Source organism: Xiphophorus hellerii, chromosome 12 (genome assembly GCF_003331165.1).
Source record: "Xiphophorus hellerii strain 12219 chromosome 12, Xiphophorus_hellerii-4.1, whole genome shotgun sequence".
In the NCBI taxonomy this organism is placed as follows: domain Eukaryota; kingdom Metazoa; phylum Chordata; class Actinopteri; order Cyprinodontiformes; family Poeciliidae; genus Xiphophorus; species Xiphophorus hellerii.
In genome coordinates, this window is record NC_045683.1 from 18,386,972 (window position 1) to 18,513,657 (window position 126,686).

At 39.2% G+C, this 126,686-nt stretch overlaps 5 protein-coding genes across 9 annotated transcripts; 3 read left to right on the top strand and 2 right to left on the bottom strand.

The window, feature by feature from the left end:
- Nucleotides 1-15,235: 15,235 nt before the first annotated feature.
- pip5k1bb (phosphatidylinositol-4-phosphate 5-kinase, type I, beta b) lies at nt 15,236-55,527 on the top strand. Its single transcript, XM_032577920.1, has 15 exons — nt 15,236-15,521; nt 28,719-28,807; nt 28,988-29,056; nt 30,284-30,414; nt 34,164-34,281; nt 36,981-37,133; nt 37,990-38,289; nt 44,982-45,178; nt 45,561-45,644; nt 48,200-48,248; nt 48,357-48,441; nt 49,622-49,780; nt 51,356-51,482; nt 53,895-54,018; nt 54,326-55,527. Exons 3-15 carry the CDS (start codon nt 28,988-28,990, stop codon nt 54,326-54,328), a joined length of 1,599 nt encoding a protein of 532 aa, XP_032433811.1. The 5' UTR covers nt 15,236-15,521; nt 28,719-28,807; the 3' UTR covers nt 54,329-55,527.
- Nucleotides 55,528-56,651: 1,124 nt separating this feature from the next.
- On the bottom strand, nt 56,652-81,008 carry LOC116729408 (ceramide transfer protein). Its single transcript, XM_032577919.1, is given in 20 exon segments — nt 56,652-58,269; nt 58,383-58,520; nt 59,625-59,754; nt 61,507-61,635; nt 61,731-61,801; nt 61,907-62,039; nt 62,308-62,403; nt 63,497-63,574; nt 64,806-64,898; nt 65,061-65,147; nt 65,270-65,362; nt 67,272-67,429; nt 67,541-67,627; nt 68,076-68,214; nt 68,417-68,524; nt 75,907-75,924; nt 75,926-76,024; nt 79,128-79,262; nt 80,339-80,559; nt 80,844-81,008. Coding segments are annotated over 18 exon segments (1,872 nt in total). The 5' UTR covers nt 80,429-80,559; nt 80,844-81,008; the 3' UTR covers nt 56,652-58,269; nt 58,383-58,392.
- A 1,158-nt stretch (nt 81,009-82,166) lies between these two features.
- On the top strand, nt 82,167-91,208 carry polk (polymerase (DNA directed) kappa). Its single transcript, XM_032579460.1, is given in 16 exon segments — nt 82,167-82,532; nt 83,122-83,241; nt 83,327-83,479; nt 83,888-84,019; nt 84,112-84,259; nt 85,016-85,210; nt 85,389-85,513; nt 86,136-86,302; nt 86,401-86,433; nt 86,524-86,620; nt 87,396-87,567; nt 88,286-88,863; nt 88,865-88,897; nt 88,899-89,292; nt 90,250-90,298; nt 91,026-91,208. Coding segments are annotated over 16 exon segments (2,607 nt in total). The 5' UTR covers nt 82,167-82,403; the 3' UTR covers nt 91,108-91,208.
- A 1,150-nt stretch (nt 91,209-92,358) lies between these two features.
- ankdd1b (ankyrin repeat and death domain containing 1B) lies at nt 92,359-98,439 on the top strand. Of its 4 annotated transcripts, none has more exons than XM_032579556.1 (15): nt 92,361-92,622; nt 92,985-93,085; nt 93,210-93,308; nt 93,396-93,494; nt 93,630-93,734; nt 94,234-94,335; nt 94,507-94,605; nt 94,897-94,995; nt 95,120-95,218; nt 95,341-95,439; nt 96,002-96,100; nt 96,284-96,379; nt 96,767-96,968; nt 97,783-97,914; nt 98,010-98,439. In XM_032579556.1, the coding sequence occupies exons 1-15, from the start codon at nt 92,460-92,462 to the stop codon at nt 98,060-98,062; spliced, it is 1,647 nt and encodes a 548-aa protein (XP_032435447.1). In that variant the 5' UTR covers nt 92,361-92,459; the 3' UTR covers nt 98,063-98,439. The 4 variants fall into 4 exon arrangements, with proteins under 4 accessions (XP_032435449.1, XP_032435450.1, XP_032435447.1 ...); XM_032579557.1 differs by having other exon boundaries at nt 95,344-95,439; XM_032579558.1 differs by lacking the exon at nt 98,010-98,439 and having other exon boundaries at nt 92,359-92,622; nt 97,783-97,970.
- Nucleotides 98,440-98,500: 61 nt separating this feature from the next.
- poc5 (POC5 centriolar protein homolog (Chlamydomonas)) lies at nt 98,501-108,282 on the bottom strand. Of its 2 annotated transcripts, none has more exons than XM_032579554.1 (13): nt 108,232-108,282; nt 106,830-106,910; nt 106,310-106,427; nt 105,610-105,672; nt 105,296-105,489; nt 103,804-103,980; nt 103,406-103,510; nt 102,227-102,406; nt 101,631-101,814; nt 100,266-100,399; nt 99,598-99,699; nt 98,756-98,926; nt 98,501-98,660 (listed from the first exon to the last, which is right to left on the bottom strand). In XM_032579554.1, exons 2-13 carry the CDS (start codon nt 106,908-106,910, stop codon nt 98,526-98,528), a joined length of 1,644 nt encoding a protein of 547 aa, XP_032435445.1. In that variant the 5' UTR covers nt 108,232-108,282; the 3' UTR covers nt 98,501-98,525. The 2 variants fall into 2 exon arrangements, with proteins under 2 accessions (XP_032435445.1, XP_032435444.1); XM_032579553.1 differs by lacking the exon at nt 108,232-108,282 and adding an exon at nt 108,044-108,194.
- Nucleotides 108,283-126,686: the final 18,404 nt, after the last annotated feature.

The window sequence follows — 126,686 nt, forward strand, 5'->3', positions numbered from 1 at the left end:
TTAAGGACTTATTAACCCCTTCATTAGGTGTTATTCTTTTTTTTTTTCCTTTTTTTTCTCCAAAGAGTTTTTGTGGCACTTGTGGCTCATATTTTTTTTGACAGGACATGAGGCAAAGGTCGTCAGGACCGGGAATCGAACCCACGACGTCCGCGTCGAGGACTAATGCCTCCAAATGTGGGGCGTGCTAACCCCCTGCGCCACCACAGCACACCCCCATTCCCATTAGGTGTTATTCTAACTTGCATGTTCTTTCTGTAGACGTGTGATTTTTTTTCTGGGTACTCAGGCTTTCTCCCACAGTCCAGTAAAATTCCTTGTTAGGTTTACTGGCTTGTCAGATTTTTCCTTAAGAATTATTATGTGTGTGCGCGTGTTTGCGTGTTTGTGTGTTTGTGTGCATGGTTGTTTGTTTTGTGACAAACTGGGGACCTGTGCAACGTATGCTTGCAGCCTGTCTCTCACCAAATGACATAGATGAAAGTTAAATCTGAGAAGTTTGGCTTTTTGTTACTGACCCGTCTTGTTTAGTGTGATCTGGCCACTTGCTTTACTGGGGGCCAAAATATCATTGTAAAGGCTGGTGTTAAGGTAAGATCAGAATTTTTATTTCTTCTCATTTTAGAGAAGATATAAAAATTCTTCTCATTTTAATTGTAACAATTGTTACATTGTTACAAATATTAGATTTTTCATCCCACAGTTGGTTTTGCTGCACTTCTGGTTGGTGGTGTAATATGTTACTGTGTTAAAAGACGCAGCCGAAGGCCAAACCAGCAGCAAAACAGGTACCGAACTATAAGATCATTTTAATGTGATGGCCAGATGTGACATATTGATGCTAATTCAAATTCATTTCAGAGACCCTGAAGAGATGAGCAGTGATCCAACCTTCTAGATGCACAACTGTGAGGTTAGTGAAAAATGTTAATTGTCACACCAATTTATTACATTGATGTGAATTTTATTTTTTAAAGTTCACATTTTAAATCTTCAGGGACGCTGAAGTTGCTTTTCAAGTGGATGATGACACCATACCTCAACGTGGACGTGGGGATTAATTAAATTCACTTTAGCTAGTACAGTACTACGGTACGGTACGGAGCCCTCTAGGGGACATGGGGAATTTTTTTTCTTTTGCGTTACCTCGCAAAACTTTTGCGTTCCCTCGCAATACTGTACTGCTCAGTTATGCAGCATAATTGAACACTGTAAGCCCTTCTTACGGTGGGCGCCGTACTTTCTGCTTTAATATAAGGTTATGTGAGGTTTTTCCATGAATGTTAGAATCTTTTTGTGAAATATCTGAAGTTTTATATCTTTCTTTAGGATAGAAAGGCACCACAAACCTACGATATAAACAGAAACCAGTCTGTGTGTAGAAGCCATGAGCAACTCATCACGTGAAGCCTTATCTCCTACTTGTCCAGTTCTGCTCATTAAATGGTGGATGTGATCTATTCAATCTACACTTCAATTATTATATACTACACCTCCAACAGATGGAAAACACCAAAACCTTGTAATCACCAGCTTCAAAAGACATGTTTCCAAATTAATGTTTTCCCAGAATGTTAAACATATGCAGATCTTCCTCTTAAACCAATCTTGTAAAATAGAACTAAACAAACAAAACAAAACAATAACAAAAGCTTAAAATGTGCTGCAGTTTTACAGTTTACATTTATCATCAAAACAATGAATATCAGTGTGAATTAAACAGTCCAGTTTAAATTACTTTTATAGAACAAACTAGATCTTACTGGTTATTTGTCTAAAACATTCTACATGCGTTCCTTAAACAAAATTTCAAAAGAGTTAGACCTGGAGAAATTATAATGTCAATGTATAACTTAACAAATCCAAACATTTTCAAAATCGCCCAATTTTCTCCAGGCCTTTTAGTGGTAGTAGTAGTTATGGTTTTATTCGAATTCATTTAAAATGGATGTAAATCAAAAAATCAAAATCAAGTTTAGAAAAATCATTATACTCCCACATCTCAGACCCACCTGAGTACTTCTACTGATTAGTGATAACTTAATCAATAACAGATTTTTCAAAACATTTCTTAAAACATTTTTAATCCATTAAATTAATGCTCTGAAAATGGCTAACACAATAATATTTTAAGTTCTATAATTATTTTCCCAAGTTAATTAACCAAAATATGCTTCATTAATCGCTATAAATTTGTTATCTATTGGTTTCAAAATACTTTAGCCCATTGTCAGAACATCTATCAATGGAGAACAACTCAAATCCATTCAAAATAAGCATATATATTACCAGACAATATTTTTCCTTTCACTTTTATGTGTAGCACAGATCTGACATGTTCTTCAAAAGTTTTGTTTAAGTAATATAAGTTTCAGTAGTCTAATTAAGTAATATAAAAGATAAACCCATAACATATTCTCCCCCCTGATGATGCATTACCTGCTAATGCATCACAATTTCTACTACTTTAAATAACGATGTTGATGAAACAGGGTTATCATTTTAGCTGAGAAAATCCACCCATATTCAATGCTGCCCCCTTCCTAAAAGGCAAACTTTCAAAACAAACAGAACAATTTATTTTAGCATGCTTTAAACCTTCAAGATTACTATTTTCCCAAAACACTTCACGTTACAGTTTTAAAGCTCCTTATCTCATTTTACTCTTATGATTTTCAAATAATCCGTTTTACAAACTTCTCAAGAATTTTCACCAATGTTTGACAAGGCATGTTTACCAATTAAGACTCTGTGAAGGTTATGCATAAACCAGCCAGAGAGACGTTGAAGAAAATTCAAAATATAGTCAACAAAGAAAATCCAAAAATGATAAATTGGGCCCAAACTGAATCCAAAAATGATAAATTGGGCCCAAACTGAAGTCAACATAACAAAGTACAATTCAGGTGGTAACAGAACAAACTCAAGCACAAACTGACCCAACAAATAAGACATGAGGGGAACTTAGATAGTGGCTGATCAGACCATTAACACACACTAGGGGGTAATTAAACACACAAAAACCTAACAAATACTGGTCAGAATATTACCAAATCTACAAATGAAAGAAATTAAACTAAAGACCAAATTTCCCCCTCCCCTGGTGAACGGGTCCAGAGGAAACTGGTAACTCAAAAGAAAGAAATTAATTTGTTATATTTAACAAAATATAAAGAACTGACACTTAAAGTTAACTAAATGGGTGCACAACAAATAGCCAACTAAAGAGTCAGACTAATGAAAACAAATTTTAAAGATAAAAATCTAAACTACTCACTAATCAATATATAAAGTAATATTAAGGGATAACAGAAAACCATTACCAATAGTGTCTGTGTGTGACAGTCAGGACAGCTGTCACAGACTCAGTGTTTTGATGCTAAAAACTTACATTTAACATTTTCCACATTATTTCAATGCTCACTATGTATTTACTTGCTTAAACTATCTACACTAAAGAGAAAATGTTTCACTAAATCTAGGAAACCAAACTGCATCAAAATCCTGCCTTATGTGATGGTAAAGACTCTCTAAAATTAATTAAATCCTTATATTTTTAGATTTCACAATTTATATTTTAAAGTCACTACACTAGTCTGAGCAACCTCTATTGTCAGATCACAAAACAAATCCTTAAGCCTACCATAAAACCCCTCCCTCACCTCTCGGAGGGACCGACTTTATGGCAGGAAAGAGAGCCAATAAGGATTTTCAGGAGGAACTCCCAATTCTTTTACTACTTTATTTGGCACTTGAATCATCAGATATGTTTTAGTTTCATCTAATTTTAATTTGAACTTAAAACCTTTTTGGGGTACCTTTTGTCGTTCCACTACTAAAATTGTAACTTATATTCTGATGTTTTGTCAGGAGGTACTTTTAGATGATGGGAGAGAAAGTGATTTGCATCACAACTTCCTGTTCTGTCCTGCTGAGCTGCTGTGAGCAGGGGTTGCTTTGTACTTAAAACAAAAAACATATACTAGTGTTTTGTAAAGAGGCTTCACATGTTAGTTAGTTGAATCTAGGGGGGGGGTAGTAGTCACAGCACAGCTCTGGGGCTCCCCTGGTGAGCTGCTGTGAATGGGGGTTGTAACTCCTCCCTGGGCTTAAGTATTCTCATGTCTAAACAGACATACTTGTCGCTTTTTCCTGTTTTGTTCTATTTATTTATTTTTCTTTATTTCCTTATTTCATTTGCAGCCCTCTCTTCTTTCTGTAGGCACTTTTGAAATGAAATGACCTTTTGTAATCCATTAAAAGTTCTTGAAAAAGAAATAAATCCATAAATAGTGTAATGTTGATGTATCTGTCCTACCATCCCCCCTGTTGAGACATGCGAAACGCCATGGCTCAATATGGCAGCCCACTTATACAAGTTTTTTGGCAAAATAGGCTTGTTTGCAGGTCACTTATAGATTCCATCCTCTATTTTTGCTCAATTTTTAATCCAAAAATCCTTTTCATTTTCAGGACTTAATTGTTGCATGTCTTTTAGGATCTTTTTCATACATTAGTTTGCGTAAAGGAGCCACTATTTCTACATAATTAGGCACCCAGTTTCGACAATAGTTAGTTAACCCAGTGGAAGCACTAGTTTCTATGTTTGAGGAAGTAGTTACCCAATCGGTAGCTGCTTCTCCTTCCTCAACAAGATTACCTAATTGATTCCACTGCTCATTTCTTTGTTTAAACAGAGATACATGCGGGGAGGTCCACGTTCTGTCTAAAGATTTTAAATCATCAGGAAGAGCGACAGCTGCAACGGCTGTGTGTTTTGTATCTGTATACAGATAGGTCACTGTGATTTTAGCTGGAGTGACCTTGTTAAGCCTGTCTTCATAATTCTTATCAGGCCCAGCCGCATTCTTGAACCAAAGAATTATGTGTAAGTTGTCAGGAGGCATTTGATCCTGCGGGGCAGAGATGGCTTTATCTCCCTCAGTCAGGAGTGCCTGAGCAAAGTTATGTGGGGGTCTGTCGGGCACATCTAATGTATAACAATAGTGTGGATTTCCATTTCCCTTAACAACAAAGAAATCTCCCTTTTTTATTTCTGACTGCCTTTTAACTGCTATGTGCCCATCAGTGGTTGGAATCAAAGCTAATCCTAGCTGTATAAGGCCATCTCTGCCTAATAAGTTTACTGGGCATTCTGGGAGCATCAAAATGGACAACTGACAAGCTTGTCCCTGCGGATCTCTAAGCCAGACTGGCTCTGATTCATTGACTTGCGTTAATTTACCCCCAGCTGACCTTACAACGACAGTTTCCCCACTAATCTTTACCCCAGAAATGTTTTCTCTGCATGTTGTTCTACATGCACCAGTGTCACAAAGGAAAACTATAGGTCTACTGTTGGGTAAATTGTATTATTAGTAATTATCAAATATTTGTTGTATCATGTAGCCTTGTAGTTACATTTAGATAATGTTTCTGTGTGTTAAATAACTTTGATTCCTTCCTGAGGCTTCCCTGGGAAATAGGGGTGACAGCTACTCTCAGCAGCTGTTGCCCTGCAGGACTTCCTACAAGACAGAGGTGTTAGTTGCTCCCAGCAGAGTTTTACAGTCCTGCAATAAACTCTGCTCTGTGCTACAAAGCCGTTGCTTTGAAGCTATACAACGTGTCCTATTCGACGCCGTGCCTGGAGCAAGAAGGATTTAGATTGTAGATAACATGTGTTTAGTTTAGTGATTGTCTTTTAGCACTGCAACTAAAATGCTTTGACCCCACCCCATAGAGTTGCAGTGCTCAGTGTGAGAGGGTTCCTAAGAGCAATAAAAGAGAGGAACAGACAGATGTGTTTCAGAGCAGGTTGGAGATTTGTAACTGAAAGCACATCTCTGTCTGCTCTCCTCGCGAGAAACAAAGAATCTAACTCTCTTGTCTTTCCTGTGTTTGTTTAATAGGTATTTAGACCTGACATCTACCATTCATGAAAAGAGTTATTTCTGGTCTTACACTATCCATAGATAATAAATCCTGTAGATTTAATTGGACCTCTTCACTCTCTAAACTTTCTGATTCTAGTCATGCTGACTGATCTATGTATTTTTCTGGGCAATATCTGGCTATGTGTCCTTCTTTCCCACAACACCAACATCCTCCTAAGTTGTTTTTTCTGAAGTTGTTTTGTCTGTAGTTCCCTCTTCCCATTCTCCCTTTCTGTCCTCTGGGGTTCTGACCTCTACCCCTAAAGCTTCCTCTTCCTCTCCTTTCTTGATAAAATATTTGCTCCTCATCTTGGAAAAAAGGCTCCTGAAACCTTTTTCTTTTCTTTTGAGACCTCTTCTGCGTGTATAGCGTGGTTAATGTATTCATCTAAAACCCCAGTCCTCAATCCCATGTAATGATGATGCATTCTCAGGCTGTATTCATCAAACGATTCTTCCTCCTCTTCTCTTTTTTGTGCTAATTCTAACCAAAATTTTACATCCTCATACCCTTCTTTGCGCATTTTCTTTGGGTTCGACGTTGTTTTTTGTTTTATTCTATCCTGCAATACTGTTAGTTTTTTTTTTTTTTTTGAATTTAGACGGCCGTCAAAGTTATAGTTTGTTATCCATTCATCTAAATGTTTTATTTTATGCGGATCCTGATTTTCAACATATTTCCAGTCATTTGTTTTTTAACTGTCTGTTGGCTTATTCTTACTTATATTTTTCCCCATTTTTTTTTTTTTTATAATTTGGCCCAGTTTTTTCGACTCCTACGGAATCCTATAAACTGGAGATCTTTTCAGTAGGCCAGCAATTAAAATACCTGTATTGGTAACCCCCGCTTCAACTCTCTCGAGTGGGGGGTTCTTACCTGTGCATCCAAGACAGGTTTGCTGGTTTCAATCCTACTGTTTTATATGAGACAAAACACCAAGTGGTATTTATATCTCCAATCACACTCACAATCACACATTTTGTTGCGGAATTTAAGCGCCTGCTCCACCGCACCCTGCCGTCCTTTCCAATTACAATTTTAGTGCCTGATTTAAATATTTTTATTGTTGATTAAATTTTATTATTTTTATCTTCTAATTTATTAAATTTTACTGCAGAACCGCACCAGGCTCCGTGCACCTGTTTCCATGAAATTTTGCGCAAGGACTTCGGACGTCCTTCAAGGATTTTGTGCTCTATTTTTACCTTTTAGAGTCTAGAATTTACAGGGTTTTCTATTCGCGCAATGACCCCCAGTCATTCGCCACACTTTTAAACAAGAATCCACTCACCCTCTGTCTTCCCCTCGGAGCCGTCAACCGTCAGATTCCAACAGGGAGGTCGAGCACCAGCCCTTCAACAGGTTTTGAGAAGCTTCCAGTAAGAAACTTGCCGTGCGCACGGACTGTACTGGGATCCACCACACCTGCCGGAATCTGTTCGGTATATTGACCTCCGGCTCGAAGGACCAAAATAATGTCAGGTCTAAATACCTATTAAAGACACATTAAAGAAACACAGGAAAGACAAGAGAGTTAGATTCTTTGTTCTCGCGAGGAGAGCAGACAGAGATGTGCTTTCAGTTACAAATCTCCAACCGCTCTGAAAACACATCTCTCGCTCCTCTGTTTTATTGATTTTAGGAACCCTCTCACACTGGGCGCTGCAACTCTCAAAGGGCGGGGAAAACAATTCATCACATAGTTGCAGCGCTAATGACATTCACTATCTAGACACATGTTATCTACACTCTAGATCCTTCTGCTCCAGACACGTTGTATATCTTCAAAGTAACGAAGAACAAAGCAGAGTTTATTGCAGGACTGTTAAACTCAGCTGGGAGCATCTAGCACCTCTGTCTCGTAGGAAGTCCTGCAGGGCAACAACTGCTGAGAGTAGCTGTCACCGCTATTTCCCAAGGAGGCCTTAGGAAGGAATCAAAGTTATTTAACACACAGAAACATTACTTAAAATAGAAGAAGAAAAGAAAAAGCATATAATTAAACATTATCTAAATGTAACTACAAGGCTACATGATACAACGAATATTTGATAATTACTAAAAATACAATTTATCCAACACATTTGATCAAATTGTTTGACCCAGAAGGTGTGGAACTGAGACGAGCACGACGGTTGAGAAGATGTCAGTACAATTGCAGAGGACCAAATGCACTCTGGCTACGATAAACTAAAACCTTATGGCATTGCTATCAGTGGCTGTATAGATGGTTTTAGCCGACATGTTTTATGGATGGAGGCTTATACCACGAACAATGACCCCAAATTGATTGCAAGTTACTATTTGAAAACAGTTTCATGCGTCAACGGATGTCCAGAGAGGATACGTGCTGACAGAAGCACAGAAAACATTTGTGTTGAACAAATGCAGATATTTCTGCGGCAAAACCACACAGACAGTTTTGCAGGGGACAAAAGTTTCCTTTACGGAAGAAGTACATCCAACCAGCGCATAGAAGGCTGGTGGTCGACCCTCGGCAAACAGGGTGCACAGTTTTGGATGAACTTATTTCAAACCTTTCTGGATGATGGTCATTTTACAGGAGACTTTTTGGATAAAAGCCTCATCCAATTCTGCTTTCTTAATCTTATTCAGGTAGAAGTGTTCACTGGTTCACTGTAATGTTTTTGTTTTAAAAAGTATTAAAAGCAAATCTGTAAAAAGTATTAAAAGCAAATCTGCTGGTATGTTTACTAGAAATAATAAAAGCTCTTCTTCAAAGTATTTAGCCACTTTCAGTGCGCATAAAGATAATTTAAAGTGTTGCTGTTTATCTCGATCATGCCATTTGATAGTTTTTGCAATGTCTGATAGGTGCCCTCTAAACAGGACTTCCTGCACTGCATTTAATTAAAGACATATTGTGTGCAAGCAAACATAACATTTTTGACATCATTCTGCCAGAACATGAAAGTTTATTGCTGTCATAATTTTATTGTAGAGTTCTGATTTGACCTGACATTAGTCTTCAAGCTGTTACTGTGCTGATAAAAGTAAAACATACAGGTTTGTTGACATGTTTTCATTTCCCAATCCATAGTTTGTTTTGCTTTCACACTGTCATTTGAAGAAACAACGCTGATGCAAAGTTAATTATTGTTCTATGATAATCAGTTATGTACCAAATGTCAATCCTTTTAAATGGGTATGCATTATGATTAATGAAAAATATATATGTTTTTCAAACACAATGCTGTTCTGTTAAACTAAAGATATTGACAATATATGGTTGAGATGTGAACAAAATGGCAGTACAGCAAGAATTACGTCATAAATTGAACACATGAAAACCAGTTATTTGTGAAATACAAATGAACTTCATTGTTTTGTTTACCAAGAGTTTACATAGTAGAGTTGATACCAGATATTTATGAGCAGTTGATTAATGTAAAAAAATATATATAATAAAAAAATAAATAATAAAAAAAGTCATGTGCAATTTTTTTCTCACTGTCTGACGTTATAAGACAAAACTTTTCCTACTTTTTAAGGGTTTTTTTGCTCTTCCTTTGAGAATGATCAGACAGGAAAGCCAGTAATGAAGCTACACAGCACAGGTCATCAGTCCGGGGCTTGAACCTGTGATGTCCACATTCAGGACTGAGGCCTCCATACATGGGTTGTGCTTTTCCACCGCACCACCCCAACGTTTCTTGTTTTAAGTTAGTTAGAATTAGCAAAATTGTATTTGCTAAATTCCAAAAACCATGAGAACATTTTTAGAGTTTTTGTGACTTCCTTCAAATGCAACAGTTTATATATTTTTAGTAATTATCAGGGATAACTGTCTTTTAATGCATTTAGACTATAGCTTTTAGACCTGCTCAAATAGAAAATGAGCTTAATCAACATATTGAAAACCATACCAGGAAAGTATTGGGTAAAGTAACATTTTATTAGCAAAAAGGTTTTTTGCTAATCCCAATAATATGGCCAACTTTTAAAACAAACTTTCAGATTGAATATAACCTTCTGTTATACATCAGTAACTAAGTACAAAAGATCATGAACACTGTTGCTCTTGTGGTATCAAAAATAACATGCAGCGATAGAACAAATGCTAATTGTTGATAAAATACACATACAAAAAATCCATAACTTGTCGACAACAAGGAGATTTGTACATGTGTTGGGTCAATACCTCATTTTAGAACATGACAATTTTGCTTGAGGATGATCAAATAACCTCAGCTTTTGCACTGCATTGTATAGTTTCTAGTTATAACACCAGGAACAAGTAGATTTCTTCAAAAAGACACTGAAATAATTACATAGCTTGATTGATAGATGAACAGCACATATGCTTAGAATCAATGACATTTATAAAATAAAGGAAAATGTTGAAAAATGTTTTTTTATACCTTTCAATTGTACATTTATATTCAACAGCAAATACAAAAGACTAACACCTTAACCTTCCTTAACCGATGTATGGTGTGAAGAGGAAAAACATTTTCAGTTTTCAGACATGAAAAATTCTTAATGAACTGATCCATCTTTGCCATTTGCAAGTGTTGAAACATTGTATAAAATGTTCAATATAAATTTGTTTCTTGTTTTATTCCACATGTATTCAAGACCCAATTACTAAATAACAAATGAATTTATAAGTCTTACTCCTTACCAAAAGAGTATGTGATTTAACTAAACTGTCACTTAATATGTGTTCCATTAAAGAAAGCTTAAAAGCCAATTTTGTTATAACTTTATGTCTCTAGCAATATTTTTCTTGTTACTACAGAAGGTTTCTATCCAGCAGTTGGAGATGTTAGATTTGGTCAAGATGCCCTTGGATGTAGTAATAAACAGTTTTTTTTTCATTTGTTTTGTGGCAACTTCATAATGTGAAACTAGGGAGAATAAAAGAAACTTGAATATTTTCAGCTAAAGCTGAGCTACCAACAGAAATGGCTAACTTCCATCAATTGTTTTTAAACAACTATAATTTCTCTCAGTTTAAAATACCTATTCTTTATGTCTCTTTGCAGTTCTGCTTTACTCTGAACATTTCAAAAGTAGTGCATTGCACTATGACTCAAACAATGTCCATTACCCAGACACTGCTTTCAAGAACTGCATTGAATTCAGAGCGAAAATCTGGGAAGTTTTCATAGCTGTCTGCTATTTGCAGAGTACTTCCACATGTGTGTCCCACTGGTCTTCTTGTGAACTCTGTCATATCTTGAAATTCCACAAATATACGGTTTGTTACAATGAGATCAGATCCAGTGCAAAATCTCATAAATTTCTGAAGCTTAATGTCATCCAGCTCTCTTATGAATCTTTTGAGATGATTCTCTACTTCCTTTTGCTTTGGAGTTAAATCTACAGTGTCAAGAAAATCCGAGCTCATCCCACTTCCCCATGCTGGAGATTTTAGTTTAACAGTAATAATAAATAAAGTTATCTTTAAAATGAATCACTCAAGTGACATCAAGGCCCAACAGTAGACTTAGGTGTCAATAAAATAAATCTGGTTGTGTGTGTTGTTTTTGTCTAAAGCAAACTTTGCTTTAATTCTACTTTTTTCTATCTAATCATAAGAAATCATAGTCAGTCAGAAAGAGTCATTAAACAGGAAAAGCAGGTTTCCTGGAAAAAGAGGAAGTAAGTTTCCAGCCTGCAGATTTATAAAAATAGCTGAGACTATTACTTATTTTAAAACATGAAAGTTTTAAAGAATGAAATCTAAAACATTTTGAGTAATTTGATAAGATTCAAAGTAAAATACTTATATTAATATTGGTTTACTTGTAATAATATTTACACGTACATTTGTGGGAACACTTACAAGAAAAACAAGTAACTGTAACTTTGGTATTAAATAATTAGAATCATGGATTATTCTTGGTTTCTTTTCAGAAAAACATCTGTAATAACTCACATTAGGATTATAATAAGGATAATTAATAAGTTATGGTTATAAAATCATAAATGAATGATAAATCAGAGAAGCTGAAGAAAATAAATGTGATATAAGTTATGGTTATAAAATTATAAATGAATGCTAAATCAGAGAAGCTAAAGAAAATAAATGTGATATAAATGTGATTTTGACATTAAACTTGAAATGGTGTAAAAGGTGTAACTGCAATTAAACATCACTAATATGTTGTAGGTAGATAGTAGGTGAAAGGTGAACGGTTAAGGGAAAAAGGGGAACTAACAGGAGAGCAGAGATGATCAACGCCTTATTTAGGTAAAAGGTTGTGCAGGCAATGGACAGGAGGTTGAGCAACTCTGAGACATTAGCACAGACATCAGGAAATGTCTGTAAGACAGTGATGGATATGAGATCATCTGTCTGAGCAGTCAGAAACCCTATAAAAGGTGGGTGCAAAAGAGGAACCGTTCGTTGGATCCTCCGGGCAGCTTCGAGCCAAGAGATGGACAAAGAACTCTGCAGCTGAAGAAGAGCCGGGGCCACAGAGTCGAAGACTGACCTTCTCATGGAGACCAACCCGTCAGCCCTGCAACATGTGGCTTCGAATCGCACTTCTCTCATCGGCTGGGTTCAGACCCCAAAGACAAAGATGAAGACAAAGACAAAGGCAAAGACAAAGAAGAAGAACTGGTGCCTTTTTTCCTGCCAGCACCAAGTCCTGTGTGACCTCACCATCCATGCGGAGAAGAAGCTCATCAGACCTACAGAGATTCCTGCCTTCGCCGATCAACATCTTCCTCCTGCTGCAGCACCTTCTTCATCTTCAATCATCACAGAGATTCCTGCCTTCGCCGATCAACATCTTCCTCCTGCTGCAGCACCTTCTTCATCTTCAATCATCACAGAGATTCCTGCCTTCGCCGATCAACATCTTCCTCCTGCTGCAGCACCTTCAACCTACAGAGATTCCTGCCTTCGCCGATCAACATCTTCCTCCTGCTGCAACACCTTCTTCATCATCAGGCCAGGTCTGGGGTTCGAAACACCAAACTCCGTCCGTCTCTCTCAAAGGTTCTCTTTTTTAGTTCTCAGTATCAGCAGTAGGGAAAGATAGACTAGATGATTGATTTTACTTATTTGATTATTTCTGCTACTGAATTAAGCTGTACTGACCCTTGCAAAAATGCCTTACTAATAAAATATTTAGCATAAAGAAAATCTAAAAGATGTTGTGGACATTCAGTTAATGAGTCACCTTAAAGTTCTTTGATGGTTGTAAAATAGCTATGATGTTTGATTCTGGAGAGGAAGAAGTGTAAAATGTTTTTAAGTTGCTGGTAGCCCAAATGTAAAACGTCATCCTTGGGACTCGCCCGAGTCACTAAAACCTACCTGGTTCAATAAACATTGACAGTCTCGCTGCTTCATACATTTTGCCAATAGTTAGGCCGGTGTCTTCAGGAATGTGGAGACACCGGCAGAGACACCAAACCTCAAACTCAAATTCTGTTTCAGGTCCCTTAAGAGATGTGCCATCAGGAAAAAAAGGGTCTTTCCTTCTTGAAGAATGTCTTTTAATCCAGAATCAGAGGCCATTTGAATTTTTCTAGTGCCGCCTCCCTGCTTTGCTCTTACCTGTTTGGTAGTTTTTCCATCATTATGTATCCATCCAATCTCAACATTTTGTGTTCCTTTTGGCTTCTTTTTCTGTCTTGTACTTTCATGTGTCGTGGTCTCCTGTGGACTTTCCTTTCTGTTCTTCATTTTGTCACGAAGCTTTTGAAGAAGTCCTTGTTTTCTTTTGGACAATGGCTGTTTGCTTTTGCAGTAGTTGAAAACAGCAATTCTGTCTCCATACGAAGGTAAGTAGTTTTCAAGTGTTGCATTGTCCATGAGACCTATGACATCCCAGTCAATCTGCACACAAACAGATGAGAAAGGACAATTATTTACTCTGCACATCAACGTTAAAGTTACCTTTTAGATTGTACCCTTAGGTCCCTGCTTAAAACGATTTACTGTTTTGGGGAGAATTACAATAACAGCAGCAGTAAATGTTCAATCCTCTATTTTACTGAAAAAGGAAGGACTGGATTGGTTAGCATGTAAGTATAAAAACACAGATTCATAAATATACAGTCTGTTTAAGGTAAAAGGTATCATGCATCAAAACACACAAGGAAATATTGTTAACAGTTCCTTTTTTATTACAAAAATTAAACATCACATTAACTTTGATTTAGTTAAACGAAGCCTACCATTTCCACACCTGTGCGATAAATGTGCTGATAGTTTAGTTCAGGGATTGAGATGTAATTTCAGTCCTGAACTGACACATCACAGTGCAAGAAAATGATTTTGTGATTCTCATAATGTCACTTTTTCTAACGCAGTTACACAAACATATGATATACATAAGATAAAATAGCACAGATATGCACATTAGTTGGTGTTGGTGAAGAGATCCTACGATCAGATCTACAGCCAGCCGCAGATCGGTGCAAGTCATACATTTTCCTTTTAAATATTTGCATATATAAACGTTTATGTGACTTTATACTATAGTTTCTGTCCTCCACTGAACTAAAAGTTACACAATTTAACACAGCGGGCATCTTATTTAGAAGGTGGCTGATATTCAGCTAACCTTAGTTTCATTGTAAAACATTCAAACAGAACAATAAAATAAAGGCACCAAACATTTACGGGACAATTCCAGCAATCAACAGCTGTTACATCCTTCATTCATCTGTGTGATTTAACATTGTAAATCAGCTTATTGCTACAACCGCGTGAGCTAACAAACATGCTAACTACTAGCCATAACCGTTGGGCTTTAGACACCAAACTATCTCATTTGATTTACTCACCTTTTGTTCTTCCATTAGTGCAATAGAGGCTTCGGGGACTCCTCTGGCACGTAGAAAGTGACTTAAATCAGACATCTTTCTCCAAAACGTCAGCTGTCCGCCACAACTCGCGTCTGTCTGTGGTTCTGAAGCTGGTTGCTTGCTGGCGCCCATCGGTCAGAATTGTGGTTTCTGAATTTTTTTTTTTCTGGGACACTGAAATGTTTTGTTTTTTTTTTCTGGGACACTGAATTTGTTTTTTTCTGGGACACTGAATTTTTATTTATTTATTTATTTATTTTTTCTGGGACACTGACATTTTTTTTTTTTTTTTTTTTACATGAGAATTCTGAGATTTTTTTTTTTCTGGGCTATATATATATATTTTTTCAGTGGCCCTAATCCTCTTCCGTAGAAGCCCTGCCAAGGCATCAAACCAAAATTAGGCTCATGAAATTCTGTTACGATTTAATTTTATAATTCGGGTTCAGGCCTGGAGGTGGAGTTATTGAGTCGTTGTGTTTCTTCTCCGTGGTGCACTGAGGGAAAAAAAGCTGGAGGAAAAAAAAGAGGCAGGAACAGACAGAGTCACACACAGGCTGTCTAACTACGGCAGCACAGTACGGCGGATCTGCTGTGGAGGGAAGTACAGCAAACAGTACATGACACGGAACCGCATTCATTTATCTGCTGGAAATCCTCCGCTTGAAGAAGAAGAAAAAAAAAATAAGGCTCTGTGAGGACCGCAGCAGCCTCCCTGGGAAATATTTCCACGGGATTAACGAGAAGAAGACAATTTCTGCTCGGTTCATCAGGGAAACCCGCTGGAGGTACGATGTCTGTACTTGTTCACCCGCAAAGTTTAGTGCAACTTCGTAGAAACAGCGGCGACTGGGGAGACAGTAGGGACCGTGACGTGTCGTATCTCAGGTGCTGTGGCGACAGGTGAAAAACTGCAGGTGTGATTAAACGGAGACGTCAGATTCTGCCCCGATACAAGGTGTCCTCGACCTAATGTGGACACAGGTCCTCGATGAGAGAAGCCAGATTGTTTTCAGGTTTTGGATTGTAGGTTGGATTTCACTACAATCTGTCACTTATGAATTATAATCCATATTAGTTTTCCCTGCTTATTAGTGAAATACGTTTTTTTTTGTTTGTTGTTGTTGTTGTCAGCTTCTCAGACTTGCTTAGAAACAATCGGATGGACAATGACGCGAGCCTTAAATTGTGCAACTTGTGTTTTGTAATGAATTCTTCAGAATGTGGAATATTTATAGTTTCATGCCAATGAGTTTCAGTTTATCAATTTCTCGGGAACTGAATGCAGCCTTCTTTTAAATCCTTTCGTCGCAGAGTGTGTGTGCGTGTGTTTTTTTTTTCTTCTATGCATCTCTTCCCATTATCACAGCTCTTTACGTTAACGTGATACATTTCTGTGCTGGTGACTGGATCCTGGGCTCTTCACATTTCCCTCTTAAGCCCCTCTGAGAGAGTCACCAGGCTGTGACAGATATAAAACAGCCCTACTTGACCAAAGATACAGCAGGTTATGCTCTGAAGACAGATTGATCCCTTCCAGTGGCTTGGTTTGTTTTTGTTTCACGTTGTTAACGCAATTCTTGGTTGTAGTTTGCAGAATTGCTTGCTGTATCTCACCTTTTAATAATAATAAAAAAGAAATATAGCAATCATAAAGATTTTTCCACAATTATAAAATGTTACTAGCTTTTGCTGCATTCATCTCAGACGCCTTTATTAACAAGTATAATGAACGGGCCCTTAGGCTTTCCTGAATTTAAGACATTGTGGAGTTATCTGTGTGTACTTTATTGACTTTTCTTGAGTTTATCTAATACTTATGCATATCTGGACAGTATCCATCTTTTTCAGATAGTATTTGCACTGCAAGGATCTAAACTAGTGAATACAATAATACAATATAGTAAAAACATAGAACATCCACTGAAGCGTTTGACGTACTCGGGGTTGTAAAATACAAATCAGATCATTCCAAACCAGCCTGTATAGGTCGGGTGCTGCAGGTATATGCATCTGTGTTTATCTTTATGAAACTCCTTTATCATCCTCATTTGACTGAGAGGCTTTATGCCCACAATGTTTGAAAGGGAAAACATGCAAATTTCCATCAGGTCTTGAGGTGTAACACGCTTTGCTGGATGTTGGTAAAATGCTGTTTCTTTTTGAAATGTTATGCAATAAATGAATGCAGCAAGGAAATGATACTTGGTTTTCCATTTATAGAAAAATAGTTTAGTTTGGATCTGTTTGATCCATCATCAAAGATAGAAAGAGTATGGTACAACTAATCTACCAAGGTTTTTTTTTACCTAAGCTAATGGGTCAGACAAAAAGAGCATTAATCAGAAAAGCAGCAGAGGCTCATGGTATCTCTGAAGGAGCTGCAGAGAATAACAGCTCAGTTGGGAAGGAAAAATCAACCTTGCACATCATCCTTAATGCACCATTCCAGCTATGCAACATAGTGGTGGTAGCATCATATTGTGGGGATGCTTGTGCTGTTCAGAGACCCTCTTTGTCCAATCTGACTTAGGCTGAAACATTTCGCAAAGAAGTCTGGGTTTCTAAATGTGCTAAGTTATTGCAGACCCGCAGCTGCAACTGTAGTAAAAAGGGTTTACAAATGATTGACTCAAAGGGGAGCTGCATAAAAATGCACAGTACACTTTGTACACGTATCATTTTCACATAGGGTTGGCTTCTTTCTTAAAATTATAATAAAGTACAGTGATGTTTGAGTTTATATGGTGATAAAGGGGTTTGCATGTTGCAGTGAACATATGTGTGCAGTTAGAGCTGGTTTCCTACATAATTAGCAGTTGAGAGGCCATATTTGTTAGATGAACATAAGATCCTTTCTGTTCTTCAGCTTTTCCTTTCATGAATAAGGCTTGGGCTACTAATGAACACTTTCAATTCAACTTTTTCAGAAAACGTCAGAAAGCCCTGTTGTGGAGCTTCACGTTCACAAGTGTAACAATTAACTTCTGCCGATCCTTTCAGAGTAGTCTTATGATTTCTGGGTCAAAGAGCACTTGGTACATATCATAAGGTACCATGGGAACTCGGTGGTGATACAGCAAAAATAACAATATGAGATTTATTAAAGTGGTTACATAACTCACCAACATTCCTTCTGCCATTCCTGATGACAGCTTGACTAACACCTTACTGTTTGGACACACATACATGCAATAGTGTCTCGTCACATTCATCATTATCGGATAAAAATGCCTCTCGGTCCTCCCAGAGGGAAATTCCTCTGAGAATTTCCTGATGTTTGTGTGCAGTCCAGCTAAAACTGAGGTCCTATAGCTGGCTGTCAGAACATTTCTCTTAGAGCCAGGGATAATGCGCTCTACAAGATGAAAACAAGGCAGGACTTTCTGCTACACTCAACATGAATTTAAATGAATTTATTTCCACTTGAATTCAGAACATAACAGCAAACAATTCTGCCAGGCCCTTGCAGAGATCATCTTTGTGCAGGTCTGTTAAAGGCTATCAAAATGTGTATTCCTGCTTTTAATAAGCAGGACGTCTCAGCTGCTGGATCACACTGCTGGTGTTTATTAACTAAAGAATTGTTGCTCAGGATATTTTATGAGACTGACATGCAAATAGAGCAGCCTCCAGTGGTTGACAAATCACTTGTAAATATACTGCATTTATGTCGTGTGAGCTAAAACCATCCCTCTCAGATGTAATAGCTGTTATTAGAATTGTTACCACCTACAACGTTTGGGTTATTAATTGCTAAAAACTTTAGAGGACAATCAAATTTATGATCAAGTTGACCCACTTCCTGTAGAGACCTGATAGCCTTTTGACGATCCACCTTTGTGAAGCATACGGGTGAGCAGTGTACAGTACTGAACTAATGAACTGTTCTCTCACTCTCTTTTTATTTTTTCTCTCTCTCCTCTCTCTCTCTCTCTCTCTGTGTGTTATCTGTTTTATTGTCCTCACTCGTTGGCCAGCCTCCACTCATGTCAGCACATACCTCATACGGATCTGACTGCCATTAGCACTCAGTCAGGAGTCACAGCTCTGTAATCAAGTCACTTTTTGTTGTAGGGGCTATTAGAAATGTTCTGGGGTTTGGTATCCTCCTTGGGAATTCACACAAGCTTTATCCAAGTTATAGACAGAACCAAAACTAGCATGGATAATATGTAGGTTCTTCTTTATCTCTGTATTTATTGTAACTTAGCATTATATGTAAACAATAAACATTTTTAAAAATAGAAAATTCAGAATAAACATGCATTGTCGATCATCCTTTCACTCTTTCTATTCATCTCTCTTGAAAGGGAAAGACGTCAAGTCAATAATTAAGAGTCAGTCGTTTCACTTCTCATAATAATTAATATAACAGTGGGCAGCACCGCTAACTGAAAAAGGTCTCTGAGTTCACCTTCAAAATGCTTTGGATAAATCTTATCTTGGGCGCTCTAGAATGAGCACCAGCTCCTATAATTACGACTTTATTGAATAACTTCCACATAGCCATCCCTCACTACCCCTGACCTTTCAAGTACGACATCTGTGAATACACCAGGGCTCCTCGTGGGTTTGAGGAATTAAAGTTTATTCATCAGAGGTTGCACTTAAGGCCCTGTGGGACCAGAGTGGTCTACCCTCCAATTATCCACTTCTCTATACAGCTACATGAGTCTATTTCATTCATAAAAGCGCACAATGTTTGATCAACTTTGATGCAGAAAATAACCAGACTTTGGGAATAAAACAAACTGTGCAAAATAGGGATAAGGCGGTTACTGGTATGTAGATATATCAACCAAAAATGACATTTGTTGTGCTATTTTTACAGTTTAAAGTTATTTTATTTAAATGCTAGAGAAAGTGCCTGAGTGAATGAAGTTTTCTCTAACTGCATGAGACAGAGTGTAACAAGGTCTTGGTCAAGTAGTTGAAACAATTGACAAAGCTTTTAATTAATATTTTTTCTTCATACTATTAATGTTAATAATAATGCAATTAGATTACTTAATGTAGAATATTTTTTTTAAGCATTTGTAAAAGACTGGCTTAGAAATATGCTGCAAACACGATAAGCCTGACATAAATCTGTCCAGTTTTCATGCCCATGTGATAGTATTTAAAACCAAAATGAAGTGTGTGTGCTCCAGATTTGTTGGACCTTGCAGATTTTTTGAATTTCACAAATCAAAGACCAAAACTCCCCAAAAATATTTTGTTGCTAAAGAATGTAGTGACCAGCAGTCACATCCCTTTATGTAGTTTGTATCATCTTTAGCCATCAATTAATAAATGGTCTAACTTTTTCATTTTGTCATAGTTACCAATTTGTATCTCCATTTCACGGACTCATTACTATTTCTTAGCCACAAGCAAAGTATTTCATAGCCATATATTTAAACTATTGTGGATCAGGTATTTTGTTGTATTTTTATGAATAATTTTAGTTTTTATGACTTGTAAGGATAATAATTTTTAAAAGCTCTTTGTAATACACCATATCTCCACATACCTGGTTCTGATCCCTGTTCAGAACGGTTAACCAATTAACCCTTCTGAACATTTTCTGTCTTTTATTAGATTATGATTTCATTTCAGGGTGACCCCCTGCTGATAGATATTATTTATTCTAGCCACGTAAACACATTACATTAGTCTACAAGCAGAATATAAAGATTTAAATTGTCTGATGTCAGAAGGGTGTGAAACACACCGCTGGCGGCTATGAATTGATACCCAGCGAGCCAGAAACGCCCACTGGCAGACAGCTCTTTTATAACGTCAAACAAGTTGGGTACAAAACCACCAGAACTTCAAAGGTGTGAAATGACGCCGGGGCGAAAAGATCAGAACTACTCCAAATTTCTCACATGCATACAAACAGAAAGCTGAATCTTTTGAAGACTGTCCACAAACATCCGTGTGCAGTCCGGGATCTGTTTAAAATCCTCATTATTCACTTCAAAGCTATCTGTTCGATCTTAATGATCTCTGCTTGCCTGCTCTGGCCAATCGACTCATGGGCACCAGCTTTGAAAGGGCGAGGGAACATTGTCGGAGGGGGCCTGCAGGGACGTTTAGCTGGTAATTGTCCCGTACTGAATCCCGGTCGGTTGGTTGAAGGCTGCTAGCTGAGCATTAAGCTGGGAGCCTCACAGGAATGTATATCATTCAGATATTTGTTGTTGTTGTTTTAGTCCTCCGTAGTACCCTTTCTCGCCCTTCTTCCCTCCCACTTCCCTTATAATGACGAAGTCTGCAGAGGCCCGCTCAGGGAGTCAGAGTGAGAAAGTGGGAAGGAAAGATCACAAGATGAAAGGGAGAGCTGAGTGAAGACAACTGGGGGGAAAAAACGAGCGAGACAAGAGGAAGAGTTCTCGTCTTTATCTACTGCAGCTTGTGTCTCCTTTCTTGATGAAATGATTAACCTTCTCTTAGCATCATTGGGCCATTTCTGTTTACTGTAATACTTCTAGATAATAAAACTTTCTATCTCCCTCGAGGATTTACTGAGGGAGAGTGGACCTTTGGACCCTGAAAGGGCCTGGCTGAGCTGGGAAACCCTGTCTCTCATTGTATTTGTGCCGTTTGTTTTCCCTGGACGATGACGTTAGGACACGAGGCTCTGCTGGATGCCTGGTGATGGATATAGCTGCTGTCTGAGGGGGAAAAAAAAGCCTGCTTTAATAGGTCAGTCATCTCGGAGAGTGGAGTGTTGTTCTCTATCACGCTCATTGGAGCTCCTTTTGTTTGCTTCTGTATCTTTAGGGAACATTGTCTTACTTCTTTTCTCTATATATTCCTGCCCCTGTGTTTCACTCAACGCTCCCTCCCACTCTGTTCCCTCGAATGAATCATGTGACTCTCTCCGGACACGGAGGGTGACCTCCTCCTTGCTGCTTCACATACAAAGAGGGACTCGAGTGAAAGTGATGAATGATGATCTGATTTTCAAAAACACAAGCTAAAGTCGCTGGGCATGCAAAATAAAATGAACACAATACTTTTTTAGTTGTTTAATTGTGTAATAACTACAGTTCTTCTTTTCTCTTATGTAAGAATAACATTGTTAATATGTTACCCAGTTTAGTGAGTGTTGCATTAACCATAAGAAAAGGAATGACTGAATTTTTACACACCTTTTGTGTCGCATTTCCTCGTTGTCATCGTCTTCCTCCCTTATGTTTACCACTCCCACCTTCTTGTTAGGCCCCTTTTTGTGTGGTCTTGTCATATTTTAAAGGTCAAATCCCTCTCCCCTCCATGACACACACACACACACACCCACCCCCACACGCACACCCCCACAGTCTGAGTACCTTCAGTTAGCCTGGTCATTGCCACAAGAGCCTAAAAAATAAGTGCAAAGTTTGGTGCTGATGGGATTAAGGGTTGCTGTTTTGTGCTTAGCAAAATGGATGAGGGAGTTTGTTGTAGAAAAACTAGCCTCACCTGTACAAAGTGTTTTGAGTGTGGGCAGATCTTCTTGTCCAACATCAGAGTCTGACCTTGTGGAAAGCTTTCGTAGAGGACGTAAAGCTGTTAATAGCTTCAAAGGTTGGGCCAACATTATATTAAACTCCTATGGATTAAGAATGGGATGTCACTCCAGGTCATATGTACATGAAGGCAGAGACAAAAATATAAATATTATCATACAGGATTACATAATCTACATCCTACACTGGTTTTCTGGCCACTTCATGAATTTCTTGGTTTTGTTCTTTAGTTTAGTAAGACATCCTAAAGAAGCATAAACCTCAGGGATCCATTCAGGCAACTCCTCCAGCAGCAAGCTGACAGCGTTGGTTACCCAAGAGATTTTTCCTTATTTTCCTCACTGTACAATGAGGTAATATCCCAGGCTTTTTAAAATTTGGCTAAATTAACAAGCTCCGCCACTTAACTTCAGTTCTGTTTGCAACTCTTGTCTGATAAGCTATCCTCAGCCTCTGTTGGTGCTGCCTCAGACTTTTAATCACATTCACACACACATACACACACAGACTTCTTCCAAGATCTGCAGTGCTGCATAGTGCCTGCTGTTAGTGGGCAGACCGTACCCTGAAGCTGCGTCACAGCCTGTCCGTCAGAAAGGGGATGAAAACAAACGATCCTCCTAATGTAGTAAAACATGAAACAGATCAGTTTCATATGCTGAAGGAGGAAGGGAGGAGGCGTGTGTTGAAGAGTGGATTTGATAGGTTTCTATTGAAACAGAAAACACACATTCATGGTTTGCAAACTCTGTATGGGGTTATTATTCTTTTGCATCTTATCTTGGATTAGTCCTAACTGAACGACTCTGTCAGTCTTTAGAACATGAATCAGAATCTGCCTCCTTAAGAAAGTTTCTGTGGGTGCTGGAGGAAGTTAACTCCCCACACTCAAAATCCATCAAGATATCATAATACATTTTGCAAATACTTCACAGTTCTTGGCCTGATTAATCAAAGTGTGTGACCAAACACACACTCCAAGTATGCCATTTTACCACACAAAATGATTTCTGTCTAAATAATCTTTTCGTTTTACCGTGATACAAATCCAATCCATTAGATTTCTAGCATTTACCAATGCTGCAGCAGCCAACACAGTCTTTCCTTCACAGTCAATTTCATTGTAATGGTGATTTGTATAAAGATTAATGGTGAAAACCCAGATATATTGGATCACCAAAAGGTTCCCAGCTTATTGCAGTTTTTAAAGGTCTGCATGAAAAAATAGACCATGATTAAAAACATGACTGCTTGTCTTACTGGCATGCAGGTGACAGTAGGACAGAAAGTTGACTTCAGTCAGAGATAATGATGCCTTCATTGGGATCTTCTGCCTGTACTTTGTCCTGGATCAGGACATCCCAAAGTAAAAAAACCCTTTTTCTTCTTTTCCTGTTCGTCAAATTAATAAAAGTTTACAAATGCCTCCAAAATCAACATGCTTTCATGGTGACAGACGCGTGCTTGGATTCATAAACTGGGATTATTCTGTGATCCTTTCCATTTTCTGTTGGATTAAAAACTCATACCTCTAAATATGTACATTCTGTTTTTTATGGCTTTGAAAGAAAAATAGTAAGTTTGTCAGGAAAATATTAGACTGAAAATCAGAAAATGTAAATTGCAGATATAGGCTTGATCATTTCATCTTCATACATAATTGTATTGCTCATAGTCTGAAGAGACTATTCTTGTTCGTGTATTTAAAACAAAACAGAAATGAATTAAATCAGGAGTTAATGTTGGTGTTTCTCTGTCTGGTATTTCAGACGGGAAGTTGACCAATCCACTTCCCCTCAGGATGAGCTAAAATGACAGCATGCGTCTTCTTGGTTTTTCTCCACTGAAATCCTTTTCTCTTTGCTCATCTAACGTTATGGTAAGAGATTGTGGGGGTCACGGCAGCCAGGCGGCCTGATCCTTAGTGCTCTGCCTTGCTGTCTCAGTATTGATTCATCATTTTGTTTACAGTCTGCTTGAGTAAGCCGATATTACTGTTTCTAGGGAGTGAAACAAAGCAGAGGGAAAAAAAGCCTTTGGGTTTGTTTGTATCCTGATGTCTACAGGAACCTCTGTGATTGAATATGTCTCAGCTCAAATGTCGCTGTCAGGGATGATTAATTTCATAATAATTGGACTTTATTTGGTTTGCATCGTTGGCAGACAGCACTTGTCTCCTCTCTGCATCAGATTTCTGTCTCTCAGATTGCCTAGCTACAGCTGCTGTTTGACTTCCACTGGGGCCTGACCGGCATCCTTGGCAGTACCCTTGAAACCATGGAGGAGATATGGCATGAGAATGAGTGTTTGATCTGAGCTCAAGTGGGCCTGTTTGCAGGGGGAAAGGAATTTTGGACAAGGGCGTGGGACAAGTTATAGTGGAGCTGTTTATGAGCAGAGTCGTCCACAGTGTGGAATGAGCCTGTCGGTTCTTATGGGACCTGATTAGAAGAAAACACACACAAAACAATTTAAAAGTGCAAAAGAAAAGTGAGTCAAATGTCAAGAGTACATAGACTAGGTTATTAAAACACTGGACACGTGAAGGTAAATTGTGTTTCCACAAACAATTTCCACCTTGTACAACACAATTCTGCTTCGTCCAAGCAGAGTTTGATGGTTGCATCTTGCCGTTGGAACATTGTTTTCCTCCTTGTTTCTGCTCCTGACCCGCATTGTGAAGGATTCTTCTTTTGACTGCAGTGTAGGAAATAAACACTTCACCTGGCTGTCATAGCTAAGGGAACATTAGTGAATAAACTGTATAATAAGCAGGATTAGATTATAAAACGCAGTATATGCCAAGCTTTAAACATCACAAAGTGCACTGTTCAACTCCTCTTCTGAAAATGAAAAGAGTACGGCACAGCTGCAAACCTACCCAGATATGGCCATCCACCTGAACTGACAGGCAAGAAGCACATTCAGTCAGAGAAGTAGCCAAGAGGACCATAGTGACCCTGGGAAATCCACGGCTCAGGTGGGAGAACCTGTTGAATTATGCACTCCATAACTCTGGCCTATATGAACGAATCGCCACTGTTGAAGGAAACCTATTGGAAATTCTGGTTGCAGAAGGTTCTCTGGTCAGATGAGACTAAAATTTGACTTGTTTTTATGGCTGCACGTGGAGAGACTAACATTGGCCGTCACCCTGAAAAACCTCATGCCTCAGTGAATTATTTCTTGCTTTAGCATCAGGCTGTAGGAATGCCTTACTTTAGCAGGGACAGGGAAACTGGTTGGAGTGTGAACAAAGATAGAGATGAATACATTCTCTCAATCCCATCCTTCTTTGAAAATTGAACTCCAGCAATTTTCAAAGAAGGGGCAAATATTTCAGTCTGTAGATGTTTACGTCTTCTAGCTCTCTCTTGGGGTAGCCCAAAAGACTTGCAGCCGTAGCAGGACTTGAGCAAAGATTGATGCAAGTGGTCTGAATATAAAGCACAGCACACCTTTGAAATTATTCCTAATAAATGCAGAAAACCATGTATTATTTCTCTTCCACTTCACAGTTGGCCTCTTGCTATTTGATCTATTGTGTAAAATACTTTTAGGTTTTTGTTCGTAACGTGACAAGATGTGGAAAAGTTCAAAGCGAGTGGATACTTTTGCAGGCTACTGCATGCTAATATATTTAAAATTTTTAGACATTCATAAACAGAGTCTCCTTTGTATTAATCATTTGGATCTGTTTCTACACTTGGTTCTCATCCAGACCACTAACATCTCCTCCACAATATAATCTAGTCCAAGACAATGAGGTGACAGAGCTGAAACCGAAAGGTCTTGTATCACTGACATTTCACTTTGTTTCTGTTTTTCCTTGTCATTTTCCAATGTGCCTGCATCGTTTGCTAATGGTGTGGATGGCAGGACTAAGTCACGGCTGGTTAAGATCATCTGTCCATTCATTTCACGTCAGCGTGTTCATACGTCCGCCTGCCATTTGTTATGAAGTGAACAGGAGACCTGCTGTTTGTTCGCTGCAGCTGCCGGCCTCTCATGGATCGTTCTGGAAACAGGGTACTGGAGCGTCCAGCTGGGCTGTGTGGGGTCAGGTGAGGGTGGCAGGAGGGGGAGTGGAGGTTGGAGTGGAGGGGAATGCGCACAAAATGGTGCTCAGGTCAGGGCAACTCTGAGAGCCGGACTCATTAACATTCCTCAGCTTCAGAGAGCGCCAGGCCAGTCGCAGCGAATAATGGCTCAGGTGGATCAACACATCATTATCCAGATTTACCTCTATTGACACTGCTCATGATTGATAACAGGATCTCATTATGGCTTCTCCGGCTTCAGGCAAATGTTGCATCAGCGTGTTTCCTTATAATTGACGGAGTCTTGTTTTTGTTAAGGGAGAAAGAAAAGATATAAATGATGCAAGTTTCCAAACAGAGATGGATTAGTTTGCGCCTCAGGCCAAAGTATATTTTGTTATGTTTATAGCAACGGAGGAGCTGGTCCATAGATAAGAATTTATCTGGAGATGAGCGCTCATGGTGTCGGCTGCATTCTTTTTTTTATCTTCTTTATCAGTGCATGTGAGCCTGCATTCACCCAGAAGTATACATTGGACTCTATTTTAAAACACGTTTTCACCAAGAAGGAAGCACATTTAGGATTTCATTACAAGAGGCGGACCCGTCAAAATTTGGTGGTTGATTTTTTTTAGTCCGTTTTTTTTCCCACATTTTCTTCAGAAGATCCAATTTCTTTCTAAGAAGTTTAATGTAAGAAGGATTCCAAAGATTTTTTTCCCCATTACGGCATAAAGGATTATTATCCATGTGTCACAGAGAGCAGTTGCTGTAAAACAAGATTTTACTAATGTTTTAATACAGAAAAATTGATTACGGAGGTGATATTTTTGAACAATCTTTATTTAGCACCTTAAATAAACATTTAGCACAGTTAGCATAGCTAACTTCATAAAAACTGCAGTCTAAGATTTTTAAAAGGCTGCTCACATTTCCAAATTAAACATCTTCAAAGAGCGACAGAGGTAAACATTCAACAGGATACTACAGAGCATTTTTACTTTACTTATTCAGCCTTCCTGTTACCAGCTGGATATATCTGTCTTGAAGAGGATAGCTAACCTTGAGGGCTTTTCCCTCAGTCAAACTTTTACACTGAAGAGTGTTACCATTTTTTTAAAAATTATTTTAAGCACTTGGTCATCAGAAAAAGATTTACTTTTTAGTTTCTGACTGGTCAGTCTGATCAAGCTGAAATTCTGCTGAATCGGATCTCCAGCTGACATCTGTTATCATAGCCACACTGTTTTATTTTTTTCAGAAAGCCGAAACAAAAGCATATAAAATGAACTAATTACTTTTATTTACAGCACACAATGCAACATGTTTTCCTACTGCTGCAAAAATAATAATGCCATCCTTAGCACCTATTTTGACTCTGTGACTGGACTTTTCAAGATGAAAGTTCACATTTGTCTATTTTATAAGACAGATACAAGTGTAGGAGCCTTTTCTTATAGCAACAGGTGAGGGAGGGGCACGATGGTACTCTATCGTTCAAACTGTTGTAGAAATCTCTGGCTTTTTCTCTGGCGTCTATATAACAGGATTTGAAATGAAATGTGAAAATTGCCACTTTTTAAAAACCTTGGTACCGGCAACTGGCCCACGTGACAGTATAATATCCCTAAAGATTGTTTTGGACTCTAGAGCTCTGAAAAGGCTTTCATTCAGATGTGCAGCGGCTCTGAAGGTGACGTGACCGCTGGTCACAGAACGGTTGGCCCGAGGACGTGCCGTCAAACGCTGATGAAGCAGAATGTCATTCAAGGTGCTCAGGTCCTGCAGGTGCATTTAAATGCAGGTGATGTGGCGAGTGCAGATACGCCACAGCTTTGCCACGCAAAGTCCTGGCTCAACCAAGATTTCTGTTGAGCTTTTCCAGCTTCCAGACCGATTTGCCTGCGATACAAACGCCGAGGTGCGATTTTGTTCAGTCACGTCGCTCTGCCGTTTTTTGTTTCGTATCTCCTTGGAAAGTCAAAGAGCAAAACAGGCAGAGTGGGTTGGGCGTGGGGGTGGGAGGCAGTGGCAGCGATGGGAGGGGAGCAGCAGACAGATGGGAGTGTTGCGGCTCAGGAAGAAGTTGCTTGTGCTGTCAGCATAGTAAAAACTTTCGCCCCTGAGCTCTGACTCATTAACCGCAGCTCTGCACTTCAATGAGATACAGCTCAAAACGTTAAGCTGCCAAGCAGGATTGTTTTGTTGCTTCAAAACAAGAATCCAATAAAGAGTTACTACACACAAACAAGCCACAGTCGACCGACAAGAGGAATTGTTTCTCACGTTAGAAAGTTATGTAAAGCAACAGCCTAACTAGCTCTGTCCTAAACTGATATCATTACTTTCAACTTGCTTTCCGTACTGTAATGCTGAGTTTATGGGTGATGTTTTGCCTCCAGTTTTGTTGCATAATGCTTTCTCTGTTCCTGCTCTCTTATAGAGACTCTCCTGATGATTGCTCAATCATCAGGAGATAAAGAGGTGTTGTCCTGATTGCTGTTGGCCCAGCACTGCTCCTCTGTAAGCAAGGTAAGTTACCCTCTTGACCTTATAGAAAGGTTATTTATTTATTATTATATTATTTATTATATAATTTATTATTAATTAAATAATAAATATTATTTATTATTAATTTGAGGTTATGTAGTAAGCACCAGTCCTCTGTTAGCAACGTAGCGGTTTTTGATTTGGATCCCCCTTTTCCTTCAGATGTCGACCGCCTCTGAAAACAGGATGGAAGGGCCTCGCACTACGAGCCGAGAGAAAACCTACAAGAAGGTAAAGCCAACCAGGGCTTTGCTGTGTGGCGATTTATTTCCTTATTCTGATGCAATAAACCTGATTCTGGTAAACGCTTCAGTTTTAGAGCCAGTGAGTCCAAAGCAGCTTTACTTCTGAGTAACTTGAGTGGGTTAAAATGTCCTTGTGCTGCAGCACATAATGTCCTGACCCCTGTTAGGGCTGGCTGCCAGAGACCAGTGCTGGTCCCACTTGTTTTCTTTGCTTTTTTTTTTTTCTCCTGTAGACGTCACTGAGAGTGGCAGCATTTATAAAGATGTAACCATAACGTTTACAGTAGCACAGCAGCTATCTTTGTCTTAGTTTGGTCGGAATATATTTAGTTATTTTGACTACCCACCTAACAGGAATATTTGTTTCCCAGCTTATAGGAGCTATTTTTAGTTGGGTTTGGTGATATTTACATTTATTTGCATTTTCTTGATGCACTACAAAACGATTTTATTCAACTCGGTTTATTTATACGCCTCCGGTTCAAAGCAAGTGCTATCCAACGGCAATTTACACACAAACGCGTCCAGTCGACATACACAGAAATATATTGTCACAAACACATGGGAGATTGTTTAATTTGGTGTTGTCTTCAGTCTGAAACACACTAAAGCAAAACAATTTTCCCACAGCAAAATGGTGTCATGTTGTAAGAATATTATTCCAGCTGTGAGTCTCTATGGTGTTTTATAATTCTTGTTGTTTTGATTTCAGTTCCAATTAATGATGTTAATTACAAAAAATGACTTTTTTTTTTCTTCCCACTATTTGTCCCATAAGAACATCAATAAATACTGTATGTATCTGTGTTTTGTAGAACAATTATTTCTGAATTTTCACAAAGTATTACTGAATAATTAGATGCAGACAAAGTAATTGGCCACCAGTGATGATTGTGTCTAAAAATATTTTCATACATTTGCAATTAAAGTAACTTTACGCTAAATGGTTTTTTTTTTAATCAATTTACTTCATCAGGAAAGAAAATCAAATTTTAAGAAATAATTGTTTTGAAGTGAAATTTTAGCACAATTATTTCTCCAAAACATTGCTTTATTTTAGGGCTTTTTACACGGCTTTATCAAGAGCGCCAGCAAATTTGTAGAGCGCTGCAATTGTCTGCGGGGCGTCTGCGCCAGCAGGGCGATGTTTTAATCCTTGCTATTTTAGCGTTCCAAATAAACGTGCTGTTTTTCTCTCTATTTTCCCGTCAAGACCACGTCATCGGCCTTGAAGGGAGCCATTCAGCTCGGCATCGGCTACACAGTGGGCAACCTCACCTCAAAGCCAGACAGAGACGTTCTTATGCAGGACTTCTATGTGGTGGAGAGCGTCTTCCTACCCAGGTTAGTGGTGCACGGAGCAAAGCGGTGCACATACGTGGACGTACTCCGTTTTTAGTGTAATGTAAAAAGCTCAGCAGAGGCCTCTGAATGTTAGTTATTTGTACAGTGATTGCAGAGTAGCACCATGAGTTTCATCAAATCTCAAGGTTATTTCACAGCAGGAGGCCATGAATCAGAAAACCACTTCATAAAAAGCAGCTTACATGTACTGTAGGTGGAAACAGCCTGAAACAGCTGACTAGTGTCTGCAGATTTGTTGTGCTTTTTTGCCCATTAATTTTTTTTTTTTGTCTGGGTCTGTGCTACAAACAATAAATAACTAATCTTGCCCAGTGGGTAAACTGCTGCCAGAGCCTCTCCATCATCATTTCTCAGCAGTCAGTTCTCCTCGTCTGAGTCATGACGCAGGGATGCTACTATTCCTGCAGATTATCCTCCCAAGAGCTGTGAAATCAGCTTACTGCATGCCTCTTGCTGCTGCTGCGGCGCTCAGCAGACGTCAGCGTGTGTCCTCTCCATCTTCTCAGGCTGTCTTCACAATTACATCATCAGCTTAGAGAGCCATTTGATATGATCTGAAGCAACCAGGAATTGTTCGAAAGTGGGAACCTCTCATCCATCATCACACAGCTGGAGCTCCAGCGATCTCCCTGTCTGGTTACAGAGATCAGGGATTTCTAACCTTTGGCATCTCACACACGTGACTTTGAGATGATCAGCAACGGTTGTTTTGCTATAAAATGAGACATTGATAAGAGTTTTGTGATCAGTTTCTGAATTTTCTGAAAGTTTTGTCTTTCTGATTCCAGTTTTAGGCAATTCAAATTTTTCTTTAGACTGTTAGACTACAGAATTTAAAATATATATTTTCTTTCCTTCCTCCTGTGAGGAGCCATTATTTATTTAAATTGAAAGCAGAGATGTCACACCATGCGTATGAAAGAGCCATCACTGTAAAACAAGATTTCACTAATATTTTATTACCAAGTCAAAATGAGACTAGTGTTGCTTGGTAAAACTCTAATAGCATTTTAGATTTAACTTAGGGATTAGCACTGTTAGCAGCATTACTGAAATACCAGTCTCTGTGTGTGGAAATCTAAGTTCTTAACTCAGTGGTTTTCAAAAGGCCGCAAACAAAAATCCTGAAAATAATTCAGAGCAATTTTGCTGTTGTTTGTTCAGCCTTCCTGTTATCTGTTGAAGTGTCGCTCTCTCACTCTGTCGAAGGCTGGATTAACCTCAGGTCAACATGTTGTATCACATACAGATTCCTTTTATATGGCTTCCTATAATTTTTGTAGGAATGATTTAAGACCCATCACGGGTTTGCAGAACCTGTGAGTCTCTGTGGAGGGATTTTGGCCTCTTCTTCCTTACAGGACTGTTTGAATTCAGTCACATCGGAGAACTTTTGGGGATGGAGAGCCAGTTTAAGGTCACACCTCTGGATCTCAGTCAGAATTAGCCCTAGTCACTCAGATGTGGCCCTGCTGGTGTGCTTTACGTCATCATCCGGCTACATAACCCAGGTTCATGTTGTAGGACGCTCTCCTTCAGCGTTGTCCCACAGGTTCTGTTTTAGTGATTACCTGCTCGTGCTGATCAGGCGGTAATCATTTGAAAATGTCCTGTTGTACTTACTGAGGCTATCTTTGTCCAATTTAACGTTATTAGATGAGCTGAAAGATTTCAGTGAGACAAAAAAAGTTCAAATAAAATAAATCAATTAGGGGGGAAATATTGCTTTAATGAACTGTTCCTTATTCCAAACAGCTTTTTCTAGTGCAGATTTTACAAATCAATATTGCAATGTTGATATACTTGTAATATATTGCTCTGCCCTATTTATGTATTTTTTAGCTGTCTGGTTAGAGCTCATTTACTTCTGGTTTGTAGTTCTCCAGAGTAATTTTTTCTTTTATTCAAACTGGACTTTGCATTTCAAGTCTTCAAGCTAATTTATGATTAAAACTCTTGAAATGTCAGAGCTGACTGATAAATCATTACCCCAAGGGAGTCTTATAGTTATTTAGTCAAGAATGTGGTAGTTGAGAAACCTGCTAAGATTTATAATAGCCACGATAAAAATAGCTGTAATCTACTAAAAAGGGGGGCACTCAGAGTTGTTTGTGTGGACACACACATTCGTCAAACAAGGTTGTGGTTAACCCTCGGGTTTCAGGGAGAGAATGAGAGACCTGTAAGGAAGTACTTTGTGGTCTTGGCTTTTGAGATGCAACACCCGGATATGCAAACTCACTATGGTCTATGCAAACCTGTTCCTGGCACGCACACGTCTCCTATTTCTGAGCAACGGCCAAACATTACTCTTGTTGCTGCTGTGGCTTCTGATTGAGAGGCGGGAGTATAAAACCATCAGTGTCATCTGTCATCATGTTTGGGTTGAATAAAAGATGCAGTTGTCCAGCTTTTCTTTGAAATGTAAAAGCCGGGAAGGAAGAAAATTACCCAAGACACAAGTCAGGAGAAATTGAATGTTCTACATCTAATACCTGACATAATCATTTCTTTTTTTAATTCTCTGCCTTCTCTAAGCAGTCCCCTTTGGTGAAAACGTAAAACATATTTATTTCTTTTCTGAAAGACTGAGAGGAAGGTTAAGCGATGAGCTCTGAAGTTTTATTTGCCTCTCTTGTCTGTCAACGCTCCTTCTCGTCTTCATCTTCCCGTTTTCTTCTGGAGGTTTATCGGCTGCTGTCAGTCTAGTTTTCACGCTTTCACCCCGGCTTTGCTCTCCTCTTTCTGTTTCACTTTCCCTTCTTCTCAGTGGAACTGCAGGCGACTGTCTTTCTGATCAGATTGGAGCAAACATTTCCATGTGCTGTTTGCGCTCGACAACTTTCCGTGACAGGTGAACACCGCTGCCATCCTGTGCTGAACAAAGCAGTCAAATTACTTTGTGGGGTTATATTACAGGGCACAGCCCAGACTGTTGCCCCAGCACACAACAACAAAATAGTCTGGTTACTCGGATCATTGTTTAAGAACCCTGATTTAGAGTCGCCCTGGAAAACTTAATCTTTATTAACCTACTTCCATATTTAGGATCCACGAAAACCAGTTCCAGTGAGCTTACGTCGGCTCACTCCCACCGTGAGCCGAGTTCATGTGTCGCGGTTCTCCCCTGGAATGAAAGCTAGCTTGGGAACCGAATGGGGCCAACCTTTGTCAAAGCCTGTCTGAGAATGTCCCGCACTCCAGCCAAAGACGAAAAAAAATCTAGGCTATTGTGTTATTTTAGGGCTTTTTGCAGGTCCTTTTTCTCCCTCTGAGGAAAGGCTCATGTGCTGCTGATTATTGTTTAGATCCAGTAATCAGACTCACCTTCAGCCTCCAGGCGAACTACTCTACACCGGCCTTTTTTCTTTTTTTTTTGTGTCACACCAGCTGTTATGGATCCTGGTTCTTGTAGATGACTGAACTGAACTCTGTCCATGCATTAATGCAGCGTTTCTCAACCTGGTGGTCCTCAGGGCCCACTGTCCGTCATGTTTTAGATGCATCTCTGCTCCAGAACACTTAATTAAAATGATTTCATTACCTCCTCCGTGACAGTGGAAAAACACTCCATCAGTGGCTAAAAATGCAGTGACCCACTATACTGAAGGCCCAACCGTAATGATAAGATTGTTGTTTATTGAGATTTTATAGGAATAATACGTCTTATGCATCTTTTTTTTTTATTTTTCATTCCTTCCCGGCTTGGTTTCATCATCACGTTACAGTGAGGGAAGTAACTTGACTCCTGCTCATCACTACCCAGATTTCCGCTTCAAGACGTACGCTCCGCTGGCTTTCCGTTACTTCAGAGATCTGTTTGGCATCAAACCAGACGACTATCTGGTAAGACCTAAAATCTTTCCAACACTCCAAGTAGTTGATGATTGTTTTTTTTTTTGTTGTTGTTTTTTACCGAGGCAAATCAGAAAAGTGTGCCATACTACCAAAACCTTGAAGAACAGTTTTTCACATCATTTACAGCTGCAGTTCTCTGCCAGTTCGGCACATTTAGAGTCCAAAAGTTTTATTTACTCTTTCCAAAATAGCTCAAGCTCATTCAGATCAGATGGTGTGTGTGTGTGTAAACATTAGTTTCCAAGTCTTGTCACAGATTCTGAAATTAATTATAGAAAGGACTTTGACTAGGCCATTGAAACACATAAATGCACTTTGAACCAAGCCGTTCCACAGTAGCTCAGGCTGCATATCAAGGCCCATTCTCAAGGCCCCAAAAAGTTCACTGAAAAGCCATATTAAAATATGTGAATCCTTTTAAATTATTTTTTTAAAGTGGCAGAGATGCTCATAGAAGTCATTGTTAAAAAAATTAGACAAAAACATTTTGTCTCATTTTGTGTGCAGTAGTGTACAAAGTGTTCATGTGCTGACCACTAGCAAATGGTGCCTTCTGTCAGTGCTGCACATTTTTTAAAGTAATTTGGTTTGTTTGACCCCACCCCTCAGTGATGTTACATCTAAACATTCCCCACAAAAACTCCTCATGTCAAGTACTTCCACAACATTCCTCTTAGGATGTTAGTGGCTCCCAAGCAAAAGCTTTCTTCCTGTTTAAATGCATTCATGGGAAAAAACAATCAAACAAGTTCAATGTACGACTGTCATTGGTTGTTATTGTGAGTCGTAATCCCCAAAATGGTGAAACATAAGGCAGCTGGACTTCTGCTTCTGTCCAAACAGTTTTACTAAGATTTACTTCAAGGACACATATTCTGGTATTTTTAAAAAAATATTCTGAGCCCTTTCAGATTCAATGTAAAGCCCAGATGCTACAAGCTAATTCAAACCATTACACATTTTGCTCCGACAAGATATGAGCAGAGGTGATTAGTTCAAGAACTGATTAAAAAGTAAAAGTTTAGAAGTTTTTGTCAACCTCTTTTTTTGTTTAATCCTGTTGTTTTTCTTTTAAAACTTCTTCAGGAATCAAGTAAGAATCTGCAGAAGTCCCTTGTTTTCGAGCTCCTCTTTATGCTTTGTTCTCAGAACCAAATTAGATTTTGTGTGATGTTATGACTTTATCCTGTTATGACTTTATCCTGTTATGACGCCGTTTGCCTATTTCCCATCTGCCTCCAAGCCCTTTCATAAATCCAGCCAGCTGTATTCTTGTTTTTGAACGCTGACATTATTTCTGCATCAGCAACAAAAGACAAAAAAGAAAAGAAAAAAAGAATAACTTCAAGGCAGAAGAGCGAGGATTTCATTAGGCGCGACAAAGTAGAGAGGTTGCTACAGTTAGTTGTGGCTTCAGGTGGTGATGGATTCAGTCAGGCAGAGGCCACGCAGCCGAGGCTAATTAAAACTAGGAATAAAAGCACATATAAAAGGATGATAAGCTTCAGATGTGTTTGTGCCAGTTATTCAATGTGACTGCAGACGGTGGTCGGCTGTCTCCAGGGACAGGGAGCAGATGCCTCCAGTGTTTCTCATCTCCTCTGAACATGTTGCTCTCATAACGCACCGATTAACATCCAGCACTTCTCCACAGTCTGCTGCTTACTTTCGGTGCCACGTCTGGATTATAGTTTACCATTAATGTTAAGATTTTCCTTATTGCTGTTAAAATGTGTCTGATTAACCTAGAGCTGAAAAGACAATGTTCTGTCTTGGCAAAGTGATACTTGCTTCCTAGAAATAATAATATTCAAAAACTAATAAGAGCCACAATCTCTCAGTCTGAAGGATGAATTCTTTTGAGGAGGATCGAGAACTTTTCTGTATTTTTTTTTAGATTTCAAGATTTATTTAAAGTTAACTATAACATTAACACTTTTGCCAAAATAAGAACTGGAATGAAAATCATTAACAGCTAGTAATCATGATATAATGTAAAACGTGGAAAAGGTGAAGCACTAGCAGTGCTTTTCCCACATGCACTAAAAGACTGCCTGGGTTATTTTAAAGCATGCATTCACACAAAGGTATTTTGACTATAGCGACTTGGCAAGATGTGGAGATTCTGGGACCCCTCCTGTGTAGAGTAAGAGGTTACCTTGGATCTACCTTTGCTCCGACAAGGACATTTTGAATAGACCTGGAGAATAGGTGTGTAGCCGCCAAATCTGAGCTGTGCTTGTGCACAAAAACAATTGACTGTTCATCTTAGATGGGAGATATGTTATTTTTAGCAAATGCCAGACTTTACTGTCTGTTATCATTGTTGGATCTCAGTCATGCTGTTATGAGAGAGGAAAAAAATGAAGGTATGAAAAGCATTCATAGCATTTGTGTTTAGATGCCCCTAAGAGGGAAAAAAACTACAGAAATTTAGCTATTCCTCATTCCCGCTAAGTCCTAAGCTTCATAAGAGATTTATTGCCATTTATCTCTTGTAGTTTTAAACAAACAAAAAAATGTTTGTCTTTTTTTTTCCATATAAACTTTTACAGTGTTTCCATTTTTAGTCTTCTTGTTTAGAGCTGCTCTAGTTTGATTACACTGTGGATGAAGCTGCTCTCCCGAAAGCCTGATCCTTGCTACGTGTGAAACGCTAAATTGATGTTATGATTTTCCTCCCTCAGTACTCACTCGTAAATGAGCCTTTGATTGAGCTGACCAACCCGGGCGCCAGCGGCTCGCTCTTCTACCTGACCAGCGATGATGAGTTCATCATTAAAACGGTTCAGCACAAAGAGGCCAAGTTTCTGCAGAGGCTGCTACCTGGATACTACATGGTGAGGAACACGGTTCTTTTTTCTCTCTTACGCTCGTATTATGAGGCCATTTACCAAAACTTAAAAATATTAAACAACAACAAAAAAAAACCCCAAAAACAACCATGACTGTTGAGTTGTAAAGGTTTCATTTTTTATTTCTGGTGAAATAAAACAAAGCAAGCATGATGGGTATTCTTCTAACTGAAAACATGGAGGATAATGAGAATGAACACAAACAACTAATAACACCAGCATGAATGTTGGAATCAGCTGAAGTTAATTAAAATATATGAATTCCCAAGGGTTATATTATACTATATTGTTTTGGATTGATAACTGCGGTGAAATATCTAAAATAAAATCAGGTTGAATGCAGAAGAGAGAGGAGTTGTTAGGGCCTCCAGATATATTAGTATGTTGAGTCGTTAGTGACAGACTTCACTGTGAGCAGGTGAACCATGATTAAAGCCTGGATGGATGGAAATTATCAGTCAACAGTTTTATATCTGGGATGCAGAAATAATTTTTCTTGGTAACGTATCTAATGGCTACATCATTGCGTTACCGTGCACAGTGAAAAATCTCTTCCTATGGTTTCTTTCTATTAAACTTAATTAGATTTATTTAAGAGCATTATTAGTAAATATGGAACATGAAAATGAAAAGAGTTTTATGATTATTGATATGATTGCTACTAAAAACTGATTTCTTTTGAAAAAAAAAGATATTTCTACTGTAATGCAGCTTCCACAGATCAGGTATCCTTCCCTTTTGTCCTAATAAACAAAATATGCGTTAATAAAAGTGTGCCAAGTCTGAAAAGTCCTGCATGTTAGATCTGAATGTTGAATGCAAGCACTGTCTAAACCCACAGAACCTGAACCAGAATCCGCGCACGCTGCTGCCCAAGTTCTACGGCTTGTACTGCATCCAGACGGGGGGCTTCAACATCCGACTGGTGGTGATGAACAACGTGCTTCCTCGCTCGGTCAAGATGCACTACAAGTACGACCTGAAGGGATCCACCTACAAGAGGCGAGCGTCCAGGAAAGAGAGGGAGAAAGCCCGTCCGACGTACAAGGATCTGGACTTTCAGGACATGCATGAGGAGGGGCTTTACTTTGACACAGAGACATACAACAACCTGATGAAGACCCTGCAGAGGGACTGTCGGGTAGGTGGATGTTCTTCAGGGTGACAGTCGACTTGCTCTGAAACAGAAGAGCTGTTTTATACTGGAAATGAATTCTTGAATAATCGTCTCTATCTGAGAGGTCAAGAACAGAGGAGACGTCACACCAGGCGAGAGAGCAGTTGATGTAAAACCGGGTTTTACTAATTTGAACAAAGACAAAATTAATCTTAAGTTTTAGAGTTTGATATTATGAGATTTAAAGGTTGTAAGCATTAGTCTTCCTGTAGTTTGCTGAAGTTGGCCTTGGTTCAGGTTGCCTCGTTCACTATGTGACAGCTGCTACGTAGCATAAAAGATCACAAGTAATGATTAAAACTGCACTTACCAGCTAGTAACAATAACATTTTCTTTCCAAATTGCTTCTCTGTCTTAATTTTTAAACCTCTAAAAATAACAAAAATGAAGTGTTCTGCCTCAGTAACAAAAATCACACCAAAGAATGTTGTTTTCACTGCCACCTGGTAGCCTATGCATGTTCAGATAAACATTGGATTGTTAAGTTTCCAATTGATCAGTCACCCACCGATTACTCTGTCCATTTACTTGCAAATAAATGTTAACCAGTACAGAAAAAAACAGTAATATAACAAGCCAAGATGCTCAAGGTGGTCTGGATTTCCTGGGGTTTGGTTTTATAATCTTGGTTTTAAACTGCTACACATCCTCATCATTTTCTGTAAAATTCATTTTCTGTAAAATTTCTAATTAGGTCGTTAGCCTTGGAGGATAACGCTCTCAGAAAACACCTTTACCTTGATTCAACTTCAGAGGGAGGCTGTCTGTTTGACCATTAAATTTGGTAGCAGTGAAATAAAAAGCTATTATTAAACAGCAAGGCACAAAGCAGGTTTTTGTGCGGTGATGTTCCTACACTGCAGTAAACGGCCTCTTGGGACTGCTTCATCCCCTGAATTACAGGAAGTTGTTTAAGTAGCTTTGTTTCATGCTCTTTGTCAGACAGTTTGAGCTGCGAAGGTGTAATATCCTGGTCAGTGTAGCGTTATCAGGGTATTACTGTAAACGTGGACTTACCCAGAGACCAGGAAGGAAGACTTCCTGGCAGAGCTGGAGCAACCTGCCTGGCCTGACAGCCCTGCATCAGAACATCTAACAATATAATGATTCTAATTACACCAAACTCAATGTTGCCCTCAGTTTTTAAATATTGGGACCACATGGGCAACAATTACAGTAAGTGAGCTTTGGATATATTTAGTTTGTCCTGTTACATAAGGCTCTGGTTTTATTTAGAAAGAGAACATTATGTGATAAAGTTCCTTTTTTTCTTGATAAAGTTCATTTTACATTAGTGTTGCTATTTTGGATCAATCAGGAGGTTGTTTCCTGGAAATGTTTGAACATGTGTTGATTTCCCACCTCTTTCCAACTGGGGCTATTTTTAAATGTGTTTGGATATGAGTGAGGTCAAGCTGGAGAGATTGCTGTAAATTCAAAAAACCTTTATGCCACTTGCTATCTTATATGTTGATATTCCCAAAGGTTCCCTACTTTCATTTGTGAAAGTTTTCTTGAGCAAAGTGTCCAGAGTGACATCTGACTTTTTGAAAAGTCACCGCTTCTTTAATTTTTAACCTAGCTGCTTGAGGAAATAGACAAACCTTTTCCCCAAAGTTTAACAGTTTTGAGATAAAGGCAAGAAAATGTAATTAAAATATATTAAAAGTTTTTGACTCTATTTTAACAAGGTGGTATGCTATTGTTTAACCAGACAACAACAGCTGTGTTGTGTCACTCGTTAGCACCGACTCAGCATGTTAGCATGCTAGCAAGTTTGACTTAATACCAGTGTTGATAGGGGAGATAAAGCTGGTAAAAAAGCTCATTCTTTCTCTGACAATGAAGCATTCCCATCAAAAGTCTTTCATTATTTAAAAACATTTACAAAGTTTATATCTTGATTCATATGGTAATCTAAAAACGATCAAACAAATCAACATCTTCAGGTAAATTCAGTTGCAATTGAAATCAAAATCATTTGGTTGCAACTTAACTATTTTATTACCATTTCATTCACAAACAATTATGTTAATGTTTTAATAATATTTAACTTAATTCCCCAACATTCATTTCTGCAGTGTGTGAACATGCTACATGTTTTTTAGCAGAACGTGTTGGAGCCTCAGCTCTGTGTGGTGTGTCATTGTCAGGGCTTCCTGCGCTCGCCTTCTAAACGGGAAGCAAAGTGCTCTCTAAGCAGAATCTCAGTCCATTTCCATGAGTAAGCAGCCAACCCCGTAACCCCAGAGGGGACCTGAACACAGGAAGGGCTGTCAGGAGCCAAGCAACAGAAGGGTGGAGGGAATAAAAGAGTTTTTTTTTTTTTTACAAGGGTTCAGGATCACTTCCTTTTTTACATCAAGAGCTTAGATATTATGCATTTTAGCAGGTCAGAGTTGAGCTGGAGCCAGAGCGACAGCGAGAAGAAAAGGACAGATTCTCATTTGAGTTACACGGGACACTTGTAGCAAAATGCCGGCTGTGCCGTCTTCCTTTTAAGTCTCCTTCCCGCCGCAGCTCCCCTGATAGCGCCGCAAATGCCGAAACGTCATTAGGCATTAATAATTAATGTTGAACTCACAGAGATTGAAACAGAGAAGGTTAATGGGAGTGTGAGTGTGTGTTGGTGCCACTGGTGTGATGGGGTTTGTAATTAGTGCGTTACAGCGAGACAAACACGACGGTGACAAGCTGTTCAGAGGACTTAACTCGCACCAACCCCGACACTGAAGATCTGCTTTCTTTTGGTTTTACAGCAGAGGCTACATTTATCGTTAAATCATTTTTAAGTTCAAACAAATATAAGCGTAAATATCTGGGTTCTGCCTGCTAATACTCGTCCTGAGCTTTCCGATATAATTTTTGTATCTCGCCACACTGAAAGCCTTCTGGCATAAAGGTATACCAAGATTTTAAAAAATTATTGTTTCAACACAGCTAAAAATGTCCAAAGTTTTTATAGAGCAATAGAGTGCACCTCTTCCCTCCTACACAGGTCCCTGCACACTGCTGGTCAGCAGGCTAAAAAGAAGGCTTCTGCACTTTAGACACACTTGCAATTAAGACAGACATATGCGCTTGTTTGAAAGTATTTCTAAATGCAAAAAAATATATATATTATGCCGTGACGAATGTATTGATGGTGTTTATCATCGTTTCATATTATTTTATCTGCAGCTGGAATAGTTAATGCATTTATTTTCTTTGAAGAAAATGAACTGGATCATGTCATACTTTTTTTATAAGTCCTTATAAGACTTGTTATACTGTGAGAATCTTATACGAGCCCAAGGAGAACTGTTTACTAACACACACTTATGAATGAGCATCTGGAGGGCGTTGGGAGGACTCTGTGTTTTTCCCTGGGACAGTTTAATATGAGGATGAGATGGGGATTTATCACAAATTGATTAAGATTGGGAAACTCTTGGTATTTTTTTCTCTACCGACCTGTTATTTGAATGATGGGGTTGCAAGTCTTTTCAAAAAGATGTGATGTCAATAGTTGAAAAAGTTGACAAAGGGGAAAAAGGCAGAAGCAACAGATTTTAATTTAACAATTGAAGTAAACTTGTAGTTTTTGGTAGACTATTCCTTTTGCTGATGATGGACATTTAATTGGTGTAAAAAGAAAACACTCCAAAAATAGTAAATGTTAGCTCTCCAGCGATCCAGAAGGAGAAATCGTTCAGGCAGGGTTAAATTCACAAAGCAATTAGTTCACACTAAACATACACAAACCTGAGTTTACGCATTACTCTAATTAAAAAGAATCATTGACACATCGTCATATAGAAATGCCACTCTGAACAACACAGCAGCCGTGACCCTAAAAACTTTAGAAGTCCCATTTATCATTAAATTCTTTAAAGTTCAGACAAATATAAGAGTAAATAGCTGTAGATCAAGGCAAACCCTAAATCTTGAGATTTTTGAAAAGCTGCCAAACGTCCAAGTCCATCATGTTTCCTGACAAGTGCCTGTTAAAAGCTCAATAGCATAAAGCACAAAGCAAATTTCCTGTAAAATATTAAGCCTTCCCGTTGCTACGAATACCTAACATTCAGCTTTGTTTATGTCGTAACAGAGATGAGTGTTGTAACTATTGCAAACTGTGGGAAAACGTATTATGGTGCATTCACTGATCATGAACAGAACATTTTTTTTTTGACTGTCAAAGAAGAAGTTCAGGCTCTTCAAGCTAACAACCATCTGATTCTTGTCATCAGCTGATTTTTCTGCATGTCTCTTGGAAAAAAACAGGCGTAAGTTGCTCAAACATCCAGAACCTAAAGGCCATGTGTTTACCTGCATGAATCCAGAGCAGAAATAGTTCAAAGAACTAATGATGTGGCACTACTTTGTGAAATTCCCCCTAAGTGTCCTCTCAGAACCAGCATCGGTTTTTGGCTTCAAACATGAGCAGAATTGGCCGTGCGTTGTGCATTTGGAACAGGCAAACTCAAACTTGAGAAAGCTTTTAGTGTATTAATGTCGCTCCAAAATGAGACACGAGAACAGAGCTCTGGTCTACCATTACTAGAGAGGAGATTGATCGGTAGAGTGCTGGGAGGGTATGTGAGATGCATTAGGGATTCGGACAGAGAATCCAGTGACGGAGCCCAGCTGGTGTATAATTATTATTCCCCCTTCACTGTAAGAGAAGTGAGCTTCGTTTGAAATGCGAGCAGATAACACATCCAAGGGGACACGCCCAGATCTCTGGAAAGTCGGTCGCTTCATTTTCCGAAGTCAGAGAAATATCTTTCTGTGTGTTGTCATGGGGGAAAGCTGAGGCCTGAACATGCGGTAATGGCTTTCTGTAGGCAGCGCCGTTCAACATGGTTGCTGTTTGAATAGGCTGTGGGAGTTTTAGAGAGGGATGCAAATTGTTGATATGGAAAAAGCCAAAGCCCGGACAAAAGACTCTGTGTTTTGTTCCAGTCAGTCGGTCAGTCATTATGTCTGTCTTGTGTTTCAGTGTTAAAGACGGATCTGAGTTTGAAGGGGAAAGATAAAAGCTGTCCCTTTCCCCAGTTTTCTTTACACTTCTTTTCATACTCTGTGCTGCGAAGTTTATTTATGAGCTTCGAGCCAAAAAACAAGCGAGTGTTTGTTTTGTTGATGGTCGGTGTCCTTCACACTTCCTGAGCTGCTACAGAAACACAGCTCAGTCTGAAGGAGGTGGCCATCTGTTTTTCAGAGCCACTTGCTGCAGTTTGAGTCACCTCTTTGTGCAGCTCTTATTAATAGCAAAGACGTGTATTCAATTACATACCTTAGTTACACTTACAACTGTATTCCCATTGATTTCTCATTGCTCACTGTAACTTTACTGCTTTCTCCCTAACGGCCATTTAAAATGAAAAATCTTTGCGCTGAATCTTTTCAAGGCTAAACCATAGTGCAGCCATTATGCTTAAAGCATAACGGCGTTTATGTCTTAAGCATTTCCACTTTCAATGTATTTTGAAAAGCAGTGTATAGTTGTGACAGGAGAGTGAGGGAGTCACGGGTTTCAAATTTCCTGTCATGGATTTATTGTCATCCCCGTTTCCTCTGATACCTGTCAATAAAATCTAATGTAGCCAGTTGCCTTCAAGGACAATCAGTAAAAAGGGACTCCTGTCTGTGACTTGGTTTCAGAATATAAATTCTGTATCGGCCTCAGAGGATTGTTAGACAACACAAACATTTTGCCATACATTCAAAACGCTTTGCGATTGAAAACTAACTCTGCCAAAACACCCTGAACATTCTGTCTTCACTGTGAGACATGGTGGTGGCAGCATCATGCTTCTGGAGCTACAGGATAACACTAGAAGACTTGAGACTGGGATGAGATTCACCTTCCAGCAGAACAATAACAGTAAACATGCAGCCAAGGAAACAGTTTAGATCAAAGCATATCATGCATTAGAATGGCCTAGTCAAAGTCTGGATCTAAGTATACACGAGAATTTACAGTATGACTTTTAAAAAAACAAGAATTGGCAAAACTTTCTGTGTCGATCTGTACATTTTGGAGTCTTTAAAGAAGGACATTTGTCTCTGTGCTGCAGTGATTCACAGGGACTAAATACAAAAAGGTGCCTCTATTTTCAGCTTCTGACTTGTAAAAATCCTTTAAAACTCCATATCGTTTTCTTTTCAAGTCACATTTATGCAGTATCGTTTGTTGAGCAGTCGCTAAAACTCAGAAGATTCCTTAAATCCCGTGTTTGCATATTTGCAAGCAAGCAAACATTTGGAAAGGTTTAGTATTACAAACAGTTTGCTGTGCGGCGCTCCAGTCTGGGTCACCAAACGGAACCGGTTAGCTGGTTGTGACTCTGATCCTGTTCCCGTCTGCCTCTGCTCCCGTCTCGCCCAATAAAGCGACATTTTCTAGAGGACATGAAGTCACAGGGCGTCTGGGAAAACTGGGCATAAGCTCCTCAAACAGGTCAATGTGTAACACTTGGCTCGCTGTGGAGAAACACCTTGTTTGTTTAGCTCAGAACTGGTTTAAACAGAGATTTCTTTCTCTGTTGACCTCTTTCTTGGGAAAGAAGTGTGCAAAGAAATGAAATAATAAAAAAAGCTTTTAATGCTTTCTCTCTCAGTATTCAAAATTATCCTTTTTTTTTTTTTTTAAATATGTGTTGCAATAGGTGCTGGAGAGCTTTAAGATCATGGACTACAGTCTGCTGCTGGGTGTGCACGTCCTGGACCACAGGGAGGTGGGAGAGCCAGGCCAGACGGGGGGAGACGGCAGGAGGAACGTAGGTCAGAGGGTGCTTTACTCCACGGCCTTGGAGTCCATCCAAGGAGACGGCAAGGCGGCCGAAGTTGTCACCACTGACGACACGTGAGTTTGTTCAGCTGCGGGGAAACGCACGCTCACAGATGCTGCATTCTGATCACACATCCAGGCCCTCCGTCTCCATCTGCGTCTCCACTTCATCCCAGAGACGCTGTTACGCAACCGCGCTCGCACCTCGCCCAGGGCACCGCAGCAGCGAGCGAGCGCGCGCAGACAGGCCCTCATATAACCATAGCTACGCAAAGATACAAACACAGCCTCCGTTCTGCATATTTACAGCAACACACATGAATGTAAATAGTATAAGGGCCTCTTTTACAAACACTTGTAAAAGTGAGGCAGCACACTGGCTTTATTTGAACAAGACTTCGAGCCTCACAGAGAAACACTAGCTGTCCTCTCACCGCTTTTGTTTTCTCCGCTTCAGGATGGGCGGCATCCCGGCAAAAACACACAAAGACGAAAAGCTGCTCATCTTCCTGGGTATCATAGATATTCTGCAGTCATACAGGTACCAGTCCTCTTTAAATTATATTGCTGTATTATTTTCTGGAATTATGCTTTCTGACTGTTCTGGCTGATTTCTTAAAGCTAAAAAGTGTCCATGCACGATAATGACTCACCATGACAGAATTACAGCTTTTAAAGATGCCAAACCTCCCATGTTGAGTTATCACAGGGGAACAGCTACAACACATTTTACCATAAACCTCCAACCATCAGGATTTACTAGACCTCAGAGGTCCATTAGTCTTCTCTATTTACTAATTGATTCATTTTTTGTCCTGGAAGCAAAAAAAAAGGAGAAAGCCCTGTGGATCAACAACAACAAAAAAGACATAAAGCTTCATCAGCCTCTCTAATTGATGCTCTCTGAGAAGGATAAATATGTCCAGCTTTTATTACAGCTGAATGTTTCAGATCAAAAAGGAGATTTTATTACCAGCTATCCTGTTGAATTACAAAATTCTATTTTCTAAGCATAACTTCAGTATTTTAGAAAAATACAAACAACAATCCAAACCATCCTAACATGTGAAAAAAATAACAGCCACCTAAACCTACTGCTGCTGGTTTTTCCACCCTCAGCAGAAGCACAGATTCAGGATGGAGCAAACCAGGAATGATCTCAGGTGGATATTTAGGTTGTTTTTCTTTAACTTCTAAAGTTGGAACTTGGATCTTAAAATTATTTTTTGTTATATATTGTGCTATGGGGCTAGGCTAACTGCTAACAAGGCTACAATAAAATATTTATTTCCTTTTTAAGCATGTGGCTGCCAATCTGAATTCTGGTGAGAAAGACAATTAAACCACGTCCTCCAGCCTGATATACTGCCGTTTCAAAATGCCTTTCAGTGATAAAGGTGTCTATTGAGGTGGCATCAGCTCTACACCATGTTCCAAATTATTATGCAAATTGGATTAAAGTGTCATAAAGATTACATTTTTTGTTATGCTATTAAATTTATAGATGGTATTGTGTGTGTCAGGGCTCTTTGAATCACTATAATTAATTTCAGAGAGCTGGGTTGATTAGTTTGTCTGGTGAGCTCAATTAAAGGAAATCTACTTAAGAAGGATGTTCCACATTATTGAATAGTTTTCAAGCAATATGGGAAAGAGAAAGGATCTCTCTGCTGACAAAAATCATCAGATAGTGTAGTGCCGTATGACAAGGTATGAAAACATTAGATATTTAATGAAAACTGAAGCGTTATCATTGTACTGTGAAGAGATTTCTGGCTGATTCAGAACAAAGATGGGTTTGTACAGATAAAGGCATAATGAGGAAGGTTTCTGTTAGACAAATTCATCAGATTAAGAGAGCAGCTGTTAAGATGCCCTTACAAAGCAGCAAATAGTTATTTGAAGCTGCTGATGCCTCTGGAACCTCAAGGTGGAGCATGAACCTACTATTAGTCACCCCTAACCAGTACTCACAAGCAGAAAGAGTCGCAGTGGGCCCAGCCGTACATGAAGATTAATTTTCAAACAGACTTGTTCACTGATGACTGCTGTGCAACCCTGGATGGTCCAGATGGACGCAGTAATGGATTGGTGGTGGATGGCCACCACGTCCCAACATGGCTGTGACGACAGCAAGGAGGTGGTGGAGTCATTTTTTGGGCTGAAATCATGGGGAGAGAATCATTGGTCGGCCAATTCAGAGTCCCTGAAGTTGTGAAAATGACCTCAGCAAAGTATATGGACTTTCTGACTGATCACTTTCTTTCATGGTTCAAAAAGAAGAGCCGTACCTTCAGTAGCAAAATCATCTTCATGCATGACAATGCACCATCTCATGCTGCAAGGAATACCACTGTGTCATTGGCTGCTATGGGCATGACAGGGGAGGAACTCATGGTGTGGTCACCATCCTCCTCTGACCTCAACCCTATTGAGAACCTTTGGAGTTTCCTCAAGCAGAAGATCTGAGGGTGGAATGCAGTTCATATCAGAACAGCAGCTCTGGGAAGGTTTTCTGACATCCTGCAAAGAAATTCAAGCAGAAACTTTCCACAAACTCAGAAGATCAATGGATGCAAGAATTGTGCAGGTGATATCAAAGAAGGTCTCCTATGTTAACATGCAACTTGGTCTGTTAAGATGTTTTTGATTGAAATAGCTTTTGATTTTAGTACATGTGACCACTTGCACATTCAAAGAATGACCACTTGCAGTTCTTTACAATCCATAAAATGTTTAGAAAATCTGCTGGGCATTAATAATTTGGAACAGTTCATTTTGAGTTTTTTATTTTTTGAAAAAAATACTGTTCTCATTGGGAGCTTTGTTCAGTTATAATTATACTGACCAACATTTGCATTGACCATTTAAGAAAATCTGAGAAAATATAACTTGCATAATAATTTGGGACACGGTGTAAATGATATTAGCACTATTGTATTCGATGACTGAAACTTTTGCTTTTGACGGAGATTAATCTTATACTCTGGGTTTGAGGTTCCTCCAAAAAAAAAAAAAGACATCTCAGTCAATCATCTTCAAGGGGAAATCATCGAAGAAGGAACATTTGTGACAATGCTTGTCGTCTCTCCTCAGATTCATTAAAAAGTTGGAGCATTCGTGGAAAGCCTTGGTGTATGATGGTGTAAGTTGACACCCTGCAAGAATCTGAAACTGCCGCTTTCATGAATGAAGCCCTTTTTCAGCCTATTGACCAATGGTTTTTTTTCTTCTTTTTCTTCCCATTCTGTAGGATTCGGTTTCTGTCCACCGGCCCGGGTTTTACGCCAGCCGCTTCCTTAAGTTCATGAGTGTACGGGTCTTCAGGAAGAATCAGCGTAAGTCTGCGAGTTGACATGTTTAATGCAAAGGGAACGGGTGAAAAGAGCAAGGAATGGGGAAGCAGGAAATCCTGACCTGATAAAGACCGGGTATAAGAGGGCAGATCTTATTGTGTATTTTAGGTCATTTGTGTGCCGATGATATGTGGATCTCCTTTCTCCAAAAGCCATTGCAGCATAGAGACTGCTGCCTTGTGAAAGTAATGTCTTTGGCTCCAGGATTAGTTCATAAAATAAAGATTTCTATGGTGATTTAACAAACAAGAAGGAGGAACTCAGAAGAAATGCTGACTGGAAACAATATCCTGGAGACCAAACAGACTCTGCCAACTACCAACGGAGTTAAAATGTCTTTATGGCGAGCCAAGTCTGCACTTTATTCAACTTAGGAACTTAACCAGTCTGTGACAGCAATTGTAATTCATATAATTATAATTCTGGCAGCGTTCAGATATATGTTAATACTTCCGCTCCAGTTCTGACCATCGTTGTTACTCTTTACATTATTTCATTCAACAAATTCCAATTATTCAGGTCTATTTTTTCAAGAAAACAGTCTGTTTTTTTTATTTTGCTCATAATTATAGGGAGTCATGTTATGTGGGTTTAGACAGACCATTATCCATACATGGTAATGGTTCCTGCTATGGAGAGATTTGGCTTCAAATGCTGTTTCTGTGTCAGAAATGTTTTGGTTTTTTGTGCTTTGAAAAATGGTGGGAAGGCATACTAACATTTTGTGTTTTTTGGCCTTAAAATATATTTGACCTTCAAAATGATGAAGCTCAAAATATGACTTCAGCCATACTTTTGCTCTGGCAGGTTGTTGAAAGGAGCTCATAGATTTCCTCTGTTATCAGTCGTATGAAGATCTAGAACTGTTCATCATGTCAGCGTAACTTTAGGTAAAAATGGGAAGCTGCACCTCTTATTTAGGTGACAGGAACAGATTTTATTTCATGTCCTGCTTTGGGGGAACATTTGTATTTCCTTTTAACAATTCAATTCTGCTGATTTCTAGAGTACAAAGCTTCAACTCTGTGTGACCTCTTCATCTGTCACAGTCTTCCCCCCCCCTCAGCTTCTGACTCCTGTGAATCTCTTATTTTCTAACCCTTTTTTCCTCCATCCCTTGACTTTAATGTGCCTTTTTTGCCATTTTTTTTTGGCTCCACAGCAATTCGATTTTCCCCCTCAAAGAGGACTCGCACCTCCATCCCTGCTCTGAAGTCGTCCTCACAGGAGATCCTTTCATCGCAGGCGGATGAGAGGCGCGAGGACGAGAGGAGGGACAGGCTGGGAGGGGCCCGCAGCCTGGCCAGTCTGGATGGACAAGGTGCATAAAAACACATGTGATACCTTACCTTTTGTCATTCCCCCCCCCCCCCCCCCCCCCCCCCCCCCCCCCCCACAAACAATCTGGCAACATTCAGGCATATTTATAGAAGGGCCTCATTGTTGTTGAAGTTCGCTGAATGTTCAAAACCCTTTCCTTATCCTCGCCTAACCATCTTCTAGTTTACAGTTGTGACTTTGACGATGACTTGTTTTGTTGTAACTGGAGTCTTTTAGAAATAGTTGAGGGCCATAAAAACATCTCCTTTCATTCAGCCATAAAGTGTTCTGCTTCTGGCCAAGCAGTCACAGATTAATACTCTGTTAGGCCTGCAGGATAGAAAGCAGAACCTACCTTGTCAATAGTATCCTCTTGGATGTACCACATGTGTATAAAACCTGAAAAAGTTGAGTGTTTCCCAGCTTTCCTGCCATATACCCTATATCCTCTATCTGACCCCAGATCAGGGAGTCAGATGAATCAAAGGGTAATAAAATGAAGTGCAGCAGCTGCAGATGACCTTTGTGTTAAACGAGTCTATTAGGCAAAGAGTCACCGGAAGAAACACGGGCGTGGTGCTGAGAGAGATATCATACAGTCATGCGTAGTCTTTCCATTTTCTTTTTTTTTTTTACTTTACTGCTGAGGGTAGACCAACCGAGTCCCCAGCTGTCGTGTAACACACAACAGAGTAAATTTAATTGTTCCACTTCCTGGTCTGCTGTTCATGGTTTCTGGATCGGCCTCAAACAAGACAGACGACATTTGTTTCGCTCTGATGTTGGAGTCACGGAGAACTGCGTCAGTGTTATTGGAAGCAGCAAATCGGTTGATTATTACCCTCAACTTTTATTGACATCCCTGGTAAAGACATAATGAATCCCTTAATCAGTATTAATCATTTAACCCTGTAGCATAATTTTGTGTTGAATATAAAAAGGTTCAGCTTCGGTTCATTGCATAATTTCTCAAAATTTTCCGGATTTATGGTCCTCTCTTATAATCTAGACTTCTCTTCCACCCCAACTGGAATTTCTTTAGGATTTAGTTACAGATACGACTTTGGGAAAAGGTTCATCAGTTGTCTGTCTAACCTTTTCTGTGTGAATTTGCTCATGCATGTAGTATTATTTTATTGTTAAAAGACCCAATAACAAACAACTTTCAATTCGTTGGGAGGGACCGCATGATTGTTTTATAAAATGCCCCGGAGTTAAGAATATAGAGTACTTTAAGAAATCACTAAATTAGTTGCCAAGACGTTCTGAATTACTCACAGCAGCAGGTAGCTTATTTTCTCAGCCAGTTTTGAACCAAAACTGCAAAAGTCCAAGAAAATTGTTGATGAATCTGATGATCAACACCCATCCCAACCACCTATTCACGGCAAAGACTGACGAATTATCTCACATTTCGGTTTGTATCCAATCTGAAACACATTGATCCTTTTTCTTCAATCTTGCGTCATTTGTAGACCATCTCTATCATGGTCTACATCGTCATTAGATGATGGTTTCACATTGTAGAGGTTGTATTTAGGAAACTGAATTGTGTTACTCTTCTCCATGTCTTCAGGTGTCTTTGGTTCATTCCTGCGTCCTGATCTGGTCCCTGCCAACCCGTCCTTCTACGAGGCGTACTCCATGGGGACAATCTCCACCTCCTCCATCTATGTCAATGTGGAAAGCCAAACAGAAGAGAGGTAATGTCCATGCTTCGCCTTTATGTTTTCCTTTCTGTTCCTACTGATGCACACCCAGGAGCCACTTTATTAGGTACACTTTGCTAGTTCAAGGTTGGAGCTTCTGTCACTTTCAGAAAGAAGCTTTGAAAGTGCTTCTTTCAGAGCAATGTCAGAGAATAACTAATCTCTGACATTATTTATTCGTGTCAGAGATTCAATAAATTGTCAGAAATAATCCGGAGACTATGATTTATAATGACATGATAGCAACAAGCAGATGACAAATAATCCACTCTATCTCATACCAAATTGGATTAAGATCTGGTGACTGTGGAGGTCAAAGAACAGAGAATTTATCGTTATGTTCAATAAAACAGGATGATTGTTTTACTCCAAACCGCATCGTCATGAGACGATGCGAGCGTTAGCCTCAGTTTCTAGGAATGACACGGTTTTGTCTTCTACTTTCAGGTTTGATGCGTTGTTGGTTGGGAGATGTTATGCCACAATGAGTGATTTAATTAACTTGGCAACATTTATCCGATACACAAACTCTTCCAGAACACCAAATGGCCTCTGGTGTTGGGGTGGGTGGATGTTGTTAATGTTAATAAAAGATTAGGAGGAGCGTCTCAAGAGAAACTAATCACTGACCTTTACAAGGTATCTGTTGCCTCCTTAAACGTTATGAAATCAGGTAAACAATCCTAGCGATAGTTTCACATTAACAGGTTTTGTTACGCCTTCATTTCCTCGGTGTAAAACCCCGCCCCTCTGGCTGAAGGCCATTTAATGTCCCCCTTCCTAGAAATCTTTTTGTCCCCTGCCCTCTGTGTGCCTGTTTGTCTTTCACCTCTCCTCCTGTGCGCCCGCGCCGGCTCAGCCGTGCTCTCTGAGGCTCCATTGTGGGACTCGCCCCTCTTCGTTGGTCACCTGCTGCCGCCCTCACATTGTTCTCCCGGCTGTTTCCATAAATATTTAAACAGCAGCTTTGATACAGTTTTAACCCGGCGATGTCAGGCCAAGCAAAGACTGCGACAAAGCAGAACAAACGGCGCATTAGAGGCCGCACATCAGCTGGCGACGATCCCCGTCGGCCGGCCTGTTGCAGTAGTGGCCATGTCAGATGTGTGTGTGTGTGTGTGTGTGTGTACAGTTGCCGTTTATCTGTTTTGCCTTGATGAAACCAAGAGTCTCTAAGAAAACTCTTTACGACTCTCTACCTAGAATTCATTTTCACTTTGAACCTAAAGGTTCCTCATCATATCTGTCATAAAACGATCATAACACATTCCTGCATTTATCAGGGAGTCACCTGTCCATGCTGAGAAAAACATTGTTCTTGATGCCATCTAGTGGTTGAAGCAAAGACACCTGGGAAAAAATTGACATGGTAATGCGAAGGTTTTATGGAGGTCAAGGTATTTTTGTGGGGCGGGGGGAGTTCCTGTTATCTTGAATTTTTTTCTTTTAATTATATATTTGGATATTTGACTGTTAGGAGAAATGGTGGAGCTCGTTTTAAAAGCTTGGTTTTATTGCACACACTCGGCACAATTTAAGCACAATTCACAAATAGTCAAAATCTTAATGCTGGTCTGCTTTTCTGATTCTAACACCAGTTTTGATCTGTACTGGTATCGTTGACAACCAACAGTGTTTCCATGTTTCAGCTATATAGCTGTTGATTTGAGGTGAAGATGGAGAATCTGAAGGTTGTCTTCATTCTCTGGCAGCTAAACATCCCCATTGCATGATACTGCCACCACCATGCTCAAAAGTTCTGACTGGGTTTTCCAGTTTAAACGCCTCCTTATGTTTCATCCAAATAGTCTTCTTGTCATTTTGGCAGTATTTCGATCTTTGCTTCATATGACCATTGGAAACATTTCCAATGGTCCTAACCCTAACCCAACCCCCAAAAAGCATTTGATTTTTCCATTTTAAACCTGGAAAAGTAACTATTTGTAGCCCTGAATGAAAGTGACATTTGTGTCATTAATAAATCAATCAATCACGTTTATTTGTACAGCACGTTTCAGCAACAAGGTTGTTCAAAGTGCTTTACATCATAAATGAACTTCAAACCAGAACTGTATTCTTCCAGGTTGAAGTTAGTCCCCATCATGAAAACACGCAGGCAGAACACACTCTGCTGCCTGGTGTGTATTATTTTCGACTGATTTCTGTGCCAAATCTTTTCAATCTGGAGGGGATTGGTTCACTTCTATTTAAGACATTTCCGACACTGTGGAACCTAAAGGATACGAACCTAAATCCTGAACCCAGACAGTGTCTTGGGTTTAGTTTAATTCTGAGGAGTATTCCAGCTTGCTGTCTGTTTCAGACTGTGTTTATACAGCTGCTTTCAAGACAGAGAATAAACTCTCAGGGCAAAAGTTCACCTCTAAATGTGTTGTCCTGCTGCAGGGATGATGTTGCATCCAGCTCTACATTCACGCTGGAGGACAGCGCCATCTGCCTCACTTCAGAGCAGAGCACCGTAGATGTGGACATCGACCGGGACGACGGATCCGTTCTTGACGTGTACTTGGTACGTTGTATTTTTGATCACTTTGGGCTTACTCTGAAAAGCATTGTCCTTATTTTTTATTTTTTTATAACTTTGTCGTCAGAATTTACATTCATTTCTGTGACAAAAATCTGGATGTTAAAAAAAATAATAATAAAAGTAGGTGGCAGCAGAGTGAATTGTTGCAAAGGAGTGATGGTGTGACATTTAGACAGCCATACTTTGGAATAGACCAATTTCTGCGTCTATTCCAGTTTCTACATCCATTTTAAGTTTTCTGGCTCTAGAACATATGTGCTTTTAAAAAGTTTTGTTTTCGTCTCTACAGTAAAAGCTTTACATCCTTCATTTCCTCCTGCCACACAAGACAATCTCCACACGCCATCGGATGCTCCAGGCTGGAAGTCGGTCTCCACGCCGAGTTCTGCTCCATCCACAACGCCATTTGTTGTTTGCCAATTCCAAAGGAAGACCCCTGAACGCCTCTCTGGTTGACGGACCTCTGCACAGTTGGAACAGTAACAATGTGCTGAACTTCAGATAGTGTTGCTTTTCTGGAGCATGCATCAAAGCAGCACTACTTAGTTTAGTTTTTTTTTTTTTCTTTACATGTATTTGTTTTTCATTGTGCTCACCAAGATTTCATAGTCTATCTAGATATATGAGAATATATGCATAAGGAAACGCTAGATTAATGTCATACATTTCTTTTCTGGTGGCCTGAAAGACTTTAAATCTTTGCTGCAGCACGAGCTGCTGATAAGAAATGTTTACAGTGAATTTAAGGAAGCATCAAGACTGCTTCATGAAGGACCGACTCACTTCAACCGACTTGATTACGAAGCTCCTGAGGCCAAACACAGACTGCGACGTGGCCAACTGTTCCCAACAAGGTGGCTATTTGTGCTGCCTTAGAGAAACATGATGCTCGGAATGAGAAAAGACCGTTTGTTGATCTTGTACTAGACACTTGCGCTTGAAAAAAAGGCACTTTTGACACTGTTTATGATTACTTTAGGAAATGTTTTCTTTTCTCAGAGGACATTGCTTAGGTTGGTGGTTCACGGGGCAATAAGCACAGAGTTGGCTCTGTGAAAATGCACTTTTTTTTCTTCTTCTTTCCTCTACAAATGCACGTGTTTTCTCATTGATACTACATGTAGAAACGAAGGAACGAACACTGTGGATCATGTTTGATGTGGAACTACTAGTTTTGTGAGGTTGGCCTCGTGACTGGAGATGGTTCTGTTCAGGAAATAGTACGTCCTCCTGAAGAAGTCGAGACATACTTACCGCTGTCTGATACCTCATCGAGACTGCAGCCAACTATAAATGTTCAAACTCTACAATCAAGACAGATGAGAATAATTTATTACACAACTCATGATAATTCACCATCTGCTGAAATAATAATAATAAAAAAAAACACTTTAAATCGCTGAATGTAAAGAAAACGCATATTTATGTATAGAAAAGCTTCCTATAAATAAACTTTAAAATTCACTCAGTGGCCTTTAGAGGAAACTTTAAGTGTTGTAACGTGATCAGTCTGTTTTTTTGCTTCGACTGGAGAAGAGTGTGTAGAGGTTTTTGTTAAGGCATCATCCTTTACTAAAGACTCAACCCTCACTCCAACCTTCGCCTCACCCTCACATTACGGAAAGGAACGGCAGTATTATGGTTTGGGAATGTTTGATGGCATCTGAGCTTAATGCCCCTCTGTGTTTTTGAAGAAAATATTAACTCTGAATTTAGCAAAGAATATAATTAGACGTTGCCTTTAATGATAGTATGGTATCCCCTTGTAAATATGTTAAAAACCTTAAAACAAGTAAAGGTTTTATTGCAGCAGCAAAATGTTACACTGAAAATGTAAGAAAAAAAAAGTATTTATAAAAAAGATTTTACCAATGACAAAAGAAAATCTGTTTATCTCAAAAATATTGAGTATATTTTTCAGATATACCCAGTACATATCTGAAACATGTTTATTTTTCAGGTTTTATGCTTTTTTGTAATAAGATAACAAGAACCCTTTTCATATCCAAGTTGATTGAAAGATTTATTTTTGTATTTATTACAGAAACCAGACTTGTTTGTTGCCATTAAAATAGTTTCTAGCTCATAAAAAGCAGGAAAAAATTCACAAGTTAAAAAGAAAATGTGAATTTTAGTGGCCTGCAAGTACTTTTAAGTTGACTATTTTGACCTGCCTGGCAAAAAAAGATGTGACGCCTATTAAGTTTAATTTTGTCTGATGGTTTTTTATTTGGCTGTACTATGAAATACCAGATGAAAAACTACATTTAAAATCTTTGAAATGCCAAAATATTTCAAATAGTCCAGGATACCATGAACTTGTAACATTCATTTAGCTCTTCAGCAACAGTAAAAGTACCACACCTATAATATTTATATTTATGTTGTAGAATAGAAAATGATAATAAATAGTGTTTACAGATATAACATTTGATAAAGTGCAGGGGACTCCACAGCTGTGAAGCTGCCATTTAATTTTTCCCACGCTGAACACAGGAACACAAAATTTAAAGTTGGCTCATTTAAATATTTCAGTATTAAGCTACTGCAATAAACGCCAATTTCACATGTTTTTCCACATATTTACCAAAGGGGTCAGACAGTGAGAAAAGTGGTTTGTCTCCATAAACAGTACACTTTTATTCAGCTCTTGTGTAATAATTTTACTTTACAGAACATTGTCAAATGCAAATACACTTAGTGCAAATAATAACACTTCAGATGTACAACTTAGAAATATACAAAGTCTGTAGATTGCTGACAAAATACAATTAAAAACACTAACTGTATTCTTCAGATGATATAACATGTTGATCTAGCTTGTGTTATCAGCAAAAACAATAATCCAGAACGGTTCCAAATCTCTGAGCTCTAAGATTATTAAATCTGTGGGCGAATTTCCCAGCCGCACAGATCAGCTGATTGAAGAACTCCCAACGCTTGCTGGCGTTAAACACAATCTAAAAGTCATGAGGTACGATGACGTGAAATGTCGACCCATCACTCCCCACCCCCCAGTTTCAATGCAGTGTTGATAAATGCACATCTGGTGGCTGTAGAGAAATCTAGAACGTTTTAAGGGTCACCCTGGTGTCTAAGGCATTCTGGGGGTGGTTCATTTATCAGTCAAATAGCAGGATGCCGCTGCACCGCAGTGTGGCGTGTGAAATGTAAATTCTCCACAACTGACAGCTGAAGATGTGAATGATATACTTCCCATCAGTTAATAATTTCACTTCTGTAGCACAAAGGCATATCTCGTTTTCAAACTTGACACGCGGAAATGGCTTTCAGTGCCTAGCAAACAATTTACAAAAAAACAAAACAAAAAAAAAAAACAGGTGTGCAAAGTGGATCTGATTATCTCTCAACAAAGGAGAGGAATCCTAGCATCACACCGAGGCTGACCATATGCAAATGTCCATCTGAAACACTGAGCTGGAGGTTACAGACAAATGATGATCGCAACTTAGCATCTTCAGACCACAGTTGGCCATATTATCAGTTTAGCATTAAAAAAAAAAAAAAAAAAAACGAACCAAGAAGAGTTAATAAGCAAAATCTCTCAATCTTCCACTGCCCCAGCTAATTGCTGTCATCAGATTCAAGCGTTTAACAGTCGATTCACATTTGTCATGTTGGTAAACTAACTGAAAAGTTAACTCTCTGTACAATACATTGTGTCTATGTGCTCCCCGAAAAACTAGTTTATAACAATCTGGAAATATAAAGATTTCAAAGCAGTGAGCCCTGACCCCCCCATCAAACAGTAAAGAGTCGTCACAAGAAGGGCAGGGCAAGGCAAGAAAGGGGGAAAACAGTGGGCAGCTGCTCCTCTCTTGTGGTAGTTTACTTTAGCAGCAGCAAAAACAAATAACTGTAATACTAGTGATTATAGCACACCCAAAAAAGTCCAGAAGTAGGTAATCATAAGAAATGTACAAAACAGTTTACAAAAAAAAAGAAGAGGAAGAAAAAAAACACAACAAATCAATAACATTTCTTCAAAAACTCTTGAACTGACTATTAATGCACTTTCATGGCCACTAGATGGAGGCAGCCAGTGAGATGCAGCTGGGGTGGAAACTACTGAGGCGTTAAAGCTCGCTCATCTTCAGGGACGTCCTGATCATATGCAGTCCTGCTGGAGATTTGTGTAAATGAAAGGCGAGTGGGCCATGTGGTTTCTGACAGCGTGTTGAATGAAGGGCATCATCCCTACGATGGGAGAGCCTGACACAGTTAGGGAGAATAAATCAGTAAAAAAACAACAAAAAAAACTGCAATTAAAGAGGATATTAGCTTTTTATAATATTAAAAAAAGCTAAGTGTTTGTTTCAGATTACCTCTTAGTGTTCAGAAGAGGATGGGGTTCCCAGCTGTTTTTTCCTGAACGTAGGAGGTGAAACGTTTGAGGAACTTGGGATACTCTCTCTTGGCGACGGCTCTCAGGACTGAAGCTGGAGCCCAGCCTCCAGGGTTTACTGCAGCCGCACACAGGAGGGTTACCAGCTCACTTAGCAATTCCTCACAATTTGTGACCAGCCATTAAGAATTGACAACAGTAAATCAGTGTAGAGATGGTGGTGCAGGGCGCCCTCTAGTGAAAAGAAGGGGAACTGCTCTCTTTCTTCATAAACATTCTGCCCCTAAAGTCAGAACCGACTCTCCAGTGAGGAAGCTTTTTGCTGCAGCCTCTTTGTTTACAGGAAGTGACGGATAAGGTGGGCTACAGACGTTTGGGCTGGGATTTCAGAAAAATATGATATTCCATATAAAGTAGAATACTTTATATAGAATGTTATAGAGATACAGGGCACAACTCAGAACATGGTACTTTAAAAGTGAAACTGGTCCATTGTTCCACTGGACAAAGTGATTAGTTTCAAACATTTGTTATAATTTTGAGGATTACAGTTTACAGGAGCTAGAAATCCCAAAACATAGTTGCTCAAAAATAAAAAAATAAAAAGTCAAACAATTCCAAATTGCCATGTTTGCTGTTTTAGATTTATAGAGTGGTTAAAAGCCAACAAGCTGTGCAGACAAACGCTGTATCAATCCACCTCATCCGCTGAGATGATCAGATAATTGTGTCTTCACAAGAATACAGACAAACACCATCTTTGTTGCTGCTGGACAGCTGATGACAAAACAAAATCCAAGCGATTGCTCTCTTCTGACAGACAGCTACACTGATAAGCTCATCCAACCTAACCCTACAGAGAACCTGAGGAACATTTGGGTTTTCATTCAATGTCAGCTATTAAAAATCAAATTTAAACAGGAAGCTTATGAAATATATCGCTATTTGCAAAAACCTAATTCATTTTTGAATTAGCTTATGATTGCACTTTTCGCTCTTGTTCTAATATAGCAAAGTTGCACATGGGATTCATAAAGTGATAAAATGTGTTTTACTTTTCAATCATCAACCAAAACATGTTATCTCAAACTTACACTTAAGTTATTTTCTCGGGCAAAGAGTCACACAAAGTTAACTGTACACTACGTCACACTACTTAGCATCTTTTCTTTTGTTAGTGTAATCCTGGGATCAAAACCAGAAGGCTTGGAGAGGAACTTACCATTGGCAACATACGTGATCTTACAGAGGATGTTGTCTCTGCTTATCTCTTTGTCGCCCTCTGGTGGGCTGACCAGCGTTTGGCAGATCATGGCCACATTGATTTTGGCACGAACACACCGGTTTGTGGGCTGGAAGTAAAACAAAAACTGTAAATGCAAACACTCCCAGGCTACTAAGCTGCCCTGTGAATAGTTTAGGTTAACTATTGTTGACTAAACCAAATGCATTTTATTTGAGACATTTGAGTTAAAAAAGCAAATGATTAGCATAAAACACAGCACATAAAATATATTTTCTAAAAAAAAAACCAAACACGTTCACTATGTTGCACTCTTATGTACAGCCTTAATTTTACAATTTACCCCACTAATGCAAATGGAGTGGGTCTTTCCACAGAAACTCATCACAGGCAGAAAATATCTGACTATTATTGTTCACATGCCTGTCTGCTTTACAGGAAAACTAAGTTTTAATTGTATTAAAACATACTCCAACCCGCGACTTCTTCTAGAATATACGCATAATTAGACAAAAAGCATACCATCAAAATTACATTTTGACAATTACATTACATATGGTCACAGGTTGAAAGCTTACATTTGGAAACCACTGCATGGCTCACTGATACAAAGTGAACTACTTTGGTGATAAAGTTGTTGAGGAATGCTCTGCTGTTGTGCAGATTGGAGAAACAACTCCACCGTTGAAAGGATTTACATTTTTTTAATTACAGTTTTTGTCAAAGGTAAGCAGACTGCCACACAACGCTTTTAAATCCCAGGGTAGAGTGCAGGTTTGCTACGTCTCTGAGCTATTGCCCTCAGACCACAGTTCTCCTGACATTCTTCTCCTCACCAGATAAATCACAACATAAGCTCTCACACATTAAGTGCTTTCAATCTGGTGACATTGCTGTCACTCCTTTCTTCTTCGGTGGACACCGTCTTATGCATTAATGCCTGATTTCCAAACGCAGCGTCATCACTCTTCTGCAATTTCAGCTGACTCAGCTGAATTGTGGTTTTTCTACAGCTTTTCCTACTTCTCAATTTCAGTCATGGGAAAGAAGACAAATGTTGTGGGCCACAAGAACAGAATAAAGGCAACTGGAAATAATCATTTGTGAAAATGATGGTGATTCGTGTACAAACCCCTACATAACACTCGGACCCCTGACAGGTTTAATCTTTTAAATTCATCAACGTGTTTCTTTTTAGACATGGAGGAATATTAAAGTTTTGGAGAGATAAAGCCAGACAAAGTCATGGATCTGATAGAGAATCCGAGGAGAGAGATGGAGATTAGGGTGATGGCAAGGAGGCCTTTCAGATGTGTCAGCAATTATAATTAAATCTGTGATGCTATAAGATGTTTTTCCACTGATTTTGAAAGGATAATAATTTTTGACAGACTACACATTTGCTAAAAGAAACTTAAAACATGTTTTAATTACTTCCCTTAACACTGATATACTATCTTTTGGGGAATACCTGTGTCATTCTCTCTGTGGTAAAAAGCTTAATTTTTGTTTATTGCTATTTTAAATGAATAAACTCTTTATTCTCTTCTCTATGTTATGCTGACAGTTGTTTGTATTGTTTATGAGGTCTTTCACTTATCTTAACTTCTTTGGTAAGTGAATCTATAACAAAAATGTAAACTGAACTGACATCACTTAACATTATTTGTCAACTTATAACAATATAAAATATTTACATTTTCTTTTGACATCATCAAAATTGATGCACTTTATTTAATCTGCATTTTACACAATTTCTTGAAACAAAGGCTGAAAATGACAGAAAAAAAATGCTGTAAACAACTAAGAGTAGCAGTGTGAGTACTGTGTACTACGATCAGTGTTTTGTGTCAACACTTACTGGAGCCTTGTCATGGTCGACAGAGAAGTTGCACACCAGCCATGTGTCAGGATCGTTTTCGTTTGTTGCCAGAATCTTCCTGATGGCCGACAGATAAAGAATGTCCCTCTGAGAGGCGGGCCACACTCTCTGAAACGCAATGCAAACACAAACAGCTGCAGACCAGCGCTGAAAAAATGTGCAGCCTGTTTCCGTTAATATCCGTATATTGAGTCTGAATCTACCTTGTGCGTTTGGTAAACAATGATGGCATTATCGGAAAGTGTTTCCACAATGTTGAAATTGTCAATGGTGGCTGAGGGAGGGAGGAAGAAGCTCGTGTCAGCCAGGTCACAACATTGAAACCAGAGAAGCTAAACAGGAGTCGGCATGACAACCCTCCCTGTCGCTGCAGACTTACTTTCCCAGTCATTTCGAACATTTGTGTCCCAGAAGTAGTGGCAGACCTCATGTCCTGTTACGCCTTTGACAGCGTGAGTCGCTTTAAGAGGATCCAGGACGATGCCGTTCTCCTCCACTTCTCTCCTGTAAACCTTTTAGTGCCACATTTAGAGAAGGAGATACAGTTGTGTCAATATACAAACAGCAAAACCTAAACTAGAAATAGAACAACCCTATGTAACCGTTTTAGGCTGTGAATTACTTTTTTACTCTTGTATTAAAGTTTGACATTAGGGAGTAGTTTGTTCACTTTTTCTTGAGAACACTTCTGTTACTAATGAAAAAAAGTTGTGTTATAAGTCACAGCTTGCAACCAAGGGAAATGATTCATAGACCGCTTGTTGTCTCCTCTGTACCCACCTTCATCTCTCCTTCTTCTATTACCAGCTGCCAGTTGGCATCTCCACCCACGTCCTGAAGAGAATAAGTCATATGATTCTGCACCATCTCCTCCACCTGAGACACAGAGAGACATTTAATAAGCTCAGGTTAGACAATATTTTACATAACCTGCCTATTCTAGGCACAATTCAGCAAGAGTCAACCTATATTAACCCATTTAAAACATTTCAGTCTTGAACAATCGGCAGTGTGTGTGGGTTTGCAAACAGGAGAGTTGCTAACTTCATTCAACAGAAGGTGAAGGTAATTTTATTTATGTAGCACATTTTCAGCTACAAGGCAATACAAAGTGCTTTACAGGAATTAAAAGAAAATACAAACAAAATAACAAACCAAAAAAAAAAAGAGCAAAAGAAGAAAAAGCTAATAATGTTGATAAAAGTAAATAAACTAGATACTCCTATTCAGGGTTGGTAGATAAGTATAACTAAGTGTCATCTGGTCTAATTCCTTTTCTGGGTTGGAAGATTAGGAATCTAAAAAGTAGCTGCTAAGGTAGTTTTTCTGGGTACCAAGTTCTAATCCCTGTTCTGGGTTGCTAAATAAGTGTAAGTAAGTATCTTGTGGACTTCTGGGTTGGTAGATAAGTATGAGTAAGTAAGTATCCTCTGGTCTAACAAGTATTTTGGCCTATAAGCGATTCAAGAAATGTCGCCACAGAGGAGAAACCAAATAAAAATGAGCCGACTGGTCCTGCCTGAAGGGAATCCTCAATATCCAAACAATGTCATTAAGCAACAGCAGCACACGTCCACTCAGCTGCATGCTCATGCCGTAAAACAGGAAAAAGATGGAAGGATGAGAAATGGCTCTAAATTAGGGGTTTTTCTCTAGATTCCAGCCATGCAGCTTTAAAACAACTTCCAGGAATAATGCCTGCTGGACCCTCAGGAAAGCCTTTGAGTTCAGGAATGTTTGTGTTCTGCAGGTGCTTTGCTGTTTTTGTATTTCTGCAAAAAAATAAAGCTTTGGCTAAAGAATTTCACTCCAATAGACTCCAGGCAGTACAGCTAATGTTTCCAGCATCCTGGATAGAGTTGTTATACAAGACATTCTCATGCTAGCTGCTCATGCTCTGTAAGAGTAGGAAAAAGGGAGACGGGTTCCTGCATCCAACTACAGGGGTCCACGATTTATGTGGCAGTACCTGAGAGCTGAATCTGTGAACGTCATCTGAGGCGGTGACTAGCTCAACTGAGGACACGGAGGAGGAATAGCTACGAGGCTGCTCAGCAGAGAGATGTTTGAAAGAGAAAAGAGAGAGGAGGAAGAGCGAAGCAAGCAACTCGTTTAGAAACTGGAGAAGCAGAAGCTCTGGTGAAAATGTTAGGGAAGCTATCAGAGTAAGAACTTGAATATAATGTAGGAAAAGATATATTTCAGAAATTTAGAAGTGAAATTTACTCATTACATAGATTCATTACACTCAGAGTGATTATTTCTGATAATTTGGGTGATTATGGTTTACAGATAATGAACATTTAAAAAATATTATGTGCATTATATTCACTCAATACTTGGTTCAGGGCTCCTTTTGCTTTAATCATTGCATTAATGTGATCAGCCTGCAGCTGCGCTGAGGTATCAAGGAAACCCCAGTTGCTTTATTAGCCGCCTTCATCTCATCTTCTCGGCTCAGTGACGCCGTGGTCATTAAACCAAAGTCCTCCTGGGAAATAAAATCAGAATCTCCAATAATCTCTTCAGCAGGAGGAAGCATAAATGGTCTAATATGTTCTGATTGGCAGCTGCGCTGACTCCGGACTTGATGACACAAAGTGGACCAACACCTGCAGACGATGGTTCCACAGATAATCACTGACTTTGGAAACTTCACAGTGAATCAGAAGCAACTTCGATATTGTGCCTGTCCACTGGCCCTCCAGCATGTTGGACTTTGATTTCTAAATAAAATAGAAAACCCCGTTCTCACCCCACACTCCACCCACTTGACTCCAGCTGCAGTCCACACCTTGTGATTCTCCCACAAACTCTCAAGTGAGGTTTGCTTCCCAATCCTTGTAAGACTGCCGATATTCCTAACGCTTGTGCATCTTTTTTCCATCACACATTTTCCTTTCACTTAACTTCCCATTAATATGCTTGGATACAGTACTCTCCAAACACCCAGCATCTTTAGAAAGGTCATTTAATTGTTTATATTGGATTTCTGCAATCTGCTAATGCTAAGAAACTGAGTTTGAAGGTTTTATTAGCTGGAAGCCACAATCAAAACAATTTACGTAAATAAGAGCAATATGTGACTCCATGTGTAATGAATCTCTACACAACAAGTTCCAATTTTGACATGTATTTCTAGAATAAATTTAAAAAATAACTACATTCAAGAAAGGGAAAGAGATTGACACACTGCATACACAGACTACTATAGACACTGGATTGACTAAACCAAGAAAATGTACTATAGATACTACAAAAAACAAAACATTGCTTACCTTGTCTGCAAATCGGTGTGTACTGATGGCGGAAAATACATCAGTAGGAGAAACAGGAGGCGGTCGCGGTGTCCTGACTTTCTCCGACTGGCACTGAAGCAAACAGCATTTCAGTTCAGCACAAGACCAGAGATGTTATACCTATATATGCACACTAAGCTGTAGCTTAAACTACACATCTTTGTTTTCTAAAGATCAAAACAGAAGAAGCTGAAGGAAAAAGTCAGCTTTAAAGGGTTCCAGACTTCATCGCACCTGTTCTTCAATTTTATCCTGTCGGTCCAGCTCGGCTTCCACCGCGTCAAAAAATTCATCCTCATTGATCAAACTGTTGGGCCCCTCCTGCAACGAGCCAATGAGGACAGCTCAAAGCAAGATCCACCACGACAATCAAAAAGCACATCAATAAATCCCTCTGCTTTCATTCTTAAGCTGTTTCAGCTCCAGTGATCTTATCGCTTCACCTCATAGTCTGGGCCTCCATAGTGGGACTTTTTCTTCAGTTCGCTCATTGCACATCTGTAGGCATCTTCTACCCTCCTCCTCTTCTCCAACTCCTGCTCACAAGCACAGGAACAAAGTGTGTTTGATGTGGCTGTAGCAAAAACACTCATCCTTGACTGCTTTAGTTCTTCAGATTAGAGAAGAAAAGTCTGGGATAAAAGGTGATGAAAATGTGGGTTTGGATGTCTCAAATTTAGCAAACATTGCAATATTCAGCTGCATTCTCACACCTACAGGTTTCTTCCTCGTCAGAAGTCGTTGAGAAAGAAGTTGTGTCAAGTTTCTTTCTGCTGCCAATCAATTATTTAAAATGAAAAAGAAAAATTTTCCTTAAGAGTAAGAAAACAATAAAATGCACTAAGTTCTGCACAGTTTACCCATATTGCAATGATTACAAAAATAATATATTGGTTAAATGTAAACTTAAATACATAAGAAAACAAAAAAAGCAGCAGAGTAAAGGCCAAAGTAAACTAGCCAATGTCATCAAGCAGGGTCCAAAGGAAGGTGTAGACATACAAAACCTGCCACAAAATAAACATAAGCTGGACTGTTCCAGCTCTGTACAACAACCACACACACACACACACACCCACGCACACACACACACACATAGAAAGAGACCTACTTTAAAGCTGGAAGTTTGTAAAGGTATCCATCTTTGTGTTTGGTGTTTGAGCAGCTCGGTGCTCCGCTGCTTTGAATGTTTCCACCAAGAAGTCAGTGAAGTCATTTTCTAAGATTCCTCTCAGAAGGAGTCCAAGCTGCGTTTCTCCCTTTAAATTCTTCTGATATCCAACTCCCCCTAACTCAGAAGGTCAGCTAGCCATCAAACTTGCAACCAAATGTATATTTGTGCTGGTTACACCTGACCGTAGATTAAGTGAGCTGCTTTTGAATTGTAGCTTTATGTGGCACGCCTTTAACACAAAGCGGGGGGAAAGAAACTGGTTTGACAAGCAGTGAGCTCTAGAGAGCGTACACTTAAAGGCACAGTGACATTTATATCACATGGAAAAGAAAGCTTTAAGTAACTTTTGTAGTCAACACTCATTCGCTCAATTTTTATATTTTTTAAAATAATTGCAATAATTGAATGATTAATATTTTTAACACACACTTGTCTGGATTGGATCATTTATGCTCACAGGAGGCAAGAAGCAATCCAACAAGAAACTGTTTTTTAAGATCAATCATATTTCTGACAAAATTTGAAAGAAAAATAATACTAAAATGTGGAGATAAAGAAAATAAAGTGAAATAATCAATATATAATTTGTTGGTTACGCAATGTGCAATACATGTACACCCTTTAATTTTTTGTCACAGAGCACTACTTCAAAATGTAATTTCAATTGATTTTTTTAGTGCATAGCACTGAATACGTTTTCCCCACAGTACAACATGGTGGTGGCAGCACCATGCTGAGGATGTTCTTCTTTAGAAGGGACAGAAAAGCTGCTTAGAACTGCTGGGAGGATAAAAGGTTAAAACTGGAAGAAAACCTATTAGAGGTTGAGGGGAAAGTTCATCTTCCAACAGGACATGGACTCTAAACATACAGTCAGAGCTACAATGGAATGATTCAAGTGAAATCACATTATTAAGTTTGGTTGGCCTAGTCAAAGTCCAAAATTCCTTCAATCAATTAGAGTTTGAGACATTTTTGTAAATTGACATAACCGTAATAAAGTACTTGTTAGGGGGCACGCCACACTTTTAAGATTATTATATGTAAAAACATAAAACCCCCCCCCCCCCCCCCCCCCCCCAAAAAAAAACCCACAGACTTCTTTCCAGTTATGCTCTAACTGGATTGGATCATTTAATCACGTCTATGTGATTAAAATAGAAAAAGTGAAACTATTTTTTATTACTAATAACTTTTTAAAATCTGCAAACACTGTCAAACGTAAAGACCTGAAACACATTTATGTTTTTCAACCACAATCGTCCCTGTACCTTGTCGAGTCTCTTCTGCCAGCTGTCTTCTCGTTTGACCATCAGCTCGATGCAGTGAGACAAAGTGGACAGGATGCCAGCAGTGGTGGCTTTAAAGGTGATGGCTTCTCCCTTGAAGTCAATCCCGTTAATAACTTTGGGACTGGCCGGAGAAAACACTGCACCAAACAGAAAAGGAGGACATATTCACATGTTATCCATTTATTGCACTAAAAGAAATATGCTTTTGCTGCTTGAGTGGATCCTTCAATTAAATCAGAAAAACTCACATTTCTCTTTGCTGCCGTTGTTGTTGTGATTGTGTTCACCGTCAGGTCTTGTAGTGGTCAGAAATTCATCTTCATCTTCCTCCACAACTGAAAAGGAAACAAAAATAACTTTATGCAATGAGGCTTCATTTATATTTGGTTAGGTTATTGAAAAAAGCAACAACAACAAAAAAAACCTCAGGACATTATTACTTTCTCAGATGTTTTGGGAACAAATTTGTGCTTTTCAAACAGATTTCAAGCTGCACCCTGCAGGTTTAATATAAAAAGGAATTCTGAAGATCATAAAAAAGGTTCTGCCTCAGAGATCAAACTAGCCACAAAACGTCCTGTAAGCAGATATCGATTTTTCCTTTCTCAGCGAGCCACTTCAACCACTCTTCTTCAACTCTAATGCTGCATTAAACAAGAAGCTGCCATCAATAAATGCTTTCCTTCGCCAGTAAAACCAAAGGTTGAAACCCGATGTGCAGTTCTGAAAACGTGACCATTACTCTTAAAAAATTGTTCTGGTGTAATATAAGCCAAACATTACCTCTGTCTCTCTGAAATTCATCTTTGGAAACCGCATCACCACAGGAGTCAAAATACTTTTGAAGAGTGTCCACCTGTCGGCACAGAATGTCCCGGAAAGTTTCCATTTCTGCGAGCTTCTCGCGCAGCCTGTGGCCCTTCTGAGCAGAGAGAGGATGACATTCAGTTCAGTTGGACTTTTTTTGCAGGAGATAAGCAGTTTAATCCATGCTGCAAAACTTCAACCTGACATTAAAATGTAATTATTTAGGTTTATTTAGTTAAATCAGGTGTTTTATTTGTAGACACTACAGTTTTCATAGCCTGAAAATACAAGACCTGATCAATGACTAATGTTTTTACCTTGAAGGAGGATGTGGAAGTGGAAGACAAGGCACTAGCAGCTGAAGTGAGAGACAACATGGAACCATGACGCCTCAGACTCGTTTCTGAACCGTATCCAGACTCAGCCTGCGGACACAAGTGAACGGAAATCAAAGAGAGGCAACAATGAAAGTAGAAGAAATCAAAGAAAATCAAACAATAGCTTTAGTCAACCTACAAAACTCGGGCTTCAACCTACAAAAACAAAACACTGATGCACAACAAAACGCTACAGGACACAAAGACAGCACAGTGGTTCAGAACATTGAATAACACTGGATCAACGCAGCAAATTTTCCTTTGATCAGGAACAAGTTCTTTAACAAACAGAGTAGGACAAATCGTATAATCCCTTCATTTTCTTTTGGGTAAAAGTTCCCACCTCAAAGACCCTGTCCAACATTTTTTCCCCCTTTTATGAGTCTCCTTAGATGTGAATCAGTTTAAATGAAGAATCAGCAGGTCGAACCTCAAACATCAGCCCGTTAAAATCCTGATCGGTGCATCTCTCTTTACAAACACTGTCAAAGAAAACCAGTTGAAGGGTGAAAAATCAAAAATACACATGAACACAATACAAAAACAGAAATAAAAAATACCTTAATGAGGAAAGATTAAACATGCGAGTGTAAAACAAAAAAGGGTTTGTTTAATTATAACATTCTCACAAGTTTTATAAAACTATAAACCAATTTAATTAATGCTGTCATATTTAATATTAACACAAGACTATATTATAATGAGTAAATTACAGCCATAATAATAAATTATTATTATTACAACCCAAATAAATTTTTAAAGTTAAATAGTTGGGATTATGATGAATCAGTTTTTAATAGAAATAAATACTTTATTACTAGCCAAGTTACAAAACCATCAAGGTCTACTCTGGTTTCTCATTAAACATTTTAAGAGACAAGTTTTTCTTTTCCTAATGCAGCGTCTTATGTAGCAACTTTTTATGTAGTGACATGTGTGTTGTATATCTGACCATTATCTAAAGTAGGGCGGCTAAATTTTCTGCTTTAGGTCAACATTTTCTTGAGAACTCGTTGGCTTAATATAAAAACTGGACCCCAAGAGAGCACTGTACTGGAAAACAGATCTATGACCAGTCATATGGGAGTAGCTGCGGGGGCATTTGTCCCATTAACTGGCCGTCATTGAAATAGGCAACGCCTCCGACTGCCGGCTCAGCACAGGAACAGAAGTTTTATTACAGATATCATTTATTCGCCAAATAAATGTCTGTTTGTCCCACTAGCAGCTGCGAAACAGAGGCAGTGAAGTCATGAGCCGAGAACAGAGTGAATAACTAAAACTCACACCTGTGCACAAGCAGTATCAACTGTGAAATGTTGAACATGTGAATCAGGATGCAAACATGCGGAGGGAGGATTTCTGTCTTAAGGTATTTGCTCAGGTTTAGTCACAGCTTAAGAGTCCAATTTTCTCTTGATTACAAAATCAGCTAAAAGCTGTGAGCTGGTTCTGTTGGCCAATGGGAACGAATCAAGGAGGTATTCTTAAAATCAGTGACTAAACTGAAGGAGAGTCAGTCGACGATACTGAGAGACACCACATACTCGGGCTTCAGCTGCAGTTTCTCCTATTGCAACAGAGTGACACAGTAAGGAAACTGACATAAAATACAAATCAAAGAAACAACATCCGGAGTTCATTATGGACCAAACAAACGGGTTTCCTCCAGAAAAAGGAAGCTTCTGGTTGCTGTGAAACTAAGATGTTTCTGCAGGACACTTCATGATACACGGAAACATTTTTAAACCACAAAAATTAAAATATAAACACAACAAATCATTCCAGAAGATCCAGTACTGGGATGAGTGCAAGCATTTAAAATTCAAAACTCAGTGAGTGCCTCTTTAAACTGAAATGACGGACTTCATGATTAAATACACGTTTCTGGAATCCACAGAAAAAGCCCACGTAACTGAACAACCACATGTTGTGCTCATTTTTTGCAACATATTATATAATCAGAAAAAAAGACACTCTTCATTAGACCAACGAAGTGAAACAGCAGTCAGGCTGTGAGACAGAAGTGTTTGCATTTCAAATGTCAGTCGTGATTGTCAAGTTAACCTGACCTGTGGTTTCAGGTGCCACGCCCGATCCACAGATATCAATAAGGTAATTGTAAATAAGATTATTTGTGCTTAGTCAGCACTGATAATAGGCCCTGTTCATATTTTATGCCGCTTGCTACTGATGTGAAAATATATAGCAGCAAATAAAATTTTATGTCAGCTAATTTTAGAACTATAAGCTCAGATAGAAAAATTCTGAAAAATACATTTAAAAATTGTTTTAATTTGAGACCATTTATTCAGCGAAGGAAGAAAATTCACATTATGAATTGCTTTTACAGAATCAGTTGTGGTAGAGTTATTGACATTCTTAGCAACTGATCTAAAATAAAATGAAATGAAAGTATGAATTTTTTTATTCATACTTTTTAAGGCCAAGCGGAGTTTCAAGAACATTTTATTAATAAAACCAAAGACTTTTTATTTCTCTTCCAAAAGTCCTGAGATGATGCAGCCCTTTTAGGTCATGGTTCCACATGGTTCCAATAATCACACAACCACAATCCCAGCACTATGGATCATTTTGTCCTGTCACATCATGCAAGGCGATCCACTGAGATCCTGTGTGCTTTGAGACAACGCAGCAGAATTGAGCAACCAAAGGGGTGTGGCTTTCCACTCACCAAAACATTTGTTATTTAAATGAAAGGTCACTATGCACCATTATCGACATGTTATCTGCATCAAATTCTGCTGATCAACACGGTTATGAAATCAGACGGGCTCTAAGAACATGAAGTGCCTCTGCTCCATGCCCACTGCAGACCGCTATTGCTTCTTCAGATGTGCTTTTCTTTGTAACACAGATAAATAAAAATCTAGTGGGCTTAATTAGACTAAATATGAGTCGCCATCAGATGTTTCAGTAAGATAACGATCCAAATCACTTGCACTTATGAATGTGATAATGCTTAAAAAGTTAAATCCATGAAGAAAATTCCTCAATGTATAGTAAAACTCCACTCAGCACCAAAACATTGAACGCTGTTTGACAGAAAGCACAGACTGCCATTTTAATGCACCTGCTCAGCTGCATGACAACCATGCAAACTGAGCACCCGTTCATACACCATATTTGAAATGGGATCTTGTGGTTTTACAAGTTAAATGAGTGATCAGAGGGTGTACAGTCACACACACACGCACAACAGCAACTTCTGACCTGGGTATATTGCTGCTTGAGAAATATCCACATCGTGTACTACAAGCTTCATCAACTACAAGCGTTGTGCGGGCGCTCTGTACAGCAGAACCTGGATTCATGTCAAAAACTGCATGCAAATAAACAGTATGGGGTGTGGAAAAATAACTCCATGTCAGAACAATGGCACACTAGGTTGATACTGTTGAGAGCATGGCTGATTTACAGCGAGCAGGCAGCATGCCAAAATGCTTTAAGCCCACCATTCGGTCATTCCAACAGCCAAAGCAGAGCAGGGCACTGCTGCAGTCCTGACGGCTTGCTGGCCCCAACATGGCCAGGCGATCCCCAACCACTCTCTGACACTGACAAAGCAGATGATTTAATCCAGTTTCCCCGGACACACCTCACTATGAGACAGAGAGGAAGAGGAGGTGAAGAAGAGAAACAGAGAGATGCTTAGCTCATCATGTGAAGGAAAACAGGCACAAGAAGCAAAAAGAGAAGAGGGGAAAAGTAGCCATTTGCTTCTTAGCAGTTAGATGAGAGGCAGACACTGGATGCTCTTTGAAGCAGAAGAAACAGACTGAGAGGCGACTTCTGCTTATAATTAAGTTGTCTCCTTTCACACAAAGCTTTTCAAACACACACTCATAAATGGAGACCTCTTCTTCGACATGCATATATCAGGAAACCACATACCCTGACATGTGAAACCATTTCATCTTGTCCATCTTTCTTTGCGGCATCCATCGCTGTGCAGGCACCAGCGACTCTCTGCTCTTGCAGTCAGAAAAGTGAATGTGGAGTAAAAGATGATGGGGGCATGCATGCATTAGAGAAAAGACGAGTGCTGTCTGGAGCTGTTTGTGTAACAAACCAATGAAGTACTAAAAAGGTGGGCGAGTGAAGCAGCCTACTGTATATTATGACACAGCAAAAGAGAGAGACGGAGTGTAAGAGTGGGAGGCAGGGAGCAACATTTGTCTGGATCTAATACTTTAGGTCTTGCTGCCCGACTCATCTTTCATCTCCTTTTATTCAGCTGCACCCCGAGTTAAAGTTATACTGTTGACATGATCGTTCTAAAACGAGAGTTTTTCCCAATTCTCTCAAATTCAAGCTCTCTAATATTCATCAAAATCCATTTTCTCAGCATAAAGTGAAGAAAACAACAACAACAAAAAAAAACATGCAATATTCATTAGGAGCTGCACTTATCACAGTAACCAGCAGCAGCACTTTTCTCACCACCAACACAAACACACCCACGTACAAAAACACAAATGAACTTGCACTGAAACAGTTTTCCCAAAGCAAGCTGATGCTCCAACACAGATATGAAAATGACAGCAGATTCCCTTTGAAAAGTGGAAACCAAAACATGTTTAACAGCTGAACTTGTGATTATCGGCCATCTTTAAGCACCTCATCTTTGCAGGGTTTGGTCCCCATCCCCAGTTCTTTAATCCAGAGGATTATCCTCATGATTTGCACAATCAATACTTATACATGCGTCTATAACAGACAATAACCGGTATTTTAAAAAAAGGCAAAGAAACAACCCCATTCTTAAAAGTGTATCCTATTAAGTTGAGTTGATGGTATAAAGGTGCTTAAAAATGGACTACTCAACTTATAGAAATAATAATTATTATGTTTCAACAATACAGCTAAAAATAGAGCTAAAAAATAAGCCAGTCAGAATATTTACCGTTGTTGCTATGATGGAAGCAATAATGAAACTATGGGAGGTTGCACAGAGGAAGTCCTCATTTGTCCAATTGGGAGCGACACAGACACACTGCCTAATGTAATGATACTTTAACCTCTACAAGGTCACAAAATATTCACACTGTGACTCTAATAGATCAAACACATGAAGTTACTCACACCTAAACTAAAACATCCTGCATAATAACACAGGATGTGTTATTTTCTGTAACAGTGACAGAGGCAGCACAAAATTTGTAAAAAGTGATAGACTGTTTTTATTATAATTTCTGTGATCTATTCTGGTTAATTAAGGAGGGAGCAAGTCTGAAAGTAGATAAACAAGGCTGCAGAGAGAAAAGCAAAGTTGCTTCACAAAAAACAGTTTGGTGAAATCCTACTGGGAATTAAGTTAAAAACTAATAACACAAACTTTTATTGTTCAGACATGGAACGGGATTACACAAAGGGTCTGAAGAGACAGCAGCTTACACCATCATCAATTCAGGAAATCCCAGATGATGATGTCATCTGGGATAAGCGTCTCAAACATTATAAGCGTCTCAAACATTTGAGTTAAATAGAGGCACACCCCAGGATGTTTTAAGCCAACCCCTCAAACAAACTGCTTCCTTCATCCAGGGACAAATCCAAAATAAATCAGGCAAGGTATTAGTGAGAATTGTGGAACTCCACAAGTCTGGTTCATCCTCTGGTACAATTTCCAGAGATCTGAAGATCTGACACGTCCATCTATTTAGGGCACAGAATAAACTCCGGGAATATCGATCCTATTACACCATTCAGGAAGCAGACGGGTTCCTTGTCCAAGAGATAAATGTGTTTTGATGCATCAATCCTAAAGCAAAAGTAAAAGGTCTTTCTCTGATGTAAAGATGCTGCCTGAAGCTGGTAAGAGAATGCCATTACCCACAAGGAAACAAGTCTAGTACCAACATGGATTAAAAGAGCAACTCGTAGAGGAAGAAGCCATTACTTCCAAAGCAAAAAAAGAAATAAAAAAGAAGAGGTAGATTACAATTTGCAAACTCACTCAGGCACAAACCTTAATTTTTGGGAGAAATGTCTTGAGGTCTAATGAAAATTAATTTGAAATGTTTGGTCCTAATGACCACACATTTCATTTGGAGGAAAAGAGGGAAGCTTGTAAGGCTGATAACACCATTCCAGCTGAGGAGGGGTGGCGCCCTCATGCTCATGTGGTATTTTGCTGTAAGAAAGACTGCTACGGCTCACAAAATAGATGACATCATGCAGGAGGAACATCATGTTGAAATGTAGAAGAAACATCTGAAGACATCAGCCTTGAAAGTTAAAGTTTGGGCATAAATATGGAGGTCTTCCAAATGGACAATAGCACCAAGCACACCACCATATTTGTCACAAAGAGGCTGAAGGACAAAAAGCTTGATAAAAAACTTCTGGAGAGAGCTTTCGTCAGGCAGTTTACAATCCTGACCCAGTTCTGTCAGGAGGAATGAGACAAAATTTCAGAAAACTTTAATGAGAAGTTTGTGGAAGGACATCAAAAATGTTTGACACAAGTTTTAAATTTTGAAGGCACTTCTACCAAAAACTAAGGAAGTGCATGTAGACTCCTGACTTTTAGGAAAGTATGTTAACATTATCATTCTCATTATTCTGGTATTTAACAAACAATGTGTGTAAATATCTGGTTTCAATAATGTACATAGTTTTTGCCCTGGGAAAGTTAAATTTTGGTGAAGTTAGTACAATGTTGGTGATGCACTACCAGAAAAATACTACACTACATTCATGGCTGCATCTAGTACTTTTACTGTGTAAAAGTCAAAGTCATGTGATCTTCTTGTGCAAACGAAGTGCATCACAAAACATGTGACTCCAGCCAAGTAAATTCTCCAGACGGGGATTTTGTTTGCAGAAGAGACATTAGGCCTGTAAACAGATGAATCTAAATGCAAACTTTGACCCAAAACCTGAACAAATTCAATCTGGCCTACATACTTTTACTGTGAAGCCAAACATCCTTTAACATGTCTCTAAAGGGAGAAGCAGCCTACTATCAAAGAGAGGGAAGCCCCCGCCTCATCACCTCACTTAGATTCTTCACATTCCCAGAGTACCAAACTCTGCATGTGTGTTCGAATCCTTCTGCTGTCACACCCATCTCACAGAACAGAAAACACAGAACTCCATGTCGGATCTGAAAAACTGACCTCTGATTCAACCTGAATGTTGGAGGTATGTGAATACGGCAGCCAGGAAAATATCTGATAGCAAACAAAGATTATTCAGTTTATTGTAAGAAAGCATGTTTTTAATCTTGACAGGGGTCACACAAACTACACGCAAACACATAAAGAACTGGATTTAGACGCCGTGAATGGACCCGTTTCCCGAATCTCTAAATTCGTAACTATGCAAACAAAGAGATCAAGAGTGATACGAAAGGAAAACATAAATATAGTAAACTTATTAAGGAGAATCAACAAGCTACTCACCTTATGCAGCTCTATGGACTTCGATCCACTCCTGCCTGTGCTCAGGGTCCTCTGCCCTGAGGTACCAAACGCTGTCATTCACGCTGATGTCAAAACGGCACTCGTCAAACTCGTGAGGCTGCGCAAAGAGAGGAGAGGCCTCATGAATAATAATGATGAATGTTTAGAATCAGAACGGACTATAGCCAAACACAAAATCAAATAACTAAATCTGAACTTTTCCCTTTACCTTAATTAGAGTAGTGGCAAATAGGAGCAAAATACTACTTCAATAGCTCTTTGTTTCCCTAACTGAGTAGGAATGACACATTCTTGAAACACACGGAGTCAATCAGTGACAGAAAGCCATATGTCACACACGATAAACAGACATTTTAATTGAGAACTGATGGCTCGTGTCTCCTGTCCCACCCCGAAACAACTGGAGCAGAGCTGTGCGGAGAAAAAAAAAAAAAAGAAAACTAAACATTAATTATTACAGGAAGAAGCTGGATCATTTCAACTTTGTTTTCTCCTTTTGGGAGGAATTATTCAACTTATTATGCTCCCCCACCCTGCTCCACTCACCGACTGCCTTAGGCACCCAAACACGTGCAACAAAGAATTTTATCCGTTTCCTCTCAGACTGGAATTTGACTACTGCACTCAGCTGAGACGAGTTCAGCTTTGCAAAAGGTTCACAGGAAGGAATAACACACAGGAATATACAAGTTTTCTTGTCAGATTTTTATTTTCCTCCAGGACCAACAAGAATCCAGCTGCTCTGTCAGCTGACACAACCTTCCGCCAGCTAAGTTTAATTTCATTTGCAGAATGACGCTCATGTGCTGCCTTATTTGCTCCTGCTGACAACGGTCACATCCCTCCAGATCCTGATCCCCAAGTCTGAGCCTGCAGAACTTTATGCAACATTGATTGAGACACTTTCATGTTGATAGATTTCACAAGCTGCACTTTGCAACTGCCAATTGGGTCAAAGGTTTGAAATATATATATATATATATATATACAGTATAAATAAAACAAAAAAACCCTCAGTAATTTCAATTTGTAGGCTGGTGTTACATTAGAAAAGCTACCCTGTTTCCAACCAGAACCTGAAGATAATCTGGGGAGAACATTTAGGCGCATTGAGCCGTGACTGTTACTGGGGTAGAGAGAGAACAGCCATCTATCTTACTGTGCAGTATCAGACACGGACCATAAACCTCTGCTTTACACTCGACTTTATGGTTTGTTCATTTCTTTTTCTCATTGTGTAAGCACTGCTGTGCAAAAAGGCTGCGTACAGGAAAGAAAAACCTCATCTGTAAGCACACGGGAGGTCGTAGTTTGAGTGTGTTCTGTTAATACTGGCAATAATTAGTCATATTTTCAGTCATTTTTCTTTTAATCAATTATTCTAAGCAACCAATTCTGTAAGAACGGAGAAGGCAAAAGAACATTTCTTCTTTAGTGGACTTTCACATTTATTGCATGCCACAAAATAAAGGATTGGCACATAAAGTGTGACATATAAGTGTAAAGTTCCTCCTCCAGGATCTGACTTCAAAGTACATCACAAACATAGTGGCCTTGTCTTCACTCTTGGCCTATTATTAGACCCCTAATGTTGTCTATATAGATGCTAATTACCCAAGGTGTTTGATTAGCTTTCCAAAAAACTTAATGTAACGTCCAAACCACAATTTAACAGATTAATATTTGCCAACATAAATGTAAACAAAGTTTCACATGAGTTTCCCCAATAATACCCACATGTGAGTAAATGGAAACAGCAACTACAAATATTATCTCAGATTATCTAAGAGTTTAGGTTGACAGACCTTTCAAAAGTTTTGTTTGCAATGCTTTTATGGTTTTAGTGCTTAAGCATAAGGGCAGTTTGCTGCTCATTCATTGCTGGCCAGTGAGTAACAATCTGATAAGTTAAAAAAAGAAAAAAAACAAGTTGTTTTTTTTTCTGCAAGTACTCAGACCTCACTCTCACAACACCAAGATGTTTAATATTCACAGAGAAAGAGTTATAATAAAGCTGTAAACAATTAGGTTCCTGTAACACTCTTAGCAGACCCTGGCTGGACGGGGTTTCCATTCTGTTCATAGCTGAAAGGAGCTTGCTGAGAGCCTTAATTGTACAGTTTTAATCCAGTTCCAAAACAAATAATCCCAGAGGAGGAAAAATGTGCAAAAATCACAGTAAGACCATTTGTTTGGCTGCTGCAGCTCAAACAGGAGTGAATATTTAACTAGAGTGTGGAATTTCAGCATGTCTCACATGTAGAGGGAAAATGCCAGACCAGGGACAACACTGTATGGACCAAACTTACATTTAACAGGAGAAAACATCAATTTCAAGTAAACAAATCGCTTTTAAAAAGCCTGAGGCTGTTATTAATAAAACAATCTCAATGACTGACTAAATGCCATTGTGATGTGAATAACACGTGGAAATTAACAGGTAATTTTATATGGGTCATTTAAGGGACTACCAACTTGTGCTCCTAACAACTTCATTAGCCTCTTATCTGTATACCCCAAGAGTACATGGATTAAAGAAATCAAACTGTCTGCTGAAACAGAATTAAAATAACGATGGAAGAAAATCTCCCTAAAGATCTGTTACTAGGACGAGTCTTCAGCTGCCATTCACGCTCCAGTCACTTGATCTATGATTAACCTACCGGCTTCACTGTACTCTCAGAAACAGTGATGTACTTACGATATATTATTAAGAACTTAGCTTGATAAAGCAGAATCTCTTTTATAGTAAGGCAGATTTTGATATTGCCTCTTTTTACAGTGAAACCTTTATTCTATGAAAAAGGAACATGACCTAAAGGACTATTGCAACTTAATTTGTAGATCCTCTAACTATATAAAAGGCAGCGTATTCACAGAAAAGCATTTATTTAAAGCTTCATTGCAATCCTTTGTGAATTTGATTCACAGATTTGCCAAGATTTCAATGTAAATTGAGGGGCATAATTACTCCATAATGTTGGCTTTTTAAATATAATAACGCTCCTATTTTATGGTCTTGGTATAATTTAAAATCATATATTTATTCTTTGAGATTAAACTTTTTTTTTCAACATATTAACTCCAAGATATCTGGTTAAAAAGCAGACATGTTGCACAGATGCAAAATTGCATGACATTTTGTTTTGGTGCAATATTAAGCCACAAATTTCCTTCCTCCCCCTGAGGTTGGCACTTACTGTGATAACAGCCTTGCTGAGGCACAGGGAACCTCGGCAGCCGTACTCCCGTTCATCCTCCGACTTGTAGTAACTCAGTGTGTTGTTTTTTAGCACAACCCATCGGTCCTGCCATCCGTGTATATAATTCGTCCACTGAAAGCAAAAAACAAATGAAAAAATAGCAGCATGCAGTTATTGCTCCAAAATGCAATTAAACATTTTTTCAGTAACTAATTAAAATGTACTTTTCAGGAGTTAAAACCTCATAATGTCATACATAACAATTTGCAGGAATTACATTTTCTGAAGTAATTCACAACAATGTTGGTGTCGCTTAAGATACTTTTCATCCTGTATATGAATTACTTTAAAGAATATATATATACATATACATATATATGTATATATATATATATATATATATATATATATATATATATATATATATATATATATATATATATATATTCTGTTACTTGTTATATGTATGCAGATGACTGAGCAGTGGAATAAAGAAGGACTGTCTTTTGTAATAGTTACGTAAGGCAAGTTTGCATCTCAGGATGAATAAAATTGTTTTCCTGTCTATAAATAGAGATCCAGAAGTTGCAGCAATATATAAAGGACTTTCAGCAGTACTTTATATACGTGTTTAGGTGTAATAATGGATTCACAACTTGTACATATTTAAAAAATTCAATTTAATTGTGAACTTAAGAAATATAAGGAAACATAAAGTTAAGAAAGAGTTTCACTTATGAGTCATCAAGAATATACATGACAGGCAGGACTTTGTTATATTTGAAATACAGTCTGGCCAACACAAACCACAATGCCAATTAATACAAAAATCATACACAAAAACTTAAATATTAGTCAAGCTAAGGAATTAATTGATTGTTTTCCAGAGGAACTTCATTTAAACATTTTAAATAAAGTTTGTTAACCACACAGTTAGTTAACCACAGTTAACTAACTGTGTGGTTTAACTTTCTAATCTTGATCATCAACCTGCCATGTAAGGGACCTTAAATTGAGATTAGCCTTCATGTCCCAATCTGGCACATTTACATGCACTTCATTACTTGTGTTAATCAATGAACATTGCGATTTTTAAAATGAGAAATAAAAGCAAACAAAAGTCACGCGGCCATTAACTCGTGAGTCTTGTAGGGTTGTGTTTACATAACCTTTTGAGACAATATGTGTGTTAATTCGCCAGAACTTACTTTGCTTAAAACTCCTCCGAACTCCACAGGCTGCCCGGATTCTGGGTCCACGTCCTCATCCGAACCGGACGACGAACTCTTCTCGGACATTGATTTCCAAGTTTCAAGAAAGCCCGTCTCTGATTTTATCGACAGAACACCGCAGCCCAAGGTTAGAGGCTTGATTAGCTATCAGTTTAACAGCTTCACGGCCAAACTCGCATTCTCTTCAAATTATAATCCTAAACGTCAGCAAAATAAAGATAACGAGGCGTTAAGCATACGTGCAAAAACATCTAGAACTAAAGAGTGTTATTGCGATTTTTCCTTGACAGTTTCAAACAGCTAGATTTACTCATAAAAAGTTAGTCTACAAGTGACAGCTGGGTCTCGGACTCTCAATTTTGCGGGCTTTGTTTTGAAACTGATGTCGAATACCAATAAGCCTAGCTAACTTAGTTAGCTAGGCAAACGACGAAACTAGCTAACAGTAACTACAAATGACAAACAAATTGGTGCAATTCACCTTAGGTATGGCAGCAGTAGTCGACAATATGTTCAAAAAAAAGGCCTTCGTGTTAGTGCAAGCACTGCAACTTCCACCTACTAGTAAGGAGCCAAAGAACAGCCTCCCTGCTGTAGTCCGCAGTTCAGTTAGCAGTAGCGAAGCTCTGACTAGCTCTGTTGGGGGAGGAGCCGCGGCCACGCTTTACTGTGTACCTGTCAAGTTAACAAGTAACCGAGGTTACAGTCTCACCGGAAACACTGTAGCCGCTTAAAATTAAAAGCCTTTCGACAAGTACGACACAAACCAGGTTTAACTCGCACCAGTTTATTTGAGGGTGTTATGTTACTATGCATAAAAAATAAAAATTTTGTACAGTCTGTCATGAGGCTTGCTTAAACCAAGGTAAATTTAAGCAGCTTATCTGCATTTGATTAAGCCACACAAGTGGCATTTTATTAAGCTACACAGGTGTTCACTTACATAGCCAGTAATACACACGGTTTACAAAAGTTGCAGTTTAAAAACTTTTGAATCATTGCCTACTGTTCCTGAAGTCATTTTAATGAGATATCAGAAAAGACACTAACGTTAGTTAAATTTTGAATCATAGAGGACACAGCACTGTCTCTGCCCACTACTGTACACTGCTTTTCTGATGGCATACATTTTTCACTAAAGGTGTGTAATACTGCATATTTTGGTATCAATTCAATACCAAAATCAAAATGGTATCACTGATACAAATACCGATTCCAATACTTTTTTATTTAAGTTTGATATATCATGAAACTTCTGACTTTGAGGTGTTTTTGTGTTTTTTTTCCTTTGAGTTATTTAGTGTGAACCTAGGACAAAATTTGGACAAAGTTTATAACATTTTAACATGAGTTTTGTGCATTTTTCCTGAATAAACAAATTAAAAAATATTATCAAAACAAAAGCTTTTTTTGAGGTTGGGTTGAGAAACAGCAATAAAAAATTAAATAAAAAATTTCAGACCCATAAACTTTTGTTTTTTATTACAATTCCTTGATGATGATGATGATGATAATAATAATAATAATAATAATAATAATAATAATAATAATAATAATAATAACAATACTACAATGATTATATAATAATAGATATTATTATATAATAATAGTAATTATTATATTAGAATAATATAATAATACTGACGATTATTATTATAAATATAATAATACATATTATAAATATAACACATATATTTATTATAAACATAATAATAAGCATTGTTATTACACAAACAAGAAGAAGGCGAAATGTATTATTTATCTTTTTTTTTTCACGTTCACTTCCGACTTCGTCGAGGATGACGTATGCGGAAGTGCCGCCAAAACCGCCTTCGTCATTAATTTTGAAAACATGTAGCGACAGAAGTGTCAACTGCGAAATTTATTTCGTACTTACATATTTCGTTTCTTTTTGTTTTTGTTCGCATCAAAAGGGTAACAGAAAGCCCCACTGAACTGCAAGTATTAATATTTATAGAGCTTGATAAGTTAACACGATCCAACTCGTTGTCAGAACAGTGGCAGAAAAAACCGATTCAGGATGGAGAATGGAGTTGGATCTACTAAAGAGAATAACCTCCTGTCCAGAATGGCGCTCAATGACAACAAGGCTGGGATGGAGGGACTTGACAGGGACAAGATCAACAGGATCATTATGGAGGCGTCAAAGGTAGGACACATTTCTGCTACCAGAGATACTCCATGTATTCACATTCACTGAGAGCTATACACCTGAGATTATGTAACTAACTTCGATATGCGTCATAAAAGTTGAGCACATAAATAGAAAGCTGCAGTTTGCTATGGATCATTTGAGCGGAGAGATTCAGACATCGTTTTTACTCCACTGTCCCTATTTATAACAAAAAATGCCCCAATGGTTTGTACATAGTCTAGAAAAGTGTGAAATTTTGTGTTATTAATAAAAATGGAAAAATAAAATACAAAACGGAACAAAATTTGTAATTCCACATTATATTTTTTTCCCAGTATCTGAAAGTTCCGTCCATCTGTCCATCCTTCTCATGTTTCTTCCCAGGTTCTGTAGCTAAAGGGGGGCAGTTGTAGAAAAACCGTCACCCTCATGAAGTTTTGCATTCAGATTTTACAGTCACTGAAAAGGAACTGAAGAGCAAACCATTTAAGTTAGGAAAAACATTGAACTTTCACTTGGAAAAACGTGTGGGAACGTTGCATGCTGTTGTAAATGTCTACAGAACTAAGACAACTCCTCTTTGCTGATTGCCTTTTTCTTGCAGGGATCCAGATTTTATGAAAACGAGATGAAGAAAGAGCAGCAGGTGAACCAGCGAATTGAGAAAATGATGCACCAAAAGGCTCAGATCACAGAGCAACTCCTACAGAAAGCACAAGCACAGGTTAGACATCATAGATAACTTAGTTGTAGAATTATTTAAATCCAACGAATTAGTAAATAAAAAATTACAAAAAATCTCTGTGTAGGTGGAAAAGATGGCCTCTGAGCTTGAGAAAGGTCGTGATCTGAGCAGAGTAATTGTGCATGTGGACATGGATGCCTTCTACGCGGCTGTAGAGATGAGAGACTGCCCCGAGCTGAAGGACAAACCCATGGCTGTAGGATCTATGAGCATGCTGGTGGGTTAGGATGTCGAAGAAACAATTTTCTTGCTAGTATTGGCGGAGTAGAACAAATATGGTTTTGCTCCCATTTATCTAAAGCCAGAATTCTTTTTTTGTTTTAACTTCTTAACTGGTTTCCAGTCCTGTAGCAAAGTCCTGTAATTTTAACTACAACTTGCAAAGTTCTTGAGATAAATATACACATTTAAAATCACTAAGCTACATAATGTATTTATTTTTTTTAAGAAAGCAATGGTGAAAAACTATTATTGTTATGAGAATGCCTTGGGGAAGCTTTTCTTTAGTAGAGCGACGGAAGATGTTTCAGAGTTGACGGGAACATTGGTGGGGCTAAATCCAGGAGAAGACTGGAGTAATGAAACCTTCATAATGTTAAAGTTATTTACTTTTTTTAATTTTCAGTCAACATCAAATTATCATGCCAGGAAATATGGAGTCCGAGCAGCCATGCCTGGCTTCATTGCAAAGAAACTCTGCCCCAGCCTGGTCATCGTTCCTCTTAACTTTGACAAATACAAAGCTGTGAGTGAGGAGGTAAGATCAAAAACAGACACAAAAAAACCCAACAATTTCCACACTGGACTTTTGCAACCTTTGAGGAGGTGATCATCTTTTTTATCTTTCAGATTAGGGAGATTTTTGCTGAATACGATCCTAACTTTCAGCCAATGAGCCTGGATGAAGCCTACTTAGATTTTACAGATCACCTGGAGCAGAGACAGAGTTGTCCAGAGTCCTCACTTACGCACCGCTACAGATCCAGGAGCAACACGCATGCAGGCATGCACGCATTACATAATAATACTGAGATGATAGACGGGTGCATCTCAGTAAATTTAAATATTACTAAAAAGATAATTTATTTCTGTAATCCACTTTTTTTTCGATTTAAAAAAGTGAAGCTCATGTTTTCTACATAGATTTATTAGATACAGAGTAACACACTTCAAATGTCTCTTTTAATTTTTGATGATTATAGCTTACAGCTAATAACAAGTTTTCTAGGGGAAACTTTGTACTCTGGAAAACTGTGTGTGGATTCTCTATTTGGTCAGGGCTCCTTTTGCATTAATTACTGCACCATTGCAGGCTGTGGCTCATCTAAAGGGGTCGAGGTTTCTTCAGTTCATAGGTTTTCCTTCATCTCAATTTTCCACTTAATTTGTTTGGATGCAGCACTTTGTAGCAATGAACTTTTTTGGGACTTGCCTCCCTTGTGGAGTGTGTCGGTAACTGTCTTTTTGACACGCCTGAGTATGTAAGACACAACGTAGCATTTCTGGCATAAAAATGATCCTGTTTTGCTTGTCTTATGTGATATTCGACGAGATCTTCAGTAGCTGTAAGTCAATTATCAAAATCAACACAAATAAGTAATTGAAATGTATCCCCCTGTGCTATGAATTTATTTAAAACACAAAGGTCACTTTTTCAAATGAACTACTCAAATAAAATAACTTTTTAGATGCGCCTTAATAATGATTTGTGATGAATATATTTTATAAACCTGGAACCCTCATCTCTTCCTTACAGCTGACATGCAGATCGAGTCTGATCAGACAGACGAAGGGACAGACCTCTCCCCAGTCCTGTTTGAGGACAGTCCGGTCTTCTCCGAAGGGGATGCCGGTGGTCCCTTCGAACAGTTCGGGACATCTGTTGAGGAGGCCGTGAGAGAAATGCGCTTCCGCATTGAGCAGAAGACTACGTTGACTGCCAGCGCAGGTGAGAGGGAAGAAATCACTAAATCAAATTAGTGTTTTTTTTTTTTTTTTAATGCATCTTATCACAATATGAGTGCAAAAAAGAATAAAGTTTAGTTTAATCAGTTCTACTTCTTCCAGACTTAATCAAAGCAATTGAAATAATAAATGTATTAATTGGTATTTGTTACATTCTCTAGGAATTGCTCCAAACATGATGCTTGCCAAGGTGTGCAGCGACAAGAACAAGCCGAACGGGCAGTACAGACTGCCCCCCACCAGAGAGGCCGTCATGGACTTCATCCAGAAACTTCCTGTTCGAAAAGTAAAGCACAAATGACCCAAAGTTTTATGTCAACATATGCGAGAGAACATGTTAAACGTTTCTGCTCTGAACCTCTCTAACTAGTGTCAATTCATTGTGATCGTGTTGTTGACACATCACTCTAGATGAGATCAATGATGCATCGCTGTTACTTTCCATGAAACAGACATGGATTTTTTTGTCTTATCAGTTACCTGATATTTAGTCAGGTTTTTTGACACTAGAAGGATCTGTTTGGTCCTTAAATATGTTTATGCTCGGGCAGGTCTTTAGTTAAAGTATTTACCCCTCAGATTTTAAGCTTCTAGATTCTGTCCTAGATATTAGATAATGGACTACAATCGGAGGGTATTCACATCCATAGACACCATGTAATATTTTTAGCTCTGAATGTGGATATTCAAAGGCTAGAAAAGGTCATAGCTAAATATTAATGTCTGAAAAGCCTTCTGACCATAGCACATCATAATTTAGAGTTTATAGCTGGATCAGGGTGTTTGTTTGATAAAAAGCTGGGAGTTGAGGCTCACAGATCTTGCAGATTTCCCAGCAGAACTGTAAAAGAGTACAGAATGACTCAACGCTGAAATCTAGGCTAAGACTGTGCAATATGCTTGCTCAGGTTTGTGGCATTGGGAAGGTGAGTGAGAAAATGCTGAATGCGCTGGGCATCACCACCTGTTCAGATCTCAGCAGGCAGATGGCGCTGTTGTCCTTGTTGTTCTCCGAGACGTCTTGGCATCACTTCATCCAGATTTCTCTGGGTTTGAGCTCCACACATATACCCAGGTATTGTGCCGTATTTAATGCAGTTCAACACAGACCAAAAAAAATCATTTGATGCAAAACAAGAAGAGCTCATTCTCCCTGTTCTTGGTTCCTTATAGACATGAAGAAAGAAAAAGCATGAGCACTGAAAGGTTTGTTTTCAAGTGTGCATCTACATCATGAGTGCAGTGCAAGTATACTATTTGTGTCATTTGATTTTTAACTCTGATTTTTGTTGACAGGACATTTAAAGAACTGAGTAAACCTGAGGAGCAGTTTTCTTTATGCAGAGAGCTGTGTGATGATCTGGCAGAAGACTTAAAGAAAGAAGCCCTGAAGGTATGAAATAAGAGCTTGTGTTTTGTAGTTTCCATGTGGAGAAAAAGGTTGTTTGGTTTCTGCACTCATTATTGGGCCCAGACTGGGTAAAGATCTGTAAAACGCCTTAAAATAAATCAAGATTTTATTGCAGAAAAATAATCTGGCAATTAAAAAACTAATAAATAAATAGGCCTCTCTGGCATATTTTCTTCTTATAAAAAAAGCAGAAGTTATATAAAAGTATTTCAGATCAATAATAATGTAAGAACACTTTTCTCTGGAATATGTGATTGTCTCAGAAGGAGCAAGGATCACCGGATTTAAACACAAGTAGAAATGTTAACTTGACACACATGAATATAGATTCATATTGGTAAGAAAACGATGTCCTATTCTTGCCCTTCCAAGGATCACCTTGACTCTCTGCTGAATTTCATGCATTATCCTTAACCTGTCCATTTCCTTTTGAATCGATAGAGGAGGAAGTCGAGGTCTCAGTACAACCATCACCCCCCTGCCTGAGTCCCTTGATAGCAGGAGAAAATGGAGGCCATTAATGAGACAGCAGGGGCAACTATCAGCCTAGGAAGCATCCCCCCTGGAGATGATCACATGACTATGAAAACTGACAAAATGCACAAAGACAGATCAGTCAATGATATGCCACATTACGCAGATTTCCATCTCCCTTTTATTTCCAGCCTCTTGGGAACAGACCTATTGATTATTGGGAAATCAGAGAGAAACATGCTGTTTTAGTGCGTTTTCTGCTTTTACTTTCTGTTTTGTTAAGGGTAAGACGGTGACTCTGAAGATCAAGAACGTGAACTTTGAGGTGAAAACCAGAGCACAGACGCTCCCGTACGCCGTGGCCACAGTGGAGGACATCTTTGCTGTCGCTAAAGACTTACTGAAAATGGAAATAGAAAATGAAAGCCCCCAGCCGCTCCGACTGAGACTCATGGGTAAGTTCATTCAACATTACAAAAAGGCACATCTATTACCAATAAATTTAAATGAACCATCCTGAGCTGCACATTACCTTGCAAAAGTACTCAAAGCTCAAAGATGTCTGAGTACTTTTTTAGGATTTAACCACAAAATTTAATGTGCATTGTTGAACTTAAATTTTGATTTTATGGATGAGTGGAGCTCAGAAAGTCGTTGCTGAAATAAACCCAGGAGAAGTCCAACTTACAGTTTGCTGCATCACAGGTAGGAGACAAAGCAAAAATGTGGAGCAAACTTTTGTGCTCTGGTCAGATATCAAAACTAACTTTTTGGGCAACATGCAAAATGTGGATAGAATCTAAAATTATCCATTGGCTTGATTTAAATAAAAAATCTGAGCTAAGAAGAATGGGCAAAACCGTCAATTTGGAGATGTGGAAGGAGATGAACCCCAAAAAGACTTGCAGCTGTAAACGCAGCAGAAAGAGGTTAAAGTACTGAAACAAGGAGATGAATAGGAATGCAAACATTTTCTTAAATGTATCCCTTTTCCTTCTATGTCATAGTTCTGCACTACTTTGTGTTGGTTTGCAACATAAAATCCTATTAAAACACATTAAACAGTGGTTGTGACATTATGTGGAAAAAATTCAGAGTTCACAAATACATTTTCAAGGCATTGGACCTGGCATTGCTTCCAAAGATTTAAATATTTTGCCTTTGTGCTTGCAGGTGTTCGAATATCTGCCTTCGTTAGCTCAGATGAGAAAACACCGATGCAGAAAAGCATCATTAGCTTTCTCCAACCGGGCAAGACAGACCGCAGTCGCTCTTCCCCAATAATGCATCAAAAGCCGGAAGTTGGGAACTTGTGCAATCACTCAGTCCAAACCTCACAGCTTGCAGATGATCCCCCAATACAGGATGGCCAGAAACAAAACAAGGTTTTTTGGAGGAGTAAGCAGAGGCCCACTGGTGAGGAACCACAGCAGTCGTTCTTTGAAAGAGCTCATGCCAAAAGACTAGAACTCCAGGCTGCAAAGCCAAGTCCACCAGATGAAGGATGTGAGGGATATGTTCCCGTGGTTACCTCTAACAATGGTACAGAGTCATTGAAACAAGCAAACACAGACGACTGCACTGTTCAGGATCTTTGTGAGAATGAATTGGCTTCACCCGTGCAACCTCATGCATCCACGTCAGGCTGTGGGACTCTCACAGAAACCTTCACATGTCCCGTGTGCTTCACAAAAGTGAAGACAACCGATCTGAATGTCTTCAACAGGCATATAGACTCGTGCCTCAGTGAATGCTGCGAGGAGAGAAGACGAAGCCTCAGGCTCCTGAGTCAGACCTGGATCCAGAAAACGACCATCGAAAATCTGTAGTTGTGACCCAACAGGAGAAGCCGTGTGACCTTAAAAACGAGGCGTCGGCAAGCAGTGGAGAGTTGGACTTATGCAGAGTATTACCTCAAGAAGGCCAACAAACTTTAAAGAACAATTTGGTTTCACTGATTAAAGTTGACAAGAAGCCTGTGGCGTTACAGCAGCAGTCATCCCTCAGTAGAAGTCCTCTCCTGACTTGCCCCGTATGTCAGCAGACCCAAGACACGGACGACCTCGCCATCTTCAACCACCATGTTGATCTCTGTCTCAACCAGGAGGTCCTACATGAACTCGGAGGACAGACGGCCTTTACTGGAAAACCATCTGCTGTTAAAAATAGCTTCAACATGGGTAAGTGTGTGTCCTTTACTTCACGTCTCATTAGTATCAGCTTTATTGATCAAATGTGAGCGTCATTTAATTCTAGGTTTTCAGAACGTTATGGAATGATCCGTTCTTACCTGCCTCTATTAACATGTAACATCTACAAAACACAAAGTACGAAAAATAAGTACAACCTTTAAGTTGCAATGGGTTTTAAGAAAACCAAAAATCATTGAAAAACGTTAAATCACTTATATAAAATATGATCAAAGCATGTGTATTTATGTCTCTCTTAATATTTTATATAAATTTAAGTGTTAGCTAGAACACTTAAATTTGTTCTATGTTTGTTTTTTAAATATAAAATGCATCAATAAAACATTTTTTGATGCAGGATACATGTCAAATGCATCCTGCATCAAAAAATGTTTTATGAAAAAGTGAAAAGGTAAAACTGGTCAGCAGCAGAGAGAGACATATGCTCCTCTTTATCTACTGAAAGGTTCATTTTGTTCAGCAGCTTCCTAGATAATCAATTAACCGCTAGTTGAGCTCTGGTGTTTGTCATTTGCTTCTTTATAGGTCTTAAGAAACAGTGATGTTAAAAATGTCCATAACCTATAAGCAGCACCCTGAAGAAGCATTGTCTAGTTTCAAAGGGCTCTCAGTGACCTGTGACCCTGTTATTTACCGACTGTGGCACTGTATGAGAAGTTCTTATTGATCCCGACTGAGGAAGGACATCTCATTTCACCCCATGACCCCCCACTGGCCCTGGCCTCTGAAATGGCTAAATCACTTTCTATCCTATCTATCTGCAACAATGAACCGAAGCCTGGTTTCCTCTTAAACGATCCTGCTTCTGGAAGTGTGGGCTTTATGTTGCTGGAGATGTGTTACACATGGCTGTTTTTTCATTGAAGAGATCAGAGGAGTTCCTTTTCTCTTCCATGTAACTAACTGGTTGTGTGTCTCTGCTTGTAGACAGTGGACATCCCCTGCCAAGACAAGCAAGTAAAGGCAAAAGCAAAAGGTGAGGCAGTTTGTTTTTCTATATGCTATCCTCATGTCTTTGAAGTTTCTTGCATTTTGTCATACTATAAGCATTCTTGAATGCTTTTAATTTTGTTTCTATGTAAGATACCAGCACAAAACAACATAATTGGGGCCATGAAAGGAAAATTTTACGTAAATGAAAACGAGATAGGCAAGGCTTGTACCTTTCACGTTTCATTGTAGTAACAACTTTAACTCTTCTGATCTAAACCATTCCATTACAGCTCCAGATGTGTGTTTTGGACTTTTGTTATGCTTGAAGATGCACATCCACCTCATTCTCAGAGTCTTTTTCAGCCTTAAGCAGATATTCTATTTGAATTTCCCTGTGTTTAGTTCCATTCATTTTCCCATCATTTTCTGAGTAATAGGGGCTGTACGCAAATGCATGTCACAGATTTCAGATTTTAATTAGTTTTGCTTCTTTTTACATATGCAGCTAACCCTTGACTGGGACTCCTGAACGTGTTTACGAGCCAAATGTTTTGCTTTTTCACCTGCCGTCTATATTACTGTTGGAAATACAATTTAAAAAATATTTTTTCTTTCACTTCACATTCATGTATAATGCATAGAATCCCTATAAAATACAGTGAAGTTGATGATTATAACATGACAAAAAGTGCAAGATCGATACTGAATATAATTTCCTTCACAAGTGCCATAGTAACAACCATTTCCTGTGCATTCACCTCTTGTCTTAGACGAGACACGCCGTCCTCTCCTCCATCTAAAAAAGCCAAAACCCTTGGACTTTGCAACACCATCGACAAGTTCTTCAGGTGACAGTAGCCGTGAGGAAAATATCAGTACTGCAGTCAAGAGACACCTGGCTCTTCCAGTCTGAGGGTTTTATGTTGACTAGTTTTATTCATGCCAGGGCCTGAGCAGCTCCACACACACAAGGACACATATTTACCTTTCTGCTGCGACACAAAGCTGAGCACTTGCACTGATTAACTGCTTTTAAGCCGTAAGCAAAAGTAAAGGTGACAAGAAGTAGTTTAATTGCAGAAAAGTAAGGATTTTTAAATGACTCTGAAGTTTTCTGATTCCAAATTATTTTATTTTTCAATGAAGATAGATAGATAAAAACTTTAATAATTATTATAATGTTATAATAATAATAATGTTATATTGTATAAGTATGGTAATTTAAAGATGAAGATATTTGCTACCTATTCTATCTCTAAGTTATTTTTCTTCTATTTTCATCATTTATTGTTGTATTTCTTTCAATTAATAAAAATTGAAATGTCACTGTTGAAATCATTGCTCATTCATTCTCCATTAGCTACTGCTGTTTTAGCAAGGAGGTGGGAATTCAGATTGCTGCGTCCAAAGAATATTCATGGAAAGTTGAGCGGAAGGAAAAAACGTGGTAGATAAAAGTACTCAAGTAACAGGAATAAGAACACATGTGAGAGAATTTTGAGGTAAAGATCAATCAAGAGTTTGGGAAAATTCTCTAGTCTTGGACTGGAGCAGGTCTTGTAGCGTCATATTTATCCTGGACCTGGACTACAAATATCACTTTCCATGTATCTTGGTGCCTTTAAAACAGATGCAACATCTAAAGTTTTTTTTACCTGGGCCAACAAGAAAAAAAGACAGTAGTGCTGCTCCTTTGCAAGCGTAGGCTTGCATTTGGATGTGTTGTCTGCAGTAAGCCAAAGTTATTACTATTAGAAATAGAAGGCCTTAAAAAACAGCCTGTTGTGTTTAATGATTCTGTGTAATTTTGCTTTTTGAATAGAATCACTGAAATAAATTTCAATATTTTAATTTATTGAAACTAACATATCAGCCCAAATGATATGAAAACGAGCATTTAGTTGATCTATGCAAATCCTGCACAAAAGTCAACAAAATGCTGAGCATTACATTGTTATGCTTTTAGTGGATGGTAAATACTGTGGTTCTGCCACCCATTAGTCATATACACAGCTGAGGCAAATAATGTTAAATATTATCAGCTGACTTTTTGTGGGTGTGAGCAGCGAAAGCAAACATGGATCAACCTTTAGAAAACAAGTGAACGCTTCCGTTTAAAGTCCTGCTGTTTTTCTCCAGACTGTGAAGCTGGGTAAAACGGTTTGCCTGAACTTTTACAAAGACCTTATTCATATTAAGTTAAAATGGAGAGGAGAGTTTTGTCTGTGAGGACGAAGATAAAGGATAATTGTCCCAAGAAGGAAAAGCTGGACCTCCCAAAGTGGATGCAACGGGATAATTTCAGGGGACTGAAAAAGCACTCAGACAGAGATACTGATGATGAGAGTTTTGACACCATTGAGATGTGTGAGTATTGCACCAGCAAGCAGAAAAACTGGAAAATAAAAAGGTGTGAGAGTCAACATGGCCTTAACAGTATTTATTTAATTTTAAATCAAATGTCTCTCCATGCATGGCTCTGGACATGCTTTCATAGCATTGTGTGTTCTGGAAGCTCAAACATGTTGATGAGGGATTTGATCAGAAGATCATAGAAGAAGCAGTAAAGACGGACATTTGCATTTTCATTAAATTTCCTTTCATAAATTGTCACATGTTACGTAGATGTATTTATCTAAAGTTAAGGACAAAGGAACAGGATGAATTTCTGACAAGTTTGTGGTAAAATAACGTATAGTTTGTGTGAAGTCTCCTGTTGTGTTGAGCAGTACTCGACACCGAGAAGCAGTTTATGGAAGCAGCAAAGAGGAATGATCTGAAAACCATGAAGTATCTTGGAAAAAGTCTGAACGTCAACGCAAAGAACGTGGTGGGTAGAAAAAGTAGCGAGGTCTTTTTGATTTTGAGGGACATAAATAAAGTATCATCAAGAATAGCGTTTGGCAGAAACTTTCCACAACGAAGCAGTAACGTGATCTGTAACTGCAAAACAGCACCACAGGACAGCCCTTCACTACGCAGTAGCAGGCAAAAACAAGGAAGCAACTCAGTTCCTTCTGCAGCGCAGGGTCAAAGTGGACCAAAAAGACAAGGTGAGAGGGTTGGAAATGTTTTTTTTTTAAAAAAAAAGAACAATAGGTTACATATCTAAGTATAATTTTGTGTTCTGGTTATGGCAGTATGGCATGGCACCCATTCATCTAGCTGCCTGGTTTGGCAGCTTGGAGATCCTGAAATTACTGGTGCAGGCTGGGGCTGAGCAGAAGGTTGAAAATGAGGTAAAAAAAATATGATGAGATTCTCTGACTTACACAGAATACACACATGTTCCTAATTTAACGTATATAGCAATAAGAAAGGTGAGGTGTGTACATTTTGTAAAAACTAGCTACTCAGATTTTTTTCTTCTTCAGGACGGACTGAACATCATGCACTGCGCTGCCATCAACAACCACACTGAAATTGTAGAGTATATTATCAATGATATGCAGATGAAAGAATTAAACAAGGAGGATCAGGTATATGTTTTATTAGAAAATAGACTTACCTCATTATGAAACACAGCATATTTATAAAGTGCATCCGGAAAATGAGGAATCATTTAGTTCAGTTGCATTCAGTGCTTTTAAATTTACATCTGCATCAGTTAGTGAGTCTGATGAACCTGAAATACATTTATTTGTCCCACTAGTTTTCTTAACATTTGCATCATTTAACTAATGTGTAATACTGCAATATGGAAGCCTTTTACTACAAAAACAACCAAACTTTACAATCATTACAGTCAGTCTATGCAACATTTATGCAGCAAAGTGATTGCAGTGATCATTTTTTACTTTCAAAAGATTTTGTTCTCAGTTGAATTATGCAGAACATGTGAAAAGTGTAACACATATCAGAAAGAATGATTTACCTTATCATCTTTAGTCACACAACTCTGTTGGTAAGGTTGTGGATTTTTTTTTAGATCCATTGTGTGTTGCTGTCCTCACCTGCATTTATTTCTCTGTATTCCAGTCAGGACATTGTCCTTTTGCACTGGCAGCAGAACATGGGAGCACTGAAATGTTAAAGATACTGACGGAGCCATACAACATGGCCACAATGAAGCCCAACAAGGTCTGTGTGTCTGAGCCACCTGTAGGATGTTGATGCATCTTGTTCCTAGTAAAACTAAGGCTGTTTATGTTCATGCGTGTCTTCATGCATATCTCTGTGTCACACCTGCAAAGAAGCTCAAAGTCAAACCCTCTTTGATGTGCTGCTGTTTCCCTCCCCCCCTTCTGGCAGAGAGGGGACACTCCCCTGCACTTAGCTGCCAGGAACGGCCACTTGGACGCCGTCCAGCTGCTGCTGCAGACCTTTGATTCTCGGGATGAAGTCAATGTGGTAGACAATCAGAGTGAATGTTCTCTTTTTTCTTGGTTTTTGTGGATAATCCACTGCTGAACGTTAGTTCTACTTGGGATTAATCAAGACCGACGAAACACAGTCGTGTTCCTTCAACCACATACTGTGATCTAGCATCAACTTGAACTCTGACCTGTGGGTTGTAATGTGATTTCATGGTTCACAATTGCATAATAGACTGTCCAACTTGCTTCAACTTGCCTCAAGGTTGCTTTTCTAAGCACATTATACTAAATAACTAGTTGCTTTATCTTTGCTCCTGTGTTGCAGGATGGTGAGACAGCTTTGTACCAGGCGGCAGATAACAGTCAGGAAGAATGTGTCCTGGCCCTGCTGGAGGCCGGCTGTGACCCCAACATCCTCACAGTGGTACCGACAAATCTTAGATCAGAAGAATGATTTTTATTCTACTGCTATTCATTTCCTTATACTGTTTACAAAACATATACCTGCCTAAAATCTGCCAATAAGTCTGAACTCTTGTTCTTTGCAGGCCAAATGCAGCGCTCTCCATCCAGTCTCAGAAAGCGGAGACACGTCTCTTCTCCAACTCCTTTTAGAGTACAACGCCCATACAGATGTTCAAAACCAGGTGAGAAAACACAACCCAGCTGGGAATGGTACATTTCCTTCATCCTTCTCAGCATTGTTGAGTCTTACCTTGAATTATTTTTTTGGGGGTGGGGTAATATAAATAAATTTGTTTGCTCCAAGCAGCTGGAGGCTCCTCTCCATCTGGCAGTGAAGAACGGTCACATCCCTGTTATCCATTCTCTTGTAGCAGCAGGCTGCAACATTAATGTAGCCGACAAGGTAGAATCAACCTCACACAGACAAACAGCAGCACATTATGTGGCAAGGTCACAAACTTTCCCATATTAATTAGCAGAGATAATTTTCTTCTTTTGGGAAAGAAGAACATTTTTCCCTCAAACCTATTTTTCAGTAGGTTTGAGGGAAGGAGTGGGGAAGGAAATGGAAAAAGACAGATGAAAGAAAAGGACAGAAGGAGAAAACGAAAAAATCAGAAGAGTGCAGGTTAATAAGGATGGAAGAGTTAAGAGGAATATAAGAAATTAAAACAGGAAGGGAAGTGAGAAAAGAGTAAAGAATGGTAGGGAAACAAGAAGAAGCAAGAAATAAGGGAGAGAGGATTGAAATTATAAAATTAATAGCAAAAAGAATTAAGGAAAAAGTAAAATAATACTGATAGCTAATACAACATTTATTTGAGTTAACAGAGAATGAAGTGAAATATATATATATATATATATATATTTTCTATGCAATCGTCTGTATCTGGACTTTGAAAATACTTGAGTTATCCAGACAAAGTATGAACCCTGATAAGATGCCTTATGCTGTGTCCTGTTAGAGACTCCAGACTGCACTGCATCTCTCAGCGGAGCTCGGCAGGACTGAAGTTGTGGAAATGCTCCTAAAAGCTGGTGTGGATCTAGAAATCCGGGACAGAGTGAGAATACACACATACTTACAACACAAAATCACCTTAAGACAGTCTGACGTATCATGCATTTATGTCACAGCACAAGCAAAGTACATCAAAATAAAGAAAATTGTGTCAAAAATGACATAACTAATGTTGCTATTCTGATTTACTTTATCAATCTCATTTTCTGTGCTGGATTTGGAGTAGCAGGGTAAAACTGCTCTGGGTGTGGCAGCCAGAGCAAATGAGGTGATCATTGTGGACATGATCATTAAAGCAGGAAGATACTACAGCTGGAGAAAGGTGAGGGGGAAAAAAAAAATCCAAATATGCATGTTAGCTGATGCGGCTGTAGTGTTTATATGAGCTCCATGCCATCTTCAGGGTTTGAAATTCATCAGAAATGATTTATTTAGCACCAACACATCCTCAATTAGCTGCATTCCCTCTAATAACATTAAAGGATCCCATGTGAAAAATAAGAAACATTTGACAGGCAATTTACCACAAATGTAATTAAAGATATGCATGATTCACTAACATGATTGATTGCAGACATGCTTAGCTCTGACATTCATATTGCTAATCATTTGTTTTGGTGCTTTGCCAATAATCTCTTCCCATAGCGCTGTGTTTTCAGGGGCCAATGGCCTTTATCAGCCCTCTGACATGATTTAATTGCCCTTTCAGGCCAACCCTGAGCTTAATGAAAGCGTTCACAGTGAGCATCCGCTAACGTTTAAACTTGACCACCGGAATGAAACCAAGCAGCTCCGTTCTACTGCCTGGCGCCTAGCGTACGAGCTCCTGAAACCCGGAGACTGGAAAAGACTGGCAGAGAACTGGGCCTTCACTAAGGAGCAAGTGGCTGCTATTGAGGATCAGTGGACAGGTGCCACAAAAACCAACACACAGGACTTTAAAAACTAAAATCAGTTTTCATGTAATCACTGTTCAAGTTTCAAGTTCAATTCACAGAGCATTGACTATAAAATGACGTGATGTAACAGGAGTCCTATGCATTTTTACACATCATAATTCCATAGTTTTCCAGACTCATAGCCAGAGTGCTCTTTAGCTAATCTTTAAATGGACATAGAAAATATTCTAAACTAATACTTGTCTAATATTTCTAGGTCAGACTTTAAATAAAGGAGCAGATAAAAACCTCAAAATGTAAGGAAGTGAGTGAATGTCTGACAGCTGATTGGATAAAAGGATGAAAAAACTGGGACATGTGGACAGATGAATGAGTAGACAGATGAACTAATCAAACAGCGCGAAGGTTATAGTCAGTGGTTAGATGTATGATGAAGGGAATGAAGGTGAGATGCACTGAAAGTAGAAAGATAACAGGCAGAAAAGCATACATTGACAGATTTATGGATAGCTGAACGAAGGAACTGATGGATAGGTGAATGAAGGATTTCACACAAGGCATTTTAAGCCCTAGTTAACTACTGATCTTCATATCAGTGTATAAACGTGATGTGTTTGAGTGCAGCTGGTTAAAAACACTCATACAGCACATGGGCTGTATAAACTCAGCCCATGTGCTTATTTTTCCTACTTATTCAAATGCCAGACGACACAGGAACCCTGTAATCATAATACCTCCCTATTGAACTCACGGCTCTTGCTTCAAAACGTCTTGACAGGTTGACCAGCTTTCCTGACTCTAGACTGTTGTATTGTTTGGTTCCCAGGTCAGCACAGTTATAGAGAGCATGGCCACAGGATGCTGCTGATCTGGCTCCACAGGGAGGAGCTCGCTCAGACGAATCCTTCCAAACAACTCTACCAGGAACTCATCCTCACTGGGAACAGGAAGGCTGCTGGTACCTTCAACGTTTTGTCACAGAAGCCAACATGCATGTAAACATTGCTCTGTGCCGGTGTACAGTGTTCAATCAAATATTATTTCGTCTTGCAGATAAGATTCGGACGGAGGCAGAGAACACCAGCAAGAGTTGCTGCATTTCATGATCAATTTTGTTTACATAATTATCAACCATTGATTTCTGTAATAAGTTAGTGGTAAAAGCATTTATTTAGAAAATAGCAATGTGCTGCTGATCCGTAAAATATGACTTTGCATTAAGAAAGTAAGCAACCATTGCTGCTAGATTGTTTCTAAATCATGAATGGATGCACACAAATGATTTTATACAATAAAATCCACGTTCATAATGTGCATAATTTAAAAGCAAACATCTGAAATGAGGTAAAAGTCAATTTATAACCCTAGACTGTAAATAATAAGAAAACATTTCTACTAGTCTATCTGCTATGCCTTTACATAAATGAAAGCCAACAAAAAAAAAACAAACAACACAGAGGTAAATCTGTTGTAGGATATCAAACTTCATATGAATGTTTACAAGACAAATGAGGATTTTTGCATAAAATAAATTAAATGCTATCACTAAATTTAATGCACCAGGGGTGATCATTCCACTTCCTTGATTGAGTGGACGCTGCATGTGCTGGTGTGTGTTCGCGATGACGCTCTGCCTACAGCAGACGTGTGGCTCTGCTGGAGCGGCCGAGGAAACTTTGAAGCCAACGCCTGTCCAACTGTCAGCTGAAAGAACAGAGAGAGACACTTTACAGCTTCAAAAAGCTGGAGGCTATACTTAGTATACGCTTTTAAGTGCAGATCTCCACCACCTGTCATACCTGTGTAATAGGATGATGGCGTTCTACTACGACAGAGCTCATTGGTGGAGCTACTCCCATCACCTGAAGGCCGCCGTGTGGGACCTTACCGACATCAGATCGCGCAGTGATGCGAGCCGTCACAGTCTTTGAGGATTTCTGTTGACCTGCCGTCACAATCCGAGCACCAGACTGAAAGAACATGATAACAGCTGCTTTTAGAAAATAAAAGCATTTCTATGGATGTAACAAAGAGGGAAACCGCCAGTAAATGTTGGCAGGAAAGGTTATCTATTTTCGCTTAATCATATATTCCATTCCCATACATCTTTAAACATTTCTGACTTCCCCAGACTTCTTAGTCCTTCACAGCCATTTTAAAATATAAAATGGTTCAGTGTGTGTACTACACTGCTCAGTCCCTAAATATGGAACTGGAAAAAACAAAGACTTGAAGAAAGCAAGGAAAGAAAGAATGCAAGAATGACAGTAAAGAAAGAAAGAGAAAAAAGCGCAAGAAAGAAAGGACAAAAGAAAGGAAAGGAAGGAGGACAGAACAAAATAAGATGGAGAAATGAGGGAAGAATGTTAGGAAAAGAAAGGAACAAGACGAGGAAGGGCACAAGAAAAATGAAAAGAACGCCAAACAGAAGGATACAACATTTAGCCAAAGGGAATAAAGTTTGGAAATATAAATACTTTTCAAGCTCTTATTTCACTTTTCCATACTTATCCAGACCTGGAAAAACACGGACATAACATTTCATACTGTCCAGACTGAACTCTGACTCTATGCTGATGTGAAAGTGGACTTCCTTAAAACCTTAGGTCCCCTTGACCACGATCATGTTTCCGGCACTAACCTGTTTGTGGGTGCTTGCAATGCCCCCTAATGGGAGAGAGCTGTGCAAAACTGTGGTGAAAGGAAGCATCTCTTCCTGGGAGGTGGAGGCTCTGGGGCCAACCTATTGAAAATACAGAATATGCTAATTGTTTGGGATCATAAAGAAAAAAAAATGTCAAAGACCAACATAAACTAGTACAAACTTTACGTGCCGTCTTCCAGGAATTCCCTGTGTTTAGCTCCACTAGCTCTGAAACGGCCTCAATATTCCTGGTGGACAAAACAGACCCACAGCATGATGCTGCCACCACCATGTACTAACATTGTGGCGATGGGTGATGTGGATTTTTTCAAGCCAGCCAAACAGTTCAGTTTTGCTCTCACCATTTCAGATTTGTATTTGTAAAAAAAAATTAAAAACACTCATTACTTTTCTTTCATTTCACAGTTATCCACTGCTTTGTATCAATATATTTCATACAACTGAAGTTTGTGACTGTAGTGTAAATGAATATGTATAATGAAATCAAAAGCACATTGTTTGCGTGAAAACCTAGATAAGGTTAAAATTTGTGCACACTGGCTAATCTACGAACAAGAAAAAAAAAAAATGAATAAACTCACAAAAGTGTAAACAAAATGAGAAAATGAAAAGAAAGCTAGTCTAGTACATTATCAGTCTCTCACCATATCATCAGCTTCCCTTTGTGTAGGTTCAAGGCGTTCAAAGTGGACTGGACTAAACCTTTTCGAGGTAGTGGGAAACGGCTGATGCTTAGGTAACGTAGCTGATCCGCGCTCGTCCTGGCCAGGCGAAGGATCTACAAGAAAAACAGAAGGTGACATTATTGCTAAATAAATATATATATAAAAATTCAAACACCTGTGTAAGACTAATAGAGCCTAATTACTCTATGTGTCTATTCAGTTGGCAAAAGTGGCACATTATTGACAAGACCATGAAGAATCAGGACAGAGTATTACATTAGCAGCCTGCACTGACAGTAAGATAACAGCAAGCAAAACGCATTAAAGCCGAGACCAGATGGATGAGCAAAGGAACACGCTAGAACAAGCTGATAATAATGGAATCCACCTCCAGCCGCTTCAGCAGAATGGCTGCTTAATTTGGTAAATCCTGATATTTTTGTTACAGCGTGGTGTCACCGTTTGAAATATTGAACTAACAGGATGAAAATATTTAGAGATTCTGGATTGGGTCCCTGAGGTAAAGTGACATTGTGCAAGAGGAGACATCAAGTATTAGTATGACATCGAGTCTCCTCTTGCAAAGTACCAATAATGACATCCACTAATAAATACCTCAATTATATCCTTCTAATAAATGAGTTCAGGAGGAGACACTAGCCCCCTACTGTTATTCATGTCTTATTCACTCAAATGTCAGTACCACATAGCTGCACTGCTGGAGAGGTAGACCTCAAGTTTCTCTCAGTGTTGATGTCTGTGTCTAATCAATGCATCTCAGACACAAAGTTAACATTGGGACAAAGCATGCTGTGGAAGTTAGCGAGGACCACGTTTATTAGCACACTTGTTAATAAATGTGCATCAGCATAATTTCACACACAGAAAATAGAAAGTTTTTTTGTTAATATTTATGAGGTGTAGAAATACACTTCATTATTAAGTAATTGTTTTTAACAAAAGCAATGGTGGCAGAAGAATTAGTGCCTCTGATAATCAATTTTAAAACAAATGTAATTGAAGCACTTTTTTAATTTGCCCTTTGCTTTTTTTAAATTCTAGTAGTTTAAATAAACTAAATATTTAAACCAAATTCGATAAACGCTAACTGGTTGATCAGGAGTAATGCCCGGAAAAAAGCTTCCTCCGTTCAACCATCACAAACACAAACATGTGGATAATCATACATAAATCAGAGGTTTGATTTTTCAGTTTTTCCCCCCATGCGATGTTTTGCTACTTTAATAGAAATCCTTCAAACTGGGCCTGGCTGTGAATGTGCTGTTTCCGACGGTCCATATTACTGATTAGAAATATGTCAGGTAAGGGAATTTTGCTACAAACCATGTGGTTCCTGTGTGGATAGCTGCTCTGTTCGTGTTTCAGTGGACTGGAACATGTTGAGAGCCTCCATGTTGAGGGCACAGACGCCCCTCATGAAGGCTTTCTTCATAGACTCCTCATAGCGCTCTCGCTCAAAGTGTAGCCTCTGAATCTCTGCCTCAGACTTATCAAGAGCCTCGGATTGCTGTAGAAACAGACGGGTGAAGGCGGAAGGAAATCATAGGTTCTTAATTAATAAATCCGGTAAAAAAAAAACCTGAAGTTACTTTCAGTCAAAAGTCATGCTGGCAAAGACAGGAACACTGTCAACACTAATTTACATTTCCCGATGCTCCATTTCTCTTTCATTTAAGTCAGCTTTACAAAGCTCTAACACGCCAAATACTTATACAATTTAAAATGCCGTAAGTTTTGTTCACTCAGATGCTGAAATGAAATATATTTCTAATAAATGACTTCATAAATCTTAAGCTGTATGTTTAAAGAAGGAGTTGAATAAAATTGGTTAGCTTCATATGACAAAATTTTGTATAGAACACTGAGACCAACCATACATTTAGCTAAACAAAATCAGTGTTCTTTATTATTTTATTTACCTCTGCCAGCTTGGCCTCATATTCTGCGGACAGGTGGGAGCAGACCTCCTCAGCCCTGGAACGGCACGCTCGCTCCACCTTGGTCTTCCAGCGTTTTTGGACCAGACCATGCCAGCCCTGCCACACCTTCCTCTTCAGCTGCAAACTGTAGTGCTGCCGAGCCACCTGAACAGCATGAGCCTGCCAGCGGAGCACAGCTACATGAAATATTGACACGGTAATAATTGCACGTTTCATTTCTTCTCGGGCGGCTTGGGAACATTTTCCTATGCTGCAATTTGCCTGGTATGATTTTGATGTAGAAAAATAGTACATTTGTTCAATGTAGATTAAGGATGTTTAAAGTTACTGTGTCACTGCTGAGTAAATAGCTAGTGGAGAGGATAAAAATGTTCCATAAAGATTTAGAGGTGGTAGTTACAGTGCCGTGCAAAAGTATCTCTTTTGCTTGAACTCTTTAGATCTTGGTGTAACTGCAGACTTCGGTGTGTTTTATTAGGCTTTCATGTAGAGACAAATACAAAGTATAACTGTGGATAGGATGGAAAATTGGAAAGTGTTTTCAAATCACTTTAAATATACAAACAATGTAGTCTGCATTTGTGGTTAGTCCCCTTTGCTCTAAAATCTATAAATAAAATCTAGAGCAACTTATTGTTTTCTGAAGTTACTTGACTGGTAAATAGTCCTCCTACATCTATTGTTATTGACTGCTATGTCATGTTTTCCTTCCACTTCATGGTTATATGTTTTGACAAATTCAATAAAATCTATAAAAACCATTGAAGTTTGCTACTTTAATGTGGGAAAGACTGAATGTTTTCGCAAAGCACTGAATGTAGCTTTGTAGAAAACATTCTTTAACAATAATTTTGATTCAAATTCTAATAAATAATATACTTCATCCTTTAAGATTGGTATCCACTAAAATTTATTAGGGTTTTTTAAGATTTTTGTGGCACTAAAAGCTTTTATTGAGCTTTATCAGACAGTAAAGGGTTGGAGAGAGAAGACATGCTGCAAGGAGAGCTGTGTATGCAACTTTATCCACACAACAATTTAAGAAAAATAATCTCTGCAATAACAGAAGGGTGTGTGTGTGTGTGTTGGCTGGATTTCTACTAGGAAAATCCCTTAAGTCTCAAAGCAGGTAAGTTTCAAGCTTATAGGAATGCATACTTCTTCTTTAGCCTCAGCATGCTGGAGTCTCCAGTGTGTGAAGGTTTTCATCTTTTCCTGCTTCTCTTTCTGTCTCTCCAACACCTGGCTCAGATTTCTGATCACCTGCAAGAGGACACATCACACTATAAGCGTGCGAGTCTAAAAAGTTCACGGTATGTTCCTCATCTTCTTCATGATGACCATGCTAATCGGGTTAATGAATTAATGAAAAGCGTATCAAGGAAATGGAAGATTAAAAGATGATTGCTCTAGTTTGGGAAAATGTGTCAACCTCAAAAAAATCGTCTTGGTGCAATAAATTGCATCATTACTGAAGTGAAGTGTGTTTTGTTGTTTTCAGTCACAATCCATTTCTCACAAACTGTCACATAAAGGAAGCCGATCAATACAAATACCTCATCCTTTCTCTGGTTGGACGTCTCGTAGGTGCGCAGCAGCCCTTTCAGTGTATCGAGCTCTGACTTCAGGCCAGCCATTTGGACTGCATGCTTTTCCCCCTCCTTCTTCATCTCCATCCTGTGCCGCTCCATGAAGGCATACTTCCACTTCTGGAGCTCGGTTAGCACGTTTGACTGAACAGGAAACAAAGGGCAGGATGTTAACAGAAGGTGTTCAGATTCCTTTATGGGGCCGAGGTTTGTTAAATATACTGACGCATACTGAATTCTCCTTTAACTTGGGAAATATTTATTCTTTTGTTCAACACAATCACAAACTCATGCTGCCTTTCTTGATAAATGCCAATATTGTGATTTCACCTAACCAAGGACAAATAAAGCTTTCATTGGTTATAAGTGTGAAAGTAAAATAACAGCGTTTTGCTACTGGCCCATAAAAAGAGCCTTACTAAAACCTCATTTAATGGATCACAAGATCAGAATAGCGCTGGTTCTCTGTGCCTTTTCTCAGCACTGATTAGCAGCTGATTGGTTGTCACATGCTCTCCATGAATGAGCTGTACAACAGCTAAGGAAAAGGGCAGGGTGAATACATCCCCCTCATCTAAAGTACTTTCACCAGCAGACACTTGTATAGTTAAAAGGTCACCATTTCACAGTAGAAAGGAGCTGTCACCCTTTTCTGGAAAGTATCATTAAGACTCGGTCCCTTCATAAGCTAAGAGAGGGATTGTTCGCATTCCTTTTTTTCACCCTTTTAGTAAAGATTTAATATTGGCTAAATATATACTAAATACAAATATCTGGAGTTTTAAAATTGGTTATTTTGTCATGATTAGCCCTCAGTTTATAAAAAAAACTGAAAATAGCTATTTATTATATAATTTTTGATGGAGATAACAATGTCATCATTCTAATAGAATTTGAAATGCATCATGAGACTTTTGAGGCAAATTTCCAATCTCCAGTTTTTGTAAAGCTCTGAAACAGATATCAGTCACTTTTTCTTTCAAAGCAGGAATCCACACATTTCTTGCCAACATCCCTCAGTATTCTGTTCAGTTCTGGATCGGAGATCAGTGAAGTTATTGAACATTCTGTCAAGTGCATCTATTGATATTGATCATGTGTCTATCGGGACATATAATGCTATTGGTTTATTGTCCAGCCCTGCCTCCCACATTAAAACTTTCACACCAGATTGCCAATGTTAGAATACATCACAAAATGTTAGGCTAACATTGTGCAATAAATGTTCAAGTGTCAGGTTCATTAAAACTGAAAATCAGCTGATCCCTCGCTGCATAAATTTTAGTTTATTGCTGAACATCTTCCAGTCCATACTGAGAGTAGTTGTCACTTGAACCAAAGCAATTACAACTGAGCCATGTGTAACCCCTACTTAGCCACCCAACAAAATATTTTAGCTAAAGTTAAAAGACTGATGGATTATGGAAAGAAACTTCCATGGAAGAGGAACCAAACTAACCTTGAGGTTGTGGCTCCACGTATCCAGAATATTTTCCATTTTGCTAAGATTCTCGTCAGAGATAAACATCTCGGTGAAAGCACAATCATGGGACTCCTGGTTGTCTGAAGACTTGGATGCTGCCTGAAAATCCTCTGATGGCGCATTGGAGCGCACTGAAGTCTTGCTTGACGACGGACCTGCTGTCCTCTCAGCTGGAGGAAGAAATTACATATACTGAGAATATGCATCTACAGACATGTAGAAAAACTATAAGCAAATTCTCATCACAAAAAAAGTACCGTAACATTTTATGCATTTTTTCTTCAGCTTACCCTGAGAAAAGGCCTGTGACAATCTTATACTTCTGATGGAGAGCCTCTCATCTGCTTCAGGTTCTGGGAAATGGTTCACAAAGGATCAAAATTTACTGTTCATTAAACACACACTCACACACCCCCACACAAAAATCTCTATTAAAACTATTAATGTCATTGTGAAGGTGGAATTCTAAAAACAGAAGACAGTTTAAGAACAGGATAAGTGATGGCAAGAGTGCTGAATAAAAAGAGCACGGCTCTCTCCGTCCAAGAATGCATTTATGTCAATATCTTAATTAAATTCTGCAAGGAGAAACGAAAAAGCCTGCACTCTAAAGATCAGAGCGGGCAGAGTTCCAGGAGATCATTACTTATCAGCCTGTCTGCCTTCTGCATCGCCATGCGTAGCTCAGTGAAAGTTAGAGCACTAAACCTTCAATGAGAGATGGTACTGGGGAGGGGGGCTGATTGACTGTTTAAGAAGGGTTATTATACAGAAAGACTCAGAAAAGTAATGTGAGACACCAATATCTATTCTGTTACGGTGAACTGCAAGCTGAAAATGCAGAGTGCATGAAAACATACCGTTGCCATAGGTTGAGATGGGAAACCCTTTTTGAAACCTAATCATTAGATGGGGGCTAATGCTCAGTTTCTGCTAGAGAAATTGAAGGAAAATGCGTGCATGTGAACATTTTCCTTATACAGATCTTACCTTGTAGATGCTGTCCGCTTGGTTCATCTGTTCTCTGGGAACTTTGACCTTGACCAACAGTAAGCAGGTCATGTTTGGGGGTGATAACAGCATAGCGAAAGAGCTCCTCATACTCATCCTGTTGATTAAAACACACAAGCAAACAAATATCTATGAGACGTATGGAGGACCAAATTATTTGCTGCACATAAAGAACATTAGACTGGGTGACAAAGCAGCTTCTTGAACATGAAATCTAAACAAAAACTATGTGATCTAAAAATAGAAATCTATTTGTTTATTCCAATTGTGAAGAAAAATAATATCTAACTCTTGAAGAAATTTGCCTTAGTTTTACAGCTGACAATGCCTGTTTTGAGATGTGACCATTTATGCCAGTGTAAGGTTTCAGGGGTGGTAGACTATAGAGTCCTATTTCAAACATGAGGCATGGTTTAAATAGAAATTGCTACTGTCCCACAAAGCATGCCTCTAGATTAGCTTGCATTTTCAGCTACAGCAAAGGATTCTTTTAATCAACCTGAAGCTCAGAAGACACAGAGCTGCCCCGGTCTGAGTCTTTGGGGAGAACAGGACTGTCTTCATCCTCCTCTGATGACATCTAGGTTAAAATAAACAAACAATAATGACAATTTCATTACTTAGGAAAGTATTATGGGTTACTGACTAGTGAAAATAGATCATAAATTTTATATTTTTTTCAGCACCCATGCCATAATAAAAGGCAGTCTGATGACAAAGTAAAGGTCCTAACATAATAAAAGCATTAAACTCCACCATATACAGTAACTGTAAAAATAAATCCCCCATTTTTTATTCCAAGGCCAGATGAATTAAGACATAATCAGGTCTCTATCTGGTTTCTAAGCAGTTTCTTGAAGATACAATCCAGACTGTCACTGTCCCATGCAAATAGAAGCCCAAAGCATCACTCCTCCTCTACTATGCATAACCCGTTGGTTAAGAATTATTAGTGCCAAACAGAGAACTGTGTGTTTTGGTCAATCATTTCTGACTTGGTCCTTATTTTTTCTAAAGTGACAGTGACCTGAAAACCATGCAATTCATGATATACTGTACATATGCAACTCTCCAAACCAAAGTCTTGTTGCTTGGCTTTGTACTTGAATCTCTTCCAAACAAAGCAGGCAATACTATTTATGTTGTAAACATTAATCATTTAGCAAGCTAATTAAAGCTTATAGAGTCGAGGACAGTGTGAACTGATGCAGCTCCTTGTTTTTTTTGTGCCTTTAATCTTTGTAGTCTGAAATTGGGGTAAATTTTCTAGAGAGCCCACTCATTGACAACATATAATGTTCCTAAGTTTTGAATGATAGACGCCATCTAGTTAAGAAATGAGTCCTTATCCCATCCCGGACTGACAGGTAGAAACATTTGACTCTAAGATTAAAGCAGGAACTTGGCCAAGTTCCTGCTTTAATCTTCCTGATCAACAGTTTAAGGAGTGAATTTGATAACAATCTTCAGTTTGCAACTTTCTCTCCTAAGATCCTACGGTCTAGGGATGTACGTAGTTTTTCGCAAGTAGCTTCAACACTCGCTTTTTATTATTAAATCGTGACCGTGAACATTTCTGTGTTTTGTGTAGTTTGCTGAGAGGTCAGATACCTAATGGCTAAATAACTTCCAATCAAGTGTTTTGACACAAATTAAAAGTAATGTCAGCTGAAATATTCGCTATAAGGCCCAAGAAGCCAAAACAAAGGGCACCTGAATCATGAGATTTAAAGCAGATTTGTAGTTGAGATGAATAGGAAAATTAGCTAATGTTAAATCTGCATAACTCGAAGCACAATTCTGTAGCTTCTACAAAACAAGTTTAGCTAATAATGCTAGGACGTTTGGTCGGAAATCCCTTCTTGTTTCATTAAAGATTCAAGACAAAAAAAAACCTCTACCGTAATCTCAAACGAGTCGTCAGTTGGAAAGTGCTTGCTTTGCCGTTTCAAATAAACAGACTCCCAAACAACAACATCAGTGATTGGCTTATGCTTCTACAACTCCCGCAATCTCGGCTCTGGTTGGTTTAATTATTTCCAGGGTAACCATAAGCGGAAGAACGCTAGCTTCTGCTACTTTTAAAGGGGACTTGTTCAGTTAACGTGAAGTGTTGTGTACACAGGAGAAATGTTGGCAATATTATTAGCTTTACAATGGGTAGAAGACATAAAACCATTAAAAACAGTAATTTGTTCAGATTCAAGCTCTGCATTATTAAGTTTAAAATATAATCAATCAGATAGTAGGATGGACATTTTATTAGAAATATTTCACACATTATTCAGAATACAAAATATGGATTTGATAATTATATTTGTGTGGGTTCCAGCACATATTGGAGTAGAAGGAAATGGCAGATAAAATGGCAAAGTGGGCAATTCAAAATCCTATTAGTTTAACAGTTAAAACAAATAAATCTGAGGGAAAGAGTTTTGTAAAAGAAAAACTGATGGAAAAATGGCAAAAAAGGTGGGATGAAGAAAAAATAGGAAGATGGTTTTATAACATTCAGAAGATAGTAGGAGAAAGAAGAAATGGAAGACGAAATAGAAAGGAGGAAAGAATGATAACAAGGTTACGATTTGGGCATACAGGACTTCATTATACACTTTTTAAAATTCAAAAGCGTACTACTGGCAAATGTGATTACTGTGGAAAATATGACACAATAGAACATGTTGTATTAGAATGTCCTAAATATGAAAGAGAGAGAAGATATATAAGGAGAGAGTTTGAATGTATAAAGGAAAAGGTTAATTTGTTAGATATTTTGAGGAAAAATTTGGCGAGTAAACATATACAAATAGTTATTAGATTTTGAAAGAAAACTAAATTATTTAATAGAATTTGATTATAGTAGGTATGTTTGTGATGTTTGGTATGGTTGTGTGTATAGATACTGTAGTTATATATATATATATATATATAGACCATCACAAACCACACTCCATACCAGTAAGTGGCGGTAATGCTACTTAAAGTTTGTTGCCAATCGCCAGTAAATCCAAGAAGAAGAAGAAAAACGTGTTTACTAAAAATAGGTCCAGAATAAAAATTATATGGTAGCACAGTGTTTCAGGTACTGATAAATAACAGCTAGCAACAGTGCTTTGAGAGAGTATTCTTTACCTTTGAAATTCTTTACAATTTGTCACACAATAGCCTCACATACAAATTTTGGCAGATTTCATTTGATAGACTAAAACAATATTGTTAGAAAAATTATCCTCCTGTTCATTTACTCATGAGTTTATTTTACAAGTTATGTTTTCATATTATTCTTTTTATATTATTCTTTTTTTATTATTACTCTCATATTATTCTTCTTTTTATATTTACTTAACTTCTCTTTCTTTTGTAGTATGTTATTAACTTTGTTTAGGATGTTTGCTTGGAAGCTAAAAACGTTAAACATTCATGTGTTATTAGTTCCATCTGTAACTGATTAGTTGTGGTCAGCCACATGCCCTTATAAGGGCATGTCCATAGGAGGTTTCAGAATGTAAAGACGGTTGGTCAATTCTCTGTGTGACTGTGTGAAGAGAAGCCCAACCTCCTTTTTCTATACAATAAAGAGAAATGCAAAGAAAGAACTGGCAGAATTGAGTCCAGACAGTGTTTGACAGCGATTCGTCGCGTCTGTTCTCAATTCTCCTATTCTGCAGAAAAGAAATCAAAAGAAACCTAATCTCTGTCTCTGGCTGATTCTTTGCAGGTTATGACAAAATAAACCTATCAAATATAACTTATAATTGTGTATAGGACACACTATTACATGCAGTTTCCTTTCTTCCCCTTTTTTTCAAATAAAATTCAGAAAAAATTGGCATGTATTGCAACCCTATTTGTTAGCATTTTTTTTGGTTGTTGTCAGGTTGTTGTCAATCTTTTGGGGTGTGTCTCAGCGAGTTTTGCATAGCTAAAAGCTACGGAGTCAACTTGCATTCAGCACCCATTGCTAAATAAAATCCAGTCCAACCAAATGACTTCTCCACCAGACCTCAGTATAAGTCCAGCTGTTTCATGAAGGCCTCAGATGTTTGTTAGGGAACATTTGTGAACAAGCAGCATCTTATAGACCAGTGGAACAGATTATTGAAGAAAAGGACAATAAAATCCCTCTTTGAGATTTACCATAAGCCATAAAGACATTACCAGACATTACTGATATTGTCTTAAATATTAATTTGCATATAAGGTGCTACGTGTGGTAACAAACTAACACTGCATATCAGCTTGAACACACCATCTCCATGGTGATGGTATCATCATGAGACCTGGGCAGAAGTTCACCTTCCAGCAGGACAACCACAATTGACATGTGATCAGAACTACTAAAACCAAAGTGTTAAATTTGGTCCACTCTAAGATATACCGCTCAAGTGAAAATCTGGTGCTTGAAAATTAATCTTCACAGAGCGCAGTGTTAGCTTGTTACCACAAAAACATCCAATCAGCCTAAGTTAAAGCTAAGTTTGCAAATAATAGACAAAAAATCAGTCCCTATGTTTTCAAATAGAGGCACACCTTCAAGACATGGAGCTGTGGATCACTTTAAATCATAATTCAGTTCTACTCTGGGTAAAAAGTGTATGCTTGCATAAAGACTTTGACTATACTGTATTTTGTAAAATGCAGAGTCACATGATTATATGCTAAATAAACTGAACTTTGCAGTTTGAATGACTGATAAAGGTTATAGGTTTCAACTGAGAAAAAAATAAAAGGTAAACTGTACATAGTCTATTTCTGTTACAATTGTAGAAAATTTTATATACATTTTGTCTTGGGTTTGAAGATGAAGTGCTTAATAGTATTACAACACATGGAATAGGTCTTAATGGCCTGGCACTCCTGAGCTCTGACAGACTCTGGGGAGAGGAGACATATGGTCTCTCTCAGCTGTGGCAGTGCAGGAAGAGGAGCTGTTGGACTCGAGCCTCCTTACCACGTGGTTGATGGTACTTCGCTGTCTGAGGATGCCCTGTCAGCACCGGTACAAGACTACAAAATGACCTTAAAGAATAAGCAGAAACTTGCCTGATTCTGGTGAGGTTTGGCCTAAATCTAGTACTCTGTTTAATAACCAGCATTAATATTTTTTTGTAAGCAGCACCAGAAACGCACACACCCCCCCACACACCCCACCACACCCACCCACACACACATCCCCACACGCCTACGCACACACATTTTACTCTGTACACATGTTGACAGCCGAAGCAGGCTTTAAACTGAAGGCATAACTGTAAGGATAATCCAAGCTGCTCGGCGGGGAGTGCAGGTTTCCTGTTGTATGACAGGAAGCTGTAACCTCCAGGGATTACTTATTTCCATTTTATAGCAGACAATTCACACATGTGTACGTCTGGTAAAATGATCATTTTGGGAAATTCTTTACACCTTTATGCAACATGTCTGAGCTTTCGTTCGTATTTTCTTTTTATATTACATAACAATGGCAATTGTCTATATTCATGTTCCTTTGGATTAAGGTGAAAAGTGTTTTCCCTTTCCAAATTCTTTTCTATTTTTGCTTTTTTGCCATACTTCAATGCGCAGATCAAATAAAGATAACCAGAGTAAATGCAAGAGACAGTTTTCAACTGATAATTTAATTTATTAAGAGGAATATGCTATCCAAACCAACTAGGCCCTATGTGAATAAGTAATCAACCCCTTAAACCTGAGTGCGCCATGCACCCTCGGCAGCATGAAGTGCTGTTAAGGATTTGTGGTGATGACTGGTAATATCTTCTGTACTGCTTCTGAATGGGTTTTGGACCGCTCTTCTTAGCAGAATTTCTTTCCTTCAACTACATAAGAAGGTTTGCAAGCCTGAATATCTGGTGAAGGTCATGACAACAGTCTCAATGGAGTTTCATCCATTCAACGGAGGACTTGCTGGTTTGCTTCGGATCACTATCCTGTTGTGCAACTCTAGTGAACTTGAGCTCATTAGGATCACTACCTGAAGACTGGAGATTCTACAAAAGGATTTCCTTCTAATAAAATATTAATTCATGGTAACAATCCGTTTTTCCATCAACTGTGATTGGTCGACCTGCAACTGAAAAGTACCACTACCATGTTTGACTACCGGGTTGTGAGTGTCTGAAAATGTTAGTTTTGTTAAAGAAGCAACAGAACACATTATGTCTGTCCTGATCTTTCCTTCTTCTTCTTCTCACATCACAGCATCGTTGTTCCTCCAGTCTCATCACCATTCTGGTCCCAATATCCAAACCTTTGTGTTTCTGTCATGAAACCTTACATGTGATTTGTTCCTGCACAGTATCCCCAACAGAAATGTTTCTCTCTTTGCTCCTTGATGTTTGGTCTTTGCTTGCAACAGTAAGTCAAGAGACCTCCGTGACCAAACTACCATACTTGCCTGTTTACCCTCCAACAATAAGTCATCTGTCCTTAGCCGCCACCTCCACTTCAGGATCTACTGCCACCTGCTGACCTCCACACTGCAGCCCCCACTAACAAGATGATCTCATCCCCAATGTATTAACCACCTGAGCAGTTCTAATCTTCCCCTCTTTTTCTCCAGTGAGTCTGCTGAATGAATCCCTGGAGTCTAAGATCCGTACATTTAACATCTGTGTTTTTAATAAGCTGTTAAGCTTTTTTCCTGTCTCATCTGTTTCCTGCACATTAGTCACACTTCACAATTCTCACACCTTCCAAAAAGTTTCACTTTTTTTTTTGCCAGTCTGCAGATGATTTTCCAAAAGTCTTGGAAATCACCAAGGTGTTTTTTGTGGGGAGGGGTTGGCAGTCTGAGGTCTCTGTGTTTCTTTTGGTCAACAGTATTTTTTTTGCCTTTGAGTCACTCTACAGAGGCCATTTTTTCCCAGTTTCTTTGTTGTTGTTGCATGATGAACATTAACATTAACAGATGTTGCCTGTAGTGCTTTAGATGTTGTCCTGGGTTCTTTTTTTGGCCACTCCTGGGAAGGTTCTCCGCTATTCAGTATTTTCTTCATTTGTAGATCATATCTCTCACTGTGGCTTTCTGGAGTCTCAAAGTCTCAGAAGTGGCTTTGTTACCATGTCCAGTCTGGTAGGCAGCAATGACTTTGTTTCTTATCTGCTCTTAAATTTTGGATTCTTTCTCCAGTATTTTTTTATTTTATTTTATTTATTTATTTTTAATTTATTAATCTCAGACATGTTCTGTTTAGGAGATTTCTTGATTTTACAATTATCTCTGTAATCAAACCTTGATATTGTTAGAGGAACCTAAATTTGACTGATCACTGTCAGTTCATAAGTTAACAGCTTTCAGCTCACACAACACAAAACTATTTATCACATTATAAATAATCAACATTTTGTTTATATTGTGTTTTATTTATATCAGTCTTTCTGAGATTATAAAGGGGATATTAAACAAGTGTACAATTCATGTATCCGTTATCAAAACAAAAGAATCTGTATACAATCAATTTACATTAATGAAATTAATCTAAATTAATTCCCCTTTACATTATAAAGGGCATATTAAACAAGTGTGCAATTCGTGTTTCCATTATTAAAACAAAGGAATCAGCATTACGTATTAATTCCTTATCAATTTATTATTAATCATATCAGTATTTAGACAAAGTAGAACATCCACTTGTTAAATGCAAAGTAACAGAATACATCTGAGTTGCATTTACTCACAGACGACAGAGAATGACTTCAATTAAAAGCTCACAGACAGTAGACAAAACAATAATTGGGTACTTTAGATGATTGTTAGATTAAAGCTGGAATTACTGCCTCAAACCCCATTTTAAAAATGTACCTTCCTACTAGAAAACAAAATGCATCTTATGTGATTGAAACGATATTCAGCTCACATTCTTGTGTATAGACTGTTCAATCTGTTCCAGGACAATAATTACAATCCATTTAGCTTTCCTCCCTCTGGTATTTAAGCTCAGCCAAGCACCCACAAAAAAGAGACCAAAGAGGACCTTGCAAAAGTAGGTGGAACAAATGTTTGAAGTAACGTAGTGTTTTTACAGTGAATGACATATGTGTTACTCTTTCTAATCTTTTCCCACATTTATCATGTTGCAATCATAAACTTTAGTGTTTTATTGGAAATTTTTGCAATAGATCAGTAGAAAGTAGGGAATAGTTTTGAAATGGAATGAAAATTGTGTGTGTGTGTGTTTTTTTTTTTTTACTAAATAAAACTAATAACTGTGTTGTTTATTTGTATTAAAGCCCTCTTTCTTGGTCGTGCTCAACTGAGCAGTAAAGAGACAAAACTCACCTTCACAGCAAGACTACACAACAGATTTGTGTTCTATCAATTTCAAATCAACTCACCTTTAAAACTGTTGACATTGCAGATCCCATTGTGCGCATATTAGCTTTTATGTGAAGATCAGACTATAATACAATGAGAAATTGTTTGAGTGTAGCTACAGGTGAACACTCATTCATTAAATGAACGTACAAATCTGTGAAGCTTTCTACATGTTGCATGAATAATTCCCACTACTGACGTGCGCCAATGTTGTTTTAAATGCATTCGCTTAGACTTGTAGTTGTTCATGCATTTGCTATAGTCCAGAGATCCATTCAGAATAACTGCAGCACCAGCTTTATTGAGAACATGAAAGAAACATTGGAGATGCATCTGTTTGCTGTGCATCTTAATTCAAATAAACAACAGCTAATCTGGACACTGCAGAGCTTCTGCTTTGTTGAGACAGAAGCTCAGGCTGACTAGTGAGCTCTCTGTGTTTAATGTCGGCTACTCCAGCTGATCCCTTCATCTCGTTTCATCATTTTCATCCACATGTAATGAAAGAAATATTCTGCCTTGTTGCATCTCATCTGTTGTTTAATGCTGTATAAAATGATTCCAGACTGCACAGAGCAGTGCTTAACAGCTATGATGAATTTAATGCAAGCATCATCAAAGGACATTGGTGTCACTGGCAGAAAATAAGTGATGGATTAGACTGTCCTATGGGGGAAGTCCTGCTCCATCAACAAGTAATGAAAACTAATATGAAAACAGCAAGCAGGGACAAATAACTCTACAACACGTTCAGGTTCCACTGTCTTTCAGAGAGGGGTCATTATTGTCTCATATGTGAGAAAAATGAGTTGACGATGTTACGATTGATGACAGCCCATTAGTGGTTGTCCTGAAGAGTTATGGCAGTCTGTGATCGTGTCTTACTGAAAATCGATCACAGGCAGAAGCAGCGCTACATCCAGTTTGTGATCAGTTTCACGCATGGAGAACAAGTAAGAACAGAGACAACAAGGACTGGAATTTGCTTCACAAGAAATACAATGAAAAAAAAACATATTTTTTTAATAAGAGAAGGTGATTTTCTAAAAGTTAACTTGTAAAGGCATTTTTATTATTTTTTTTACATTTTGTTTTTTTTTTTTAATATCATTTAATATGACAGAATGTGGAGGAAGGTTATCTGATTAAATGAAACCAAAACTACCCATAAATGTGAAAAACTGTGAAACATCCTGGTGGCAGCATCATGCAGGGGAAAACAGTTTTCTTCAGCAGAGATGGAGAAAATGATGCAACCAGCTAAATACAGAGAAACCCTGGAAGAAAACCTGTCAGAGTCAGCATAGCCTGAGACACTGGGGTGTAATTCAGTTGGACGGAACAAGTTAGGTACCTGAAGTTAAACACTGAGTAATAAACAAAAGAGAAACGTATAATTTACAAAGCTAGAAATTATACTACAAACATATAATTTACAGAAAATGCCGATTCTGTATTATTTAAGTTTAACTACCGTAATAACACCCAATATTTTAAGTTAATATTATGAGCAGGAACTCAGGGAAATATGCTGACATCTAAGTTGGAAAATGGAAAATATTTTTTCTACTGTCATTTATTGCTAAGGCAGGAGTAGCTGTTGACAGCACAAGTGAGCACTCCACAATTCTGGCTTTTATTGGAAAACAAAAAAGAAGACAGCTACTGTTAAAAAAAAATGGCCATAAGAAATCCCATTGGTATTTTGTCACAAGCTGCATAGAGACACAACAAACATGAGGAAGAAGGTGTTCTGGTCAGGTGAGACAGAAATTAAACTTTACCACCACATAGTACATTTAACTAGTTAGCTTGAAATTAATTTCTTTCATTAACATTTACATATGTTTGCATTATTTACCAAAAGAAAAACCGGAATGAGCTATTTTTTATTGCACTTTTAGTAAGAAACAATAAACTCAACTGGTGCTAAAACAGCCAGGTTTTGCCAAACAGGACTCATTATGTTGACTTGACTTGCTTAGCTGCAAAGGCTATCTGTTCACTAACGGGGTCAGTGCTCCAAGCTTTATCCAGGCTGTTGCCTTACAGATTCAGTAGAAGTGTGACAAATGAGCCAAGTCGAGCTGGTTGTGCTTAAAAACATTTGCACAAAATTATTTGTTATTTTTTTTGCGGTTGTTGTGTGCCGGATATGTGACCCCTCAGTTCAGGCATAAAGAACAAAAATTATTTGTAGCAACAATCCAGATTCTGCTGACATAGCAATCAATTTGATAATTTTGCTTTGAATGTTTGCATGTCCTGCACTTTACACCAGATCTTTATCAGCTATGGTTCAAACATGTTAGAAGAGTGTTTTCATTGTAACACTGGAAATCCTTTAGCATCTCTTTTGCGTGTGTGCTTGCTTTAGTGACCAGGATAAGAGAGAGAGCAGTCTCTTTCATGTGCAGTGTTCTGCCTCTTTACGTGTGTGTGTGTGTGTGACAGTCATTCTACTGTCCTGTACATTAAGCTAAGTGCTCCCCACTGCTCCTGCAGAAGTAAATGGAGTCTCATGGCTTGAGGGAGGTTTGTTTTACAACAGAAACAATCAGAACAAATAATGGCACAGTCCTAAACACCAAGTCACTACTTCCTGGTTCAAATTCAGGTAATAAAAACTGCACTTTTCTTTTTATCCATGCGTTTGCAAGCCTTTGTTTATCCCGTTTACACAGTGTTACTATATTATCCTGTGATGTTTGAAGTGAAAATGATGCACGCTTAATATCACTCTGCTATCTTGGTGTTTACACCAGAAATAGCCCGACCAGATACACAATCATTTTTGCAGGGGACAGTGCAGCAGAATCTCTAACTGTGTTGGTGTAGCTTCAAGCCTTCAGTGATATAAATACTGTAGAGCTGGATGTCCTGGTGCTTGCATCAGTTGGCTATTCCCCTCATTCCCCTCCCTCTATTCTCTCAGGGAATCAGTCCTCGGTTTCAAAGGCATTAGGATCGGAAGTACCAGGTTTAAAGGGAGTCACTGTTTCACACTTCAGCTAAAGAGTCAGCTCGTCTATTGAGATTGCTATAATGTATGAAATAGTTGTAAAAAAGAAGATAGATTTTTTCATCTCTGTTATGTGATATTCAGTAGTTTTACTCTCTCGTTGGTCAAGCTGAGAATAGTGTATGATGGCATCTTCTGGGAACTTTATCTATGAATGAAGTTAGAGAATGCAATTTTTTTTAATGTGATCAGATTCCCGGAGCAAAGCCTGGAGCCAAAAACATGTTCTAACTTAATTTGAGAGAACAATAGCTATAAATTTTAATATTAGCCTTATGAATTGTTAATAACAACAACGTAGGCAATCAATTTCAGTAATGTAAAAGTTGACGATGTTTCTCAAATGAGTAAAACTTTTCTCAAATTGTTCAACATTTTTCTTCAGTCCCAGGAGATAATAGAGGAAATTATACTGTCATTCACATTCCACAGCCAATTTTGTAATGACAGATTCTGGAGGAACGGGAGGGATATGTGGGCCGTGGGGGAGAGTTGATCTGTGATGCAGATGCTCAGCTGGAGTCTTCGGCTCCAAGGAGGAGCTGCGTGGAAATAGGTGGCGTTTGGTGAGAACAAACGTTTTACGCACTCAAACATCTATGAATGAATCAAAGCAACTCAACATGTATATTTTTGATGAGGGAATAACATTATGAGGTGATATGAAGCTGAAAAAAAAATCTATTTTGCATCATCATTATGAACTTTATATTATTGCTCTTATTTCAAATGATTTATCCGTTCAGTGTTTTTTTTTCTAAACACATTTGTGACTTTTTTAGACAAACAGCTATTAAAACAAAAAAACAAAAAGAAGAAACAAAACATTATTTTCTATAGATCAAATCTAGTGAATGTTTATGGTGTTGAGTGTGTTGTGCTATCTTTATATGCCGCTGCTCTCTTTTCCATTTTATTATTCAGAAGATAATGTACAATTAGGGAAAAGGCTTAAAAAGGTGTTTCAAAAACGTGCTCCTTTAAGAATGATGCACAGGACATATTTAATGGTGCACCTGGATTTTGAGAGAAGTGGTGGCAGTAATGAATAATACATAACGAAAGCTTTTAATTGAGTCCCAAAACTGAACCACTCAGCTGCTAAAACGCTCAGGTGTTGATCTGTTAGCACTATGGACGGTGGCAGAAATAAATATACATGCAACGTGCAGCTACAGAGATGCTTCTAAGGTGCAAAGCGAACTTCCAAATAGTGTTTAGCATAAATGATTAAGGCTGATCCAGAAAATCACAGAAGGGAGGTTAAAAGCAGAAAATATACACGATTGAAAGAATTTGCAAAATAACCCTCTACTTATAGTGAGGTCAGCGCCCCCTCAGTCAAGTCAGTATTTGCTCAAAATAATTTAAAAACTTTGCTCTGCAGCTGATAAACAACAGAGCTCAGCTATATCAATTCCGAGCAGCTTCTCAGGTTCATTAAAAAAAATAAATAAAAAAAAATAAAAATCCACATTGCATGCCACGTGCCGCTACTATGCTTCACTAGGGATGTCTTTGAGACTTGCAATTCATTTTCCACCACAAAACGCACATTGCGCCTTTGCTCCTATTAGCCCAAAACATACTGAGCTGGAGTTCAATATGTTAGAGAGCCAGCAGAAGCTCTTCCTGACTTCCAAAATGTCACATTTCCCTCTCTGTTTAGCATTCATGCGTTGCAGCTTTCCACGTCAGTCTCCTAACGAGATTGTTCCATCAGACGGAATTACCCGCATCACTCAATGAAATACAATTATTGATTACACTGCCCCCTCTCTCTGGCTCTCCTGCAACCACACTCTCTCATCTCCCGAAGTGCTGCATGCAGCCAGAGAGGACTGCATCGGAGGGGAGGGGGAAAAAAAAAGAAAAGAAAACCCTGTCGTGCGCTGGCAGTTTCCTCCGATCCTGCTCCTCATCGGGGGGGAAAAAAACCAAAAATCCCAGAAAGAGCTTCACTACTTACCATGACGGGATAACGGAGTGTGCTGCAATGGGTTACTTTCAGCTCAGTCCACTCTTCACGCCATAAAGACGGTAGGAAAATACTTTTTATTTTAAAGCTGCTGAACGTGATGACTGAAGAGCATGAGTTGGTGGTTGTGCGTGCCACCCTGTTTGCACTTTTTCAGCTTCATTTCCAAACATAGCAGATGTTGGGCTAAGTTTTTTTTTTCATCTTAATTTATTAGAAGTTTGTTTGTTTCCTGTTTTTAATCTCCCTAATGCGAATACGTCTGCAAAGAAACAAACAAACAAACAAACTGACAAAAATGATCAAGTACATAAAATACGCGTTGTAGAATCCCCCTATAGTTTTGACGCTGTCTAGTTGCAAACATTTCTTATCTCGCTCTAATGTCCAGGTTGTGTAGTTTGTGATAGCAGCCCCGCTATACTGTAAGTCTTATTCGTGGAGCGGAGCTGGCTGCGGATCGTTCATGCTTTTGTGCCGTGAAGCCACCTGCCCTCAGGCGGTTAAAGCACTCTGCACTGCCGCCAAAAAACAGGAGAGAGGATGTGAGAGCAGGCAACTGAGTCATCCCTGAATTGCACCTCAAGAAGCAGCGAGCGATTGACAGGCGCACAGCCGGTGAACTGGAAATCTGTGGCAAAGTGCTTTGTTTGCATCGCTATGGCTGCCCTGCTGGGTTAACACTGATGAGAGCACTCGAAGAAAAAGAGAGAAAAAAAAAACTTTGGGTAAAGTGACTGCAAGCTGCTGAATGCATTATTTATTCCTACTTAAAATTCATTAAAGGTTTTTCCTCTAAACAGGAGTCTGTTTAGTTACTCTGTGGTGGTTTAATATGGACAGTATGGGTGTCCACTCAGGGTGTCATCCCTTGGGAAAGGGCAAAAGGAAGCAAAAAAGAAAAGTTTTAGTCAGTTGAAGTTATTTTTTCATCAAGGAGGTTGAGTGTTTAACAATCTGTGTTATTCATGTTGTAAGCTTGGTAAGAAAGGATGGTCTTACACCTCTGCGACAGACTGGCGACCTGTCCAGGGTGAACCCTGCTAACCCGGAACATTAGCTGGAGATAGGCACCAGCGGCCCTCCCGACCCACTAGGGACTAGGGTGTTAGAAAATGGATGGATGGATGGATGGGTCTTACACCTGAGCTGCCTAATGAAGCTGAAGTTAGTATCTGATTCACACATCCTTCCTTCCATCTATCCTTCTATCCTGCAAGTCACCATTGCAAGCAGCTGTGTTGCAATGTGTCATGGCACATTCTTACTCTGTCTAAAGAAAAAGTACTATTTCACCTTTTTATTGTTTTTCTTGAAAACATATATTAAGAGCTATAAAGCTTTCATTCTGTTGGTGAAAAAAAATATTCGAAGATGTTTAATTCAGCCATGATTCACATTCATTGAGGTATTCATTGATACAAGGCAAGACAAGTGATAAATCATTGATTTATAATCTAACAACAGTATTTCAAAGTCTGTAGAACTGGGGTGATGTGCTCTATCTTCTTGGTTTTATCGAGAACTTGAGCAGCAGCACTCTGGATCAACTGTCCTTTTAGGCATTGTTACAGTATTCAACTAAAAATTGCATCTAGTAACTAAGACAGAAGTGGACTTTATTATGAATAAGTGCAAACCTATTAGTAAGGAATGGTGAAGACCAGTGGTGAAGTTTTAGTGCATTGCTCGAAGTAGTATAGTGGGGTTTCTTTGCTAACTTGCCAGCAAGCTTAGCTTTTGAGACGGTCATTACTAATAATCTTAATCTTAGCAGTGGTTAAGTAAAAAAAATACTATTTCTTAATTAAGTACACTTTATAAATTATATTAAATTATTTTTAAAATGTCTTTTAGCTGCTGGACCTATGCAATTTCTACACATAGATGTTGAATAAAATGACAAAATATATTAAAATTCCACATCAGTTAGTTAAACTCCACCAGTTGTAGTGTATAACACATCGTGACAGAGAAGGTTACACTTATATTTTCCTTTATGTTTTATGATTTAAATTCTTTTTTTTATTATTTTACTTTGGATCAGAAAATTTCATAATAGAAATTATTAACCCTCAGCTGAAATAACAGAAAATATAGGTTTAATATTAACATTTCTTACTTTAGAAAGACAAATGTCAGCCTGTTCTGGGGCTCTACATATTTTGCATGATAGCTTCAGAAGGGAGGCCCAGACTTCCCTCTCCCCAGCCACTTCTTCTAGCTCCTCCGGGGGAATCCCGAGGCGTTCCCAGGCCAGCCGAGAGACATAGTCCCTCCAGCGTGTCCTGGGTCTTCCCCGGGGCCTCCTCCCGGTGGGACGTGCCCGGAACACCTCACCAGGGAGGCGTCTAGGAGGCATCCTGACCAGATGCCCGAGCCACCTCAACTGGCTCCTCTCGATGTGAAGGAGCAGCGGCTCTACTCTGAGTCCCTCCCGGATGACTGAGCTTCTCACCCTATCTCTAAGGGAGAGCCCAGCCACCCTACGGAGAAAACCCATTTCGGCCGCTTGTATCCGCGATCTCGTTCTTTCGGTCATGACCCAAAGCTCATGACCATAGATGAGGGTGGGAACGTAGATCGACCGGTAAATCGAGAGCTTCGCTTTTTGGCTCAGCTCTCTCTTCACCACGACGGACCGGTACAGCGCCCGCTTGACAGCAGACGCTGCGCCAATCCGCCTGTCGATCTCCCGCTCCCTTCTTCCCCCATTCGTGAACAAGATCCCGAGATACTTAAACTCCTCCACTTGGGGCAGGACACCCCCCCTGACCCGGAGAAGGCACTCTACCCTTTTCCGGCTCAAGACCATGGCCTCGGATTTGGAGGCACTGATCCTCATCCCGGCCGCGTCACACTCGGCTGCGAACCGCTCCAGCGAGAGCTGCAGATCACGATCTGATGAAGCCAAAAGGACCACATCGTCTGCAAAAAGCAGAGATGAGATCCTAAGGCCACCAAATCGGATCCCCTCAACACCTTGGCTGCGCCTAGAAATTCTGTCCATGAAAGTGATGAACAGAATCGGTGACAAAGGGCAGCCCTGGCGGAGTCCAACTCTCACCGGAAACGAGCCCGACTTACTGCCGGCAATGCGGACCAGACTCTGACACCGGTCATACAGGGACCTGACAGCCCGTATCAAAGGGCCCGGTACCCCATACTCCCGGAGAACCCCCCACAGGGCTCCCCGAGGGACACGGTCGAACGCCTTCTCCAGGTCCACAAAACACATGTAGACTGGTTGGGCGAACTCCCATGCACCCTCCAGGACCCTGCCGAGGGTGTAGAGCTGGTCCAGCGTTCCACGACCAGGACGAAAACCACACTGCTCTTCCTGAATCCGAGGTTCGACTATCCGACGGACCCTCCTCTCCAGGACCCCTGAATAGACCTTGCCAGGGAGGCTTAAGAGTGTGACCCCTCTATAATTGGAGCACACCCTCCGGTCCCCCTTTTTGAACAGGGGGACCACCACCCCAGTCTGCCAATCCAGGGGAACTGCCCCCGATGTCCATGCGACATTGCAGAGTCGCGTCAACCAACACAACCCTACAACATCCAGAGCCTTAAGGAACTCCGGGCGGATCTCATCCACCCCCGGGGCCCTGCCACCGAGGAGCTTTTTAACCACCTCGGCGACCTCGTCCCCAGAGATTGGAGAGCCCAACCCAGAGTCCCCAGGCTCCGCTTCCTCAGTGGAAGGCATGTTGGTGGGATTGAGGAGGTCTTCGAAGTACTCTGCCCACCGGCCCACAACGTCCCGAGTAGAGGTCAGCAGCACACCATCCCCACTATAAACAGTGTTGGTGCTGCACCGCTTCCCCCCCCTGAGACGCCGGATGGTGGACCAGAATCGCCTCGAAGCCGTACGGAAGTCTTTCTCCATGGCCTCTCCAAACTCCTCCCACGCCCGGGTTTTTGCCTCAGCAACCGCCCGAGCCGCATGCCGCTTCGCCCGCCGGTACCCATCAGCTGCTTCCGGAGTCCCACAGGCCAAAAAGGCCCGATAGGACTCCTTCTTCAGCCTGACGGCATCCCTCACCGAAGGTGTCCACCAGCGGGTTCGAGGGTTGCCGCCGCGACAGGCACCGACAACCTTGCGGCCACAGCTCCGATCGGCCGCCTCGACAATGGAGGCACGGAACACGGTCCACTCAGACTCCATGTCCCCCACCTCCCCCGGGACGTGTTCGAAGTTTTGCCGGAGATGGGAGTTAAAGCTCCGTCTCACAGGGGATTCCGCCAGACGTTCCCAGCAGACCCTCACAACACGTTTGGGCCTGCCAGGTCTGACCGGCTTTCGCCCCCACCACCGGAGCCAACTCACCACCAGGTAGTGGTCAGTGGACAGCTCCGCACCTCTCTTCACCCGAGTGTCCAAGACATACGGCCGCAGATCCGATGAAACGATGACAAAGTCGATCATCGAACTGCGGCCTAGGGTGTCCTGGTGCCAAGTGCACATATGGACACCCTTATGCTTGAACATGGTGTTCGTTATGGACAATCCATGGCGAGCACAGAAGTCCAGCAACAGAACACCGCTCGAGTTCAGGTCGGGCGGGCCGTTCCTCCCAACCACGCCCCTCCAGGTCTCACTGTCATTGCCCACGTGAGCGTTGAAGTCCCCCAGCAGAACAAGGGAGTCCCCAGGAGGAGCACTCTCCAGTACCCCCTCTAAGGACTCCAAAAAGGGTGGGTAATCTGAACTGTCGTTCGGCCCGTAAGCACAAACGACAGTCAGAACCCGTCCCCCCACCCGTAGGCGGAGGGATGCTACCCTCTCGTTCACCGGGGTAAACCCCAACGTACAGGCGCCGAGATGGGGAGCAACAAGTATGCCCACTCCTGCCCGACGCCTCTCACCCTGGGCAACTCCAGAGTGGAAGTATGTCCAGCCCCTCTCAAGGAGACTGGTTCCAGAACCAGAGCCGTGCGTCGAGGTGAGACCGACTATTTCTAGCCGGAACCTCTCGACCTCACGCACTAGCTCCGGCTCCTTCCCCACCAGAGAGGTGACATTCCACGTCCCAAGAGCCAGTTTCTGCAACCGAGGATCGGACCGCCAGGGTCCCCTCCCTCTGCTGCCACCCATCCCACACTGCACCCGACCCCTTTGGCCCCTCCCACGGGTGGTGGGCCCATGGGAGGGGGGGCCCATGTTTCCTCTTCGGGCTGAGCCCGGCCGGGCTCCATGGGTAAAAGCCCGGCCACCAGACGCTCGCCATCGTGCCCCCCCTCCAGGCCTGGCTCCAGAGTGGGGCCCCGGTGACCCGCGTCCGGGCGAGGGAACACCAAGTCCAAAGTTTTCCTTCATCATTGGGGTCTTTGGGCTGCTCTTTGTCTGGTCCCTCACCTAGGACCTGTCTGCCTTGGGTGACCCTACCAGGGGCATGAAGCCCCAGACAGCATAGCTCCTAGGATCATTGGGACACTCAAACCCCTCCACCACGATAAGGTGGCAGCCCATGGAGGAGCATGATGCTCCTCCATGGGCATGATGATTTTGCATGATGTAGCATAGCTTAAAATAATTTGAGCTTGTGAAGTTGCTTATAATTTGTGGCAAAGTCCAGGGATGATATAATTCCTATGAAACACCCAGCGTTAAACTTTTCTTTATTTTCCACAACCGTCCTCTCTTCTTTCTCTCTAGAGTCGGTAATAGCATCAGTGTTTGATGAAATCTCCTGACCGGAGACGTCCCAGGCTACCTCCGCTTTCCAGATGAGGTCACGGGCTTTCTGTGTCGATGGGATCATGTGTGGTTCTGTCCACTTAGGAAACGGACCTGCTTTTTCTGATGCTGATAGAACAAACTGCCCATCGGATCTCAGCACGTTCGCTTCTGTCTGAAAGCAGCAGGATGGGTCGGATCTTATTGAGGTTGCAAGAATTCCTGTTTCAAGAGGGACATTAAAGTATTCCACTATCCCATCACAGAGAAATAGTTTTAACATGTAGGAAAAGGAATTGAAGGACTTTGCTTATCAAAAACCATCACTGTTTTGATTATTTATTTTGTATTTCTTCCTCTCTTTTTTGAACCTCCATTGTTCTGTCACTTTTGACAAATCTCTACAGAGAAACTGTCAAATAGATCAATTTTATGAAACACATAAAGGGTCTCTATAACAAGTTTAACTTAAATTTTCTCCTGAATGAAGGACAATTGGATATGCAGCTCTGAACCTCGAAAATCTAAATCTTTCGTCTTCTCTTAATGGCCACATGATACTTCACGTAAAGTTTTTTTAAAATGCATTTCTTCACCTAGCTTGCTTAGCTTTACTATGAAATAAAATGATCATAACATCCATTCATCCATGGAAATTAACCTGTAGAAAAGGAAAATAAAAGATAGAGAGCTACAGATTGTGGTTTGAGAAAACAGAAAATAAAAATGGCAGTCACAGAATTTGATTGTGATTGCTCAGGCTGTCTGAGATGTCGGGGTCTCGTCAGCCCGACGTCAGCCCGGTCAGGTGAGGGTGGGTCGCCTGTGTGGTCGAGGGTCTCCTCAGAGCTTCATCACGGCTGACAGTACGCCTCACCGTACACTCTGTTGATTCTCTGAAAGACAGGGTTCACCAAGATCCACCACCTGCCGTGTTTATTAAGCTAAAATTGTCCGTTTCGCCTTAATCCTAAAGCAACAGATCATTCCAGTTCACTGACACTGCCGAACTTTAACATGTGCAATTAAGGAGCTCTGCGGCCAGAATTTAGTATGTTTTCCTTAACAAACTTAACTATTTAGATAGGAGGGAACAATGTTTCCCTCAACACACCTAAAATGTATCCATTAGAACATTTTTGGTTGCTTAAAGAAGGGAAAAAAACTAAACAGTATGCATCTATTTGGAAGGATCAGGAGTGAGATTTAAAAAAAATAAAATAAAATTAGATTCCAAAAAAAAGCAGCAAGTAGTTAATATTGAAGGCCAGCCTCAATGCAGACATCATCAGTCTTTGAACAGAGGGGGTAGTCGTTACTACAAAACCCTTCCTTTGAGCCAAAAGAGATTAGCAA

Bases quoted from the DNA above. Each gene is read 5' to 3' on its own strand.
- pip5k1bb (XM_032577920.1), top strand. From the start codon at position 28,988: ATGTCGACCGCCTCTGAAAACAGGATGGAAGGGCCTCGCACTACGAGC. The intron at 29,057-30,283 runs GTAAAGCCAACC...TTTCCCGTCAAG, and splicing joins GAGAGAAAACCTACAAGAAG to ACCACGTCATCGGCCTTGAA. The intron at 34,282-36,980 runs GTAAGACCTAAA...TTCCTCCCTCAG, and splicing joins TCAAACCAGACGACTATCTG to TACTCACTCGTAAATGAGCC.
- ankdd1b (XM_032579556.1), top strand. From the start codon at position 92,460: ATGGAGAGGAGAGTTTTGTCTGTGAGGACGAAGATAAAGGATAATTGT. The intron at 94,996-95,119 runs GTACCGACAAAT...TGTTCTTTGCAG, and splicing joins ACCCCAACATCCTCACAGTG to GCCAAATGCAGCGCTCTCCA. The intron at 96,101-96,283 runs GTGAGAATACAC...GATTTGGAGTAG, and splicing joins ATCTAGAAATCCGGGACAGA to CAGGGTAAAACTGCTCTGGG.
- poc5 (XM_032579553.1), bottom strand. The intron at 105,490-105,609 runs GTAAGCTGAAGA...TTCTTCCTCCAG, and splicing joins GTCACAGGCCTTTTCTCAGG to CTGAGAGGACAGCAGGTCCG. The intron at 103,981-105,295 runs GTTAGTTTGGTT...TTTCCTGTTCAG, and splicing joins CGTGGAGCCACAACCTCAAG to TCAAACGTGCTAACCGAGCT.